Source organism: Scophthalmus maximus, chromosome 10 (assembly GCF_022379125.1).
Source record: "Scophthalmus maximus strain ysfricsl-2021 chromosome 10, ASM2237912v1, whole genome shotgun sequence".
In the NCBI taxonomy this organism is placed as follows: Eukaryota; Metazoa; Chordata; class Actinopteri; order Pleuronectiformes; family Scophthalmidae; genus Scophthalmus; species Scophthalmus maximus.
Window position 1 is genome coordinate 12741061 of NC_061524.1, and position 121896 is coordinate 12862956.

General features: G+C 40.6%; 4 protein-coding genes and 1 long non-coding RNA gene across 10 annotated transcripts; 3 read left to right on the top strand and 2 right to left on the bottom strand.

Annotated features, from left to right (window-relative positions):
• The first annotated feature begins 19195 nt into the window (after positions 1-19195).
• On the top strand, positions 19196-24307 carry LOC118284231. Its single transcript, XR_004784786.2, has 3 exons — positions 19196-19773; positions 19900-19997; positions 21135-24307. It is a non-coding gene; the product is annotated as an uncharacterized LOC118284231 (long non-coding RNA).
• Positions 24308-48398: 24091 nt separating this feature from the next.
• erlec1 (endoplasmic reticulum lectin 1) lies at positions 48399-53378 on the top strand. Of its 2 annotated transcripts, none has more exons than XM_035606164.2 (14): positions 48399-48735; positions 48846-48950; positions 49612-49692; positions 49882-49959; positions 50061-50121; positions 50233-50279; positions 50389-50612; positions 50831-50972; positions 51048-51209; positions 51292-51351; positions 51718-51842; positions 51949-52026; positions 52176-52251; positions 52545-53378. In XM_035606164.2, the coding sequence occupies exons 1-14, from the start codon at positions 48595-48597 to the stop codon at positions 52614-52616; spliced, it is 1452 nt and encodes a 483-aa protein (XP_035462057.2). In that variant the 5' UTR covers positions 48399-48594; the 3' UTR covers positions 52617-53378. The 2 variants fall into 2 exon arrangements, with proteins under 2 accessions (XP_035462057.2, XP_035462056.2); XM_035606163.2 differs by having other exon boundaries at positions 48400-48735; positions 50058-50121.
• A 465-nt stretch (positions 53379-53843) lies between these two features.
• On the bottom strand, positions 53844-56942 carry gpr75 (G protein-coupled receptor 75). 2 transcript variants are annotated; one of them, XM_035606166.2, is made up of 3 exons: positions 56526-56942; positions 54392-56183; positions 53844-54287 (listed from the first exon to the last, which is right to left on the bottom strand). In XM_035606166.2, exon 2 carries the CDS (start codon positions 56056-56058, stop codon positions 54415-54417), a length of 1644 nt encoding a protein of 547 aa, XP_035462059.2. In that variant the 5' UTR covers positions 56059-56183; positions 56526-56942; the 3' UTR covers positions 53844-54287; positions 54392-54414. The 2 variants fall into 2 exon arrangements, with proteins under 2 accessions (XP_035462059.2, XP_035462060.2); XM_035606167.2 differs by having other exon boundaries at positions 53844-56183; positions 56605-56942.
• A 485-nt stretch (positions 56943-57427) lies between these two features.
• On the bottom strand, positions 57428-81125 carry psme4a (proteasome activator subunit 4a). Of its 2 annotated transcripts, XM_035605912.2 has the most exons (47): positions 80449-81125; positions 79380-79520; positions 79090-79206; positions 78075-78131; positions 76547-76591; positions 75318-75467; positions 74866-74929; positions 74697-74771; positions 74179-74301; positions 73985-74077; positions 72713-72978; positions 72375-72561; positions 72205-72294; positions 72029-72093; positions 70372-70522; positions 70188-70286; positions 70021-70090; positions 69836-69903; positions 69514-69729; positions 68424-68581; positions 68183-68278; positions 67879-67934; positions 67712-67768; positions 67540-67595; positions 66842-66940; positions 66611-66673; positions 66430-66525; positions 66195-66326; positions 65903-66112; positions 64975-65111; positions 64576-64629; positions 64359-64488; positions 64170-64251; positions 63893-64046; positions 63714-63783; positions 63477-63602; positions 63231-63383; positions 63014-63118; positions 62819-62910; positions 62598-62729; positions 62296-62504; positions 62060-62145; positions 61825-61953; positions 61168-61323; positions 59198-59360; positions 58973-59106; positions 57428-58846 (listed from the first exon to the last, which is right to left on the bottom strand). In XM_035605912.2, exons 1-47 carry the CDS (start codon positions 80643-80645, stop codon positions 58712-58714), a joined length of 5544 nt encoding a protein of 1847 aa, XP_035461805.1. In that variant the 5' UTR covers positions 80646-81125; the 3' UTR covers positions 57428-58711. The 2 variants fall into 2 exon arrangements, with proteins under 2 accessions (XP_035461805.1, XP_035461806.1); XM_035605913.2 differs by lacking the exon at positions 78075-78131.
• Positions 81126-86207: 5082 nt separating this feature from the next.
• Positions 86208-121309, top strand: wdr27 (WD repeat domain 27). 3 transcript variants are annotated; one of them, XM_035606451.2, is made up of 25 exons: positions 86208-86711; positions 87156-87297; positions 87608-87732; positions 87968-88081; positions 88223-88274; positions 88740-88810; positions 88948-89062; positions 89196-89292; positions 90925-91016; positions 91459-91523; positions 91961-92073; positions 92983-93056; positions 97670-97739; positions 97967-98035; positions 98124-98227; positions 98408-98497; positions 99046-99167; positions 100959-101092; positions 101570-101667; positions 102544-102665; positions 104926-105023; positions 108895-108997; positions 111870-111968; positions 117384-117550; positions 120485-121309. In XM_035606451.2, the coding sequence occupies exons 1-25, from the start codon at positions 86577-86579 to the stop codon at positions 120489-120491; spliced, it is 2478 nt and encodes an 825-aa protein (XP_035462344.1). In that variant the 5' UTR covers positions 86208-86576; the 3' UTR covers positions 120492-121309. The 3 variants fall into 3 exon arrangements, with proteins under 3 accessions (XP_035462344.1, XP_035462343.1, XP_035462345.1); XM_035606450.2 differs by having other exon boundaries at positions 86209-86711; positions 89193-89292; XM_035606452.2 differs by lacking the exon at positions 117384-117550 and having other exon boundaries at positions 86212-86711; positions 89193-89292.
• Positions 121310-121896: the final 587 nt, after the last annotated feature.

The following is a 121896-nucleotide window of genomic DNA, read 5'->3' on the forward strand; positions in this document are numbered from 1 at the left end:
TGTACAGATAATCTTTGGTTCAAAGTTAGTGAGGTTACTAAGAGAATAGTTCACCCTAATCACAACTTGGGACTTCATTTTACATCTTTGATTCGCTGGGTTAATTTGGCGGAAGGTAACAGGAAGTCTAACAACCAGTGCATAAAAAGGCTCACTAGTTAACACATTGTATTTGTTTAATATGTACAAAAATGACAAGTCGCAGTTTAACAGGGCAAATTACTATTTCTTTGCTGGGCAAGTAAACAATAGTCTGGTGCTAGGGTTAAGCATTTTTCTTTTTTGTTCTGTTTCTCCCATTTTCCATTCTCTATAATAGACAACTGGTTGCTCACTGGCTGGCTGAAGATTCATATTGAATGGGTATCTATCCTCTATCTTAAATCTTCCATCAATATTCTCATCCAAGGGTATTTCCCAAAATATTAATAATTTCATTTAAGGTATCATAGCTACAATGTATCATGCTTTCCTTGAAAAAAACTCAACCTTTTTTACAACCGAAAGAAAAACAAATGTCTGAAACCACTGAAATATTGCTCGTGGCTAACTTTATACACACTAATAAATGTGCTGCAACAAGTGCTCTGAGCATGAGCGTTAAGTTGTCCAAAATATGGCCATGCATCTGTGAAGTGCAGGGGGGGGGGGACCGTTGAGACAGCTTTGCTTTAACAATGCTAATTTTCTTTTTTAATAAAGGTTTGAAGAATATATTTGCAATGCAATTACCTTATAGTATACAATTTTATCAGGGATTATTCAGTCTGATTAAACCAAGTAGAAACCTTAAACGGTTACCAATTACAAGCATGGATTCCTAGAAATTAATTATTTTTGTAACAATGAATCTGGAAACTGTTTTGACATCCTCTATATTTGCAAACAAACCACATTTAAGATTTGAATTTACTATTCAGTGATTTCCGATCAGAAATGACCTGTATGCATATTTTGCCATTAGTTCAAGCATTCTTGAGAGGGACAACTCGATGAGTAAAACTCCTCTCAGCAAAGAGTTAATGATAATACACTGTTGTAGGACTCAACACAGCAACCTCTCTCTTGTTGGCTGGTACTTATCAGAGCAGAAAGCCTTAATTAATTCATGGCTGGCTGATGTTCTTCACAGACTGGTTGAGTTTAAATTATTGTGAATTGTTGAATATATAAACAGCTGGGAACCAGACATGTTTATATACACTGGGAATTAAATCTGAACTCGCTGGACTTTTAAAAAATGAATTAATTGAGGTGTTGGAATTTGTGTGATTGTCTTTATTTTAGATAGCTGCAGCTACTTAATGTGAAATCAACATTCAAAATTCATTCAAAATAAGTACAGCTCTAAACTAAATACTGACCCTCTATTCAAATTAAAATTGGACTTCGAAAGCGCTTCAAAGCCCCCAGCTCACGCTGTTCAAACTCACATAACTTTATTTTAAAATGAAAAGGTATTATCCATTCAATGAGATAATCATTCCATAAAATATGAGGAGTTTGGGGTTTTAATATTTCATTCATTCATTGTTATAAAATCTTTGATAAATTCCAATGCTGCGTCGTCACAAACATAATACTGTGACTATATTTCTATCATCAGCATCAGCTGAGGGGACCAAGATATCAGCAGACAGAGCCGCATAGCGGTTGGAGAGGTTTAGGCGAGGGATAGTCTTTTCAGAATCCCTTTTCTGGCCATGGACCTCCACTTCATCCCAGGACGAGTGAATATTAGGTGTCGAGCAGGAGGAAGGCCGTGGACAGGTGGAGGGGTCCCATAATGCTGTGTCTTGGATGGCCGCAGTGAGAGAGACAATCCTCTGGGACTGGCCATGTGCCACCTCCATACAGCTGGACAGGACCGTCTTTCTTTATCAGTTCCTCAGAAAGCCGCCAGAGATCCTCTTTAAGGTCTGTGATCTTTTGGTTTGCCTTTTTGAGTAGCTTATCGTCCTCACAGGGCATAATTGTTTCAATAGCTTGTGGTAGCTGCTGGGGCTCTGCCTGGTAGCTCAGCTTCAGGTAGCCCGGCTGCTGGGGCTTGGCCAGGTCGCTCAGAGTTGATAAATGCTACCTGCATTTGTTCAGTGGATTGCGGAAGTCCAATAATTGTTCTCTTTTAACTTGTTTAATCTGGTTATTTTAACACTTTCAACAGCATGACATTACAGCATTCCCACAACGGCTACAGCCTGATGGCACACAAACACAACGCCATAACTGTGCGCATCCTCGTTAACAGGTTAACGGCTACCTTAAATACTGGGATAGAAGCGCCAACAAATTTAACTCAACAATTCAATACATTCGAGTCACATTTTGAATTGGATGAGTGTGGCACAAATTCCCTTGACATTAATGCAGAATTTAAAAGGACACCAGCCCACTCTTCATCTGCAAATTTAAAAAAGGAGATATTTAAATCAGTTTCTCACATAGTGAGTATTTCCAAATAGTGATGCCACTTTGATTTAAAAAAAAAAAATATATATATATATATATATATATATATATATATATATATATATATATATATATATATATATATATATATATATATATATATATATATATATACATATATATATATATATATATATATTTATATATACACAGTATATAAACTAGAAAGTTGAAGTGGCATGACCTTTGTCAAAACTAAAACATGAATGAGATGGAAATCAAATTAGGAGCTCTAGCATTTACAGACCAAAGTCTTGTGCCTGGTGCTCATCACTGTTATCATTGCTAAAGAGGTCACCTTACACGAGAATAACACGTGCTCATTCCTTCTCAAAGAAGGAAGATTTATCCATGCATAATTCAAGGATTAACCATATGCTTCAGTTTGAGTTCAAAACAGGGCCACTCTCAAATGTCTTTGTGAACCATGATCTCTTTCAAATATGGAGACAATGCATTGGACAGTATAAAAAAGGGTTTACAGAAGTGCAAAAAATAGACATATTTAAAAAGACATTCCTATAGTACTGTATACTGTATATATTAAATCAAACGTGTGTTAGTGCAACCTGACTGTTTGACATAAGTGATCATATTGGACTGTTTCCTTTCGCACATTATGAAATTATGGACAGATGGAGCGTGCTCTTTAGCAGCTCACATCAAAACACTGACTGTCAGACCTTATTTAAAGCTTGATTGATTGGCAACTAACCTAATAGTAGTAGTGCTTGTAGCTGTGATTAAATTACTTCAAAGCAAAGACCTTTGAGATGAACTATGTAAGACAACATTATTTTTTCTCCCCTCTGTTTCTCATTGTAGCAGGATAAAGACAAAATTATAATGTATGGTGACAGAATGAGAAGATTTGATCTTTTACGCATACCTTCAGGGCTGGCTCTAGCCATTCTGGTGCCTTAAACTAGATTAAGATTTAGTGCCCCACTACCACCACAGCCACAACCATATTACCACATCAGCACTGCCACATCAGCTCCTACCCATTCTACAGTGGTGCAATGGCTACTTAAGTTAGTAAATCTATATTTCTTTAAATATTTCTGCAAACGTTAGGAAGAAATTTCATGTTGATATGTGTATTTTGGATTTTGGCTGTTTGGTTTTAGCTTTTCGAAGCATTTGACATAAAAAAAAAACAGCAGCCTTTTAGTGTCAACTATATGCTAATGTGTCTTTGAGGATTCTTTGAATTTCATACCAAACTAACCAAAACAAGGTCCTTTTAAGTATAATGGCTGGTGGGGGAATATCCCGTTTTTTATCCCTCCAGGACAAGTGTCTCTTGTGGAAACCTGCTATGTTCTGGGTAAATGATAGAAAAACATTTTGAGGCCTTTTTAGAATTTGAGTGGATATCTCATAATTTGTTGGTTGCTTAAGGGGGGCATTGCTTATTACAGACATGAATATTTATGTGGTATATACAAGTATCTATCAACAACATTCAGGTTGTTTTGGGCTTGGGGAAAATAATTGAATTCAGTAATGAACCACAGCAACTCCCTCTGTTCTTGACATACACTGCAGTATGTGTCCTTTTGTGATAGCAGCGCCTAACTGATAGATCACCTTTTAACTTTGTCGAGGGCAAGAGCGAGAGAGGTTTTTTTAAACACTGAATTGTTGGTACATCTCTGTGTTTATGCATCAAAGAGCATCACTGCCACCATTTCGTACTATCCATGAATCCCATGAAAACATTTTTTTTTAAACGTTCTTAGCATGTAATTTCCAATGCCCATACCAATCAGTGTTGCATTAGCATCAATTAGTACAGGAGTTGAACATCTTTAAAAACAAGGAAACTTTAAACAAACTATATTAATTAGTCAATTTTTGCACGACTATTTTCTGCTGCCGATTAATACATACCATAAGTAGTGCATTATTAAGGGTGGTACAGGACAGTGTTTGTGGAACCTTTTATCATAATGAAGAAGTATATCAGCCAGTGCTACAGCGTCTCACCAATGTAATTTTAATAAGACAGCAATTTAGACAGCAATGAAGCTTCATGGCACAGATAAATAAGTTATATTAAAGTTTTAGCTTTCCAGACAAAACAATGGTTTCTCGAATCAGTTCATTGATGTCTTTTCATAGGATTTGATAATGATTAGAAAAAATATGAAATACCCTCAGATCTTTATCAAATGCATATTGTTATCATGCCAATATGTGTTGGCACAGGAACGTGTTCAGTTGGGACATAAAAAGAATACACTGACGTTACCTTGTGTGACTTCAGCCTTCAGAATATGATTTAGTGAAGGTACGTGTTCCTTCCACCTGAGGGATGGTTACAAAGATGACAAAACACTTCTGGGCTGCACAGAATCAGGGGAAAGGGTAGAGTAAAGGTTACATTTAAGGAAGAATAGGAAGAAGGGAGATTTGTACATTCATCCTGGGCGTGAAAATGCACCATCTGACTCAGTGATGGTAATTTCAAACGGGAGCTCAGAGAGAGTCCCTGAGATCTGGCAGAGGAACGAACAATTTTAAAGCCATTGAGGTAACTTAAAAGTAGTCAGTTTATGTTTATCAGGTTATTTTTTTCTTAATCTGTCATAAGCACATTCATGATGACAATGATTATGATGATGCAGGTACAGTGCAAGCATCAGTATTTCCACACAACATTTAGTGAGCCCAAGGGTTGTGCTGATGTTGTATTAGATCCGTAGGTGAGTTTGAGAAAATGTTTAAATAATTGGCATTTTCAGTCAGTTTAGAATTCAGCGTCATGCGAAATGCAACATCAGTTGTTTTTATCTGTCTCTCAGGATCACTGGTGATTAAATGAACCCTCCTCTAGGTTTAAGACAGTGCATCAATGAAAAAAACTTAAAATAGCAAGGTCATCTGAAGATGTTTCTGGAGGAAAGTACCCTGCAAAGCAATGTCACTAAGATGGATGTGCTTCATTTCCTATTCGCTCAGGTCTATTTAAAACGCTATATCATGGAAAAGACTTTTTCATTAGTAATGCAGACATTCAAATTAGAGCAAGTTCAGGTGGCCTGTACTGCTTAGTGAACTGTTGAATATGTTAAAGTAATAATCCATTATCTGCGTTATACAGTTAATTATCTGATTATAAGTATAATCAACTCATTTTCAATTTTTTTGATAATCTTTATCTGTGACAGAAATGTACAACCTTTTCCAGATAATGAGCACAACAACATTATGCACCTAGCTGGTAAGAATACCACAAGCCTAGACTGGATTGATCAATGTATTCTGATGACTAAAGCTAAACTAAAATAGTTACAGTTCTTACATATACTAGACTAAATGCCCACATTTCTGACTTCTGATTCAATCATTTAAATTAGAACTACTACATTAAGTAGTTTTAGTAAAGTAATATATGTAAATGCAGTTTTTTGGTGCTTGTACGTCACTTGAGCATTTTCATTGTTTATTTATTTCTACTACATTTCATAAAGTGCTTTAATTTTTATTCCCTTTTTACTATCTCATCTTTACTTTGTTGATAATATATTCACTGTATTACTTCTAGTAGAAATTATATATGAAATATTTCATAGATTCATATAACTGCATAATCCATATTGTATAATTATATGTAGCAGATATTCAGAATCCTGCTTCCACCAATTATTTCCACAAAAAGTGACACAAATGAAATTCAAGTCAAATCAAGTTAAACCTTTTGCAGAACAAATGGCAGCCATCATATCAGATGATATGATATGAGGAGCCTTATTATTGTCCCTCAAGCACACAGTTGCAGCATTGTAGCTATTTTCTGACTGACATCAACTGTGAAAATCCAAAATGTGAAATCAGGTTTCCAGCATTTGGCTGCTGTGGGCTGGATGCTCACCGTCACACAAACACAACATCATGCACACTGCCAAACCTTCAAACTAGGACACAACACAGCGCTCTGTATTTGAACTACTTCTTTAGCATGATACACTCAAACATCTATCTATTACAATGTATATTTGGCATACTCCATGAAATGGTAGAGATTTCCAAACAGCAGTGATCCCATCTTCAAAGCTGTCACCTCTGGTTTTAATAAGCAAACCAGGCTACATCAACACCTCCCTGCAAAAAAAGGACCTTGAAACTGTCCATGTTGCCTCCCATATACTGTCGTTCTGTGCAGCCTTTCAATCAAAAGAAACTGTTTTTGCATTCAGGTCTCAATGTATGAATAATCAAAGATCCCAAAGGACGTGCGGGGTCAGTGCAAACCCAGGCACAGGCATGGAAAATAAAAGTTATGGAAATGTGGCCAAGTTCTGAGGAAGATTTCCACATGGAATTCAGTACATGGTAGACTCAACTAAAATCCATGTGGACAAAAGGGGATCTCTGTCTCTCTATCCATGTTTTGAAAAAGCAATATTTCTTGTCGCACGCAAGCTTAATCCACAAACAATCCCTCCATTGCATCAAACTAATTAGTATCGGTCCGCTTCAGTAGAGACTCTGCATCTTTCTGTTTATGTCAGAACAGCAGCAAGATGTTTTAGCTCCCTGGGGTGATTCATCACAGTCTCATTTGGGCGTTTGACATGAAATCTTTAGGCTGCAGAGACATCTGATACAATTTTTCTCTTTTAGATGTTTAATAACAATCATCCCAACACTGGGGTCAACGCAGTATTCCTGTGCAAATGTCATCACTTTATCACATTTGACAATATCTTGGAGAAACCCTGTGCCACCCCACTTGATTTTTTTTGGTTTTTTATTACTGATCTGCACAGCTTTTGTCCAACATTTAAAAGGATACTCTTGCTGAGGCAGGAGGGAAGGTAAGGTATGCCTTTAGCAAAGAGACCAAGGTCCACAGTGTTTTACCTTAAGCAGCATTTACATAATAATACTGATGATTCAGGGCTGGATATTATGGTGTTGAGGTAAAGCAGTATTGCCTGGTGTTAATATTGTGACATCTAGTGGCAGCTGCAGATGGACAAAGAGAGAAACCTTCGGTCACTTCTGGCGGATCACTAGATGCCTGGCTGTGAATATAAATACAATCTAGAATTTAAGGACACATATATTATTGGCTAATCAAGTATCAAGTGGAACAAATTTGTTATGTGTTGCTGCTGTTTGAGCAGTGTGTGTGTGTGTGTGTGTGTGTGTGTGTGTGTGTGTGTGTGTATGTGTGTGTGTGTGTGTGTGTGTGTTGGAAAAAGAGGGGAGGGAGGTTATTTGTTGGAGATAGGCTTCGTTATGGATAAAAAGATTATTACCGTCTTTGAATAGCCATCAAATTAACCATCCTCTAAACGTATTAAGAAGAAATTACGGTCTATACACCTCCACCTGATGGAGCCCATATAATCTACACTAACTTAATCATAAGGCAATTAGAGCTCCCACAGGCTATAGCATATTTTGTAGCCGCATATTGTTCAGTTGCTGTGTATTTTATGTGGCCGGGTATTGTTTGTTGTTTGTCCACAAATGGACTCTACCTAAAAACAACAGCTCATCTACAGAGGGTAGGGAAGAGTGAAAAATAGACAAGATCCTCCAGGGATCATTTTTATGAGAGCACAACCATTATTCACAATTCTTTAAAGGGCTTAACGGATGCCAGTTCCCAAAGGAAATTCTCATGGATATTTTTTTGTTTTAATCACAAACGCTTGCAGTTAAAATTTATGAGGGAAGAAAAATGAATAATTAACACTTAAATGCACTGACGGGCCTGTGTAACCGCCTCATAATCTGCTCTTCTTCAAGCATTTCCCCAGATTTATGGAGGCATTTCTGGTCCTTGCTGCTGCCAGACAGTGATGTTACACAAGACCTACTTAAACTCACATTTAGACTGTTCACATAGTTCAGCCTCTCTGCTCTGACATTCTTTTATCAGACAGTGATGCAAAAAAGATCAACAGTTTTAACTTTTGAAAAATATGACTATTAGCTTTCTTTTCAGAGTTAGATGAGATAATCATGAGGGGGACCAATAACAAATATTATTTTTTTCTTTAATATTTACTAATTTCCCTCACTTTGACCAAAACGACAGATCTTGCACCACATTACCCTTCAGTGGCAGACTTATCTTGAGATAATAATAATAATACAAATAATAATAAGAATAATAGAGTGGGGATGTCCCCACCAGATCTGCACTTATGTGGATATGCATCAAGCAACTCAGAGATCTCCACAACATCAACATTTAACTAACTGCCATTGAGCAACCAAAGCAGTAAGAGGATAGCACTTCTGTTTTTTTCTTTGTAACTCTCGCTAGCTTTTCCCGGGTAGGAGAAATGGCAGGAGGAGGAAAATAAAGGAGGAAAATACAGTCTGCTAGATTGGACAGTCCTAAAACATGCCTCCTTATTGATAACCTATAACTGGGTGTTGAATGCAATGTGTGATTGGGTCATTCAAATATAACCACCAACACGAACAGTATTACATCCTATATCTGCTAGGGGTCCAATGCTTTTGTCAGTAAATATCTGTTAGCGCACACTTAGTGGCCATGCATGGTCGCTAGAATGGTGAAGCATGTCATGTTGTGTGTAGCCCATAGACTGTAAAAAATATGTGTCCACGTTGGGTGTCATGTTTACATTACAGCCAATCGGAGCTGGAGCCATTTTGCTTTGTCTCAATTATCTCTTGAGAGTAAGGCCAGTAATTCCTCTGGCTTAAAAGTCCACTGCATGTTCTGATTCAGTGAGGTGAATTGGTCTGTAAGCAGCTCATCTCGAATCTCAGACCCCCTTGTTGTATTTGGTTTGAATATACTTTGCTGTGTGTTTGTTCCAACTGCAGTTTCATCTGCATCTGTTTTATCACTTTTCAGTCAAAAAATCACTATCAGGAGAAAGCACTATTATCAATATTAAAGCAACGTGCTCACTGATAAGGATAAGGGATTTTTTCACGAACTGAGAGATGATGTCCCTGACATATAGTTGCTGGTTTGATGTCAATAAATTCATAAATGAGTAAGCTATTGAAAATGCAAACCTTGAACTAAACATATTAAAGCAAAATGCTCACTGATATGGATATGGAATTTCTTTTGGCTTTTGTCACAAATTAACAGCTGTGAAAGGTGTGACAGGATGTAATAGACGTATAAGAGGTGGTTTAACGTCAATAAGTTCATAAGTTCACAACAGAAATACAAGAGGTGGTTTATTGTCAATTAGTTCATAAATGAGTGAGCTATTAAAAATGCAAACCTTGAAATATGCATATTAAGGCATATCGCTCACTGATATGGATGCTTTGGAATTTCTTTTGGCATTTGTCACAAATTAACAGCTGTGAAATGTGTGACAGGATGTAATAGACGTAAAAGAGGTGGTTTGATGTCAATAAGTTCATAATTGAGTGAGTTATTGCAAATGCAAACCTTGAAATATGCATATCAAGGCATATCGCTCACTGATATGGATGCTTTGGAATTTCTTTTGCCTTTTTTCACAAAACTAATAGCTGTGAGAGATGTGACAGGATGTAACAGACGTATAAGAGGTGGTTTGATGTCAATAAATTCATAAATGACTGAGCGCTTAAAAATGCCTCAGAAAAACAATCTGCTTCAGTGAGACCATAACTGATATTCCCTCATGTCCATTATGTTAGAAATGAAGATACAGAAGACAGACCAGTCTTACTGTGTGCTCCGTGTTCTGTAGTAATGAAGTGATGCCCCAGTGCTAGCTTATAGACCAGGAGTTCTAATTAATGTTCTGGAATATGCAAAAGAACAACTGGGGCAATTAAAGTGATGACATTCTCACCTCTCTTGCTGTCAGGGAGGAGATGACCCTCTCCCTCCTCCTCTAGGCAGGGATCCAGTGACAGCAAGAGGTTGGCTAGACTCACAACATTTAAAAGGTTCACAGAGAAAACAGAGGAAGATAGCATAGTCGTGTCCTTATGTCACAGGTCAATATGGGTGTAAATAACTTTTAGTTTGAGTGAGTTGCCATTACTTTTGTCATGCCATATCTGTCCAAAAAGCCAATTTAGACAAGGCCATACCTTTTTTCCCTTTCCCCTTACCTTTCTTCAATTCTATTTCAATGACTACATGGGGTGAAGCTGCGAGCCGCGGCAAAATCCGTGGCATTTAGCTTGATGCCAAATAGACATTAGCCAGCCGACCTTAAGATATAACTTAAGTAAAACTGGGGACTCTAAACCCGTCACACCTGATTACAAACGTGCCAAGCAATTGTTGACCACGCTGCCAACGCAGAAACAAGGCTCCACAAACAGGTGAGACACACATATCTGTGTATTGGGCACTCACCTATATATAGCACTAGACAGCACCAACCAGTAATTAAAGATCCCAGAAAAAAAGAAATTTGGAAAGGAGAGAATCTAGTAAGCAAGGAGGAGGGAGGAGAAAAATCCTGTTTTCAAGTGAAAATCCTGAGTTACATGATGAACTAATTTGCTAAATGAAGTAGATGTTGATTAAACCAATAAATAAATTCCAATGTGGTGTCCTGTTTTCTTCCCAGCAACTTGCCATGCAGTCCACACTAGCATCTCCAAATAAGCTGCAATTTTGTTTGTCTTTGTGAGTACTGGGAAATATAGCAGAAGTTTTGAATTGGTCACAGTTGAGTTGTCAGCGTAATCTAGTTCACAAAGCACTTTCACCAATATTGACAGATTTTTCATTACATCAAGATTCTGTCACGCCTTGTGCTTTTAGATGCTTAGGAGCAGAATCTGGCTTCCACAGTCAAACCAGTGGTGAGTGGAGAAAGTCACTTTTCTACTTTTGGACCCCTAGTTATCAGAGAGGAAAATTACTATGTGAAAATGCAACAGCCGCCTAAAACTTTGCAAGATAATAGAGAGTAACATCCATCAACTTCACTTTCCCTCCACAGGTCTCTGTTGGTTTGACAGACTAAGAGTATGTGGTCACAGCAAAGACAAGGGGCAGAGCCAGTGCTTCACCCACTTCTTTTGTATTGAAGAATTCTTCTTTTCTGTGTTGAAAAATGCAGTGCTTCCCATTGCAATGTACAAAGACAGCAAGCACTGTAATCTAATCTAAAGTGATAAAACATCAACAGTAAAAGCTGTAGTTTTAATACAATGCATTCTCAGAGCTGGTGCAGCCCTATACACTCACTGTGCAAGTGACTTAGGGCTTTCATGCTTGATTGAATATTGGATTTAAAATGTCGATTAGCAGGATATACTGGACAATGTGGATAAGATAATAGCGATGAAGCTGAAATGTCATTCAGTTGGAGAATTTGTGAAGGAGCCTTGTTGACATTGCAGAGCTGCTAGAAAAACTGTAAAAGCATTCCACAGTGTCAGTTTGTCTCACAGAACTGTTGCAGGGTGAATTACTGATATGGCACAACACAGTCGATAAGGAGTTCCAGCCTTCACATTAGAGATGTTTTTGTGAAGTTTGTTCAGTAATTTAGTATGGGCCCTGAAGGATGTTATAAAAAACTGAAATGGTCCTTGACAGGGAAAACAATCCTCCAGGGTGATCCAAAATTTTCTTGGAAAACCAGAAAAGTGAGAACTAAAGTAATAAAACGTGCTAGTATTAAATGCATGCATTAGTGTTTTGTCTTCCTGTGAAATAAACGCATGCTATCTGGTAATATTCTTGCGATTATTTAAGCAGATATGATGGTATTTATAATGTTTGCAGCAACATTTAGATCATAGTTTGAATCCTGGCAAAGGTTGTAGAATCTTAAGGTGTTTTAAAGTGAGTCAGCAGCCTCTAATTTTTAATCTTGCAGTCCAGTAATTTCAGATAATATATTATGTGCACCAACTTCAACCAGTTAATCAACAGTACTTTTGTAATGGAGAAATATACGACATAGGTATCGTCTGCATGACAAACTCCCATTATTTGCCAGGTTTTGCAATATAATGTTCAATTTCCTTGGAAATAAAATGCACAGTGAACTCTGGCTTCATTCATTTTTGCTCACGTTATTCCTGCCAACATAGTGGTGTCAACAAAGTGAGGCATGTGATACCCATATATATATATATATATATTAGGTGTTCCAAAACAATTCACAGTTGACACTCCACTTCCTGGGATCCTCAGAAGTAAACCCGCATATTTGACCTGTAATACAGGTGAGATTTGCTGCCCTAGGCCCACAGTTCAGCCAACCCACTTCCACAGATATCTAAAGAGAAAGATCGCTGTCTGATAGGAAATAATGGTTCTTGTGCCTCTCACATTTATTCCTTTTTCTTTCTTCCACCTTATCCCATAATCTCTCCCCCCCCCCCCCCCCCCAATAGCACCAGGGTTGTGTAAATATGAAAGACTTTGCAAGAAAAAAATATTTTCTTACATCCACACAACCAGGCAGCAGTGCAAATAATAGGTGGATGTTCTCAGACCTACGGTGACCTAGTCAACCTCACTAAGCTTTGTAGACTCAAAACCCCTGTATTTTTTTGTATGTTATCAGTTATTACACATTATAATTTGCAGCTCAGCTCCAATAATCTGTCCATTGTATAAAAAAAATCACTGACCTAAAAAAACTTGCTGTTAGTGTGATAATATTCAGAAACTAACTTCAACATGGAATTTGCTCATCTTTTGTTCATACTGTATTGTATTGTTTTTTTCTCTTAGTGACCTGCTTTTATTCATTGTAACAATTAGTCCTGAAATCTTGATTTATAAATTTGCCACACTTGCTGTAAAATTCTTTTGAAATATGTTGCATGAATGAAATTTATCATTAGAAGTATAATCACAAGTCACAGAGAGGTCATGCAGAAATGGCATTCAGAACAAAGGCTACAGACAAGGTTAAGTTCAGGCAAACAAATGCTGGTTGGGGAATATTATGATGCAAATAAATAGGACATACATTATAATCACCTTTACTGAATGTCAAGGACATGTCAGATATTTGTGGAGGTACATAACACAAATATTTGCAACAGTATTTTTAAGTGCCTTACAGTAAATTGTATTTTTTTTTTGCCATTAGTGATAAGAAATCATCATCATTTTATACTGTAAAAAACAAGGAATAAGGAATGAGACAACTGATTGTTCTCATGTTGCATATTTGTGCACAAAAGATGTTTTTGAATATACCGTAATAAAACAGATCCTGTGTTTTTGGTTGTGCTATAGATTCATTTGCCAAAAAAAGTCATAAAAAGATCATTGAAAAAAAGCATTCATTTTGAACTTTCTTTTTAAATTCAGATCATGAAAATGTCATGCCCCATGAGTAAAGTGTCTTTGCTTCATTTGATCATATGTGGAATGGAAGATTGGCTTAATATGTGACCTCATGTCCCGGTCATGAGAAATCAAAGCCGCCCATAAATTTGAACCTTCTGCCACCATGATTAATGTTGACAACAACGGGTCGCACGTCAGTGCTAATTTGCGGAGTTAAATTTCTTAATGAACCCATTGAACAAATTAACCCAGCAAATTACCATTGATGAATTATCCATCAGTCTAGTGGTAGGCGGAGGTGTGTGAAGTTATTCACCTGCATAGACGTCGCAAGTATTAGAGCTCAGATGAAGTCAAGAAAATTTGAAAAAACACAGATGAAAAACATCAGATTCTTTTATATCTCGTGCAGAGTTAAATTGTGTCCTCTTGTGACAAAACAAGCAATTATTTAGATAGCAGAACTAAATCACAGTTATGTTTCCAGGGAACGACCAGGCTCTCCAGTGGTTATACTGAGCACATTGAGGAAACTATTCTTTGCCATTTCCAGATGTTTAGTTCTGCTCCATTTCACCTCTCTCCAAGTTTCTGATCAGGCCATGACTTCATTACAGTCTGGTGTATGATTTTTGAGGAACCATGAAAAGTGAAGCCCTCGGCACTGCCTTTTAAAAAAACTAATATTTTACACCAAATTAGTGCCATTAGCTATGTCTGTTATTACTTCCCTTGCTGGTCATATACTGTACAGTTAAGGACATCAGGTCCTTCATGGTTTTTAGTGAATATGCAGTTAGTTCATTTCTGTCTCACGAAAGACGGTATATAGCTTTCTCTATTATATCTAGGATTGTATTTGAGTTGTGGAAAGTGACAGAAGTATGGATTGCCTGATTGCATGAGCAATTTCTCTGTAGCCCATAATTGCACTATATTGATACGGGGGGGGGGTCTTGTTTCATATCTTACAATTCCACAGTTGGCTGACGAAAATGGGGCACTCTGCTTTTTGTGAGCCATGATATTCTCATTCTGCTGAACAGCTTGCCCTGCTTTGTGTATGTGTTAAAGGCTGAAATTCTACTGTGCAGTGAAGATGCATGAGAGCATTCTTGATTAGGCACTGCATGTACCATTTTATTTTTCGAACTGATGAAAACTGAAAACTGTATGACCTAGAATCCCTCTGGTAAAAACCAAACAGAGGAATACATTAGTCGTCACAGCAATGTAGTAAAGTAACAACTGTTAACAATTGCTCCCCTGCCACAGGAAGAAAGAAGAGATGAAAATGACAAGCACTTTGAACTGTGCTACACGCGGAAAAACAAGTGGGTCAAAAACACTGGAAATGCCAGAACTGCACGACAGGCGTCCAACATCGATTATTTACACCTGTTTAAAGCAACATTGTAAAGTTTTGGGAATGATCAACATGTTTAATTGTGCTGCACATTACTTAAAACCTGTGGTGAGTTCAAGTCTTTAATTCTTTAATTGACATGTTAGCGGTTTTTTTCCACACAGTTTAACTGCATAATGGCTTCAATTCTCTGCATGTACTGTTTGTTAAAACAGGGGCCACTCTCCAGCTGTAGAACTGGATGATGGTTCTAATGAAACGTGATGGCTTGGTTATTACTTTTGTCATGTTGACTTTATTATTTACTGTCATTAATGATCCTTTCACAAGTATATGGGGTAACAAAACTTTTGTTGCACTTTATATATCACAATCGCCATGATTGTGAAGCAGATTAAGTTGCAAATGATTGTAACCATAGAGGACTTTGCTTCATGGAAATCTGTACTGGTGTTGAAACATGTCACTGTTGGAAGTGTCTGCAACACAAACAAAGAAAATAAAAAGGCAGCTCCATCAGAAATTCGCGTGCTGCAGCACAGAGAGAAAAAACAGTTGAGGAGTAAAGTTTGATGATGCCCCGACTTTTGAATGCAAGTGTTTTGCATATTTTCAGAACATTTCATTGTATAGCTACATTAAAGTGGTGATATGGCTATGATTGCCCTGAGCTGTGATTGCCACATGCGAACAGCAGTCATAGCGAGCAGCTGCTGTAAGCCATATGGCCCTTTGAGCTGTAGAGGGAGAATCCCCCTGTCCTCATTAAACAGCTCATGGACCATTGGCCCAAAGACTTGACTGCTTCTCTGATGGTCTGCATTATCCCTGATATATCCCTGCAAAGTGGCTGCTATGTGCCACCCAGTTTTAAGGGAAATGGCTGACAATGTTTTAGTTTTCTTTTGTGTTTGCTGTGAAAGTTAATTTGTGAATTCAGCTGCCCAGTCTAGTCAATGACACGGTGAGTGAATATCAAGATGTACTTGGCTGGACTCAAATAAAAAAACATTGGTCCAGTTATGAATACATTAAGAGAAATTCTGAAAAGGAAATTGCTGATTAACCAAGAAGTTTGGCTAAATGACATTTTACTTGGTTTTACTTTTAATAACTTGCCAAGGACAGGGCCATAGTGTGCAGTGATGTCATGTTGTCTCAATACCTCATTCTTCACTCATTATCTACTAGACTGAGATGTCTTGGACTGACTGGCGTCATCACCTACGAGGGTTGCAACCAAGTATCTCTCTCCATTCATGCAACATTAAGGGTTAGAGCTTTGTGTGCTGCACTATACTGACAGGATATGCTATAAGAATGAATTATTAATGAAACACATTCATCTTAACCTACTTTGAATGTATGAAATGTTAAAAAACTCCAACCCCAATTCTCAACTATCTACAGTGTTATTCCATTTAGCACATATTAGGGTATAATTTAGATATATATTTTTTTGTCTTTGGAGCAACATTGGGTAGCTGCCTCTCTCTGAGAGACAGACACGATTCATCAGGAGCTCATTGATATTCAGCGGCATGTTGACCAGTGAAGTGACGACACATAACAATGAGTGCAATTAACTTCCCATGTTTTTCGGTAATCAAACTGAATGCATACTGAAAGTGTTGCATTCACACTTAAATGTTGAGGACTTGTTGACTGGACAATGGAGCATCAGTGTTAAGAAGCACATTGGACAGGACCAGTCAGAGTTACTTAAAACTGATTTTGCAATAAACAAGCCAAGTTCTGTTTTTTGGGATAATATTTCTCATGAATTTCATTGTATAAACAGAAGAAAAACAGACTTCATTTTGAGAGGGAGAGACCATTTTTTTTAAAGTGTTTCCTTGACTTTCAAATGCCTATTTAGGCTGCTCAGTCAAGCAGACCAATATGCGATTATACCTAATGCAAACTATTAATGATCATTACTGATATTGATTAGTCATTATTCATAGGAGTGCAGAGCAGGTCCTGATAAATTGGATGAATTATGTAATGGACTTGAAGGGTAAATTTTCACTATACAACAAATGAAAATGAAAAATCTTTTGAATTAGATGAATGTAGTTGAAGAGGAAAAAACAATGGCAATATTTTAAAATGTAATGAAATGCATTATTCATTGCAGAATGTCAGCCAAATAATAATTGATTTGACGAGTTTATTAGATACTACTTGGCATTTAAATGGCACATTAAGCAAATGTGAAATGGAGGCCCTTGGTTTATCTCAAGATCGATTGATATGGAGAAAAAAAAAACAGAATCACAACAGATATTAAGTGAAGGCCCTACATACCTCAGAATTCACCAACATGAAAAACATCTCAACATTAGACAATGACGTGATGGTGTGATGTGACCTCAGGCATGTTTACCAGCGCAGAAAAAGAAGGAAATTAGATTTTCCCATACAGCAATTTGGCAAATCCGGGTTCAGTCGGGAGCAAGAAAACAATCCGCCAATCAGTCACAACATCACCATTATTGCTGAATTTTGTTATGTTTCAACTCTGCTCTCACACTTTAATGTCATAATTGCGATGTTATTATCTAATTAGTGCTAATCATCTAATCAAGTGAGAGAGCAACTGCCTAAAGACCAAAGACAGTAACTCTCTCTGCCCAACACACTGTCGGTGGCTGTGGTTATATAACACTTGATGTCAAACTTTGCAAGGCATACTTATATGTCAGCCTTGTCCATTAACAGCATGTCTATGGAAATATTACTGCAAAGGTCATTGCCTCAAGGAACGTGGAGACAGAGGGGAGAGAAATGTGCGTGAAATAGCTGTGGCTAGTTGCATTGCCGGCAGAGCTCCTCGCCTTGCTTGCCATTTAAAAGCCAGCGAGCTTGGCTGATAATCCCTGTCAAAGGAGTGGGTCTGATCCCTGAGCCTCAGCCGCTATCGATTCCCTGTTTTATTGTTCTTTGATTTCCATTTTAGTTATTTAACAAGCACATGATGGATTGGTGATCTTCAGCTCTGCCCTGTCTGGCTCCACTCCCATTTCCTAAACTCATGTTTGTCTGACTAAGTGTATTGTTTACCGACTACCATCCTCTCTATTTCTTCTTAGCAGGGATTTGCATTCATCTGCTTCCTTCTCACTCTCTCTCTCTCTCTTTAAAGCACTGATTTCAAAAATAAGCATCGCCACCCCCCTCATAAAACTCCTGCATGTGTCCAGCTGAAAAACCTCCTAAAATTGCAAGTTGTGCAGCCTCCATTTTAAAGCGTGCAAGCTTGCAAGAGCTTGGCATGAATTGCAGAAATGAAATGAAGGTGATAAAAGATGTTTCATGCACCAATAGCCTCCAGTATGATAGTGAGCTCAGGGCTGCATTGGATTTTAGGGGTGTGATGGAGAAGATTAGAGGGAAAACTGGCTCTTTTTTTCCCCCTCCTCAAGTCTTCCACATGCTTGTTATTCTTCTCTTGTTTTCTCTGGGCTCATTGTGATGTCAGAAAGAGTGATTTGCTTTAATAGAAAAGAGGTGTCATGGACGCTGCATGTGCAACCTGAACAAAAATAAACACAGCAAAAACGTGCTTTTGGAGAAATGTTCCATATTTTACACTATTTACAGGAAATATCCTTTGTTAAGGTAGATTAGTAAACATAATACCATGTACTGCATAGTTACAGACAGTAATTAGCCATAATATGGTTTGATTTTTATGTATGTTTTCACAGAGCGACAGCAGAGAGAATTATGCATAAGACATCATCTGAAAGACAACTACCAATACATTGAAGGCAGCAGAACACATGCTTCCCAACACATGTATGGCATAGTCATTCAGGAGCATAATGATTTATTCAAGCTGTGATTTCAAAATAAAAGCCCTTCCTCTACAGAAGGCTTTGATTCCTTTGAAGCAAACGTACTGGTAAAAGCCACAGGTGAAAATAAGGGGTAACAGTTTGATGGACATTTAATGTGATGACACGTGTATCAGCTAAAATACAAACAGCCTGCAGCACTGCAGATACAGACTGCCTCATATTAAACAGAGAATTTATATTTTTTGTTTTTACAACCTGTGGGAATTTAGACATATTGTTGCCACGTGTGTCACAAACCGCTGAAACTCCTGTATCCACCTGCTGACATCCTGCAAGACTTTACCTGCAGACACTAGCGTAATTTGGTAGCTGTCGCTGCAGCTGGTTGCCACATTTGTTAGCAATGGAAATACCTTCTAAATTCTTCACGCGTCCCCACCCACAGCCTCCCCTGTCAGAAAACCCTGCCTTGTGTGCTGCCGTGCACCTCGTTGCCTCCCTATGGGAGCAGCAGCAGGGCAGTCTCTGTCACATTTGATTATGGCCTTGAAGGCAAAGAGCAACAACATAATAACCTTATCAGTAACAGATGATTGAGATCTTCAAAGGGCCCTGCTCTGCCTCTGCGCCTGTTCATCTGACTGGCCAGGGATGCGGGCTGATCAAAGGCCTCCAGAACATGATGGCTCAGCAGTGCGGGCTTGAACAGTCCACAGCTTTCTAACACTGACAGGTGTCACATCTTGGCTTCCTGGGTGGTGCATTCGGCCTACTGATCAGGGAGACTCATTGTTATTTGATCTAAAATGCCCTTGGTGTCAGATAAAACTGTAGAAGTTCCCGGATGAAGAAATGCTCTGCATATCCCTGGACCATTGTAAGAATTCAAGGATAATAAGGTACATTTCTTGAAGTTTATATGTGTATTTTTACCGAAAGAGCATCAGGGCTTCTCAACATAGAAAGATATGTTCATCATTGTTAAATGGACCATAGTATATTTTTGATATATTTTCATTTTACAGTGATTTGCTGCAAGGGTCTTTTCGTGCCTCTGCCCATCACATACTGGGATTGACTCCATTCCTGCGTGACCATTAATCACAACTGAAGTAATTATAAGGTAAAGACAGAGAATACATGAATGAGTAATGAACCGAAACATAGTAATTAAGATTATTCACACAACTGCGGTTTAAGACACTGTTTAAAGATATTCAAATATTTGTTGATAATTAGAATGACATCCATTTACTGGAAGGTGAAGGATTAAAATGTTGAGCCTAGATTAAAAAACAAGCCAGACAAGTCAAGATGGGGTAATTGGGTGATGAAGAAGCAAAGTGTACGAAGAGTCTTAATTGATGGAATAATCATTTTGGATTTCAACTTTGAAATTGTATTAAGAATTGAAAAAATACCTGTGCTAAGGTGGCATGGTTCATTTTAGTTATTTACTGAGCTGGTATTTGCTCTTCTTTCATAGATATCACACAATAATGACACAAAATTATGACTTCGTATATGTATTTAGAGCCATCTGGTTATTATACTGACAACTGGTCCCAAATGTGTTGTTTCCCCAAGTGAAGTTTATAAAGATAAACATGGCAGCCAGTGTCACATCTGTTGACTAGAGATAAGTCACAGGCAACTCAGTTACGCCGCCACCCATTGGTTTGCTGCGATTTTGAAGCCTCCACTTTAGTATTTTGACCAGCGACATCTTGGGTTTTTCACCTAACATAGGAGCGGGGGGTGGGTCTGACTGAGAGCTCATCCTCTGTGCGCCCACCTACCTACTCAACAAGACTTGAAACTAGAGATTGAGACAACAGACTCCTCAGGAAAATGTTTACTGGTGTTACAAATCAAGTGAAACTTGAACTAGAAACAGTGAAGTCGCCCTCTGATGGTCATTCCAGGGAAGACAGGGTTGAGGCATATCCGCATTAGCTTCACTCTCTGGACCTAGTGACTATGTCCGTCTTTATATACAGTCTATGGTCACAGGTCTTCTTGAGGTTTCCTTTTTTTTGGGGGGATTTATTCACGTGCTGAAGTTGTACATTTTACAATGTACAATAACAACATTACACTATCCTGCAAAGTTTTCCTGTCACTCAACACTGAAACATCAGAGGAGTTTTGACCTAAATCTTTTTTCATCTCGTCTCATCTAAACCAGTTTTCACAGAGCCTCCCCTGAACACTGACAATCCACCTTAGCATCAATTCTTTTCTCTTTCTTTCTTTCCAGGAGTCTTCACCAAGCTATGAAGTGGCAGTCTGGAAACAGCTTTGTTGCTCCGGGTTGCATATCTAAGAATATGCGTGTATGCTGGTTTCAGATGTGACTTCTCTTTTCAAATTAATTGATTTAGCAATATTTTTACTTAACAACTCCTTAAGGCATCAAAGGTGTTTGCGAAGGATGGTTGGCGCAGTTCAGATGCTTACAGATTATTTTGATAAGGCTGCTAGATTTGTCATTTGATTGCCTGCCCTGTGTTCCCCGTAATCCCTATAATCTGCAGGAAAGGAAATCCTTTTATATTTAATTAGTAAATGAGCATCAGTGTCTGAACCTAGTGATCGCATGTAACATTTATTTTCTCTGACGTGTCTTTATACACATGGCTGCACATGTAGCCTTGGTGTTTGCTCTCTGCAGTCCACACTCCAGCAATTCTCTCCTTGCAAAAGCTGGTCTTTGCCAGTGGCTCCATCTTTCTGTGTCACTACACTTTGAAGACATAAAGGTTAGCAGGGCGCAACTTGCATCTAAAAAAACAAAGCCAGAGATCTTCAGCTGCTCTTCCTCGGTCTAATGTGTGAACTCACACTGCCTTCCTGTACCAACGCAAGTTAGTAGATTTAAAACAGCTGCACTTTGCAACTTTATTAGTGGTGGATGATTTGCAAGAGATAGATGTTTAAATTTCAAGCCATACATAGCTTTCTGAAGTAATTTTGTTTAAACATATATTAGCGCTACTCACACTGCAATGCAGTGCGAAATTGAAACAGACGGGGTGAGGATGCCTTAATATCTCCACAAGGTCTGGATGTACTGGTTCACACACACTCGATCTGTCCACTCTACACTCTTCCTACACAAATCATACAATAAGATGGGGCACAAACACAATTGTCAATATTTTATAGTACATGTAATACAAAATATACTTTTATATGTATATATTGTATTATTGTAGTGTGATATATCTTCACGACATGTCGTCATGATGTCAGATGCTATCTAGAAAAAGAAGCTCACTAATTTGATCCCTAAAAAACGGGGAAACAATTTTCAAAACACAACTACAATGTTTTCACTTTACTTCTTTATCAGCTAATTCTCTTCATGTGAAAAAATGGGTCAATATATCTGCTGCACCTGATAAAGCCCTGCTGTGAATCCCAGGTTAAGTTTCGCCATCAATAATGTCATAATATATACACATTTCATTCATTACAATATTAACTGAACACTGAAATATCAATTATATATCAATGTCAATAAGATTCAACCAAATCTTAAACTCCCTGGAAACAAGAATGTATGCATTTTGTGATATACTGAATATAATAGACTACATCTTACTGAGATTCTGCTTACACTGTTCTCTCACTGTTACACTCTATTTTATATATCTTAAAGCCTTTGCTGCTATAACATGGCAAAGTTACCCATCATGGGACAAATAAAGTCTCATATCTTATGATTTGGAAATACATAGGGGATACATGGAAGACTTATCATAATACTAAATGGATCTGAATAAAAGATGATGGATCAAATGATTGATACAGACCACTTAAAGAAAATATGGATTTATACATAATCCCTTCCGATATGCTTCATATATTATCATACAGAATATGAATTGCACCAATTCATGATGAATCATATATTGGATCATTTACACTCATTTAATGTTACATAGTTGCTAAAGTTTCACATGATTGGTGTTCAGGCTATATGGCCATGTCCATTCAAATGATCAATAACAATGAGTTAGAATAAATAAAGATATTGTCAACTATTACCTATATGTAATAATAATAATAATACATTTCATTTATAGAGGGATAAGGATGAAAAATAAAATCATGACACTTTTCACAGACTGGTGATTTTAAACAATATGATCAAAAAGTAAACCTCACATTTAGCAAAGCCTCAGATGTATTTCACTGCTGTCTGCCTCTCAGATGGTCCCTTAAGCAGGCGTCACCGCCCTCCCATCACCAAGCCCCCTCTGCCACAGTCATCTAACACGTCAGAGCGCCACAGATCTGAAGCTGCGAAAAGCAGTTACTGCTCTTCCATTGCTTGTGCGTCACTGGGGAATATCCAGGTCTCAAATAATAAAAAAAACAAGAAGAGATTCAGGCCCTTTGAGAGCCCATCGACAGTGAGCATTAACGGTATTGTGATTGCATCAAGCCAAGCCTTCCATTGAAATTTAATTAATCTTGATCTGTTGTTGTTGTTGTTGCTTAGTTGTTTACAGTTGCTTTTTGCATTCAGCACCATTTATGAATGTTTGATCAGCTTAATTTGCACACGGAGATAGCAACAATGAATGTAAATGTGTTTCTCTTTGCAACATATTCATTTCGGATTTATTATTAGAAATCCACATAGAAAACTGTCGTGGTAGGTTTGTGTTGTAGATATTGTAGGAATAGTGTTATTCAGTGACTGTAAATTTCCACTGTATTTAGTAAAGTCTGTCAAAGCCCATTTGAGCTACATCAACAGTGGGCTAACCTAGCTCAGCACAAAGCCTGGAAATAACAAATTAATATAGTAATTCTTACACTTTGGATTTTAAATGGAGTGACCAAATTAAATTAAATTGTGCTAATTAGTTGTTTTTTTTGCTTTTGAGGTACTGGTCGGCAACCTTTCATTTGGAAAGTATATTCATTTACTAATCACTCCATGTGGGTTTTGATCAAAGTGCTGAAAGTTAGACTTTCTAAGCATTTCTTCAACTGAAGATGTCACATAATTGTCATCATCTACTACCTGTAAACGCCTCATCGAGCTCTGTTTTCATTATGCGATAAGAAGTTTCCTCATATTTTAAACAATTTACTTATTTTGTCTTTTGATTTCTTATCTCTATTTAATTTCCCTCCAACTTCGTAACAGCAAAGTTGGCATATTTGAATGTGGATTTAATTCGATGTAAAATTAAATTATCTTCCACAGAGAAGTTGACTGCCTTGGATTAAACTGATTCATGACTTTATGACTATTTGACTTTCCTGTAACAAGATAAAACAGAGCTAACAAAAAAAAACTATTACAGTTGCAGCAATTGGATTCTAATCTACATTCATGACATAATTTTTAATCTCTGTTACTTAACTTTGGATTTCATCACGACTGTTTTGACAGTTCTCAGCTACAGTAAATTAAAAACCTTTCAATCCAATTGATTCCGAAATTAAAGTGTGTCTTTCTTTATGTGAGTGTATTCACCACAGATCATACACAGCTTCACAGAACTCAATAACAAGCAACATATAATATTGCATGGCAGCCGTTCTGAATACGAGCAGGGTTAGAATTTAATTGGTAATACTTTGCGTGTTGGTTATGTCTTTTGCACATGTCATGCTGCAGATCTCCATCTTACTGTAAGCCTGTAAAATGACCCAATCCATCTAGCTGTTGCATGTTGCATAAGGTGCGTGATGCAGCATTGTGTCTCATTAGTATCCAGCGTGTAAAGATGCCAACTGACAGCAGTCCTGGGGGATAGCTTTGTGCTGCTCCCTTATTTATGTGGCCAGTGCAACTCAGGAACGTCTCATACCTACGTGCTCTCCACATCCCCCATCTTTATACATTAAGCTCAACCTCAGGATTGCCTGTGGCAATGCAGAGGTTTGGTATATTTGTCTACCCACTCAGAGACGCGACGGTGAGGTCGGGGAAGGTTTCCAGACATTTCAGTTTTATGTAAATGTAATTCATGGCATGCAAAAACATTCTTTGGAGTTGTCTTAAAATAACAGCAGATGCTACCGGAACAGCACCTACATCTGCTTATGTCGACGTGAACAAATTAAAAGGACATCAATCGGAAAGGTTTTGCTCCCTTGTACGAGAGGTTCCCTAACAGCTGGATCAATTCCGTTTCTGATTGCTGTGCCGCTGGATGCTTGTACTGTACATGATTGGTGCTGATCAGGTATGAAGGCTGGTAGGCTTCATGGAGAGGGTGACAAACACGGTTCATTTATTTCTGATGGCCGTCTGATTTTCAGCCTCATTTCTTGTGTGACCTTTGACTGGACCAAATGAATCTATACACTGCCAGTACAGTCAGTTGACCCTAGCAACCGCTCTGCCTGTTTTCAATGCTGGATTCCGGACTTTTCTAAAATATTCCAGTTTTCTTTGTGGCTGTTGCAGCAGATAAACAGCAGGCACGTGATTATACATGCTGCATGTCAGCCTCAGGCCCATTGTATGGTAATTCCACGCCATGCATATCGTTTACTTGATGCGGGAAATTTAAATGCAATGGTCTGTTAGGGTCTCAAAATGATGAATCCTCGTCATTTAATATAAAATATGGAGGCTATTGTGTAGCTAGAAGCAGTAATAATGCTAAACAGGAAAATACAAAGTTAGCTATTGCAGTTAGTGAAAAATTACTGGTGTGTGTCCCAATTCATCATATGGCAGCATGAATAACACTAAAATGCAGAAGTCCCTTAAGTTAGTTCAAGTAGAATTTGAGCAATTTTGAATATACAAATTGCCTGACTCATTCTGAATATTATATTAACAACATCCTGCTGTTTTCCATCCAACTATAGCACACATTACAGTATGTGCCAGATGCCAAAACAGTGCCATTTCCATTGCCGTCAGTCAGCCACTTCCATCATCTGTCACCGAGTCACACGGTGATAAACACACGCCAAAACCGATCACCTGAGCACTGATCACTGAGCTTGACAGACATTTGTAATGTTCATGTAACCGCAACAGTGTGAGCTGAGGATACGTGTTGGATACATACAATAGATTTAGCTTTTACTTGCTCATAATTATAACCCTTTTTTTGGAGTTTCCGTTTTTATTTATTGTGTCAGTTCCACAACATATTTTTGTTACGTCAGAATAGTGAGGGAGCTAATTTTACTATCTTTGTCATCTTTTTATTTTGTTTAAGGTTTCTCAGAGACAGATTTATTGATTTTCTAGTACTTGACTTGACTGATTGCTCCCTGTGAAACGGGTTGTGTTTCCATTTTGTCGAGAGTGGTCGTTGATCATTCTGATGTGGTGTGACTGACTGTCCAGATGCTCCATGTTGGGACTGGGCACAGTCCATTGACACTGCTGATGCTGCTGTGAGGAGCTCAGAGCGTACCAGTGCTGCTTGCTAGCCCTCGAACCATAGCAGATGATTATGCTCCCTCTGTAACTTGTTCAATTTAGCACTATCAAAGAGTCCTCCACCCACCATTTCCTTGTCTTGGACTTTTAGAGGCTAACTGTTGCAAGAGAAATGTCAACTCTGCATTACAGCATCCATTTTACATTATATTGTGTCAAAGGCATGAATATTAAATATTAAACTGTGGATGTGTATTAGAGTCTCAAAAGAGTGAGAGGAGGAAGATGTTTTTTCCCCTTGTGCATTTTGAGAATTAATGTTGAGAATAAAGTCAAACAAAATCAAGGACATTTTGAAAATAAAGTTAATCCCCTTGTTACTAAAATTAATTCTGAATAACAAATTTGCCATTTTATCTACACAAGAAATTTGGTTGAGCCAGTCACAATTCTTGATTTTCACAATTTAGAAAAATCCCCTCATCTAATTTGAGTTATTCTCGGCATTTCAACCTTATTTTCGTAATGCAACATGGAAAACAAATCCTCCTATGATTTTTTTTTTCTGCCTAAACAGTTAGTTTAGTTAGTTAGCAGTTAGTTCAATCAAAAGTTATTAGCCTCCGGGTGGAATTATGGATAAGCATGCAAGCAAGCAAGTATTGTTTAAATTCTAAAGGAAAATGTTGGTTCAAGTTTTCTTGACAAACCTGAGTCCTAATTGTGACACCCTCGTGATAACAAATAAGCATTTGCGATGTTGAGTCTATTCTTTGCAGCCTCCTCCTGTGTGTTGCCGTAGGCCCTGTGTCTGGATCTGACAGGGAGGTCCTAAGTTTATGCGGCGTGGCACCGGGGTAGACACACACCATTACTCTGAAGCCCCAGGTTCACGCATGAGCATCACACACATCCCGCTTCCCCCCACTGATGGCCTCCGAACTTGCCAAAAGGGGGGGCTGTCCTGTTTTCCTAGCCTCATTGATTCTGGAGGGTCTCCATCAATTAAATCTGATAGACTTTCAGCGCCACTGAACCCAGCACCACAGCAATTCGGGAAGGCAGGAGGGCCGTCCGATCCTGAGAATCGAAGCCTCCGCGGGCTTCTTTACACGAATGTAGAGAGACATGTTGTTGGCTATATGCACACATCAACCACAGGCAGGAGCAGGACCTAAATTATATCTCACACAAATCACAAGCTACCATACTCGCAAATAGAATGAATTGTTATTTAAATTAGTATTTTTTCAATGAGCTGCTCTACCAGGAGGCAAGACGAGTCAGTATTCAGCCCACAAACTCCAGCTCATCCGAGATCAAAAGGATTGTACAGATCAGTTTTGCTCTTTCTTAAAAATAGCTTACTTGCTGTCATGTTGCGTTGTCGGCATGTGTGCGTCTGCAAGACAAACCGACTGACAAAAAAAAACTAGCATGTTTGGTTTGTGTTAGCAGAAAAAATATAGAATAACCCCATCCTCATCTTTTAAGGACGCACAAATTAAAAATAGATATATATGTTTGTCTATTTATCCATTCTTCAACCAGGGAGGTACCACTGAGATACAATATCTCTTCTGCCAAGGAGTCATGGTCAAGATGGGCAGCAATGAAGTAAAGGTTTCATATAAAAAATGTAATAAAACAGGAACCGATAACACAATAAACATACTGAGACAACAAAGAACTAAAACTTAGGACACAAAAAAACATATGGGGGTCAATAGCAGAAATGGATTATACAAAATAAAAAGCTCATCAACCCTGAGAAGACCCTATTTGGGGTCAACACCGTGAAACAAATGACAAGAATTAGATTTAATGCTTAGAACACAAGCTACACATTAGAAAGCTCCATTAAAACTCCAAAGAGTCCCATCAATTCCATCAATGTGTTTCTCATCACTCCATGACCATCCGTCATTGAACCATTGAAAAAAGTTTGTATCAAACAGCGAAATTACATAAACTGCGTCTTACCCTTTGTTATGTGTGGAGGTGAGGCAGGACCCAAAATGCACAGTGCCGGAACAAAAGATTTAGTTCGAGGGAGAACAACAAAAGACTCAGAGTCTTCCAGGTACAAAAAGGCAAAATCCAAAAAGTAGAGGGAAAAGAACAACACAGGACACCAAAAACACAAGGATAAACACACGGCACGGGAGACATCTCTGAACAAGACCGAACCAGAGACATGAACTAACCAGAACTGAAGAGTCATGACAGACCGGACCAAGTGACACGGAGGACATGGGGGCGCAGAGAGACGAAAGGGTGGCAGGGGAGACTGAACACAGGTGAGTCACATGAGGAACAGGTGGGAAACGTAAAGTGAACAAAAACAGGACACGGAAGTGAAGAGACACAAGGAAAGGGACTTCAAAATAAAACAGGAACCACCAACAGCAGCTTAAGATACAAGGAACAAGAAATAACCAAAGTGACTCAACTCAGGCTGCCTCGCTTCATCGGCGTGACATTTGGCTGTTCAGATGTTGTTCTGTGGATTTCTGGAGGTGTTTGGCTACAACTGCATTCTTACATAGGGTGTATTAACTCAAAGTATGTTGTGGATTTTTTTAGGTAAAAAAACAGATTTCAAGGTAAACATGAAATCTGTCATTTACGCTGTGTTCCATCTTCCTTTACTCTGACCCAGAAACATCTATACTGATTTTACACCTCGGCTCTTTTCTTTTTGGGCACGTCATTTTGGTGCTGCGACCTGCGAAAAGGACCTAGGTGGTAAAGGGTTTCAAAAGCAATGACAGAAATGATTTATGGCAAGTAAAAAAGTCCATGTTAAAAGCAACAACACTGTTCTGTGAAATGTGATTTTAAAGGATTTTCAAACATTGCTAAGAGAGAGTAATGATTTCAGGTTTAGAACTTTTTTGCACCTCATTATAATAATCAATCAATTGTGAACAAATGAGATCATGGTTGGGCCGAATGGCAAAGCTCCAGTGTCACACAAGTGGTATTTATGATGCATGGGCATCTCATTGTAGAGAGCTCTTCACTGCAGGTAACATGGAAAAATCAATGCAGTGACACACAGGTAACACCAGACTCGGGCTGTGGAATTAACAAACAAACGGGGGAAAACAACATCAGCCAAGGTATTTGCAAATCCAATATTTGCATTTCAGTGGATGACTCATCATATCTCATATTATGTGATACTTACAACGGATGATCCAAACAACAGAAATCATTGTTCCTTGTGAAGCAACAGACTTGGGAGAAAAAAAAATAAGATCTGTGATATTTCTCGGTTTGGATTATCAAGGACACGTTTCATGGCTTGACTAAATGAGCTGTAACATGTTTTTTTGTTGTTGTTGTTGTTGTTTTTTTAACCTTGTTTCCAGCTTCTTCAGACAACAGCACTGTTAATAAACAGTCTGGCTTGTATAAACAGTATAACCGGTACATGGTTCAACAGTTGGGGCTGTGATGGGAGTGATGGGTAATTCATGTGTTAACAAACATGGCATGTTTGGTCATGGGGCAATCCTTTGGAAGAAATGTCATTCTGAATTGCTGCGACTGCAGATGACACATGCATTCCCCTGGCAGCGGTAGACCCCGTATATCTAGAGAGGTCCCTGTCATTCTCAGCCTCATGCAGGAGAGTGCCGAAAGCACTTAGGCCCAAAAGCAGCGAGGCAGGAGGCTAAACCAACAGCGAGCCGACACCTCACCAAAGCCACCTCTGACGGTTACAATTTAGATGAAGGAGCCTGTTTCCCCCACAGTGAGCAGAGGCAGGAGAAAATAGAGCTGGTGCAAGGGATCAAAGAGGCATCGATCAGGTTTTCAGCTCTTGGATCCCGGCGGAACAGAGCTTTCTTTCTCCCCTCCGACCGTTCTCCAGCGCTGAAGTCAAGGTCCCCTCGGAGCAAAAGATCTAAATCCCAGCAGAGATTTTTTTGGGCTTCCAAATGTTCATATACAAACCTTTTCAGAATGATCATTGGTTATGTTTCCTTTTAGTCCACTTCTATTAAAAAAGGTTCCTTCCACCCAGCAATACATATCAACATTAACTCCTGGAAATCACTTGTTGGGGATGGAGGGATTTGGCTCCCCTGACACTGTTGAATCCATGAAGAATCCATGATGAACATACTTTACAGATGGTATGGTGCGATTATCCCTTCAGTGACAGCCTGATTACTTAAAGGGAAACAGGGCATGGATCAGATGGACATTGCATTTTAGGTTGTTTTGCTTTTGCTGTTTGTGTTTTAAATTAAAACACATTATTACAGCTCTTTTTTTATCTAGATATATTTCTCTTAAATTCTTTTTTTTTTTTTTTTACATTTTCCCCAATCTTTGACTATGTTGTTGGACTCAAGCTGCTTCACCAACATTGAGGAGTTGTCTATTTATTCACTTTTTGCTGTATATAGGTTGGAGAAAGGCAACAGATTTTAGAGTAGCAGCTTCATGAACATTTCATGCAAGGATGTTACTTTCTACTTCAGCAACATGGTGATGCCAGAGAGTCAAGGCGACTGCTATGTGTTTGGGTCTTTGATCCTGGCATGTTTTCAGCACAACAAAGTTCCTCCAAGTCGCAGCATCCCGGTGATTCTTCGACTTCACAGATTTGGTGGAGCAACACTTCGCCGCAGCATCACTCCTCAACCTGCCCAAGCAAATTCTCCCATCTTGGGAAACTTCAGTTGTCATCCTGTATGTGTTTAACATCAGCAGCTCCAAGGCAACAATAAGTTAACATTTATTTCAGGTTCAAATCTGTCCTTGCTCTGTAACATGCATACTTGCTCTGTGAGATGCATATTTTATCCCAGATCTGGAAGGTGTGAATGCAATTATTTGCAATTCAATTCACTTCCAACTTTATTTTCTAAGCCTTTATCCCACTCTATTTTGTGGAAATGATAAATTTTTCTTTCTTTCTTTTTGAACTTTTGTTTAACAAAAAACTGGACGGTATATTTTTTTTCTGTTACATTTCATTGCTCTGGTTTGGATTTAGGTCCCTCGGAAAAGGAAATTGTTTGTTTACATCTATCTATAGCTATATCACCATATGAATCTAATACTTTCATCACTGAAACTATGAGCTGCAAAGTTTCAAAGAGGTGACCTCAAAGCTCCTCTCAAACCATAAATCATTCCATTAGAAAAGATAAATAATGGAGAACTGCCCCTTTGTAATGGCTCACATTCTGTCAACCTTAACATTAATCCTACAATTCAAATTATATTGACCTAAATCAATACAACATCCTCATAGCACTGAGAGCCATATACTGGACCTAGTGTGAAGACTTTTGTACCATACTGCCGCTTATGATTCCTTTCTTTAGCGGTTGGCCTTTTGCATTCTTTGATAGAGATTAAATGGAAGAATGATGCAGTGCGACAGGGAAAGGCAATCTTTCATCATTCGTCAGTTCACCACACATCAAACGTATATTTTTTTCATTATCAGACATAGAAGCAAAGTTGGTGGACATGGATTTTAATTCCACGTCTTGGGGACCAAAGGGCCGTTCGTTTTTATTCCTAAGAACATTGGTGATCATTCTTTTCATTGCTTCACTGTATTTATATAAAAAGAGTTGGAGTGCTGTATGTTAACATAAAACACAAGTGTCTTTGACATTGAGAGGAGACAGGGTAACAAGGTTATAATACAAATAAACATTGATGAATTGGTAATGAAACTGGAGTTGTGTATATGTCACAGAAATGATGTCTGTTTAACGGGGCCAGTCAAGCAGCTCCATGGACCTTGTGGGGTTTTCCCCCCACACTCAATTGTTCATATTTTCCCTCCCTCCCAATTTCTAGACTTTTTTTTTCTGAAGGCGAGTCATACCTCGGAGGATATGAAAAGTAGCTATATGTAGAAATGGCTTTTTGACAGAAGTAGAACTTTTCAAAGTGAGGTTTAGTCCTTAAATGAACTTGTTGAGAAAGTTAGTTTCAGCTTCATCATGTATTCTTTGTAGAAAGCAGGAACGCGGACAAAACTCATAACACGCATCAAAGTGGTCAGCTCTTCTGCAGGAAATTACCATATGTTTTCAAAGCTGCTGAGATGAAAAACAAAATTTCAAGGGACCTGCTTTCAGTCAGTCTTACTATTGTACGTGTCAGCTGAATGCATACATACATACTGTACATACATACATGTACAGTACGTGAGTATCTATGGGCATATTCTTGTCAACTTTCTTTGACCAAGCTGTCAATCATGCTGTCAATCAAGATGTTTCGCCTCATTTTTATAGCATTTAATTACTAATTAAAACCAAACTTAATGTTGGAGGCGTTGTTGGTAACCATGGTGGAATGTTACTAGCAAAATATGCACAACTGAAACCATTTCAGTGCTTCTAGTGCCTCTGATTATGTCTAATTAAAACCATATTTACATTACACATTTTGATCGAACAATCTCCTAATGTTTGACTATTCAGATATTTAGATTCCATTCTCCCTCTCTTAGCTGCCATGAAGTTAAGATTCGCCTTGACTGTCATATTTCCAGCAGATACGTTTAATAAATAAAGTTTAATTTGACAGTCAGTTCAAAAATCAAAAATGATTAAACTTGGGATTCAAACGCCCTGTTGAGGAGGGACGATTTGGGGGTATCAGCGAGATCCTGAATAAGCACCGAGTCAGATTATCTTGTCTTCATTAGACAGAATAAAGGGCACATTAAACTTTATTTGAATTAACCGATTGTTTGATCTAATACAATTGAGCACCAGCCCCAAAGGAGCATATATTAAGTGGGACACATTCCCATGTCCTGAATTTTGTATGGTATTTAACTGTGCATACTAATGGAGTTCATTCATCACAATAATCATTCCGCTCTCAGCTTGATGATACAGGTGTTGACTCACTAATGGTGAGACTGCAGAAGCAGGAAGTAGTTGAGACAAATCTTCCAGCACATGTGAGGTGCTGGGGGTTTTCAGGGACATGCCCCCCTGAATCTACATATGTGCATGTGAGGACGGACGGCTTTAAAAACCATGTCAATGGGCAGTATCATAAATGATCTGACACATGAGGAGCAGGTCAGATGTTGCAATTGAACTGAGCCTATAGGTTCCACTGAAATTACCGCAGAACATATATTTCAGTGGTGATACAGCCTGCATTCTTTGAACGTGACGAGGTCAGTGTTTTTTTTTGTGACATAATGCTAATCCTATTCTGGGTAGTCTAATGCAAACTGTGTCTGTATCACAAAGCAAATAAAAACTGAGTGACTGTGGATAATATAATTTAATATAATTAACACAATACGGCTTGATAATGAACTATATATGTTTTGGATATCATGGAGATATCTGAGATAGAAATTCAATAAATTAACGACAGAAACTGCATACACCCAAATTCTAACTATGCATTTGCACTCAGCGTGCAAGTTTCATCATGTACAAATCCAGTTCGAGTAGAGAAGGTCCCCAAACGCAAAGTTTAGAGTTGAAAACAGACAACAACAAGGTACATAGAGCTGAGAAGAGTTGAAAACAGAGTAGAAAATTCCTCGGAGCTCAGACAAAAAAAAGGAGAGGGATTTTCCAGTGAGAGGGACAAACAGTGGCACACTGGTAGAATTTACACAACTGTTCAAATAACATTAGTTATTTATTCCTCCTTTAATGTCAAAGCCCAGTTCAATATAAAGAACGAGTTTGTTTGTGACGGGTGTGGCTGCACTGGTATATCTTATTCACTAAAGTCCCTCTTGTTTTGCTTTGATTTTTAAGTGGTCGCAGTTCCTCTGTGAGATCTGATCTTTGCTTTTCCTGGTGGATCGGTGGGAGTTTTTCGCTCAAAAAGCCTTTTGTAATGCACAGCGCTTCAGGGAATTACAGTGTCTGCCTTTATACCTTGCACAGCCATAAAAGTTGTGCACAGTGTGTGCTCATGCAGTAAAGCAGTATGAAAGTGTTCACATAACAGGAGGTGACAATGCATTAATTAAATCTTTTCTTTGGCAATTTTCCTTGGTAGAACACTGGAGTGCCAGAGTGAAAGTAAAAATCCATATATGAACAATATCTTGTGTTGGGATAAAACATGTATGAAAAAAACAAACTGTCCTTTATCTCATTCAATTCAATTCAATTTTATCTGTATACCGCCAATTAGCAACATACATATTCTCAAGGCACTTTACATAGTAAGGTCAATATTACAATATTACAGAGAAAACCCAACATACGTGACATCTGACATTTCTGTGCTTACTGGTGTTGTGGATATCCTCACTGACATGCCCCATCTCCTCAGAAAAACAAATGAGCACATTGCCAAGATGCAAGCGTTAGGATTTTCTTTCATGCCGCTGACTCGTGCTCAGGCTCCATGCAACCGTGATCAAATTAGCACATCAGAAACTTTCCCCGGCTCAATAAACCATTGCTGATTGTATTCAACAATTCTGGTATTGATCCCAGGCTTCAATAAGAATTTTCAAGGGAACCGTTTTCGCATGTAGATGTTTCTAAGGGTATAGCGACTGAGTTGAAACGTCATTATCATATAAAACATGAAAACAGAACGTTAACTATATAATAGTGTGCTTTAAATGTGGCGCGGTTGCCATTTATTATTGATTGTGCCCCACATCAGTACGATTCCATTTACACCTGGTATTAAAAGGCCTTTTGCATGCAGAGTGTATCTAGATAGGATTTTAACTTTATTACAGTTACACCTGCTATCAATATGTGTCTCCGGTGTGTCAGGTTTCGATGAGCAGGACCCAAATACAGGTTTAGGGGGAAAAAAAGGAGAATTTAATAAAAAGTAACAAAAAATAAAGGAGAAAATAAACAAAATCCAAACTTAGACTTTGTCTAAGAGAAGTCACCCGGAAGTATTTGATCAGCAGCCATGATAAGAGCTGTTTGGATTCTCTAAATGCATAGGAAAGGTGCTTCAGTGCTTCCTTTCCTATCTCCTTTAGCATAGGGTACACTGGAGCTTCCTATGTGAGAGTAAGGAGATATAGACGCCCCACAATTCATTGCAGCAGCGATATTTAACGTGACGCGCCATGCACAGATGTAAACGATTCAATCCGAAGTAGAAGCCGTAGAAGAAGTAGAAGAGTATGAATATGACCCAGAAGAGACGCAGTCAGTTGCTGTTACATATAAATCATTTACATCTGATGTCACACGGTGGTAAAACACACTGAAACATGCTGATGGAGCCGCTGCCTTTTTTGTAGTTCAATTTGTAGTTTCACCACGACAGTCGCACGTTAATAACATCCGCCGTCGCGTGACGATGTAGTTTAGTGAAAGTCGAGTCGGATTCTCTGAGCAGCACTGTCGGCATTCCTAAGTCCTATGAGTCCTCCTTTACACCTTTCCTTGACCTCATGACATTTTCCACTGAGGTCAAGGAATAGTAGATAGGAATAGTAGATAGGGAGGACAATTTGACCTCACCCAAAGAAATGTAAAGTGACCAAATAAGACACAGGACAACAGGAAGTGAATGCAAAATATTACAGGAAATACCATAACTCAAGATGAACACACACACAAGGGATCACAAGAAAGTAACTTTAAATAAAAAGACACACGCACACAGTGTCCACATTGAGATCTGATTGCTCTGTACAGCTCACATTACGTCCATGAAGCTGTGTTTTTCTTTTTCTTTTCTTTTCGATTGGTTGTGGCTTGAATAACGTGAGGACTGAGGAGAGGACTGCTTGGTGTGTTTACTGGCTAATGGCTGCTAGCTGCATAGCTGCTGCTACCTCACTTTAGAACAGTCTAGTATGATTATTATTTCCGCCCATGTCGTTGTTGTATGTGGATTTGGCAACACATGCATTGCATTTACACTTGCTTTCAATGTGGTCACAATACGTCCCTGGACACCTCACAGGTGGTTGGTCCGATCGGATTACAATCCGGCGTCAATGTGCATTCACACCAGTACTTTGATGTGATTACATGGTATCTGATTGCAATCTGATCACCAAAAATGCAGCGTAATGCCAAATGTAAATTGGGTGTATGACTGCAATCTGCAAGCCTGAATGAAGGAAAAAAGATCCCTGTCCCCGGTGTTAGTCTGAATAAATTCATATTGTATTGTAATTTCAAAGGGTAAATCTGCTCTTTCAGATCTTCATCTGGTACAAGGTAGGCTTTGGGTTGTACTTTGTCAGAGGCTTATGAAGAAAATACAATTTACAAAATGTGAGACTTAAGAATGGACATTAGGGGACGATTTAGGAAACCTAAATAGTTTTTTCTTTTATATACGTTTTTTGCCATTGCAATTATACAGTAGGTAATTATCTCAGCAAGCGTTATCTTTACCAGATTGCTCTAGATTCTGTGTCAAAATGGCACCTACGCACCAACACTATGGGTTTACTAAAGTAATCTCACATTTTGTGTAAATATTTTATTTGGTGATTTTTTTTAATGTATGCCAACTTTCCAAGCAAAATGTGTATAAAAAAACAACCGAAAATAGTGGTTAAAAAACCTTCAGTTTCCAAAGAACAGTGATGAATCTCTGACAACCTATATTCATCACCAGGGCACTTCTGTCACTCTCTAATAAATACTTAATTATTAAAAATGCCTTTCCTCAACCTTAATACGTTGTGGTTGCAATTAGGTTGTATCCACTGTGTCTGCTAAGTAAGTAAAGGATCAAGGTAAAAACTCAAAAAAGGTCTTAAAGTGGGGGGTTTGGGTCCTGTATTATGTCCCCTTTAGTCATGTGTTATATGAGTTTACTTTGCATCACTCAGAACCCAGTAGGCTATTACAAAGAGATTTAATTCCTAGGTCTCTGCAGCCAGAAGCTGCACTCAGCTTCTGCCTTCGTCACCTTCTTGGCTTCAGTTTGCCAACTGTGAGCCGACGTCACTTAGCCATCGTCAAGCCATGTGGCGTTTCTGCCTCACTCATCTCCATCACCCAATGATCATCCTATCATCCCATCATTCTCTTCACATTGTGAAAAAGTTTCCACTGTAGCAGTATCTTTACATTATTGTCCAAAAGTGCCAAACAAGTTATATACTTTTACATACAATGCAAAAAACCCATGTGAGTGCTTTGTTCACCCCTTCATTAGCAGCTGTAAGCCACAATTTGCTTCCCTTTCACCAAGTGTAAAGAAGACTTGCTCAGTGGCTGAGGAGATGAGAGGCACAGTGCCACATGGCTCGCAGTTGGCTAAGTGAAGAGTGTCAGACCACTGTTGGCAGCCGCGGAGGAGGCAGCTGGCTTCCAGTCACTCAAGGAACAAAAGTTCCCTCCAGATGTTCAGGCGCTTAGAGCAAAGTCTGAATCGAAGACATTTGAATATGAATTGGGAAATGATCAGTAATCGTTGACAAATAGCCACAGTGAATTTCAAGTATTGTTTTTCAATTTCAAATTGCTTCATCCGGAAAATTGTAAATGCAACTGCTCAGTGGAAGCTTGATAAATTCCTATTTGTGCAGTTTCAAATTCAATCTGTACTCATTCTGATCTCTGTTCATATTTCATAAAATAAATGAAATACACATGTTGCACCAACCCATAATAGAGGTGTGTCTAACATAAATCTAAATGTTAGACACACCACTATTATCATGTTCATGCTAAATGTAACTCACCTACCAGTCCATAATCTCCCCACCACAGAAATACATCTCTCACACACACACACACACACACACACACACACACACACACACACACACACACACACACACACACACACACACACACACACACACACACACACACACACACACACACACACACACACACACACACACACACACACACACACACACACAGAGTATGGCTAATATTGGAACAAAATTGTGACATTTTGGTGGAAAACTTCTTGTAGGGCCTCAAAGATCTCTTTCCAAAAAGATGTTAATTTGGGGCATGTCCAAAATATATGGATATGATTGCCAATGTGTGAGCCACAATTTCTCCGGCACTTTTTTCAGTGTGCTGTGCCCATTTTGGATACTATTGCTGGAATATGAAAAAATCGAATGATGACCTTCCATTTGAATTCCCTCCACATATTGGAATTAGTTACTGTGTGAGCTTCCATGCTAATGTCTTCCCATCTCTCCTTTATCTTCGATGTGTTATTTGAATTTAAGCCTATATAAATATTTGATAAAAATGCCCTATAACTTTTGTTTCTCCATTCCCCTCTCGTAATTGTAATAAGAATTGTTCAATTGGAGTGTGTTCCAAGACTTTATTCCATTCTTCATGTTTAGTTAAGAATTTCCTCAATTGTAAATATCTGAAGAAATCTGTGTTAGGGAGTGTGAACTCAACGGAGGAACCATTTTATTCTCTTATTGACTCAAAGTTTATTAGCTCACAAACTGCTGCAGTATGTGAGCTAACCAGTCTGCATTCTGCAGTGTGCATTGCATGTGTTAAATTACCATTTATTTTTTTCTCTCTTTTTATTAACCTTAACATTGCATTTTCCCATAATGCCTCTTAACTGCCTTCAGAATGGAAGCACTATGCCAACCAGCCATGTGGGTTATCCGTGTGGGTGGCAAGTGTAACAGAGATAGCCAAAACTTACTGTAAGAGGGCAAAGGAGAAGACTGTTTTCAGGAAATGAAGAGGTAGTTGTCCTCTGAAATAAAACACAACATGACTTGTGACTGTGGCTACTGCCTGCAGTAATTTGATCTCTTCCTCTTCAGAAATAGATTTCTTGCGACATGATTGCTGAACTGAAAATTATGTTGAAAATGGGCACTTTTTCTTTTTCACTCAGGCTTTCATACGTGGTGTTTACCATTCATAGCTGAAGAAAATGTCCTGCCCAACTCATTGCACATGAGCAGTATCTTATAAAATAGGATGTTATGCTCAAGAATAAGAAAATAGATCTTCAAACGACAAAACAGAGATGGTGAAAATGGCTCTTTATGGCATAGAGTTTTCAAGTGGACCAGAATTATACGGAATACATTTTATGGGCGCTACTGTAACAAAAGAAGGCTTTGTTTCAGTACATTGTAAATTGCACTGTACTTTTGCATAATGGCGGGTGAATCATGAGCTAAAAGTATCCGCTCAGCGGGTCATCTGTCAGGATCGCTGACAGTACCAGCTGGCCCATTCTGGCTGCCAGGGGTACAGGCAGGTTAGAGGGTGGGCCTCCCACAAACACGGTTCTCCTTTCTATATCAGGGGCTGGAAACACAGCCAAGCCGCAAGTTCTGGTGGACCAGAACAACAGCATAATTGATCCAGAAAAAACAACAGAAGGAAAGGGAGCGGCAGATTGCCCACGCAGTCGTTCATGCCTCGGACATTAGTGCAGGTCCTGAGTTCAAACTGGGTCAAGGAAATATCAGAATCACAGAGGATACAAGATCAAAGGTGTGTGAGGTGTGTGTATTGGTGTGAGTGTGTGCGGTTAACAAAAATGATGAAAGTGAGGAGATGATAAAAAATTGAAAGCCTCCTGGACATTTCTGGCAGGCAGAAGAAGAGTGTGTTTATGGGTTTTACCTGATTGGTTATCCTTTAAATGTGTCCTCAAACAGTCCCTGCTGTCAGCGGGAGCGACTTTCTCCTGTTCTCAACAAGGTTCACTGTCAGAGAGAAACGGGTCAAGGAGAAAGCATATTTTTAAAAACATTCATTTTAATATCAAATAGTAACTCCTAAAAGCTGTAGACAAATACATCTTCTTCTGCTGTGAGAACTAAGTGAAATAAATGACTGCAAGCTAATTGTGAGATCCTTTATTGTCGATAATACTTAATAATCACAAATATTGGAGTAGCATGTGCATTTTAGTAAAAAAATCTGAATTCAAAATCGAATTAGTATGTTTCTTTTCTTTATATCCTTCATATACCATGTTAGGCGTAAATGATTAATTCTTTTTTTTAATTTGGAAAATGTACTCATAGATGAGATTATTACCACTCTGATATATGTGAGTCAAGAGGCAGCTATGTTAGCTTATCTTACATTAGTTCAGTTTAAAAACTGAAAGCAGGCAGGGAAACAGCTAGCCGGCCTCTTCTGCAGTTCAGCTCCTCTACAGCTCATAAATTTACTCCTGGTATCTGGTCTGTTGAAGCATAAATAGTTCATGTTTGTGGAGTGAACCCATTCATCTGTGTAACCATGGCCTGTGGACAACAAATGAAAACTACATGCGGTTAATCTACGCTGAAGAATCTAATTCCTTTCCTCTAGTCAGATATCAGTTCTTATTCTAATGAGCCAGCGGGGTTAACTTAAAACGCTATCAAGCCAAAAACAGAATCCAACACCTTGACGGAGGGCATCAGTAAGTGTGTCTTAAAGTAAGACTCAAGATAACTACTCGCCAGGAGACACATTCTGGAAGATTTAGGGGCAGAGGATTAGCTTTGAGAAGTGACGACACACATCATTACCTTTAATACCAGAGGATTCTCTGGATAATTTTAAGAAATGGGATAATCACGTTGAGCACTTTTAAGGGAAAACGCAGACAAGTGCTACCTGGCGAGCTGATAACTTGGGCAGTGTAACTCCGCATCCCAGCAGAGCCGAGGGTGAGAACCCAAGCAGTCAGCTGTGAGGGGAGCCCAGGTAGAAAATGTGGATACATCATTCATTTATTCCAGTTTACATTGTGGCAAAGAGTTCAAAGCTTACCTTTTTGTTTCTCTGTGTGTGTCCTCTGGCTTCCCTCTGGCCCCGACCAACCTGGCATTTTGGCTGGAGGCAGGTGGCGTAGCAGGTCCGAATAGAAGAGAGAAAGCTGCATGGATCCTGCCAGTCACACCGGGCCCAGAAGACTGAGTGGCCAGGTCCTGCAGGACCAACCGGCAGATGGCTGCCTCAGAATAATGACCAGGTGACATCTGCAGCGTGAACAAGCCATCAGGCTAACAGACTCACCTTGACCCACCAGGCAAGCCAAGCTGCCCGTTCTCAAACCTCTCCTCCTCCACCTCCTCCTTCCGCAATTCCCTCAGGTTACACCCACAAATCGAGAACTATAACAGAAGTTTATTGATTCACTAAGTTTCTCAACTCCCCGAAAGAAAAAGAAAAAAGAGGTGTGAGAATGTCCTGAAAAAAACATTAACAGATTTCATGTGGGTGTTTGAATTGAATTTTCTTTTATACACTAGAGATTCATTCACTGCCTCCATCAATGCTAAAGGACTGGGGGTAAATATGTCGATGAATCATTCTTCTTTTTTATTTATTTTTTCTTCAGTGATTTGAGCCACAACTCAAGACACAAAGTCATTGTCTGACAAACAAGACTTGTGGGAACTGAATACCTTCTAGTAGCAGCAACATGTTCAAAACTAACATAATGGAAAATGAAATTGCTGTTTTGTTTTTTATTATTTCGCTCACAAAGTTGCTCTCGACAAGTGATTTTTAAAAGGCACAGCTTGTGCCCTGTCTAAAGACTCATACACACTGACTAGGTGATGCTGTGCACAAAGGTCATCTTCTGACAGCGCTGGGATCATGAAAAGGTCAGATTTCTGGGTGCCATTTGGAGAGGCCGTGTGATACCAACCTGCCAATATAATTTCAGCATGTCTTTTTCATCTGAGCGTTAACACCATACATTGTTTACTAAATAGTTTACCTGCAGGCAAACTAATGTCAGGGATATGAAGTCCGGGCAAACTTTGCAGGCTGAAAGGAGAGAGCTGCAGTGTTGAATGAAAATGAACTGAAAACAGCATTGCAGCGGCAACACTAAGTGAAAATGAAACATTACGTTTCTGTGTTTTCATGTTCAAGTGTGGATCAGACAAGGAAGTAATTAAACTATCCATATGGTGATTCAGAAAGAAGAAGACATGTACAAGACTGTGTAAGACTTTGAGGCAAAATACACCTGGATAACTTACAGAGTGACATGCATTATGGAAACAGGCCTATTTTTTCGTATTGATTGGCAAGATATGAATATCAATTTAGAACCAATTAGAGTCCCTGCCTTCACTTGCACAGGCAGTAGATTTAAAGAACAAGTGTAATAGAGGAGAATGCGCTGTATACTAAGTGCAATGATCAGCTTTTTTCTGACATGCATACAAAAGCAAACCATCCGATAGAGCTACATCAGGTGCTCCAGTTGAGTTCGTAGTTAAAAAATATCTATTAAACATCAAAAAAGAGTATTGCCTGCAGTGGCCTCGTGCTCAGTATCAAATTCGTTGAGTCCTGATTCACACAGTTAAAGTTGTATGAATACACTTTAAGATATTTATAGCACATATTAATGAAATTACATATATGCACTGGCTTTCAATGTAGCTAAAGCTTCGTTTTTCTGGCTGCTTCTATATGTGTGTTATGTTACATGAAAAAACAATTGGGTTAGGGTTAGGCATTAGGTCATTGGCATCAGTTGTTTCATTCGTGCTTTACAACCACTGGCTCAGCTGACTTGTATTGTCCAATCATATTCATAACATGACATTATAACCTTCACATTCTCACTAGAGCTCTGGTAATATTCCGTATGAATATATTTAGTTGTAGCTTGTTTATTTTTAATTTTTATGAAAACCTCATTATCTTGAATACTCCATACTAATGCATCTGAAGGTTAAATTTTTTAGATCAAACTGTTGCCTTTGACTGTTTTCTCCCAGTTGTCAGCTGTCAGTCTGATGTAGCAGATGATGGACACATCAGCTAAGTGGTAGACGGTGTACCCAAACATGAAATGGAAGAAGCCTTCATCTCTCACGTATACCAGCCAACTAAACCCATCTGTGGTCCAAACTGGTGCCAATGAGATCTTGCAACTGCATTCAAATGGTGATGGATACTGTAGGGTTTCTTTGCACATGTATCGCCAGAGCAGCGACTGAAATTTAAATGACTCTGTACATACTATACTTGTCATCTGCACAATGAAAATTATATATATTTATTTTCTCTGCAAATAGCAAATAATTGTGGGTTGTTGTGGACAATAGAAATGATCTTTCTTAGGTGTGTTCAGTGACAGGAAACAGAAAAAAAGATACAGTACCTTGCATTCAGTATTTCACAGGTGTTATTTGTTTGGAGAAACATGGACATTTTAGATATTGGGACTTTTTTTAGCAAATGTGAACATGCAATAACAGGTAATAGTGGAACATCACCTGTGTGTTTTGTTTTTAAGATTCCAGGCAGAATGGGCAACCAATCTGGTTACTGTCTAATTCTGATCAGATTTTCCTGCACTTTTTTTTTTTTAACTGCTCAAGTACTAACTCATATTGATCAAATATCCACAGAGTATTCTGCGTCCAGTCAGTCTAATGCTCTCTTCCTCACCTTGCAGAATTCGGGGCATTCACTCCCAACTGTGGATAAACACAAAATGACTTTCACTCTCGAAATCTCCCCAGCTTTCCTTAAGCTCTTCTAGCTTATGCACACTTCTTATGGTGCACTTTCTAGTCGTTAACCCAATTTCTGTTCTTGCTTATAGACAAAACGTACTGCTGGGGTTCCACTCACTTTTGTGTTTGAGCACGGCAAGATCAAGACGCTCCAAAAAGGCTTCAGACAGTGCAAACGTTATTTACATAAACATCCAAGGTCACCTTGGAGAATGGTCATGGTCAGATGGGCTGCTTTAGTTGTGATGAAGCTGTAGTTGGAGGTTTACCCAAGTTGGACGCTCTCTGGAAGTAACACCATGGGTGTATATGAAAATATCATACCCAAATAACCAAGAACAAGCGTGGAAGAATAGAGTCAAAGACCCAACTAGAAGTATTGTAACCACAACATTTGATTGATACAAAGTCAATATTTGACACCAGATTTAAACTTTATATATTTATAGTCAAACGTTGTCACTTTGCCATTTCAGTGCATTCAGAGATGTTCTGCCTCACCTGACCCCTCTCTGATTTTCTCATGTCAGAGCTGAGCCTCAGTCACAGGCAAATGTAGCAAGGACCAGCTCTGTGCATATCTGGATCCTATCCAGATCCATCCAAACAAAAACACTCTCTCATTACCTTCTCTGCAGGGATGTGGAGAGCAGCGCTCGGATCCACCAGCATGGTCAAATGCATTTCTTTCATTTCTCGCCGACTTGTTGTTTTTGCTTCTTTGCAGCATTTCCTCATGTAGCGGCCTCTCACAGGAGTTGTTTAGCCTACCGTTTGATTAAAACACAACAGGTGTGTCAGTGACAACTGTGTAGCCCACTGTACATGCAGAGCAGACGCAATTAGCTGAGTTTGCACATTTCATAAATGCACATTAGGAAGCAAACCACATTTTCTGACACTTCTGTCCATAAGCTGTCCAACACACCTACCTTTTTGTTCGACTTTATTCAAAATGGTAAAAAATCAGCTCATCACTCCAAAGAAAAATCACACAATTGTAGTCTGTGCGATGCAGTACATGCAGCATAAAAAGTTATGATGTCATAAGTTATCAAGTGTGCAGCATTAATATAAACACTGCAATGAACAATAATTAATTTCATCAGACATTCTCTATAGTGTGAACGGACACATCAGGGGAAAAAACACTTTTAGTAAGGGACACCTGTATAAATTACAAAACAAATCCAACGTGTAGTTCTGCTTCATGCAAATCAATACTGACTGTGATTAGGAAAGAGCAGCTAAAGTGACAATATTGATCTGACATCTGACATATTCAATGGATATTTTGGGGCTTCAGCTCTTGAGAAATCTTAATCTTGCTCGGGACCTTCAAATGCCAAAATTCATTTCTCTCTGCTCCCTTTGGAATAATGTTATTATGGTTGGGGAGATGACAGTTGTATCAATTATGCATTAGGTAAGAGTGAGCAGGAAGGCAGCTATGCAAATCGAGTTTGCCCGATGGACGGCAGTGAAATATATGAAAATGCTCGTTTCAAAGTGGTGAGTTCAGTTAAGTTTGTGCCTGTCAGGCTCCGGATAAGTCCATGCACAACCACCGAGGAGGAGTCACTGAAGATGTTTTGACCCTCCTCGGCTGGTTGTATCTCAATTATGCTTTTGAGATATTCACTGCTGCTGCTGTGAAGGACATTTCATACAAAAAATAGGGAAAACTGTCCATTGGATAATATGCAATGGTGAGTACAATTTGTCTCTTATTTTTTTCATGAAGTATGTGATCAGTATGTGTTCTTAAATGTATATAATGTGACAAATCTGTTAAATTGGAAAAGTTTGACATTTTGGAAAATACACAGTTATTCACTTTCTTGCCAAGAGTTAGATGAGAACATTGATTACACTCTCATGTGAACCTAAATGTGAAGGTGGAGTTAGCAGCCAGTTAGCTTAGCATAAACATGGGCAAACCTAACTTTCAACCTTTCCTCTGAGGCTGCATATTTCATTTGTTCAGAATAAAACAGGAATTTGCTGTTAAACAGGTCAGGTTGACTTCCCCACCCTTTTCAGTCCTAATGTTGAGCTGAGATAACTGGCTTAGTTTTCGTTAACGTTTATAAAGTGTCAAATTTACTATACAGTCATGGAAGTTGCATTTATGTTCTCCTTTAAGTCTCATCAAGAATGTGAATAAGTGTACACCATTTCCCCAAATGTTGTTGTTATGGTTAACTTTATCAATACCTCACCACATCTCACTGTCTCATCGAAAGTTAGACTAGTTTTCATGGCAACTTAAAAAAAAAAACAACAACAATTGAGCAAAGTACATTAATTGACTGAGGTGTGGTTGAAAGCACCAGAAAATAAACTAGTAAGTGAACCTTGAGTTATTGGCAAGTCATTTTTTGCCCGGACCACTGTTTCAAAGGTGTGAATGAATCTGGACACTATTAGTTTTAGATGCCACCTCTGTTGTTTATCTAATAAACAAAGAATTAACAAGAAAATATAGTGATAACCCTGTTGAAATATATCTCAATGGCAGAATAACATGTAACCATTGAAACAAAATGTATTCTATCAATCTACACACACACACACACACACACACACACACACACACACACACACACACACACACACACACACACACACACACACACACACACACACACACACACACACACACACACACACACACACACACACACACACACACACACACACACACACACAGTTGTGTTGTTAATACATGAATATTCACATCCATATGTAGCATGTACATGTAGTTAGGTGTGAGTAGAAGCTGAATGTTCAAGTGATGAAAGTGGAGGGCAGTGGTGGTAGAGGGTGGATGATGTAGTGGGATGTTCTCTTGCTTGTATCCCTCCCTGTTCCTCCATGTCCCTCTCTCCTTCTTATCCTCTCACTCTTTGTCTCAAAATCTCTGTTACAATCTCTCTCCTTTCTGCCCGATGCCGTGCTATACTTAACATTCTTACACCAACAGCTCCACCAACAGGTGGGAAAACAAATGCCTGTCTCCAGTTTTTACGCCCCATGTTTCCATCAGTCCAAGGAACTCTCCACATTCATCCCTGGGAGTGAAATGCAGCACCCCATATTTTCAAGGTCTATGTTTTAAATTTTGTTTCCATGTGAACGGTTCAGGCGGGGAGGAGATTATTTATTGTCCTTCAGCACATAGCAGTGCTGAATCAACAGGGTCAGAGGATGAAAGAGTAAGGACACCGCACCTTGGCGCAGAGCTGCTCTCTTCATTGCTTCCATATGAGTCAACCGACATAGTATCCAGGCAATGCTCAGTAAATCTGTTATAGTCTCTGTCATCATACTGCTGACATTTCATCTTAAATTCTGCATGGAGTCCTTATCAAATAATTGTGACGCACCCTATCAACATTAGTTCTGTGTATTCGCATGCACACTGACACAATGAAAACTGCTCTATCCACCCACTGGGAGGCAGAGTTGAGGGAAGCGGACTTTACTTTGTGCCTTTTTAATCTGGAAACCTTTCTCAAGCATTTAAACTCAACAGGAGCCGAATGCCTCAGGCGAGCCGTGGTCCGCATTCACCAACAGCTTCATGAGTACTGCTCTCACCACAAGATAATGTGGTTTAGTGGAGCGTGAGTGTGGAAACAGTATACAACAGAAGAACGTTTGCTGATCAAAGGATTTCAGATACAAGCATGTTTATATCATTGATTGTCTTTTTTTTATAGGACACATGACTTATATAAAGCCTTTTGGACATCAGGTCTTGGACAACAAATATATAGACTCTGTCTATCTGTGAGTATGCATGGATTAATATGCATCATTCCAGATCATAAAACCAGAAAATGAAAGCGATAAATGAAGTTTCATCTCTCTCCTCAACCATGGAATACCCTACCGCTCAAATTCCCCACATATTTGCATAAGGCCTTTATTAAAGATATATTACTGTATTTACTTCAACCTTTTATCATCTCAACATGAATGTCTACCATTTTAGCTTTATGGTCGAAAAAAAACAGCCTCTGATCATCACAAATGTTAAACATATTCTCCCAAAATTGAGTTTGACATATCTGTTTTTTGTGGATATTTCTGGGGTCTTTGTTGGAATTAAAAAATAAATAAAAAATTCAGATTTGAACCATGATTGGATGTTAAAACTACAAAAGCTGTAGTCAACATGTGAATGTGTCAGTGACGTTGCAAAGATTTTAGTATTTAAGTATTACAGCCTGCACAATAAAGTAGCCAATGATAAACTGTCATTGAAATCTACATTACTGATACTGAGTGAGAAAAAGAGTATCATTTATATTATATACAATTCTTTGGGGGAAATCTCGGTGTAAGCATTTCGAAGATGTGTTATCCCATTCTTGATTTGAAATCTAATGCAATTTTTGACAAAAATTGTCGAAAGAAATGTCTAATATATTGCTGTGAAACGTTGAGAAGTAGAGGTACAAAATGCAAACACTGGAAGTACTTCAATATTGTGCCAGTTTCTGCAACAGCTTGAGGCTGCAGTGTATTGGCATAGTATGCCAAAGAAAATGGCATAGCAAACAAGCAAACAAAAATACATCAGCCATACATGTCAGAGACTCAAACGTGTTTTCCCCCTCTCTTCACACGTCGATATCTCGTGCGACCACCAGGGGGCACTGCTGTTATTTCAGCCCGACGCAGAGGGCGGAACTCGACGTGGCAAGCGAGGGAGTCACTTCCTGTGTTTTGTGCAGCGCGGACATCCGCCTCGCACAAGTGTCTTACCTTTCATCTGTCAAACCGGACAGACCTCCTCTCGGACTCTGTGGCAGCGTTTCCCCTTCACCCCGCGGGCCGAGGTGCGCTGTTGTCTTGCATGAGGAGCGGGCGGCGCTGAGGAGCTCCGCCGGCCGGACGGGAGAGATGACGGCCGGGCTGCTCTTCGTGGTCGTCGGGGGGCTGCTGGGGGTCTGCGGCGGCGTCTCGGCGAACAGAGGCGGGCACCCGTCCTACACGGACGAAGTCCCTTTCAAGATCATCTGGCCGGACGCCGAGTTCTCGCTGGTACGTCTCCTCGTTTAAGTGCCCGGCGCGGCCGTCCAGAGTCACTGTCCTTCCTGTCACAGCCCGACGTGTCGGTTAGTCATTAACGCACGTGTGTCTGTGGATTTCAGCCAACTTCCGGTGCACTGTACAGCGAAGACGACTTCGTCATCATGACGACGACGGAGATGGAGAAGTACAAGTGCCTGCTGCCCTCGCTGACCGCCGGGGAGGAGGTGAGCAGCAGGACGGATGTGTGTCACTCGACTGTTTTGTTAGAAGTGTCTGTGAATGGACCCGGACGCCCAACTGAACGCCTGGCCCGGGGACTGTGATTGGACGAGGAGCCGCCGTCCCTTCACAGAGGACACAGCTTTATGATATGAACTCTTTTTTTTTATTGCTTCTGAAACAAATAACGCGTGTGAGACGGAGCAGCTCGACTTTACCCCACTGGGTTAATGAAAAAGCTCCCGGCACACTCAATTCTCTTCAGGTGCACACACTTATTAATGTCGTGTCACGTCACTAACTACGATGGGACTCAACTCTGCCCCTTTGTTCCTTTGGTCGTCATTAGTATCTCACAGTGACGCTGCGCTTAACAGCTTTGCTGATATTTGGGGATATAACAAATGGTGGATGTAACATTTGCAATGGAATAGAGCAAATGGATTGAGTAGATTAGACAGGCTGCCAACACATCCCCAGTCCGACTGTATCAGTCGTTTCAGAGAGGAAACAATCTTGAACACATGAAACTGAGATTTAAATACTGATACTGATTTCAAAAGGAACTTGCTTTGAAAAAGAAAATCCAATAGATTGATCCCACATGGTACAAATTTGTCATTGAGGCCATGTGTTGTCATTTGTTTGGTGTCTTGTTGTTGTCAGGATTCTGATAAGGAGTACAGTGGGCCCGGGCCCGGTGACCTGCTGGAGCCACTGTTCAAACGAAGCAGCTGCTCCTACAGGGTGAGACAATTCTTTTCTTATGTTCATGTAATTTCCCTACTTCTCTCGGTTGAGACACCGAAACTATGCTCGGAGTTTGCAGTTCCTGTTACGTTAGCGAAGCATAACTAAAAACTTTACTGCAGCAGTGTCGAGGATGTTTGGTGAGTTGGAGTTTCTTAATTTGTGCTCTGCTTGCCAACATTGCAGATAGAGTCGTACTGGACATATGAAGTATGTCATGGGAAGCACATACGACAGTATCACGAAGAGAAGGAGACTGGTCAGGTCAGTGTTTTGAGTGGGTGGAAAAAATAACTTTCAGATATCACGAATGAGAAGCTTGGTACATTATGGACTGAAGGTGACAGTGTGTGTTTCCACAGAAGATTAGTGTTCAAGAGTACTTCCTGGGCAATTTGGCACAGAAGAGCCAGGCAACAGAGACAGGTGAGTTTCTTTGTGATTGTTATTTGGTCATATATTTTGTTTGTGTTATTTTAAGTAACTATGTGTATCAGTCTTTTTCTTGTTCTAAAGCTGGGGATTTATTTTTTTCAGATGAAGTTGAAGAGGTAGAAAATGTCAAATCAACAGCTGAAACAGAAGTAAATAAAAAATAATGACACTTCCACAACCAGCCAGATTTGCCAGGCGAGCTATCAGTTCTCACATCTGTCGCCTCTTGTCCTTTTCCCCCTTTCCGCCGGTGTCCAGGTGCCCACGAAGAACATCGAGGGTCAGCTCACTCCCTACTTCTCGTTTGAGATGGGAAACGGGACTCCCTGCGTGCTGAAACAGAACGAGCCTCGCTCCACGTCTGTGCTGTACGTGTGCCATCCAGAGGCCAAGCACGAGATCCTGTCCGTCGCCGAGGTCACAACCTGCGAATATGAGGTGGTGGTGTTGACACCGCTGCTTTGTGCTCACCCAAAATACAGGTATGGCTCTCAAAAGGACAATGTGTGAATATTGTGCTCAAAGGGCAACAAGTCATTGTTAGAAGTATTCTTGAAACCCCTTGTTTTGGAAATTTTGTAATGCTGTTTTGAGATTAGACATCCCTTTTGATAAGGGTTCTGCTGAAATGTATTTTCCAGCAGGTGAGATTCCTGCAAACACCTCAACGTTTCCAAACTTTGTCATGTATTCCGGGCAGGTTCAAGTCTTCCCCGGTGAACTCCATCTTCTGCCGGGCTCTGGCGGGCTCCCCCCTGCGACCTCAGCGGCTCGCCCAGCTCGACAAGGAGCAAGAGGAGCATCTTAAACCGCCTTTCAGCGCCACCTACGAGACCAAAGAGGTGAGCGATTTACTTAAAGATCACGGTGGGGGGACGGATAGTGATTGTACCGACAACCACTTTGACGTGTTACAGGAGGCGGCGCCACCAGTGCGGGAAGAGGCCTTCACCTCCACTCACAAACCCATGACAGTCGGAGGGCAGTCTCAGGTCACTGTCGGCACCACTCACATCTCTCGTTTGACCGATGACCAGCTCATCAAGGAGTTCCTCAGCGGCTCATACTGTCTGCATGGGGTGAGGCGTGTTCATCCATAGCACCTGATTGGTGTCGAATAAACTCTTCAGTGAATTATAATCATCTTAATGTGTGTTTCAGGGAGTTGGCTGGTGGAAATACGAATTTTGTTACGGAAGGCATGTCCATCAGTACCATGAGGTAAGGGCACTTATACTTCCAGTATGAGCTGTTACACCTGCCTGTGTCAGGGATTCAACTAACACGTATTTTCATAATTAAAGGAAGGGTTAGCTATTCTGGACGATCGCTGGAGAAACCTGTTGATATTTTACCTCATTGACCACTGTTGACCCCTCCCTTCACAAGCTCCACCCCCCACATTCATGCATGCGCAGTGCCAAGGTGGAATCTACGGCATCTACTGCACAAGCATTCAAGACAAAAGAGCACAAATGCTCCTGTTGCTAATTGGCTGGAACATTTTGTTTACAAATGATTTGTAATTGATGGGTACAGTGGATTACACTTGCATAGTGATGGAAACGTTCCTTGGTTTTCCTCCAGGATAAAGAGCAAGGAAAGAACACTGTGGTGGTGGGGAGCTGGAACGCCGAGGAGCACGTCGAGTGGGCCAAGAAGAACGTTGCCAGATCGTACCAGCTCAAAGATGATGGATTGCAGAAAGTCAAGTATGTCATTCAAATTCCTGCATCCCAACCTGGATGCAAAATTAGATAATTGATATTTTTATTTTTTCTCTCTTTCTCTCTTTTAATTTTCTCTGTTCCGTGACAGGTTGGTTTCCCACTTGTATGGCCACGGGGATTTGTGTGATTTGACTGGGAAGCCCAGACAGGTCATTGTCAAGCTCAAGTGAGTGAACAGTCATTGGAGGGTGGGAGGGGGGGGGTTCTGACCACAACACTAGTTCAGTGTCACTGTCCTGAGTTAACACATGAGTCAAAGACATTACCCAAATGTTTCGTTGTTGATTCACTCGTCTCATTTCTCTCCTGTGTCAGATGTAAGGAGTCTGAGTCTCCCCATGCTGTCACCGTCTATATGCTGGAGCCTCAGACCTGTCAGTACATCCTCGGGGTGAGTTCACGATTAACCAGTGAGTCACAGTCACTGGGGGTAAAAAAAGCACACACACACACACACACATACTAACACTTAGGTTAACACTGAACCTTAGCTACAGTGCTGTCCCCCTACTTTAGTTTGTCAAAGCGAATTTCCAAGTCTGCCTTTCCAGTACTTTTTCAGATTATGTAACATTAAATGGCAAGAAAGATCAGAGTTTCTGATAATTAGCTGTACTGGCTGTATACACACAGGAGGTCAACAGCTAACTCGCATCTCTTTTTTTTTTTTTCCTCCCCCTCCAGGTTGAGTCTCCAGTGATATGCAGGATTCTTGACACTGCTGATGAACATGGACTTCTGTCACTGTCCAGCTAAACTGACCAACATCGTGTGACAGCGATGGTGCACGGAGGACGAGGGGAGGACAGAGAGAGAGGTGCACTCACAGAGAAGCCCAATTTGGTAGAGGAAGAGAGATGCCCACGACACTGCGCTAAAAGCCAAAATCAAGGTTCACCAGGGGTTAAACTTGATCCTGAGGCTGGACTTCATGTAGCACAGGAGCGAAGCCTCAGCCCACTCCCTGATCCGTGCAACGAACAATGCTACGTCTCAGCCTAATCCAGCAGTCGAGCTTGAACTTTGTGAAGAACAGTAAAACGGCTCACTCCACAAGGCAGTGGATTTATTGACTGTCCTTAATAATGTATGCTTCACTTTGTGTTGGTTAATTGCAAGTAAATGAGCGATGAATCACAGGATTCATAAGCATCAGGGGAATCAACAATGTTCATGGTTGTTTTATTGTCTTTAAAGTCTGTATTTGCGTGTGCATGTGTGTGAGATATGAAGTGAGTAGTGGTTTGACTGTGGCACTTTGTACTTGTAGATATGAGAAAGGAAAAAAAAAAAAGTTCTGAAAATGTTAATGTAGCTGTGTGAATTTGTGGTGTTTATTTACAGGACGAGTGACAATTTAAGTGAGTAACTTTCATATCAGTTTGTAGGATGTACAGAATGTGTACTGTGTGCGTGCAAATATGAGAATGCACACTCTGCTCCTGACCACTGCTGTATCATGAGAAAAAAACCAATGCGTTCGCAGGAAAGAAAATAAAACTTAAACATGAAACCTCATTAATGGTGTTGAATTATCACACATGGGAAAAAATATTTCACTTGACTGAAATAAGTAAATTTTGGAAAAAAAAATATTTCTCAATAATTGTAGAAAACTAAGAAAATAGAATTTTAATTTAGTGATTTTCTTGTTATGAAATAACCACACTGCCACCAGAGGGCGCTGACGCAGTGTGTAGTACAATCATGTGGAAAAAATGTTTTCCCATTAATGCAAAGAAAACAACTGGAACTGTAAAATAATCTCTGCTGAGGTCATATTTACACGGAGGTGTTGAATTACTGCAATTACGTAAAATCAATCTCAGCCATTTTTAGTTGAGGAATTGCAGATCTGACGGTTTGTGAAATTATCCAGCTTCATCTGCAACCTCATGAAGAGAAAATTACTATGTGAACACTAATCTAAAATTAAAGTATGTCATTTCAGCTGGTTAAAAAACAGTGAAAGCACAGATCCGCTGCACTTGCCAAACATTTATTGTTCTAAAAAGTGATATGAGGTTCACAAATACATTTTTTTTCTTAAGAAGCATCAAGGTGCAAACCACATGCCGTCAACATCCATGTGTGGGCCTTGTGCAGGTTTCACAGCGGCTCAATACTTACAGCAGCTGATGTCGGTGCTCAGCGACTGCAGCCAGAGAGTTGGCAGCGGTGAAACCGGCGACTGCAGTCCTTCGCCGCAATGAGCAACCACAGTCTCGGGTTATAATGGCACATGCGTGCGCAACACGGGGGCAGATTGATTTGAAAATGCAGTATTTGTACAGTAAGTAGCTTTTTTTCAGAGCTCTTTCATCACAAAAATCTCTTGCATGTTTTAGTTCTCAAGGCAAAGCTTATGACTGGTTCTGTAATTGTTCCCACACTCAAGAAAACTTGACATGGAGGTGGGTACTTCCACTGTAAAAGAAAGACAAAGAGATTAATACTGCTTCCAGTGACAGCGGACAGGGCAGCGTCCGTGTTCCCATTTGATTTAGAGCCGAAGGTGAGATTGTTCAAACCTTTGTGTCCGGCAGCTCTTTGATCAGACAGAGGGAATTGGAATCTGGTGCACCGAGGTGCTTTCGAAGTCTTGCAGTGCATCTTGGTGAGTGTGGTAGTGCATGGCTACATATGACTTGGCAAAGGCAAATGTCTGAGAGCTGACCGGCTGCAGGCTGGTGGGGGTGCTGGGCCCTGCGGAGGGACTGCTGTTGTATATGCTGTAGTAGGGCTCAATGCGGGTGTTGATGGGTGTAGAGGTGCTCGGAGGGCGAGGTTTGCGCGCACCTGTGGCCCGTGGACTACCAGCGCAATCTTTGGAGTGACTGGGCCCGCAGGCCTGGTCCACGAGCCTCCTCTGTGGCTTGGGCGACAGCACATAGGCCGAGTTGGTCTCGTGATGGGAGGATTTATTGCGATTGACTTCCAGGCTGCCCTTCCCCATCGCATGCAGACGGGTCTTTTGCTTGCAACAGAGAAAGCCCAGCGCCGCCCACTGAACGCAGCACAGCACGCGGCGGCGGAGGCCTGCGCTGTTGCGCGAGTACACAAAGGGATTGATGCCCGACTTGAGGAAAATGAGCACAAAGCCGCACAGCTCAAACTGGTAATGTGCCGAGCTGCTTTCCGGCGACAAAACATCCTGTGCCAGCGAGACGCCCATTGGCAAGCAGCAGAGCAGCACGGAGAACACTATGACGACGCAGGTGACGACGGCCTTAGAGTCTTTGACTGTGGCCAAGTTGACCGTAGACACCAGCTGACAGCAGGTGGCTCCTTGGGCAGCACCTGGAACCAGAGGGTGGCCGGCCCTGTTGGCGTACGAGTGCGTCTGAACGTTCTGCAGTTTGTTGTAAGTCTGGTTACGGTACAGAGAGGGGCCCTGGACGGCACACTGCATGCTCTCAAAGCCCGCTGCAATGAGAGGTGGTGGGGGCGGAGGGCACGCGGCGTCTACTGTGATGATGGGACATTTCCTCACTTGTGCATTCTTCCTCAGTGTTTGAGCGATCGTAAGATAGGACACTGACACCACAGCCACGCAAAAGGCAAAGTCTGCCAGGTAGACGTACAACACGACCCGTGCGTGTCCGCCTCCCAGGCCAAAGTGGGGCAGGCAGGGTCCATCTCTACGTGGGAACGCCTGCATGGTAAGGAGGGCGGCCATGGTGAAGCTGGACGTCCACAGCAGGGCAGTGAGCGCCAGCGTGCGCGGGAAGGAGGCAGTGCGGTTGGGCTGCTGCCCCAGAACCATGCGCAGTCTGTGCAGAGCAATGACGGCCACCGTCTCCAGGGACATGATGATGAAGCCCGAGCTGGTCAGGTGGAAGGCGAAGCAGAAGCTCTTGGACACGCCGTCCCCCCCGCCCGCGTCCAGGAAGAGCACCAGCGCAAACATGGGCGCCGTCACACAGCAGATGAACAGGTCGCAGAAGGACAGGTTGAGGATCATGAAGTCGAAGTTGGTGCGGAACTTGCGGAACGCCGGGTCGAAAAAGGACAGGAACACCACCAGGTTGCCGTAGGAGCCCAGGCAGAAGATGAAGACCAGGAGCAGGGAGCAAAAGGTCAAGGTGGCGGTGTGAATCACGGCCCAGCCCGGCGGGCTCTGGGCGACCAGGGTGCCGTTGAGGGTCTGGTGTCTGGGCACATCCACCAGGTCTGACGGCGTAACAGTGGTGTTCATTGTACTACCGACAATTTATAGGAATCCCACAGTCATCAATTTCAACATTAGTCGTCTGTATGGAAGGAGGACATGGTGATCGCGGCGCGTGCTGCCTCCGTCATCGCTGCCACCTTGGTAGAGTGCTACAAAGGATACAGAGCCACACTTTAGCAAAGGAATTGTGCAGCAGATCCCTGATACATGTACAGATGATGATGATGATGATGATGATGGGGGGGGGGGGGCAGCTGTAACCTAGCATTCGGTGCAAACAGGTACATATTTAATACGAGGCTGTGAAACACTCTTCAATAGGCTCGAGCTATGCACCACTGCATTTGGCCAATTATACCCGGTGCCCACCCCCCCACCTCCACCACACACACAGCGTCTGCTTAAATCCAGAGGAAATTTGTACATCACAGTTGTTTTTTCTCTCTCTCTCTTCTAATCATCTATGCTGACGATGATACAATAGAACCTACCTCCTGTAATCAACCGTGTGCCCATCATCATCATCATCACCATCATCCTTCACAGCAGTATGAGAGCAAGTGAACGCACCACGGCTTATTAGGAGAGGAGGAGGAAGAAGAAAAGAAAAAAGACATGCAGCGGCTTCTTTACAAACACCGCCGTGAAATCATGCAGTCTTCGTCTTCTTCCTCTTCCAAAAAAAACAGACAACAACGAGTCAGCATCGCGTTAAAAGCCCGTGCGAGGCGAACGGATGACAGCGCTCTGGTCTCGTCGGCGGCACATCCGATCCTCCTCCCCGGGAGCGGACGGCCACTGGAGCCGCACTGGAGAAGGAGACGAGCGTGAAGTCACCGCCTACGTAGGCGAGCACGAGCACGCGCACGAGCGCGCGCACTGCAACACAGTGGTCCGGCGGTAACGGCAAAACGACGATCGTGTTTCACAGAAACTCCAAGACGAGGTTTTGGTTTGCCCGAACACCAAAGATATTTGGTTTAGTGTCATAGTGGAGCAAAGAAACCAGAAAATATTCATATTTAAGAAGCTGAAATCGGAGTATTTTGACTTTTTTTCACGTTACTTTAACCGATTAGTCGATTATCAAAATAGTTGCCGATTAATTTAATCGAATAATCGCTGAGTAATCAATTACTAAATGAAACGATTAACTGTTGCAGCTCGAATTTTATACCAGCTGACCCCTTCTGCATAATACACTTCCAAGATAAAACAATTCACAAATGTCAAAATATTCTTTCCATATTATATAGTGAACAATGATACAATAACATATATATTTGTAAAATGTTTATAAATATTACATATGGACGAAATATCAGTATATACACAGCCTGCATATATACATGCAGTGTCGTGAAAAGTTGCATTTAAAAAAACAAAACAAATGTAGTTTTTGTTAGAAACAATTTATTGTCATCTCAGTCAATAAGCAAACGGTACATCTAAAAAAAAGGGGGGGAATCACTGCAGTTTTGGCACTACACTATACATGAGTGAGGTACTAAATGCTTCAATACTTTGACTGATTTCAAGTCATCAGGGGAAAACGTGAGCAAAAAACAAAAATTTCATTCACTGGGTTTTAGAAAAGAAAAATTTGAGTGAGGATAACAGAGAAGAGGTCACATTTATGGACAGGCAGTTTGGTTATATTCTTGCACCGAGATACATGGAACGGTAATCAAACTGTGCTCAGGTCCACACAGCAAACGCATCACACACAGCACAGCAGCGGGGAGCTTGCCCTCTCCCTTTCTTGCAGGAGTAGATGAGAATAGACCCCACTGCTAAAAAGTTCAGCCACCTAAACACTCTCAGAAATACATCCAATGGAAAAAAGAATAAAAGTTAGCACTTCAAAAAAAAGCAAGTCAAATAAATAAATAAATATGTTTGTGCATATTTGCTATACCGTGATATATACATACATGATGCATATAATCGATTATAGATCAAACAGCCACACAAACATTGTGTGTTGCAGGCTCAAGTCTCATCTAAAGAAACCATTCTTCCATAGTCAGTTCTCGGTGGCTTGTGACCAACACTTCACTAATGGAAGAAAGTAAAGAGAATGTCCGACATCGGACATGGTGTTGGCTCAGTCGATTCTTGGGATATGATCCTGAGAAATGTGTGGGACACCGGTAGATGTCTTCAAGCATCCCATTTACACGCCACACACATTTACATCCGTGCACAAACAAACCCAAAAAAGCGAAGGAAAAAAAAGGGGGAAATAAAACTGTACAGTAATGTTACAAACTGCAGGTCATTCATTCCTGCCATGATTGATCCTTAAATATTAAGGATAGTAGAAATGTAAATGAGCTAAATACAGTCATCCTGTGTGCCACAACTCAGCTGATTTGAGTGCCATTCTTTACTCTGGGTGATGCTGGGACCTGACTTGTCAGTCAGGGACTGGATCCTTCTCCACGATGCAGGCTTGTATCAGTCTGGGTCGTCCCAGGCGGATACAAGAGAGACACATGCAAACGTAGCTGTAGAAAAAAGGTGGCTTCAGGAGTTTACCTCCTGTCCCTCTTCAGCACCTTCGTTTGACGGTCTTCAGTAATGAATTATAACCATGTTTTAATGTCTTTTTGGGCGTGCCTATGAACACATTCAGTGATATTTATGTCATCAAGTTAATACGCTTTACCAGGTTTTAGGCATAATAACAGGGGGAGACCAGCAGGTCAGTCAGGACAAGCAGCTGGTCATCTGTGAACTGCTGCTTGTGTTGCTGCCAGTTGTCGTGGTGAGTCCGTCTGAAGTTTGACAGCGTTTTCTTCACAGTCATCTGAAAGAACACAGAGATTATCTCACATTTAGGGAAAACACTGCAAGATCTGGCCAACTGAATAAAGAGGGACTCAAAGATAATCCCAGCAGCAATATTAAGTGGATAGTTGGTGACTGCACATACTTCAATGGGTTGTGTGTCATTGAGGTGAGCGCTGAGGTCCATCAAGAGCTGCGGCATCCAGGTGGGCACATCGTACGGGCTGGAGAGGATACAAGCACTCAACCCGAGGACACCAGCGTGGCGCCGCACCAGGTCTACGAAAAATACAACAGGAGGGATTTCCATAAAAAGGAGCATATTGAAAGAATCATCACACATTCTTGAGGTCAAGAACATTTTCCTTACCAGCAGAGGGAATAGTGTCCCCTATAGAGCACAGCTCCCTCTTCCTCTTCTTGGGCAAGGAAGTCTTGCAGAGGGCCTCGAAATGTGCCTGCATGAGGGCATCCATGGACAGGAAGTTGCACTGAAGGAAGCCACTGAGTGTAGTTGCGGCCATTTCTCTCACCTTGGAATCAAACGCAGGACGATGAGATGGGATGTGCATGGTGTGGCTACAGTGCTGTTAAAAACTCAGCTCAGTACACAGATTAAAAAGATGATTATTCTAGAATTTGCTGCCAGTCACTGACATGATAATGTCCTGAAAGGAACAAGGAAGTAACCAAAAAACTAACCAAGACATTGCTTACGATTAATTGGAATATTGCTTTCTCTGTTAACTGGATATTTGAACTATATTCTGTGTTACATTTCATTACATGCATAATGCTGACGCTCTTGTCCAAAGTAACTTACAATAAGTGCATTCAACCATGGAGATATTACCCAAAATGTGCAAGAATCATGCGAGTACATACAAATTGATCAAATAGACAAAAACGGCTCCAAGTGCTCCATTTTAGAATCTTTCTTCTTCTTTTTTTCCTGTTTTAATGATTCAAGGACTAAGGTGCAGTCAGGTGAACAGTTTTCAGTCTGCGACAAGAAAGTTTGCAGGGTTTCTGCTGTCCTGATGTCAATGGGGAGCTTATTCTACCATATTATATTACATTGTAATTCCATAAAGTTTAGAATGTATATTGCAATTAAATTAAAACTTAAAATTAGGGTTATGGCTGATAACAAGGTTTGTTTGTTTTTTTGTTTTGTTTTTTAAGAGTCATCCAAAGGAGGGAAGGCTCCCCGTGTGCGAATACTAACTGGTGCCCTGGTCCCCTTTTCTCTGCACACTTATAATTGTGCCCTTTCAATCAAAGTAATGCATTTCGGAGAGGACACAAACTCCATGTGTGTCCTCAATAACAATACTCAGAAACTGAGGATTCTTTCTTCATTACTGAGAACCGCTACCTGCGCTGTCAGACATACGTACTGAACATGAGACATACCGCAGCAACAATGAGATTAGAAATGGGTTGGTCCACTAGTGCGCGCACTGGCTAGCTGGATGGAAATAGCAGCTAGCTGGGAACCGGGGGTGGATACGTGTGTGGGGGATGAGTCTGTATAATGTGAGCTAAAATGGTCTGTTGCACATTTAATGGTTCTATTCTCAGTGAAATGCGCAGCAAGTAAACTTTTAAATGGGTATTAGGCAGACCTTTGAGCAGCATTCTCCAGAGGGTGGGCTTCTCAGATTAAATAGGACCACCTAGAGCAAATATGCTACAACGTGTACAAATTATTCAGTTTTGTATAAACTATCATGTGGAAAAAAATGTCAAGTGTGATGTGTTGTGTAATACAGGTTACTTAGTAATATAATAAAAGGAAGGGGTCATTGCAGGCATTATATATGTCTTAGTGTATAATTTTTACTAGAGGTCATATTACTGAGGCCTATAAATCAGGTTTAGGTTAATTTAAGAAGCCAAACAAAAATGGCTACTTCCATCCATCCCCCACTTCTCCTTTGTCTCCACTCCATCCCCTCTCCCTCTCATCCTCTTTCAATCTGAACGTTATCTCCATAGCAACAGATTACTGCAGCCTGTGGTTTCCATAGCGACAGCAAAAGGACAAGAGGTGTGGGGTGTGTGTGTGTGTGGGGGGGGGACGAATGTAGAGCCAGGAGGAGAGTGCTGAATCACTTCAGTGAAGCTGAGAGACAGACTGCCTCCAAGCATAAACAACAAAGTATTAGCCAATAGCTTGGCCATTATTATATTATCAGACTGCCATGGGTTTTGTTCATGTTCCAGTGACATCCCTGTCACCGCTTGTACCGCACAGATCAAATGTTTCAGCTCTTGGCTTTACACTTGGAGTGATTTTGAACATTGGAACTGCCGTGAATGAATGCTCGCGTTCACCTCCAGCTGCTCGTCCTCCAGCAGCCGTATCACCAGTGACCGCACGTCGCTCACCGCCTTCTGGTCACTCATGAAGGTGAACAGGTTGTAAAAAGCCATGATCTGGAGGTATGTGAGCACCGTGTAGCGAGCGTGCCAAGAGCTGCTGCCAGCAATCTGCGAACACACGACAACAGACACGTCGGTAACCTACTGTGAGCGTTAGTTTGAAGGGAACAGAACATGGATAGCTACGCCACTTTATTTTATTGTAATGGAGCTTTGGGGAAACACCATTAATGTATACAATATCAAACAGCTTACGACGGTTCAATCAGAATGTGCGAACACAAAGGCTAAGAACTCCTCTGCATGTGTCACATCAATCCACAGATAGGAACCATTCATTTTCATTAAATCAACTTTGCATACCATGTGGGTGATTTCTCTTTAATTTCATGTAAATTCATTATCATATTGCTACCAGTTCTGCACCAGATGATACTCTTACAGTTGCACACCGTATAGCACAAAATATACAGTAGATAATGACAAAAAGCATTCCAATTCAGTTCATCTTTTTTTTTTTGCTTATTCATCTCGTGGTTAAAAGATGAGGTGGTCTAAAAAAATGCCCAGTGGTGTGATGCAGGTGAGATGTGGGATAAGATGACTCACCTCCTGCAGAGCACTGAGGACCATGGGGATCTGCTCTGGGTAGAGGAGTCCCTGAGACATCAGAGACAGGCAGGTCTTAGCGTCCCTCTTCAGCTCATCGTAACTGTCGTCATTCTCAACTGGAGCGATCTGGAGCAGAAGAGGGTGAGAGGTGAATGGGTACACGTTAAGAGAGAGAAAAAAAGGTTGAGTTGGTATTGCAAAATGCTTGTTGCTATGAATGAACAAGTTTCACCTTGAAAAGCAGGGGGAGCAACCGCAGCTGTTCTGGCACAGCAGTGGAGAAGGAGCGACCAGCACTTGCAATCAGCCACTTTAGCACTGCAGAAGTTTGAAGACAGAATTTGTTTGTTTTTTATTAAATGTAAGGAGTTTCTTAAAAAAAAAAATCAAGTAACCTATTCTTTCAACAATCCCTACAATAGCCAGTATTTATTGTGACAGCGGAGTTCAGAGTTAACAGCCGCCCACCTGTCTTGAGCAGCTTAATGGCCTGTGTCCTCTCATCCTGCACTCCCCCCTCATTCTCCTCGATCACATGGTTCTGGATCTCCTCGTCGCCCTCGGTCAGAGGCTTCAGCTGCAACAGAATCCGCTCGGTGAAGTCAGAGATGCGCGGAGAAGTGGTCGGCTGGGTGTATGGTAAGTTCACGTCGATCATGAAGATGTAGGTGAGCACGCTGGAGGGATGCCGAACCAGAGAGGACAGGGTGAGAAACACAAAAAATTCTGACAAAAAAAAAAAAGATACAATGACAAGGAAAAGGACTTACCTGCCAATTCGCTCCCGTACATTCTTGTAGACCTGTGTGAGTTTGGGCTCCAGGTATTGTAGCAACCTGTGCAGGAGCTCTGGTACGCGCCACTCCTGCTGAGCCAGGCCTCCCTGCAGCACGTACAGACGGCTGGGACAGAAAAGGAAGCAAAAAAACCAAAACATCAGCGATTGTCAGTCACCGCAACATCTGCTTAAGGCATCAACCTTTCTACTCACCAGGCATCCACAAAGGAGCCCCCCTCGCCATTGACTGGAGACTCCATTAGCATCTCAAACAGCCAGTAAAGCTTGCGTGGGTCTCTGCTCTCCTGCAAAAGACAGAAGTCAAATGGAAGAAAGGATGAGGTGGCACGTGATTAGGAAATGGAGGGATAAAGACACGATGAGTGTAAAGGAACAAAAAAGGCTTACACAGGCTGTGGCGATGCAGGTGCCCCAGTCTGCGTACGTTTCTATGGTGATGTTTGACAGGGCAGTGCGGAGCAGCGGACAAAGCAGCTCCCAAAGACTCTCAACCTGTAAACAGAGCAGTAGTGTATGTCCTGGTTTGTTTGCTCTGGAAGATCCAAGGTCCGGAAGGACACTCACAAAAGCACCTTCAGAAGGAAGGACAGTTTCAAATCCATACCTTTGAGTAGCTCCAGTGTTTGCAGCCTCTGATCAGCCCAGAGATGATCTCCGCAACACACCGCTGCTTGCTCTCGTGGGAGTCTGCCACCAGGCGCTCCATGTGGGGCTTCAGCACGGGCAGAAAGACGTCGCTGAAATTGCGGAACAATCCCTGGAAGAGCAGGAGAAGGAAACAAGTTAACCTTTTAAATTGTCTGACTTTAGTTTTCGGTTCCACGTGAGAGTAGTATCGGGGAAAACTCACCTTGAACAAACAGAACCTGCGAGGGCTGAACTTGTCCTTTCCCTTACGGTCCTCGAGGGACAGAAACTCGATGAACTGGTTGATGAATACTGGGTCTGAGAAATGGTCGAAGATTATCTGCTCCCGCTGTTAGGGAGCGCAGGAAAAGTATTGTATATAGTTAATATTCATTGCCATTACTGAATGTGTTACATTTTTTTCCTAATGGGTGTGTGTGTATGATGTGTATGCACAAACTTCTGTCATCTCATCTCTGGTCAGGTTCTGTTTAGGTTGCTCGTCCAGCGGTGCATACATCATCAATTTTCTAAACAATAAAAAAAACCAATATGTTTAGGCATATTGCAAATATATCAAGGCAGCAAAGGATAGTTAAGAAAACTAAATAAACATGAGAAAAGTATTAAAATGATGACCTTGGCCAGCAGTAGTATCCCCAGTGAGTCTTTTCCACAAACGTGCTGTGATCCCAGTCCTGCTGTGTGCGGGGCAGGCTGCTGCTGTTGTACTGGAGCCACTGGTTGTCCGGACGGTCCCCTGCTACTGTGTCACTTAGCTCCTTCACTCCACCTAGCAAAAGATAAGTGAGGATTTTGGAGTTGTAGAAAACTATAACTAGAATGGAAACAATACACAACAACTGTCATGTACATGACAGACAAAAAACAACAACAACAACGTTATGATGCTTACAAAGCTCAGTGGGGTTGACGGGGACTTTCTTGTGTGGTCTCTTTATCTGTTTCATGATCCCCGCTACGGCTGATATTGCCACCTAATGGAGGAAATGAGACATTTCAAGCCAAGTGTCCACAGGAGAGACTGGAATGTTTGATGACCCTTTCATAGCACCGCTGCCAGTATAAATTGTGTGTGCCGCACCTTGCGAACATAGAGGGAGTCATGGTTGAGGCTTTTGACAAAGAACATGACAGCAGGCGGTGGGAGTTCGTGGTCGTCTCTCAGGAGCAATGACAGGAAGCCAATTGAAATGTGTTCAAACTTCCAAGGCCTGGAACAATAAACCACAAAGGTGTTACAGATAAATATATATATATATATGTGGGGTTTGATGACATAAATATTAAAATGTACTTACATGTTTCTATTGCTGAGGTAGTCCAGCAGATCACCGATGAGGTTTTTGTATTTCCTACAAAAATGTAGTGGATTATTATTATTTGAACTGGATATGTGACCAAACAAGTCAATTCAATTAAAGGTGCACCATTGCTACCAAACTATCAAGAGTATCAAGTATTTATCTTGCTTGCATGAAAGCTCGTGTACCGAGTAAACACGTCACAGATGAGCTGTGTCAATATTTTGAAGTCTTTTTTTCACAAGGTCAAAGGATGATGTGAACTAGAGACTCCCATGTTATTGTAATTTCAGCCATAGAAGCATTTTGCTTATAGAGGAGGGAGTAGCATTCGAGTGATCTGCAGGGTCTTTGGCGTGCTGATGATTCTTTGACTTGTTGCTGGTATGTACTTACTCAACAGACTCAGAGTTTTTGAGCTCCTGCCTCTTTAGACCGTCTGCTGATTCTTCCTCCGAGGGGACGGGGTCCTCAGGAAAAGGATTTCCAGTGATCATGAGTTGTTTGGCCACAGCACAGCACTCAGCAGGGATCTGGGGGGGGGGGGGGGGGGGGGGGGGGGGGGGGGTAAATGATTGCATCAGAAATAATTGTAGGAGGGAAGGAAACTTAAAAAACTTTTAATGAAAAAAATGATAACTGAACTGAGACGACGATGAACACTAGACATTTCACAAAGGAGACTCCCACCTTGTGAGTCTGTTTATTTAGTATTTTTGTCAACACAATGATGTATCATTGCTTAATATGCACTATTAAGATTTAAGATTAATTGTGATTGTTGTTCCGTAATTACTGATGATACATTTTATTGAATGTGTCCTTTTTACTGTTATATAAACTCTCCCTTTGTAAAATGTAATGCTGTTTATTTGAAAAAGTATACTTCGGGCTGTGAGCAAACATGGGGGAGGGGGACTGAACAAATATTGACTTTCCCTTTGCATAGCAATGTTGGAGTGAAGGCTCAGGCCAAAAGCATAGAGCAAGGTGGAAGAAACTGTCTATCTAACTATATTGCAACCACCTCTAACTAGTTTTAGAGAAACCAATTTGTATTTGTTTCAGTTCACGAGGTTTGTACAGTAGGGTCAGTGTCAGTCAAAACGTCCCCAAGGTACCGATATAAAAATTCTGAGAATTCTCTCACAGCTTAATATTTTTAATTCAAAACACATTCACCCCATATTTTCAATCACGAAATGGAAATTATATGATGATCTTTGATCTTCAAGCTGCTGATTTCTATGCTATTATAAAAAGACAGATATCACGATGGCCTTCGATGTTCCATTTGTGTAGGTGATCTTAGTGTTTTCCTTACAGAGAAGTCCATGCCGATAGTCTCGTACTGGCGATGGATTTTGTCTGCGAGGTCATCGAAGAGCCGCACAATGGAGGGCTTCTCCAGAGACATGGCCGAGCTGAGGCCAGAGCGCACAATGGCGGGCCACGTCAGGGCGATGCAGTCCCAGTCGTGCAGATTGGCCAGGCACACCCCGCTGTGATTCCCCAGGAGACAGTACAAGGCACCCTGCAGACATAAAGAGGAAACATGAGAAATGGAAATAATTCTTTGAAGCTTTTAATGGTGCAGAGCGAGGGGACTGTCATACTTTGAACTGTTGCTGTGTTACGCTGCTGTTGTCCGGGTTGAGAAACTGTAGGACGTGGGGGATTAGATCTCTGCAGCAGAAATTGTAGGTTCCCAGTGCAGTAAACAACACGTTTTGAGCTCTGCTGCGCACCTGGGGGGTCATACAAATCTCAGTTATGGTGGTTTTTCCTTTGTGAGTGTCAGGAACACAAGTCAAATATCAGACTTGCTACAGGACATCCCGTGGAACTCACTTGACTGTAGGTGCTTGTGGAAAGCCTCAACAGATCTCTCATCAGATCCTGGTGAATGCTCCTGTACTGACATCCTTCCACTGTCAGTTTTCGCAGCTGATACAACGCACAAGATTCAGAGTTAAAATGGTGAAACACACTGAAAAAATTACAAAATAGAAATTCTCTTTCGACGACTTACCTCATGCTGGAGCATTACTCTGTCTATTAGCAGGGCTCTGATGTGCTGCTTTCTGCCGTGAAGCTGTGAACACAATGACGAGGCATTACGCTTTCTGTTGATGGTCAGTTTGAACATAAGATGTAACGTCATCATCACTCACACATGTATAATGTAATATAATGTGAATGGTTTCTGAATACCTCTGAGGACAAAAGTACAAAAGTAAAATCAAATGCCAAAATTTCTCACTCTGTTTTCCATCGATTTCTTCACAAGGTTGAAGCTCTTCCAGCGGGAGTCAAACTCATGTTTGTGAGAACCTTTGAAGTGCATCAGGTCGCTGATAATCTGAAAGGTAACGCAGACAAAAATGTTGAATTAGTGTTAGGTGATACGATCAATACATCCTCTTCTGTTATTGAGACTTTGAGCGATTCAAGAAAGCAAATGTGAGTCAAATTAATTCAGTGATAGGCAACGGCAAGCACAGTTGCCCAAACAGCGCGCCACTGTGGCTTTCCAAAGGAAATTATGCAAGTGTATATTTTGTAATCTGCAGGTAGACAGCGATTTTGTAGACATGAATTTAATACATCAGTAATTGCTGGTTAAAGTGGAGGCAAAGTGCAACAAGACAAGACTATAAGATAAAAGGGGATAATAAAAAAAAAGAAACAACAGTAAAAGTAATAAGTAAACATAAATATTAACACAGAAAATTAGAAGTGAGAACAGAAGTATACACAATGTAATGAGATTGCATATATTTACGACATTGACATTGCACAGACAGAAAATGAGTATTGCACAGTTAAAATAGTTGAGATATATTGGTGATTTCAGAATTGTTTTGAACACTGGCATTGTAGTGCATATTTTTCAACACAGCCAAATGAGTGCAAAGACGTAAAGCTAGACAGGTTATTATTATGTAACTGCCTGCCCACCTTGATGATGGAGAAAAGAGACTTGGTGTCATCTTCAGAGTGCTCCAGGATGTAATCTGAAAGAAAAGGTACAGGAACTCAGATGACAGGTGAATGGGTCCACAGCTTAGTTAGGGGATGGGGCTGTGGATTAAAGAAGCCTAAAACGGCGCATAAGTGAGTGAGCACTTACGCAGCAGCTGTCTCATTACACCACAGATAGCGTCTCTGTAGTTCTCTCTGGACTGATCTGCACGTAGAGATCATATTACAGTGGAGGACTATACAAAGACAAACCCAATAATTTATTGTGAGCAAAACTTTCATCATTTTACATCTCTTAAATATCAACTAACGTACCATACTCCATTCCTGTATAGAGGATGGTCTCATCGAGATTCGCCATGCTGTGGACTCTGGAGGGAAAAAAGCAGGTTTGAAACCAAATTAAATACAGAACATCTATAATAAAATCCGAATTTACCTCAGTAACACAGCAACGATACTACAATTACACTATGAAAATGTCTCGTTTTCTTTTTGGGGCTTTTACTGAATCTATCCAATAGTGGAACTTTTGCCACTCGACAGTGTCTTTCTCTGTTTTCTTAGTCTTAGTCTTTCTTATTAGAAATATTTTGATAATGTGAAAGCAACTGCTCACAGTTCGGGGATGGGCACTCCTTTCAGTGGAGGCATCAGACCCCCAGCACCTAGAAGGCAGTGCTGAACAATGGTCAGGCTTTGAAGGACATCATCTCTGAAACACACAAAATCAACAAGCATCATATACACAGTATGAACCCATGGACGCTATAAAGTCTACAGCTTGTGACATCAGTAGAAATGTAAAAACCTAATTTCTGAATAAGCACAAAAGGCCACTCAGAGTTGCTTCTCCTTACCTGCTCATGTCTTGTTCTCCCTGAGCAAATCTCTGAAGGCGCTGAAGCTCAGGCTGGAGGATCAAGTCCAGTAAATAAAAAGCAAAAGAGGTCTCCTCAACACTGGGCACATGCCACCGGATATCCAGCTTCCACAGGTCCCCAGGCCGACCCCAGTCCTGGACGGGATAAAATAACAAATAACACTTGGATTATTTACACGTTACTTGGTTTCGTGAAAATGTCTGGTTACATTAACACCACCTGATAAGAGTGAACCGATTTGTTTTTGGGGCATGACTCTGATATCAGTCAAAATAAAATCTCATGGAATTTTAGTTTTTTCCTAATCTTGTTCAGGTTACATTTATATGTGGAATTATACCCAATAGGAAATGAAGATCTGCCAATTCACTCAGAAAAAAAAAACAGACATTCACAGCACTTACTGAAAAACCTAGCTATATTTGTGTTCATTGGCTTTGGCAAATGGTTACTCAAAACAGCATATCTATTTACACCGCCATTTGAGTGCACAGCGGCTAAAAGAAAAGACATAAATATGCTTATATGACATCAGACCACTTGATAACAAATTTACCAGGCCTGCACTGATGCTGGCAACTGAGGAAACCACAAGTGAGAATCTCACCTCATCTCTCCTGCAGTGCAGTGCAGTAGGCAGTAATTCTGCCAATGGATCTACAAGTGATCTATTTAGACATTAATAACATTCAGAATCTTCCAGAGATTTTCCAGCTGTATTCAAAAATGGGCTAAATCTGACATTTTCTGGAAATTTTACAAGGGGACTGGAAGAAAAACCTCCTGAAAACGTCTGGACCAACATTTGTGGACATTTGCGTTCACACATACAGCCCCTTCAGAAAGGTTCACGAAAATATCCTGACTTCATTGCCTGAAAGCAGCTATAGTGGGATCAAAGCACAGGTTATCTACACTGACTTAAAGAGAGGCAGACAATTAATCAAACAAACCAGGTCACAGTTATTTAGACTTATTTGGTCTAATCAATAATGTCTGCAATTGCAAGTGTTTCTTTGTTACTAAAATAAGTAAAAATAAATGTACAATCAATCAACATTAGCACCTTGATGGGTAGATAGTCACTGATTGGTTGGTGAAAGCCCCCGGGCACGCTGCAGTACTCTGTGGGGTAGGTGAGGGCAGTGGAACGGAGGATGTGATGGAGCAGGTTGCAGGCGAGAGTGTAGCCCTGCTTACACTTGAGGTGGAGTGTCAACTGCAAAATCTGGACCAGGTCCGACCGATAGGGCAGGACCTTGTCACCATCCACCCGGGTCACCTGAGGTGCACATGGCAAGAAGAAGGGGAAAATATTGTTTTAGTAGAGAACTATATATCGGAGGTGTTGGTGTTAGGGTTAGTTTATAATGAGTAGTCTGAGTCACCTCAGAAAGGAGCTGGAGATTCCACAGCAACTCCTTGTCAAGCTCCTCGTCATTAAGCACTTCCTCGTCTGTAACAAAAACTGTCAGTCAGGCAAATGACAAAAACACATAGAAGAAGCAAACAAATCATGCGTTTCAAAACCTCCTCTTATACTAATGCGTATTCCTCTGTGGTGAGCACTTACTGACAGCGATTTGGTTTATGGCATTGCAGCAGTGTGGCACAAACATCTTGAGAGACTCTGCAGGGTGACACTGAAGACAGAAACACAGCAGGGATGAAGATGTTAAACCAATAAGCAACATGACGTTGATGCTTTGTGTCTGGGAGTCAGAGGGCAAAAAAACTGACCTTTGAGGCAGCTCTGCACATGTCGGCCACCATCCTCCCAGCAACACGCGTCTCAAAGATGTTGGTGGTTGCAAAGTTGAACACTTTCACAAGAGCCACCTGTTGAAATAAAACAACAAACATGTTGAGATACATACATATGTATTAGAGTATGAGTATAAGTTTGTGAAGGCTGAATCTCAACCTTGAAGATGTCCAGCGAGCACTGTGTGAGGATTGTACTGAAGGTGGAGGACAGGCCGAGCTCTACAAGACTCTCCAAATGAGTCATTTTCTCCGTTTCGGTTTCCTCACGAGTTTGCTCCAGGGTGCTGCTGTCTATCAGGGCGAAACATCTGTGCAAATAAAAAAAAGAAAAGTTCAAATGTTTAGATTTCATTCCATTCAAATACTGGATACTGGACAGTAGGTGATGGGGCTTGAACAACTTGTAAATCTCTCAACAATGCTGTGAAATTAATATGTAAAAATGCTGTGACGTGTTTTCACATTCAATAATTTTACAGTGACGTACCTGAACACACCAATAACAATAACTACAATTTGACCATCTATATTATCTGCTACTGTGATAAGTGTGAAATGCTTTAAGGTCCATTTCAAGGTGTTGAATCAGGGGGAGACATGTGCACTCAAATAATCCAGCTTTACAGAGCAACACTTTTGTCTACTTACTCTATAACAAAAGATATTACCAATTTTAGAGAGAGTTTTCCTCAGTTTGTCATTTTAATCATACTTATGTCAACCTCCCTTTGCCATAAATTTGAACTAAAAACTACAGGTGTGAAAACTACAGGATGTGAACATTTCCTGTATGCTCAGGTCCATGGGGGCTTGACACGTCGATTACAATGCAACTACGATTACGTGCTACTTTTGCGTGAGTCTGCAAAGTTAATGCACATAATCAAAAATAATTGTGAGTAGCCAGTTAGCCCAGTCGCTCTCATGTGCACCCTGAATGGTTCAGTAAAGAAAGGGCTGGAAAACATTTTAAAGAGCAGCCAGCCAGTGGGAAAATGTGGTACTTTTTGACGAGGAAGAATTTTATTATATCTGCAATATATACTGTACATCAAATCTTGTCATTAAACGTTAAATTATTAGTTATTTAGTTTTCACTCGTACAAAGTTGCAAAACAACTTCCCCAAAATACTAGTAAGAAAGTTATTGTTGACTGGTAAGAATACAGTTCTGACTTAGGGGAAATGCTTTCACGAATATATAAAATGTATTCACAGAGGAGTGTGATTCAATTAAGTGTTAAAACATTTTAAACTTGCAACTGGACTATGGAACAAGAGTTAATGTGTGCCAGTGACAGTCACTACGACCAATGACAAGTGCCACTGTCCCCGCCTCCAGAGTCTCAAAAGTAAACTTGACTTGGTTTTCAGCAGGTTTTGGGACAAATGGAACACAATAGTAGTCGTCTGTTCGGCCAGCAGCTTCTGGAAAGCTCTGCAGTATTTTCTCATAGTTTTTAAGTAAAAAAAACACAGGTAACTGAGAAAGAGTGTGTGTGGCAACACATGAATATTTGCGTTTGGGTTATTAACTGTCTGTTTATCTGTCAAATAGTTTACCTGCTACCGCTCAGTTTATACAGATGCTGGGTCTGCTCACTGTGACCCCTTCACACTCACCTTCCCTTCATTTTCCCCCCCTTCAGACATAAATGTACACCGATTTCATACATGGCCTGTCTGGAATCGAACTAATTTGTAGCGCTAGAAAACATTAATGCCTCTCATTGGCTTCACAACTGCATCAGTGAAAGCAGCTGCTCCTGGTGAATGACATGTCTTTTGCAATTTTTGATCGAAACCCCACATACCTGTCCATGAACTGGAGCACAAAGTCTTCGAACTCCGCTGAGGCTGAGCACATCTCTCTTTCCACCTGAAAGTAGTCCGAAAAATATTTTAAAAAGCTCAAGCTTATATGCATGTATCATCAAACATTACAAGGCATTCAATTATGAAAAGGGGAGAGAGAAAAACAGCTCATCACCTCTGTTAAGTCAGTTCTTTCATGTAGGGCAGATGAACAGTCCACCAAAGGCACAAGAGTCACAAATGTAGCGATAAACTGGAATGTGATCTGTAGAGACAGGAATAATATTTATATCTGATTCACCAAGTTCAACCAAAATAAAGCAAACGAAAGTACAGTAAGCGCACCATGCACTTGCTGAAGTCGTTTGGGTCAACGCCAGGCAGAGCCCTCATGAGCAGGGGCAGCATGTGAGTGGGCCCCTCGGGAAAGCGCTGGCCACCTGACACTAGGCTCCGTGCCACACCAATCATGCAGCTCAGGGTGGCTGTCAGCTGGTGGGGCTCTGTTAGAGTCTCCAGAGCAGGGTAGGTTCTATAACAGAAACAGAGAACAATTAGCTCCTTGTGTTCAATTCAAAATGAGGCCTTGTCTCTTATCTAAAGCAGAAAAACTAGCAACAGTGTGGCTGATTCTTAAGAAGCAGAACTTTGAACAAGTTATCTAAGTGCAGATGCAGACTTACTTCTCCAGCACAGGCGGAATGACCAACTCGGGCCTCATTAGAGCCAAGTTTTGCAAGGCCTGGGCTGCATCCAGGCTGCCCGTCTTGCTGAACATGGCCAGCAGGACGGGCTGCATCATACTCTCCACAAAGTTGGTGATATCCTCCTCTGTCAGCTTGTGGCCGTCAGGTATGGGCGTTAACCACGTGGGCTTTCTGTATCGTTCTCGGTGCAGCCGGCGTACCACGCTGGCCGGCAGACGCTGGAGCAGCTTCATGAGCTTCATCTGGACGTGAGCACAGAGGGACAGAGAGACAGATACATGACAAAGGGGTGACACACAGGTGGACAGTGCGCTTTTATGTAGACTGGACAAATGGAGAGGTAGAGGGCGTCAGATGGAGTATAGGGAAACACGTGACATAATGGACATACAAACACAAACCGCTCCACTGTAAACAAAGCTTTGTCTGCTTGTCTTGTATGTATACGTGTGCAAATATTGGGGCCACTTAAACACAGTCTAATATCTTGATTGACATTTCATCAGGGAAACAACACTCAATTTGCAACTGTGTCTTCCCCTTTTCTTCCAGCGAGAGGCTCTTAAAAGACCGGCGCGTTCTTGGTCGATTGCAAAACATTGTTTACATGTAATAAATCCACAGCCGAGTGGATGGGCAGCTCACGAGTTTGCAAAAGCAACAGCCTAGAATACTCTCATCAACCCCCCCCCCGCCAAAAATAAAGGTTTGTGTATGAGCACAGGCTATTGCCCGTGGTGCTTCAAATCTAGTGCAGGAGGTTCCTCAAAACAGAAAGGCATGTGGCCCAGCTCCCAGTGACCTTTGATAGCATTGCAGCTTCCTCACTCACAGGCCGCTTCTGAACTAGACTCCGATGTAAACCCAGACAGCCGACGACACTCAGGAGGCTTCCTGGAAAAATTATGACGAGTGACTACGCCCTGTGATGTTATAAATGTTGCTGCCATGTCCTGTTGAGCAACGTTAACTTGATACTGGAACTGGACTTAAGCTTTTAGTTGTTTATAATTATTATCCTCTTCACGCACTTCGTAAGGCATTTGAGTTTAAATTTTTACAGCAAAAATATATTTTTAAACGTTCAGACATCTAACCTGCTGATTCTCTCAAAACCCTGCTGATGCTTTCCCTCTGATTGAACACAAATTCCCAAGGTAATGTCTAATGAAGGAGTCCACTGTTTATTGTTTCTGCATTTCAACGATCATTCATCTGTAAAGTAAAAAAAAGAAAAAAGTGACTCACCAACCAGCGGCCATGGTTTGATGGGTGGAAGAAGGATGTAATACTGTTGAAAAGGCCACTGAGTTGTGCTTGCGTTTGCTTGCTGGGTCCTCCCTGAAAATGAACACAACAGAGTTTACTGAAACAATCTTTTCTACACTTCACTTTACCTGTAATCATAAAAAAATAAAAATACGCATGAACAATGAACTTACCAGGAGGGAAGAGACCCAAAGCACCACATGGCCGATGTCGTAGGCATTGGTGAGGTATCGCGGTACCATCATGTGACTGGTTCCCACGGGGAGATTCAAACTTCTCAAAATTCTTGTGAAAATCTAAAACGTGATTTTAAAAAAGTTACTTCATAAAAAATTAATCTTAAGCAGTAATTAGTTATAAAATACAACACAAGTCCATGACATTTCAGGGCATGTTTATATTTGTCATTAACACATATGGTGCTGTCAACATGCAAGGATGTAAACATTCACTCTGTTGAAGCACCAACATAATGCAAGTCATGTCCTATTAGTGACCTAGAGCAGGATCAACAAGGAAACTTGATAATTTGTTTCTCTGACAAGCAGCAATAGTCAGGTAACAGACACCATGTGCCCAAATCATGAAGATTGGGCAACACGCAAGTGCCACAAACCTCAAAACAAACAAGTATGAAATCGTGTCATGGCACTGGAGAGGGGTTCTCCAGAAAAAAAAGAGGGCAACGAACCTTGGGGATATACGGGTCCCAATCGATGTATCCGATGTTGTCATTGGCCAAGCGAGCAAAAAGACTGACCAGATGCTGCGAAGAAGTAGGACAACGTGTTACACAGTGAAGACGGAAATACTCTCAACTGTGTATTCAAACATTTTCTTAACAAATTCCATCTACTCACCACTTCCCAGCTCGGAAGATTTTGCACAGACACCCATAAACTGATCAGTTCATCAAACCACAACCTGTCAACAGATTGTTTTTGGTTAGAACAGCAGTTGATACACTTATCGAGAACACGTGGCATTTCACAGACAGGCTTCACTGACAATTATGGTAATTTATAAAAATGTGTTTTAATAATTTTTAACAAGCTGGGATTCAGTTACAGGAATTAATCAAAGTCTCCCCCCCCCCACTAACTGGTTAGGAAAACATAGAAAAGTGGAACTGCATCTCGGTTATGCTTCATAGCACCTGTTTTTGATGTCTCAATATGGGATGCACCCCATCTCACATTCATAGAGACACTTTTTTTTACTGGATGCCGAGGCTACCTGGCTAAACTGTCTCCACACTGGAGAACTAGCTTGGATCTCAACCAGACTTAGGAGAAGATGAGAGGTTTCTCACTTGAACCCTGTGTGATGCAGCTCCGGAGGCAGAGTCGTGGGGAGAAAGAGCTCAAAGTAGCTGATTGCTCTTTGCATGGTGACATCAAACGGACAGAGGAGTGGTCTCCATTCGTCCAGCATCTCCTGAGTGGCCGACTCAGAAAAATATCTGCATGAAGAGAGAGAGGGAACCACAATTTGTTTTTAGTTTTTTGTAAAATATAGCCGAAGGCAGGTAATGAAGGAAGGTTGATCATATCATTCACAAGCTTATGAATGTATATATATGGATACTTGAAGTATCTCAACCAGCAGAGCAGCTTAGAGAGAGTTCCTCAAAGATTGACAAGCCTCTTAGGTCCTTTACGAATCACATCCACATACCTCTGAACACACTCAGACGATAAAATCAACACTCATTAGGTTACGTTTATGTAAATACATTCTCAGACCTTGTGTGATAGCTTCAAAGCCACTGCATTCAACTACGAGTCATCTAGAGTTACTTTTGAGTTCCCATTCATCTAGATGACCTGGATGTTTGTGTTATGTTCACATTACAAGAGGACTGTCATACATATGAACCAGCTGCTGTTGAGATGTCAATGCTGGGAGTGCACTGTTCCACAAGCAGGAGATTATAAGTCATACACCAGGCACATTTTTAGCCGTTTGGGTAAATCCTGTGGTTCCACCGGGCTCATGGTCCGAGAGGGGGATTTTCTCGCTTCATTATGTGCTTATGTAAACCCTGCAGGTTATTCCAGGTCACCTAGCCTGCTCAGCAATTCCACATCCACTGGAGGCCTTGACAAAACTGTTACTTCCCACCTAAGCGACTTCCCTCTGCCTCGCCGCTGATCCACAGTGTCTCAGCAAATGAACACAAATCACTAGTCTCCCTCCTCGCCGTAACAGGAAACTCTCACACAGGACAGAATTAGATGAGATAATAGGATTATCTGCCTAAGTGCAATGTGAGGGACGAGTCCCAGTGCTCGCCTAAGATATCTGCATGCACAACTATGGTGAACACAATTTCGGGTCCTGATGGTACAGCAAAGCTAAGGAATAATATAGCATATCAGTGGGCTTAGGACAAGTTAGCAGAGGCAACATTTATACAAAAAGAAAAAAATAAAAGAAATGTCATACTAATACAGCTCGAATTTTGACAATCTTGGAGCCAAAATGAAGATAAGACAGAATGGGCAATTCATAGACAATGAAATATCCAGATGTACTTACGGTCTGCAGCTTTTCACAAGTGTTTTCAACACACTTTCCACGGAGCTGTGATAAAAGAAAATAAAAACAATGTCATGAACGTGCCAAAATAGTAACACGCTGATGTTAGAGAAACAGTTAAACAACCCCCACACCAATGCAACTTGACTTTGACTGCATGCACACAAAAACTTCTTTACACCTGACTGGTAAAACGGTGGAAGAGAAAAGCTTAAGGGCCGGCATGTTGTGAGGAAACTGTATTAACAGCCTATAATACAGTTAACTGAAAATAAACATATCGTCAATACTGACTGCTACCTGACGTCATGCTAATATACATATCTGTAAGATACTGGTTGAACTAATTTTCCTTTGTAACCTGACAAAAATTAATCATGGCTACGATAGTGGTTTGGATTTACTTCTGATAATAAAATATCTTACACATGACAAACTCCTGACATGATTATCTTCACATTTAGACTGCAAACGCAGGACTGTGGTCACATAAAGCTTGGGACCAATATAACCACAGCTTTTGAGCTCCTCGCTCACAATCCCACCTATCTGCTCACATGCAAGCTCAAGCCATGCCTCATTGGAAATGCCCCACCGATACCGCTCAACAACTGGTTGTTTAGCCCCACATCATTCAAGTCTTTTTTGTAGCTGACGCACTCCACATTTAACACTCTTTGACGACAGCTGAATCATGGGCGACGCTCTGCAAGCCAGACTGCGGCCATCGCAATGCAATGTTTAACACTGGAAGCCCACAACACACAGGCCACAGACCAGGGTCAAACTCATGCACTGCAAATCCAGCAACAACATCAAGAACTAGTCGAATTTAGGGTCCCGTTACAAAGTGCTCAGGCACTCAGCGAGAAGGAGCCCCACAGGGACTAAACTGTATGACCTTTGTTTTCGGGGTTGAAGTGAACCCTCACGTTCACCTCAACGCATTCCAGGTGAGGAGGGAATGTGACAAGAGACTGCCCTCCTCTGTGACTCCTGAAAATGCTGTGCGGTAGTGCGGGGACGTTTAAACTTCAGAGTAAGCTAAGGGGACAGATATGTAACAGCAAACATTCCCCTGAACATTGGCCAAACGCAGACAATAGTTAAGAGATCATTAATGTACATACTAATGCCACTGCTGAGCTTATGGAGTAATAACTGTCACCTTTAGTCATTGTTTTTAGTCATTTTTTAACTACATTGCTGCCACGTAATCCACTGTAGCTGAAATATATGGAAATGCAACATGAAAGATTAGAAGAACCCCCTGAAAAATATTAAAGAAACTACACTGTGTATTACCCTCTCTCACATTTGATTTGGGAATAGGAGAGAAGGGTAAGAACTCTGTTAGCTGCAGTGCGACAGTCTCCAATATGAGTGAAATGTTAACATTGCTTTGGTCTTCTGTCACAAGCTGCATATGGGCTGTCCAGTTTTTGTTTTCACATGCAATGTAAAAAAAAAGTAAGTGCCTCAAACGATGAATTCAAAGTAAAAACACAAAGAGAAGTATTGTCCTTACCACCTCTGAACCAATTTAAGCATTATGAGTTTAGAGGATGAACGAGGCCGTGGAGAACTGAATGTGAAAGGAGACAAAGGCATAAAGAACACATTCAGCATGTGACCAAGTGCCAATCACTCAAAATATGAACATACGATGCATCAACTTGAAACAATTTATCAGAGTTTTCTGTGCACTAGTATAGTTTTGACAGAAAGGAGTCTGCAATCAGCCAAAGCAGCTTGCTTTCATCAGCTGTAACATAAATGAAAAAGATGCGCTAGCCAGGCATTTATGTGACAAATATACAATGTTCCCATAGCACCATAAAAGAGCACCTCGCACTGCTTGCTAAGAATCTCGAGGGGAATATTTAAGGGTTTTGCAAAGGTTTAAATCATTTTTAACCCTCTGCTGGACGTTTGGACATTGTTCGATCTAAAAAGCACTGTTTCTAAAGAGCATGTGGCATAAAACGTTATCCGCTTATTCTCCAACCACTTGTCCACTTATGCAAAAGCATTCTGACTTCATTCAGTCTACAGAAACCCACAACCTAGAAGTAGACTAATAAAAAAGATGGCTTGAGAAGTGTCTGAGTGGGACAAAAAAATTCAGTTTACAGGTCATTCAAGTGAATTATTCAAAGTACAAAATTCATAACTTAAAAGAAAAGGCAGCTAGTTAAAAATGGAAGGGACTTTGTGCCATACACTATGATCAATCTGGACAATAGGGGTGGGTGGGTGGGTGGGTGGGTGAGTGAGTGGTTGGTGTTGGTGGGGGGGGGGGGGGTGAACTGGAGGGCTACTGAGAAGTTTTGGAGTAAATGTAGGAAATACAAATCTATAAATCTTCTGGCAACTACATGTTCTTTGATCTAGCACAAAATCAACAAATGTGTACAAGTTTAAATGTAGAGAATACACACCCCTCCCTTGATGCTTCAATGGCATTTCCAAATTTCTATGATTAAGCATATGCTGACAAATTACTCATATTAACCACAATACTAGAAAATACAGAGGCCTACTTGGGAAACCAGTTGAGGCCCAGATGCTCTGTTTTCGAGAACAGAATCCGGTCATGCAGCTCGTACAGTGGTCTCCACGGCAGCTCAAGGTCCTCCCTTGACAGTAGTTCCCTTTTCCTGTTAGTGTAATTGGACGTACAGACAGATGAGAATTAACATACAGATCATAGCTCATACAGTTTTACCCTATGTACAAAGAAATACAGATCATAACTTATAATAAATAGTGCGTTGGCATGTGTATTGTGTGCACAAGCTCTCGAGTAAAACAGATGGGGCCCCATTCTTACTTGAGGAGGTTGATGAGCAGCCGAGCAAGGCCCTGCATCATGCTGATCTCCAGTTTGGGGATCATCACTAGCTCATAGAGCAACTTGATGAACAGCACATGGTCCTCTTTGCTGAACTTCCGCCCATACAGTCTCATGTACCTGAACAATTGCAGATTTAGGGGATCATTGGTCCAGTTAAAACAGGCACAATAACAAGTAGTCAGACCCCATGCAAGCAGCACGGACAGCACAAACGTATGGCGCTCATATTGTCTCGTGTAAAAGGAAAGGAATACTATAACAAAAGCTCATCAGAAAATTAAAAGTGTGTGAACATTTTTGGGGGGGAAATAATATAAGTAGAGCTCAAAAAGCTCCATTGAGACCTTCGAGACTGACCGTCATAAAAGGTCTGCATTGCCGTTAAAAGGCCAAAAATGACCAGTGAACAGAATCTGGGTCAACCCCACAGTAAACTTTCCATCTCTCTGAGCCGGCAATGACTCACAGGCCATTGCTCCAGCATTGGGGACTGAGTTGGATTAAAGACAGCCCAGCAACCGAGTATATATATATACACAGTGTATAGTTTTATTGTATTATCTTTGAATGAAGTGTGACTTGATGTATCTGTTTGCCACTAAAGGCATGTGAAACACCGCCGATCAGATCATCCCTTGAGGCAACTCTTCTGGAAACCCATAACAAATCAAAAATGTGTGTAATATGTGGAGATATCTCGCGGGTGTGCCACCTGACAAGGCCCGATCACAAGGAGGGACAGACAGTGTCAATGACCCGCCGCTGGGCTGCTCCACCCGGGTCAGGACGCTCCGCTGCCCCCGATTACGAAACTCTTAGCGGCCCTAATCGCCGGGTGCTTCCTGGGCTCGGAGACGTGGCCGACGCTCGACAACCCCCCACAGAGCACATCGGAGGCTGCGTAGCAGCACATGCGTTCACCGGCGGCAGACGGGGCCGCGGTTCCTGGCCCAGCCGGTGAGCGGGTCGTGCACACCAGCTCGCGTTCGCCCCGCACAGAGGCGCGCCTGTGTCGCGCGCACAACAGATGTGAGTGTTGACTTACGTGGAAAGTTTCCTCGTCCAGAACAGCACCCCGGGCCAGATCTCCCTGAGCTGGACCGCGCGGCTCAGGTTGCCTTTGATTTTGCTCAGAAGGTCGTTGGACTCGGCGTCGAGTCTGTCCGCGTACGGCAGGAGTTTGTTGTACACGATGTCTTTCTGCGGAGCGAACCCGAGCGTGTCCGACTGGGGCTTTTCCATGGTGAACCAATCCGGAACCGCCTCGCTTCGCGGCGCTAGCAAAACGTCCCGACCGCCTTGACCCGCCTTGCGCCCGGTCCCGCGCACGCTGCGGCTAGCGACCTCGCGGCTAGCTGCGCTCTCCGGTGAGCCGGCCGAGGCTGTCGTGGCCCGCGCACGCCGAGTTCTGAGATTCACAAGTTTGGTGGGTAACACGCTAAGCTAGCCGCCTAGCTCAAGTTGAGTCCGCTCCCATTACCGGAAAACACAGAACAACGCCAGCGTCATCTCGTCAAGTGTTGTTAAGGCAGGCGACGCACGCGGGTTTATAACCGAAGAAAGCGACGGCGCACGCAGTTCCTCTCTATCGCCTAACGTTCTCCTGAGAGCCCGCTAACGGTCGAGCTAGTGTTAGCTGTCTACTATAAAGTCCGAGTCATAACCCAAGGACCGTCGACGTCGACTGATCCGTCCAACTACGGCAGCGCAGACTGCAGACGACACCCAGCTACCAGCGACACAACACGGACGTCATGTCCGCCGGCTGCCGGGGAGAACTACATATCCCAGCGTCCACCGCAGCACTCCTGCTTTTTATAAACGCTTATCCTCTTGGCAACGCAATCGGGAGGACTCGAAAAATCCAATTAAGACAAGTCCTCAAATGTCTATTCCAGTGCAGGCGGTCAAGGTCAAAATAACTACTGAAAATAGCATACCAGATGTATATACATACATATACATTTACATATACATTTATTTTTTTTCACACACGAAATAGCATACATTTATATATGTTTATATATGTATATATATATGTATATATATATATATATATATATATATATATATATATATATATATATATATATATATATATATACACACACAGACACACACACACACACACACACACACACACACACACATATATATGCTATTTCATAATTTTGTTCTCAACAAATTGATGATCAGTAAAAAGATTTTAAACTTTAAAGATCTGATGTGTGATTAAAGTGGTCCCTTAGCTTTTTAAAGCAGTGTATATGATGACTTAATGCATACCGTTGATTAAATCTCCACTCCAAAATAAACATTTAAATGAAAAAAAGAAATGTGAAATGTTCATTTTGGAGCTGACATTTAATGAATGAAGTCATCATTTGTGGCAATAATGGATGGTAAGCACATCAGGAAACTATAGGGTTGTGAGTTAACGGCGACCGGCCGCCATCTTGCGGGGGAAGCAAGAATTAGCTGGCGAGTGGCAGGGTACACCCTGGACAGGTCGCCCGCCTATCGCAGGGCAACATGCAGAGACAAACAACCATTCACTCTCTTTTTTAAATCTACAATCCACCTAACCCCATTCTGCATGTCTTTGGGCTGTGGGAGGTAGTCGGAGTACCCGGAGAGAACCCACAAATACATGGGGAGAACATGCAAACTCCACACAGAAAGGCGATTTGAACCCAGAACCTTTTTGCTATGAGGCAACAGCGCTAACTACTACACCACAGCAGCCCCTATGTGTGAGATCAAATAATAATAATGAAAATAATAATGCTATAATAAAATAATAATGCCATAATATCAAGATAAAAACAACAAAACATTTGTAAATATTTATTTAGTTATAATCCAACTGAATGAATAAGACAAGTCAATGAGCATTTGGAAATCAGTTCACTAAACATTTATTTGCATACACTTCAATTACAAAAACTCCACAACCGACGTACTTCAGTAAAGTTGGAAAGATATTCACAGATTCTGACTTTCCGGATCAATTACCAACAAACAAAACGTTGTTAAACCACAAGCGCAGCTTCCTCCCAATCAGAGCTGTAGGTACACAATGAGCTACTGCATAATTTTCATCCAAAAGACCTGATTTTAGGGTTGGAGTAATAACACAGGTCTCTATGAGCAGCCGGTAAGTGCCCATGGGACCATCTGAAAAGAAATACTGCAATAAATTCAATAGGTGCACTGCCATGCACCCAAAATCACCTCACACATAAGTGGTCTGCTCGTGGTCAGACTACAACTTTTATTTTGGAAAAATGTATTTGAGCTTAATTTTGGGGAAATTATATTAGAAATAATTATTTGTAACCTCAATCCAAAACAAAAAAGTCGGTGGATAAAGTTATTAATGTCCATTCATACACCAAAGGTTTTTCAATCGTATCCCTGGCCATATTTGTTGATTTTGTATTTTGTGTGAAAGCAATTGTGCATGTGTGTGTGCAAACATACCTGCGTATGTGACGTCACCAATTCCATAATGACATCAAAGTCATTTTGTGACATCAGGCCTTATGTGTGAGATCAAATGCTTCTGGCATATGTCAAAGGATCAAAGGGCTGCAGTCTATAAGTCCCACCCTTAGTTCAATAATTCCACTGAATATTTATTCACACAGTTCAATTACAGAAACTCCATGACAAACAAAAGCAATGACAGACGACAGAACAGAGAGGATCGACAAGACGTCACCTTCGGAAAGTCAGCCTATTGATGAGAAGGACAAAACAGAGGAGTCTGAACAGACAGAGAAGCAGCTCCAGCTGTTTGTTTTGCTGGTCATATTCAAAGTGCTGGAAGAAAGTGGCGCTAGGGGGCTCTGCAGCAACGACATGATGATCAGCCACTCATCACGTCTGGTACCCAAAATCATGGTCGGACTCAAATTAAAGAAAAAGAGTGGTCTGGATATGGACGAGTGGAAGAAAGTGGCTAAGGTTGTGCTCAGAGACCTGAATAAAAATTATGACATTGAAGTTAAGTATCTGATACTGAATGAGCATCCCGATGTGGAAGATCTCATCGTTCAGACTTTTCAAATCCACATCCAGAAGTACTGTGATCAGCTTGAAAAGGGTTGCTGCCGCTGCCGCTGCTGGTGTGAAACCCTTTGCGTTATTGCTTGATTATGAGTGAAACTACAGTATATTCAGCCCCTTGATCTGTTTTGAAAAGCCTGAATGTGTCCCTTGCCAGATATGTATATAAACTAGACTGTATTATCATTATTGTCATCATCATCATCATCATCATCATCTTCAACCACTTAGTTATCAGTTAATGTTTTGGTGATCACAGTTTGTCAGTCTGTATGGGTTTTCCCCCATTTTTACAAAAACATTTCAAATTATATATATATATATATTATTCTGAACTTGATGTATGGATCTGTGTGTGTGTGTGTGTGTGTGTGTGTGTTGCTCCCCTGTCGAAGAATATCCCTCCAAACACAGTTATGAGAGTCATAATCAGTCTTTCTGTCCGGGCTTTGTCAGCCCTCTTACCACATCGTTGTCTGCTCGACCTTTGACCTTTAAGGTGGTTTTTGGTGTTAATTGTACCTGAAACAGCCCTTCCACCCATTTCTAACTATTACAAGGCTTCCCTCCAGTGCAACACCGTCTTCTCCTATACAGTGACATGACCTGTCAGGACTTCATTCACCCTTTATTTATAGTGCGAAATGTGTTGATTATACCCATTGTTATGATGGTATTTTGTCTTTATTTATTTGTGATTCAAGTTATATTAAGATATCTTTATTTATTTTCACAAAAGTCCATATTAAATACCAAACCATTTAATATTTAATATTGTTAAATAAAATAAAAATCTGAAGGCCAAGAGCCAAGCTAATGACGATGTTTGTGGACTGAAGTACAGAAAATATAATGTTCATCATGGATTAGAAAAAAGGGAATGTAAACTTTTATGTCATGAGATTTGTTTGCAGTTAAATTCAAGTTTTTTAAGTTGATAGATAATTGGCGTACTGGATGTGTTTATAGCTAATTTGATATCACAATCACATTATCAGACTTACATTTGCAAAATTATTTCAAGGCTGCATTGTGACTCACTTATGAAATGTTACATGTTTAGAAAATTTCCACAACACTGCAGAACCAGGTATTTTCATGAAATACATTCATATGTCACGGTTCTGCTTATGTGAAGTACTTTAAGAACTCTTGTTTCTTTGTAGACTTCTTTGTATTTATCTATTTTTTTGATTACCCTTCCTTGTGTGTCTGGGTCTCAGTGAGTTACTTTCTTGATCCCTGGTCTTCCTTTTGTCTGTTATGTCTTGTATAGCGCCCCAGTGATTTCTCCCGTTTGTTAAGTTCGTTGCACCTTGTGTTTTCCCAAGTTGATTACCCATGTTTGTGACCATGTTTTGTTGTTTTCACATTTGCGTTTGGGTCCTACATTGTTAAACTTCACATCATGTCCCAGATATTTGATTTGAAAAATGAATCCTGGTACCCTTCACTGAGCCCTTCAGAAGAGGCTTTAATGTCAGATTGAGCTTCTTTGAGGCCGTCTGTAATACTGGGTTCCACCCTGTTCTGTTCTGTTCCACCCTGTCAGAAAGTAATTTTCAAATAATAATTTGTCTAAAACAGGCTGGAATACATTTACGGCCTGAATAATCTAACAATATTTATTATTTTGAGCCCCTGAGTTTGACCAATATGTATTTGTAATAGTAAAATATGTCACTATTCTGATAGAATGCTATAACCGCAACTTTTTTTTTCAAAAACGATGAAGCCGAAATATTACCACATACCAGGATGCACCCACAATAAAGTTTTTAATATGATCCGAAAAAGAAGTGCTCACACATGTAAGTCAGTTTGGTTTAAGTGACATGTAAAAGTGACATTCTACAAAGTTAAATGAAAATAATATGATCAAACAAATAAAATGGGAAAGAACCACTTGAAATATTTTTCTTAATCTAAAGTCAGCCTAAAAAATAAAATGTAACTAAGAACAGGAATTTATCAAGTTTACTATTATTGAGTGAATATTTGTATAAATTTGTCTGACGATGATCAAACTGATCAGTTTGTGGATCATTGGTCAAATAAAAGAGAAAGTATTACGTTTGCATTTCTATGTTTTCCGAGATGCAGTGATAGAATAAGAAAGTAAAACACTGTCAGAGATTCTGTCTGGAATCAAATAAACTATTGAATTCAAATGAAGCTCTGTATGAATCTGTATTCATTGTATTGTATTAATTTAGTGTGATGAATTCTACCTTTATTTATTAGGAACTTTTTTTAAACCAGTGGACACAAAAGGTCTGGAATATGGAACTGCAAGAGCTCAACAGCACACAAAAGTGAAAATCCCATATTCTGAATCAACACTTTGATTAATAGACATAATGTCGTAACCATCCACGGTAGACTTACCACGAGCTATGAGGTTGTGAAACGATGGTATATGCAGGTAGAAGTCAGTATGTTATCAACCTTGTTTTAAGAAAAAAACGCAATATCGTTGAGAAGTACTACACTACCCACAATCCTAAAGTTTAGCATCGACGTGTCTGATTGGTTGGATGTCGTTGGAACGGATGAGTAGTTCCTCCACTCTTTAAAGTTTTCCTCTTTTTTTTTGTTTTTTGCTCCGAATAATGTTTCACGGTCACGATTCATCTCGTGGTTCATTGTCTTGGATCCAGACTTAAAAACTCTATATGAGGGTTTTATGAAACGTCGATGGAGTGTGGATCGAAAATTCACTTCCGGATCCGGTGACGTTCTAAATGTGGGCGGTCACTGTTCAGCTCAACATCGGCGGCGCTTTATTATTTGATAGGTTACGTCTAAACTCTTTTAAGTCGGAATCCTGTAGGATGATGACTTTGGTTTTCCAGTGATCTGATTGGTCAGTAAGTTGGACTGGTGACTGGCTTTGATATCGTATCAAGTCAACCCGCTCCGGAGCCGGTTAGCTGTTCAGCACACGTTACCATGGCGACTCACACCGCTAACAAGGGAGCCAGCTTCGTGGGACAGAGAACCCAGAGTTAAACCCGAAGTTGCCTCGATAACCGCACACCCTGCTTCCTTGTACAGAGAGTCCGCCCGTGTGTCGCGTCGTGGCTTGTCAGGGAAGCAGAGATGATTGAAAAGCTCAGTTTGACTTGTGACAGAGTCCGCTCACACTGGCAGCTCCCATGTTGTCACTCTTACTGTGGTGTACCAGTGCGTGGCAAGGACATGTTGATTTACAGCCATGTAGACACCGAGCAGAAGGTTTGTCAACAACTAAAAAACAAATCAAGAGTCAAACCACATTGACCCATACCTGTGTATACTTGTCATTTTTTTTATTTACATAAGCTCACAATTCTGTACATACAATTAATCTAAAAGACTTAGTAGAGCTAAACTAAACATTTAGAATGTTTGCACAACAGGCCACAGCCATGAAAGATTAAAAAAACAAACATTGTACAGTGTATTTGCCATACTGCATATTAAGTTTTTATTAGTATTTTATTTAAGTGGTGGAGTGATTGCAAGATCGCATCAAGATCGCATCGCTGTGTTTGATTACAAACACGAAACCCGTTTGGCCCCTCGCGCTTTGTCTGTTAGTGGTTGTTGAGACTAAAGGAGTCACAGACGTGCATGAATTAGTTATAATGTATTGCGTTTTTTGTTGTTGTTGTTGAGCCTATAAGTGTTTGTCCACAGCCGCTGCTGCTAACGGGGCACCATGGTGAGATAGGCGCCATGACTTTTGGAAAAGGAAGCAGCCCTGTTTTCCTCTGCTCCGCCTCTGCTGATTATATCATTGTTTGGGAGATTGAACTCTGCCAGATGAGAGTGAAGGAGGGTGAGGAAAGAGTTTGTGTGTGGCCTTATGTTGACATTGGTTTGATTAAGTTTTGTATATATTTTCATATGTTGTACCTTGTTTTTTATTTACTAAAATGCCCAAATCAACACGTTTCTCATACCCCCCCTTATGATGTCCTTCTAGTTTAATTCCTTTTTTAGTCATGAAACTATGAGCATGATCATTTTCCTGAGTGAACTAATAACAAGGCTGCCATCTAGTGAAACATTTCTAGATATGTTCCTCATGTCCCACAAGGTTCTTTTGCTTCGAATGTAAAAATGAATTAAAATGAATTTGTTTGCAGGTCACGTTGCAGCTGGAATCGTTATCGGGACTTTACTGGATGAAGTCGTTCATCTTTCATTCTGTTACTCTGACGAACGAGTGGCCGCTTGTTCTGGACGTAGTGTATTTATTCTCAGCTCAAAGGTATGAGATGATACATACAGATTCCGTCAGTGAACACATTGTTTTATTTTCTATTGCTTATATGGTACTTAAATACTCTACTTTTTTGTACTTCTCTGTGTTCTCCTTATTAGATGTACAATGCAGCACACCTCTATGAAAAGATGTGTATTTTTGGTTCTTTTCGATTTATTGATAGCAAATCCAAAGTCATTACTTTATCTTATCCAAGTTTGATTTTTGTTCTCCTCTTCAGAGACAGGAAGTCATTTTTACCTTGGAGGGCCACCTGGGACCTTCAACATCAGCAGAGTTTTGTCCCTGGAATAAAGACGTTCTCATCAGCACATCAGAGGACCGCACTTTTAAGGTCTTTACTTAAGATTCACAAATAATACTCAAAAATGATAATTGATGATCAGTTTTTGTAGCCTATATACACAACAAATACCACATATTGCACACTGTAATTGAGTTTCAATAAATACAAAGTTCTTTGCCTTTCTTTTAGGTATGGGATTTAAAAACCGGAGCTGTTTCCTACCAGTCTTTTGTGCTCTCAGGTACTATTTATTTTTCATTTGAGCCTGAATCCTCCCATTAAATTTGTACCGTAGAATTGATGGGATCAATTTAAAATTGGGATCTGTTATCATACAGTATAGTTAAACTCTGAGTATCAAAATATAGATGTCAAGGCTAATGACCTAAACTTTATTGATCTCCCGCCAGGGAAACTGACTTGTTACAGCAGCAAAAAAAGTCAAAAAGAGGTAGATAAAAGAAGAGAAAAGGCAATAAATAGAGTAAAATTATACAAAAAAAGAGTATAAAACATATAGAGGTATGTACATACTATAAAGACATGAAAACAAAGTCCAGAAGTACAGGATAATTAGTTATATTGCGAATAGAGGGTGCAAGTAATTAAGCATGCTAAACGTTAAGTGTTACAAAGTTAATTCTTAAACAGCATGTTTTTTTAATTGTAACTCTCTTGCCAACAAACAAATGTTTTGATTCTGCAGCCTTTCCTCTGATCAGTGCATGCTTCCTGGAGGAGACCAGGCAGCTTATCACTGGTTCAACTGATGGACAGGTTAGTGACTGAGACACACACACACACACACACACACACACACACACATCTGAACAGCTCAGAATCAGAATCAGTGCCAGGGACTGAAACTCGTCACAGGCTACAGTATACAACAAACCCGTGTCTGCTGGATTTAGGTGTGGTGCTTTTCCCTCCACGATGACCACAAGTTTCACCTGGTCTCCAAAATGGACCTTGAGAAGATGGAAAAAAGGCATCAACTGCACCAAGAGACCGTGAGCCATCAAGCAGGTGATATTACAAACTAAAAAAACGACCTAGGAGTGTGTTGCGCTGGCAATTCATAAAACATACTCTATGCCTCTTTTCAAGTACCTCGACAAGTTTACTGAGTTACTACTTTGTGTATGTTTTCTTCAAGGAGGTGAGGAACCATCTGAAGATACAGTGGAGACCACAAAACCAGTCCTCAAAATAGCTTCATGTAGCTCATTCACTGACACCAATAACGAGCAGAAAAAGTAAGTAAAACACTGTATACGCATACACATTATTCACAAACAGTTTGATGTGTTAGATATGTAATTGAAAGCATTTCCTCCCAAGAACCTGCTTGTTGTCGGCTCTTGATTATGTAGGACAATGTCTGGGCTTAGTTACCACAGGGAAACCTGATTATTTGACTCAACCATGAGGAAGAACTGTTTTGCATTATACCTGCCAATGAATCTCTCCTGAAGACATTAGCAGTCAGTGCTGCGACCATTCTTGTGGCCTCGATTTATTTCCACAAGCATGTCAGGAAAATATTACAAAAGCGAATCAAACACAGTCTTCACGAGAAAAAAACCCCAAATAAATCGTAGCAAATTTCTTCCATTAACGCTATGGAGATTTCACACTGTCACCAAAGCCTGGAAACTTCTTGAACTAAACGTCGTTATGGGCTAATTGCTGCACGTGTCTACACAGTCAGAGAAACCAAAACAGAAATTTCACACATTGCAGTAAACTTTGCAGACGTGCAGCAAAAACGGTTTCAGTCTGTTCAAACATCTGATGTTATGACGGGAAGCAGGCACTTAAAAAGTGACGGACATAATCCTGTGTATTTTGTGAGCCACCGCAATGAAATCAAATGGACTTTCCTTCCTCATTGCTCTGCGCAAAGCACATGACGTCCGAGCAGTATCGGTCATAGTCATCATTATCATAATCATCACCATCTTCATATTTTCTCTTGACAAAAAAAAACTAAGCTATGTCTGGCTGCAACCACTGATCAAGTGCGTTATGGGATCCACACCATGCGATATTGGCTTCACACCTCACAGAAGATGCCCATTCTTACTGTTTACAATAGATTTACATTTACTCACTTGGCAGAAGCTTTATATCCAAAAGCGAGTTACAGCTTGGGGACAGTGTTTGTCAGCCATCCACACGCCATGTCAAGGAGTAAAGGTTCGGGTGTATCTAAGGACGGAAAATGGTGCTGATACTTCAAATTGATCCTTGTTGTTAAAGGAAGGAAGGAATTCTTGAATGGTATCTTTCACCCTCAAACGACATGCCACTTTTCTCCTGAACATTTGGCATCTACGTTTGATGTCTTGTCTCGCTCATCCAAACATTTATCACACCTGTACCCTAAATAATAACGGCTGCATAACTAATGTCAGTCTATTAGAGCCTCTTTAAAATAGAGACTTGTGTGCCCCCTGGTGGGAGAGTCAAAAAATACCCCGGCATACAGAAATTAACATTTGAACAATAAAATGAAAATACTTACTCTCTTGCTGAGCACTCAGCATGAAAGTAATGATGCACTAAAATGTAAGACTTACAGTATCATATATAATATATTCATCATGTCCCACATGACACACACATCAGAACCTCACGTTGCTTGTAGCGCAGTGCAGGAAGGGGATAAAAACAATCCATAATTCTCTGTGCGGTAGAAGTTTCCATAATACTGACTGTGCATAGTTAGAATACTTGATGTCCACGGAAACTTAAATAGAAAACCTATAGTCCTATGGCATGTATTGTCACTTGTTGTACACTACATTGTATTCCCCATGTGATCTGAAAAGAAGGGTTTTTACGAGAAATCCTGTAACATGTTTTTTTTTGGTGGGCCCCTATAGGGACAGCAGCTGGTTATGCATTGGAAGCTTTGATGGCCTTTATGTGGTGGACCTGGCAACTTCAGAACTCCTAACAGCACTATATTTCAAAGGTAGGCTGCTGGTGGCGGGACTTCTCTGACTGCTAACTTCAGAATTTTTTTTGTTTTGTTATATTAAGTAAGAAGAGCACAGAGAGAGCGTAGACCTCTGCCAAGGCTCAGCAATCCCCACCTATCTGCTGTTACACCTTCAAATAATTCATGGATCCATAGCTAGTACTGGATCCCTTCTAGAGACCTACTTTGATCAAATTTTCCTGCAAATCTGTCCATAACCTTTTGACCAATCCTGCTGAAAAAGCAGAAAAAACGAAAAAAATCTCTGTGCCAAAACCTCAATATTTTAAGCTTTCTGTATATATTTATATATTCTAATGATGTGTATAATGACGTTATGTTTGCTCACATGAATGTTTTTTGCATAATGTGCCGATCCTGATATAATCTGGAAATTGAATGCAGACAAATGCATGACTAATGTTCCTTCTACTAGATTTCCCGCACTTGAGCATCACAATGGCAAACTCGTGGACAATCTCTCCAGCACGGGATAATTCTGTGAGTAGTTCTTATGATATCTTGATAAACCAGAGGGAGACATTGTACTGACCCACCGTGTTCTCTTATGACTGATCCTGTGACCGCTTGCTGACGATTGTGCACAGTTAGTTGCCCTTGTCATTCCTAATGAATCTTGTCTGTTTATGATGATGATAAAAGTAAAAAAAAGTTTATCTACAGAATTTATTTAAAAAAGAAGATTCATCTTAACAAGATCTCACTGTGGTTTGCTTCCTAAAGGAAATTTATGCTTTTTCCCCCCCTCTACTCACAGAGAAGTTACTATGTGTTATAGTGCATTGTAAAAGCCTGTCTTACTGCTGTCCCTATTTCCATCAACATTATTCATTAGCATATATTTTAATTTCTTTTTTGAAGAACTGCCTTTAAATATTTTTCGATATTTATCCATTCTTTATTTCCTTGTCACACAGATGGCGTTTTTAGTGACGTCTCTGTTCACTCCAAGTGTGGTTCTGTTGGAGTTGGATCCTTGTGACCTAGGGAAGATCTGGGCTTGTTGTAAAGGCTTTTCAGTGTTCCCGAGGTAAACCTGGAGATAAAAGGCAAATATCTGGTGATGCTACAGTGTAGTGACCCCCCCCCAAAAAAGGAGAAACAGTCCTCGATAGAGTTTAAAGTAACAAATCAGCTCCGTTAGTAAAAATCGGTATCTTGCTCAAGAAACGTTCGGCCTAGCCTTGTATATACAGCGGCAGGAAACAAGGTTTTCTCGTTTAAGGACTTGCAGTATCTCAGCTGTTTATTATATTTGCTAACTCAGCGGCAGCAGTATAGTCCAAATCCTGAAACCCTCTACAAAAGGCACAAGTAAGAGAAAACAACTGCTTCTCTGTAGATGTCTAAGCTTTAATATCAACACGAGTTAAAGCAGTCCGTTCAGGACGTAGCCCTTAATTCAGAAAATCATACTTATTACGTTCACAATAACAACATTATATAAATGCCCCAAAAATGTCCTCCCGGGCGAAAGGGAGGAAATTCATGCAGGTATTAGTGGTAACCTCCATAAATGATTGTTTAGCAAAAATTCCAGCAGCACCAATAAATTGTAATCATTTCATCAACGTTATGCGTGTTCCTGCTTTAGCAAATTAGTTATTTAAGAGCTGAAACATCAGCTTGTTAAAATTGTGCGGTTGCACAATTTTGGTTATTCTCTCAGACACTGGTCACCTGAACTCACCAGCAGTAGGACACATGAGAGTGGCCTGTTTTCAGTTGGCCTCCTGCCTGTGACTCCCTCTGACTCTGACATTTCCACATTAACTTGGCTTATTACAGCCATTCTTGCCATCTGGTTTTTCATGAGTCAACAATATACTGAGAATTGGAGGGACTAATAATCCATAACGGGGGAAAATGCTGTGCTCCTTCATTTCCAGTAACTCTTCCCCCCCCCCACCCCAACCCCGTTTCCCCCCTCCCTTGTCAGTTCTCCGCCGCTGCCTGAATCGCCTCTGAACGCTCGGTTAAAGGAGACGGAACCCAGCCATCCCGAAAAGAAAGGTCAGCATCCCTGTTGTCGTCTCAGCACTCGCTCGCCTCTCACTTACCCTCATGCACATAAAATAAAAAGGGAGCTACTGCTGTTTGATGGCTCTGGGTTTTAAAATTATGATCCATTTGGGTGTTTCACTCCATGACTGGCTCATTGTCTGTTTTGCAAGGCCACAGATCATTTTCTCTTAATGTGTACTTAATGCAGGTTTATATAAAGTCTATTTGGCTTTTACAAGAGCTACTCCTCGTTATCTGTAAATTAAGAGTGGAAAAGATTCATTCCTCGATATGGCATTCATAATTAGATTTCCTTTAGCTTTTATTTGCCACATAGGCAGGTAATTGACATTATAATAGAAAAGCATTTAGACTGATAAAATTCCAGCAGTTAGCTCAGTTTGTTGCTTCTTTCAGGAGTGGATTCCTACGTAAAGTGAGACTTTTTGTGGTTCTTTGGTGTATCATTAGGACCTGGCAGTTTGGAACTATTCTGCTGGAGACCTATATTATACTGAGGTTTACATGTTGCTCTTACAAGAGGGTTAATTCTGAGAAAGCCAGTATTTGCCGGACTCCCCACAGCTGGTGCGAGGGGAGCTGCCAGAGCCCCGATATGTAGGAGATCTTCAAGGGAGTCTCGAGGTGCTGCGTGACTGAAATGTCAGACCGAATACCACAGACTACTGCAACCAACTATGCTGCCCTCGTGTATTCTTAAGGATATCTGCAGAATTGCTTACTAGCTACACCATAAATTTCTGAGACTACTGGAAAGGAAAATGTTCTTCCATTGTACGTCTGGCACAAGCAACAAGGAGCTTTGTGAAAATAATTGCGAGCGCAGATTAGATATCTGTTGTCGTGTCACACTGCTGTGTAACGTGATCCTGAAGTGAACCAGGGCTGCTGGCTTATCAAAAATGGTGATAATTAGGTGCGGCTATTTTTGAATGAGGTCACCAGTCTGAATATTGTTGGCTGGAATAAATTGTTTTATGGTTGGGATAATGAAGCAATTAGCGTTGAATGGCCTCAAATGCATCTTTAGAGCTCACTGTGAATGTATCTGTTCTGTTTTCTATTGTGGAACAATCAATAATAACACTTAACATAACACGGACGATGATACCTTAACATGTCAGTGTTTTTATTTGTCAGGATAAACACACAAGCCTAAAAAGTCAAAAGCAACCTGCGCTCATTGGTGGCCGACGTTCACTGCGACAGTGATGCCAGATATTTGTGAAACAGGACAATGAAGGCCAGGCAGGGAGATAGTCGGTTCAGCCCCAATTGAATAATAGGTGAATCCCGGTTGTCTCAATTAAAGTTTGTAAAGCTGCTTAGTGTAAAATGGTCACTGAAGAGGCAGCTGTTGGAGGCGATCAATATCCGTCCACCTCTTCCACATCTCATCATGTAAATTAGGAGAGAGGGGTGGCGAACTAGGCTGTGACTTGCAATCGTCCTATAGCACCATTGATGTTCATGTCCTCTAGTTGTTATAATGTTATAGTGCTATTGGACGGGTTATGCTAAGAATTGTTCCAGTGCTTCATCAAGCCACTGATTTGTCCCACCCAAAATATCCCAAACAGGGAACATGGCGGAAAAACATTCGAACAGTCTAACTCATGTTTCAGGCTTTTGACTATTGTTCCATAAGTCACTGCTTTACAGCCACTGCAGCACAGATACCTTATTGTTAAATTGAATAGGTTGGGTCTAGCTCTCTGTGAAAGTTTGTTATTGTGGTTAGTGTTTTATTGGCATAGCTACATGTAGCAGTAAATTCTTGGCCACCAGCATATTCTTGAGGTGCTGTATGATTTCCCGCTGTTGTCGAGCCTTAGTTTGGTTTCATATTGGTAATTGCTTATTATCGTCCCACTGGGACCTTTTTACTCTTTTACCCACTGTGCGCGTCACTTTTCACAGGTCACTAGGTCAATGAGACACACCAGAGACTCTACAGTCAAAACAACACATTCAGTCATATATCAGTCATATATACCTTGGATTAGCTTGAATTATTTGGTCTTTTTCTTGGATCACATTCAATTAGCTAACAAAGATGGAGGTCTCAGTTTTGCCATCTCCCACACTGACTGAGTATGTTGTTTATTTTAGTATGAACTCCTGAGCCTTTTCCCCTCTAATGCAGGCTACCCAAGCTGTAAAACGGATCATTGTCACCTCTTAAAGTCACATTATCTAAAATAGTGATACAGTAGATATGTATCAGTCCAAACCCCAAATAACCACTAATGGATGTGTGTTACGATAAATAAAAGAATTTCAATTTTATGAAATTTTATCTGCCATAATGGGTAAGACAGCTTGATTGATGAGTGCTGTTAAAGGGAGCACTCAGCAAACTGCGGGGTTTTTGTGCAGATATGACTCCACTTAGAAATATGTCCCAAACTCTGACTTTACTTCCAGTCTAAAGTCAGCATAAAATATGAGGTTTTTACTGCCCCATAAAACTAAATGGCCATTATTTATCAGCAGGGGGTCAATAGGGCTATTGCCAGGTAATTAGTTTTCTGGCCTGAAATGCTTTGTATCATGCACATAATCTGTCCTGGATCAAAAGCTACTTCTAGCACCCAACCTCACACACAAAACAATCGAGGAATGGATGGAGGGTGCTACACGTGAGCGACTGATGGCACAAGATGTTTCTATCTCGACTTAAAGGAGAAATCTCCTCATATTCAGGTTCATAATTTGAATTTGGGTTATAACCTGAAAAGGTTCACATGCTCTAATGTTCAGAAAAAATATCAGTTTCCTCAGACCTGTCCATTCCCGCAGCTCCTCTTTCCAGCCTCTGTCTGAAACGCTAGGTTTTTGCTCCTGTATCTTCAATGCCCCCCTCCCGATAAAGCCCAGTGTGCTCTGATTGGCCAGCTGGCCCACTCTGTCACGATTGGTCAACCACTTCCAGCCTGTGTAGGAAGTTCGCTCGCATTACTCGGCTTTGTTGGGGGTGTGTCGGACTAGCCGCTAGACATGCTTGATGCACTTGTTGCACTTGGTGGCCATAGTGACATCACCATCTTCGGCCGGACTACTGACGAGGAGTTTCCGAAGCTTCAGGAGCAGGAGTGTTTTCTGTCGACTAGAGGAGCTCCCTTTACCGCTGACTTTCGTCTTTTTAACTTTGCAGACCATTTAAATACCCCAAAAACCTAAATAACACACTAGAGGAATGGGATAAAGTGAAAAAGCATATTATGCCTCCTTTAAAAAAAAGCAATGGCACATTTATTATGTACCAATTATATTTTGCCAATACCAATTGTTACCATTCAGTATGACTGTGACTTAAGTTAAATACCAGTTTCACAAAACCAAAAAAAAAGGTTAAAATTTAACTGAGGAAGCAGATAAGAATATTTCTTTTAAAAGAAAGAAGCATCACAGCATGAATTGCATTAACAGACATTTCCTTTGAGGCTGAACAGATAAAGAAACAACATGTGCTGAGAGAAGCTCAAACTTCAAGTCAAAATCCAAGGAAAATGGAACAGAGTAATTGTTCAGAGGTTGTCGAGTCTGTTTTACAGGAAAGTACCAAAACCAGAGAACATTGGCACTGCTCATCAAAGACGAGAAGCTCTCCCAGATAAGAGTGAATTGTAATGCGATCCAGATGTTTATCTTTTTTTATTTTAATGGGTTTGTTTCACTTGCACTTAATTTCATCATTGCTTTGGGACCATGCCTACAGTGAATTGAGTGGGAGCCTATGAAGGTCAACTCATAGTATTTAGCACTCAAACCCTATAGGTGATTGATCCACAGTCCAGTGAGGATGTTTAGCTGTATGAGAAAATTTAAACTACCGACATGTATGTCTGTTGCTGACTTTACGGTTAGATGTTTTTTTTACTTTTGTTGATGCAAAGATATCAACTATGGATTTGCTTATAGGGTTTCCTTTTCAAAAATCTTTGAAGAATAGTTCACCTGCCACCTGTCATTCTGAAATTCACAGTCAACTTGACCGGGTTTGCTTGAAGTGTGTAGTTGTTTTCGTCAACTAATTGACAAATTAATATAATTAATTAATTAATTAATTACATAAATCATTGTCATTTTTTTTTTTACAGATTAATATCTGCCTTCAATCAGTATGTTTTTTTTTCTGACGCAGCCCGTGTTTGACAGGAGAGAACAGCTTTTGGAAAGCCTCACACATTTTAATGGCTGTGGAAAGAGTGAGCTCATTGTAATATAGCAAAGGCACTGACAGCGAACAGGGAGCAGAATGAACCATCCCACAGTTTATGGCTGCTGCACCTAATCCTTGCCGCGGTGGTCACTCAGTAATAGTGTATCCTCCTAGTCGAGTATAATTCATAAAAAACCCACAACAGTTTAACGAGTAGTTTTATCCTAATTATGGAAAGTGATGCACAGGAAAGTGATGCACAGGAGTCCCCTTTCCCTGGCGGAAATTGGACTCATATTGTATAACTGATCACTCATGACATCTGTTGATTTGTAAATGTGATTCTGTTTGGTATCTTATCTTTCTTTGTCTTTTACACTTGTAACTTGTCTGCCCGTCCGTCTGTCTCTTTAATCATTTCATGATTTTTAAAAAGGAGGAACAAAGGATCAGCCTCTGGTTTTTCACTCAAAAGTGAAGTCATCCGGATACACCAGTACCCCACGGTAGGGAAAACAGACTTGTTGCTGCATAAAAAAAACAACCTTGGGCCCCAAGCAGTTGCCTGCCTTTGAGGAGACACAATCTTTGCAGTCACATTTCCTACCAAACTCTCCAGGCTTTTTAAATGCAACAACCCCCCAAAAAAACACAGCATGAAAGCTTGATGAATCACCTAAACTGATTCATGAAATGTCACATGAAGAATTTTTGTTTTGCTTTTGCTTTTCAGAAGGACTATGTTCTCATCTAAAACAAATATTCAGAAGAATCGTTCCTCTAGCAAGCCCAACAAAAATACGTAAGCCCTCCCATCATTTGAAATACGATGTTGAGAGTGTTAAAATGTTATTTTTGATATAAATACTAAATGTTTTTTTGTCGTTTAGAGGTTTACTTTTCAGAGATTATCCAGCAGACAGCGAGGCACCTACTACTCCACATGCTCACCTGAGCGTTGCTAACAAACCAGTCTACTGCCTTCAGTATTCAGGTGAGACAATGTTGAGGCTGTAACATTTATCATAAAGTTTGGGAACAAAGTAATGATTTATTTTCAGAGTTCCAAACAGTTTCAGTGTTACGGATAAGTGTTCCTGTTTCATATGAAACACTTCACTTCCCTGTTATGTAATATCCTTATGACACAATTCTGTTTCTTTTTTTCTCCCAGGTGATGGAAAACAAATCCTGTGTGGTCTTGGCGACAGCTCAGTGTTATTGTACAAGTCCTCACTTACTGGCAATCCAGCAGTCTACACAGGTGCATGTAAAGAACATGAATATCATACAACTCAAAAACCTCTCAGTTATACCACAGAAAAAAAACCATTTAAATTACTCAGCTATCACTGTCAAATGTGTAGATGAAGAGTTCTCCTTTGATAGAAAAGGTGCAGTTTGATTATATTCCAAAGCAAGAATTTGGTATCTTTGTTTTTGTCTGACAGTGAAATGAAAGATGAAAAGGCCACATTGTTGAGACCAACTAGCATTGAACTGATAGAATTTCTCACAGGGAAAAACTCTTATTTCATCCATTTTCGCACCAACCCCTTCAATTCTAGGCAGTAAAGTAAACGTTGGTAGTCATGGACAACGTCACTTGATAGATCCAGTGCAATGGAAACACGGTCTCCACAAGGGGGCGGCAGAGATACGAGGACAGAAGTCAAGGTGACCACTGGGTCACTGTGAGCCTCTTTCTCCCCTTCACACTGACTGCCTCTCGGAGCAGTACCATAAAAGTAAATGTTGCAGTTGCACACTGTATCTGTGAGTTGATTTCAACCCTCCGCCCTCTTCATGCAGGCCATGACAAGCCAGTGAGCAGTGTTAGCTGGAGCCTCAACAGACAGTGTTGGTTGAGTGCGTCAGAAGACCAGTCACTTCGAATCTGGGCCCATGGCAGCACCGACCCTGCCTTTATCATGGTAAAAGCATTCACTAACTCAAGCGTGTATATATGTTGTTGTTTTTTCTCTTTTTTAATTGATTACCTTTACTCCCGATCACCCTAATCATAACCACCAGCCTTACCTTGAGCTTCAATCAAACTTTCCCTCAGTTATTATTCTGAGGCCAAATCCTAACCATAAAAAATGGAGAAATGAGGACCAATCAGAGTGATCTCATATTGCAAAAATGTCCTCCCTCTGAAGGCCTAAAAACTCATATTGGTTCAGCAGTAAAAGTAAATATCTACAGACATAGGCAAAATACAACTTTTACCCTCAGCTGGCAGCATGTATTAAGATATAAAAAAAATATTCAATTGCAGTTTTATAAATGAGGCAATGATTCCATACTTGCACGTCAGTAAGACACTGCGGTTGCTACTGTGTCCACAGTGTTTTGCTTCATTTCCTCATTTGTAAGATGCTTTCAAAGTAAAACGGCTGTCGGAGATGTGCAGTGATTTAAGGGTGATGGAAAGACTGCGCTTAAATATAGCGGTGTGTAATGCAGGTGCACCTCTATAATTGAGCTTCTGTAGGGGAATTTCGGTGTAATGTTCAAAAATGTATCTTTGACAATTTGATATAAAGCTTGCTCAATATCACTTTTTCTTTTTCTAATAGAGTAGCTTCACGGAATAAAAAAAAAAAGGAAAGCCAAATTAATAGAGGTGATTAATGGCGTGTTCCTTGGCTCAAACAGAGTGACTCTGTCATTCAAAGCGTCTGTGGACTCGGAGCATCCAAAACTGTGATCGTCTGCAGACCCTCCTTTCCTTCAATGGGTATCAAATTAAATAGGACAGTCCAAAATGTGTCAACTCTCCAAAGCCAAGTGAAACCAAAGGTCTGTCCTTGAGATCTGGGGTGTCCCTGTTGCTGATGCTAACCATCCGAGGTTTGCTTCAATCAGTGAGATTGTTTTGAGCTTGGCTGTGTCTGCAGCTTTTCACAAGAACACCAATTCTTGTGAAACAACCTGGCAACAAGTGCTCAAGTCTTTTCCTGGGACAAGAGTTCTGCCGGGGTGAGCCAGAATTACAAACAATTCTGGCCCGCAGCTCCATAAAGAAAGAACTAAACCGCATAGTATTCCATAAGATTTCTTGTCACTTTAAATGTCAGATAGTTGGTAAATTGGTAGAACTCTAAATGTGGACAGAGTAAAGCATCTGATCTGAAATATACCACAGGATATATACCACAGTTTCTTATGAGGATGTCTCCTCCTTAGTTACCCCCCTCTGGTTTTTCACATGGTAGAAAAACTTCTGTGTGAACTGTGAAGAGACAAAAAGGACGAGTTGTTGAGAAATGGTGTTGGGGTTATCGATTCAACATTAAGCGGTCGGCCATTAAAGCCCATAAGTTTATTGCTCGGGTTTGAGCGGATGAGGCAGAAAAGGCAGTGTGTGCAGATGGTCGCTATACAACTGAGAGTGTTGCATGTATTATTTAGATCATTTAAAAACTGTACAGTACTCACTTGTACAGCTTTTAATTGCGTTCACATTCAACTGTGACTTACTGTATATAAACTGTATAATACTGTAACTATTCAGAATAGTACTTCAAGGTTTTTGTTTTTGTCAGCATCAATTGTTCCCACTAATTGAAGAAAAAGAAAAATAGAAGAGAGAAACATTGATAAGACATATTTTCTCATTTGTTACTCTTATTAGATTAAATTGGCTCATATTTCCCTGCATCATGAAAGTCTCAATAAATTGAAAGCTTGATGATTATCTGTTGTCTTCTCTCTTGTAGGGCAACAGCTTGTTCTCCAAACCCATAAGAGATGCTCAGTTTTACTACCTCGACAAATTTCTGCTTTTTGCATCTGGACCCTCTCTATACTTGTACCTGTATGACGTGGACACCACACATGACGACATCAAGAGGTAATTACAAGTGATTCCTCTGTATACAGAACATCTAGCACACAGAATTGATGGCAATGCAAAAGCTAGTTTTGGATTGTGAATTGTTTTTTTATGGAAGCATGTTAATTATTATTTCAGTTTAAATCAAATATGCTAAAGGTCACTGTGATCTTTAAACATATTTTTTTATGGACTCAAGCAAACATGCTAATCATGATAACATACACTTTTTTTTATTAAATTGCTTCAAAGTCTGCACCACATATATTTTTATGAGTCTGGACATGTAAACTGCTTTCTTGGTAATTTGATAGGGTTTCAGGATAATAATGATTTTCCTCTTTAGGTAGTAATCTGTGTGATGAGTCTTATGAATGAAACACTTGATATGTCATCATATTTTTTCTCTCCTTCAACCGTGCGGCTCAGACAGACAAAAATGATTGTGGTTATGTGGCGAAATTATGTAAAAATGCAGATTTTTTTTCCCCTCAGATATCATCAACGAAGTGTTGTCAAATTGGCAAAGCGCTTTACAACGCCGTCACCAACATACATCACAGCCTTGTCTGCAGTCAATGATTTCCTCTCTCGTATCCTTGATGCTTGTCGTTGTTGTTGTTGTTGTTGGAGAAGCGTTACGGTCTAGAACGCGTTGATGCTTATGGAGGGCAAAGTGAACGTATGCCTTCAGAAGTGTTTTAACTCGCAGCATCTGGTTGGACCGCTTCCACGTCAACCACAGCAATCTGTCTGTGCTTTCTAATTCTTCACATGCTGCCTCGGGGGCCTCCACTGCTGATTTTTTACCTGTAAATCATTTAGGTGTCTTTAATTTTTCAGGAATGTCTGCGTTCCAGCGCCTTGTTAGGGTTTACGATGTATTTATTTTCCAATAAATCCACCGAATTGCGCTGCGTTTGAATTAGTGATTTCCTGTGGGGAATTATTTTGCCCCTCTGTGCACAGGCCAAACCTATTGTGTGGATTAACTGTATAAATCAAGGATTAACTTGTATATATCATCATAAATCCCTCTTTTTAGATAACTGACAGTGTAAATGGAAACAATGCTTTTAAAAGGAGGTTATAGCTTGTATAAATGTACTAAAATTCACATGCATTTGACATTGCATTAATCTGGATTAATAGATAAACATGTAGGAAGCTAAATACATTTGACAACTGATGACATTTAAAAGCTACAGTATACAGTACACTCATGCATCACAGCAGAGAATGAAAGAAGCAAACTGTTTTTTCTGATGACGACGTAAAACCAAAATAATGTATTCAGCTACCTGCTCAGCTCAGCACTAGCTTCTAGCGCTGGCCCGTGAAGAACGAGAGAAAGCTGATACTCTATATACTCGGAACATGCACTTCATTGCATCTCATCATAAGCAGGATTCTTTTTTTTTGTTTTTTTTAATAACAGCTGTGGTCAGTTTTCTTAACAGCCGCCTCAGACATTGTCCTGCTGTGCGGTTCAGATCGATCCATTCGAGTGTTTGATATGAACAAGAGCACAGTTGCCTCACAGCTGCTTGACGCCCACTGCAGAGCTGTCCACTGCATTACACAGAACAAGGTGAGGTCATTCAAATTTTCCTGTGAACCTTTTTTTTTCTACATTTGTCAAAAGATTATAGTATATATATATATATTTATATTTTGGTCTTAAGATGCACCATCAATAATGACAGCAAATGTGAAGTGAGATTCAGTGCAAGAAAGCAGGTGCTCTCTAACACATTTTTAAAGTTTTTTTGTGACTACTAATTATTTCTGGTATTTATGATAATTTTGGGAGAAATGGCTGTAGATTGCAGGGTCCCAGGCTTAAGGTAACAGCAGTTTAGCATTTTTAGGAAAACAGTTTTAATGTGAGAAATAACTTATGATTTCATACTTTACATTTGTCACTAAGTTTCCTCTTGGCAATTTTCCTTTAGACCATGCACACGAATATCCTGAAAAGAGTGCTGTTCTTGAAAATTATTTTAGCAAAGATAAGAGTCTTATCAAAAAGTCGCACTCACAAGTTTCTTGTGCTCCTGAATTTTTGACCTTTGCGAATGATGGTGGCAAAGACATCTCTTCACTTCACAGGCCGACTGAGTGATATATAGTCCTGACCCACAGGGTGAAGAATTCGCTTGGCTTGGCATCAATTCAGTCATACTCTTGAAATGTCTTCTATTTGGCAAATCTTCCAGTGGTTACATAAGGCATTTATGAGTGTTGCACAAGTTACATAAGGCACAGATAGTCTTTGATGGAATATGAGTGTTAGTTTGTGGTGCGAAGGAAGGTCATGGTCCCACAAAGGTTTCCATGACCGACGGACAGGACGTGCCATCAACGGTATCATTCATCTTTCTCTTTCGAGTGCCTGAATGTAAATCCTTGGTGCATTAGGATTAAGACTGCCATAGGAAACGGCAAGAGGATATTCCATGCTAGATGACGGCCTTGGAGTAATATTCATGTTCCATGATGCAGTTTGGGTTTACGTGGCCGTACTCCCACATCACTGTCTTGGACCAATGTGGGCTCAATTTGCTGATGCCTAACAAGTTGACAGCTCGGGCCCGTATCCATATCCGTTAAAATTATATGAAGAATACAATACTGCATTACTCAGTATTAAATCATAAATACTAGTAATAAAGTCATGCTTTTCAAGTCTGGGGTTACTTATTGCTGTTGGATACTTTTTACATTGAAACTTGAAAATTATTTTTCAATAAAAGCGTGAGAACTCTGACCAACCTTAGAGATGCTTCTGTGATTTATAGGAATACATAAAAGTGTGTATTTTTGCGCAGCAGAGGCTTGTGCCTAGTGACCTTGGGGTTTTCACTTCAGTCCCCTCTGGTTGTTGACCTGTGCATACTTTGCACATGCAGATTGTCCAGCTAATCCATAGACTGGATTAGCTGGACACACTGCAGCTAGAAGTATGGATTAAATGCATCAAACCCATTCAACTATGATGCACAGCTGACCACACTCCTTTTATCCAGAGGTGCCTGTTCTTTGTCTCGCCAGCTATTGTGTTTCATACATTGTGGAACGCCCGCAGTGTGTTGTTTCAGCTTGGCTATTGCGTCATCTTGGGTTCCTCCGCCTGGGTGCCTGAGGGCCTTTGGGAGCCTGGGGGCCTTTGGATGCTGTAGGGTTAATACCTACAGACCAGAGGGATTGCCCCTGCCTGGAGGCTGCACACACAACATCACTCCTCTCCCCGCTCGTGGCTTCTCGTCCCGAGGCGGACCAAACATTAGGAGCTGTAGCATGTGAAGCAGCTTTTCCCACTTCAAATTTCCATCACCTCCTCGGCAAAATTCACCTGGAACTCATCAGAGCAGAGAACTTCTCGGAAAATGGAACTGGAAATGCCCTCTCAGACTCCCGTTCTCACACTCTTAATGGAAACCTAAACAAAAGACATCCCAACCACTGCCTTCTCACTCTCTTGCACACATACTCACTTGCACACACACTTGATTGTATCATCTGATAACTTGGTGTTAAAGATGTGGAATTTAAGTATAGATGTGCTGTGGAACCTCTATGTATTTATACCTGAAGCCTAGCTCGGTGTGTTGCATAAGAGATGGAAGATGATTATGCTTCCTTTTCAGTTTTATTTACAGGCACAATGTGCTTACATTGTCTTACTTTAAGGGGGTGCTAATGCTACCTGAAATGTTAAAACTATTTGTCAATGCCAGATGCAGAGTGACAGAATATTCCAGTTCTGGACAATAAGCTGATTTACAACCTTTTTTCAATAAAGCATGTGCTGACTAGGCCTTTTCTTTTTTTTTGTGTATATTTCATAGGGCTCCATGTTCAGCACACAGGCACCGGATTCATACAACCTCTTTCTAACCAGTGCAGTCAAAGATGGTGTGAAGATTTGGGACCTCCGTACACTTAGGTTGGTATTGATTCTGTCTTTGTTGGATTTGTAATAGGTACACCTTTAATGTGAAAATCAGACAAGAAAAAGTGTGCTCCCATACGACTTCAGTTTTTTTTTCCAGATGAAAAATCATTACAGAGCTTTGTGGAAAAATAAGAAAGCATTGATACCTAATCCCTTTACTTGGGTCGTGACATTCTGAACACTTGACTGACAGTGCTATCTGGAATGTTTGGCCTACAATACTGAAAGCACTTCCTCATTACGACACTTCCGTTTTGCCTAAAATCCAGATTCAGGTATCTGTAACGCTTGAAAGCAACCTCTATTATAGGTTAGCATCGTTTATACCTGCTTTTTGGTAGTGCAAAATTACCTTATATTCAAACAACCAGAAGTTGAAGGGAATCGAGAAGTGTTCCGTTTCAAAAGTACGTGCCTTTTTGGCCCTTAGTAGCAGGTATCTGAATAAGGCGGATAGTTCATGTGGGCTCGCGTGGATTTCAAAATGTTGTTTTTGGCCCAGTGGAGGACATTATTGAGTATTTCATTCTTTCATGTCTGCAATTGCTTCCATGTTGAACTCCTCATCCAAGGCTCCATCAAAAGTTCACTGCTATCTGATGAATATTTGTGCCTAGTTTCCAGGTGAACTTCTGTTTATGAGAGCTGTCACCAAGCAGATACTGTTCTTCACTGTGTCGGCCCTTAGTCGACCCTGTTAATCCCCCCTCCTTTCATAAAACGTGTGTCTTAATCTGTAGCTAGTGCCAAACACAAAAATAAGGTAAAAGATTAATGTTTCTATGTATTTCTTTTAATGTTGCTTATCTCTATTGCCATTTAACCTATCGCTATTATGTTAATCCAGTCTTTTCATACGTCTGAGTTATACATATAAATAAATAGAAATTAGTCTGGCAGGCAGAGTGTAACATAACATCTCTGTTCCCTCGCTCACAAAATCTGACTGATTAAATAGGCAATAATGTTTGACACGAGTTTGTTCGGTCTTTTCCATTTTGTCCAAAAGAAATGTAATGTTATACAGTCCAGAGTCATTGATGGTGTTATTTCATACACTGATTTGACACAGAATTTTTATAATGCGATTTTTAACACATGGTCATATTACAATATTTACAATGTATATTAGTATACATTGTCAATAGCTACATGGCCAGAGCCATTGTGCACCAAAGTTAATGAAAATGGGTTCTTAATAGACACACACAAGTACACTGACAAGGTCTGGGTTCAGACAAAACTGGGGTTAATACTGTGTCTGCGAATTTCAAGAAGAAAACCTCAAAGGGAAATGTACATTTCACTGAGTGGAAACTTCTGAAACCCAATCTTAATTTTATTTTTGCTTTGCCACCAGAAAATCCTCATCACCTTCCTTTTCAGACTGTAGTACAAACAAGCAAGTTACCCATGTGTATTTCTCCATGACTGAATGGGGGTAATGGTTTTTGAAAGTGTCGCACTCTCACAGAAAGGGTTTTATTAACTTGGTGAACCACTGGATCGGTCACAGTTTATTTTTCAACCCCGGCACCCTTCACTCACCCATTGAAAATCAGAATGGTGTGTTTAAGTGTGCAAGAGTCCAGTTTATGGGGTCCACACACTTTCACATTTCGCCTAGTGAGACGTCGGAGACGGTCAGATGCAGATTCTACAGCTACAGAGAACAGATGTTGACCTGTCTCTCTTTAGTTAGACTTTATTGTCCTCAAATCCCCTGGAATCCCCTTCTACTGATAAATTTATGCTGAGCAATACAGAGATTATTTTAAGTATTTCCTTCGGGAAAAAAAAGAACGATAAAAAGCAAAGCGTTCACCTGATTTGCACTGACACGGTTACACGGGGTGAAATGTATTGGAAATACATTGTATTGCAAAGAATGAGCTATGATTAGTCTGCTGATTGCTTTGATGACTGACACAGAATACCCAGGTGGATTCAGTAACCGTACAGGCTCCCACTCAAGACGATCCGACCCTCCAGTGCAGTCTGTGTTAGTCATTAGACAAATGCCGGATAGTCATCACTCGAACAACACAGAGAGTATGTGTGTGTGTGTGTCTGTGTGTGTGGGGGGGGGGGATTCAGCCCAGCATCTCCTCTCCTTCAGCCAAACATTAGATCCACATTTCTGACCTAGAAAAGCAGAAGAGTGTTTACTCTAACTTCTTAAACTGCCTCTTATCAGTGTGATCGTGATAGGTAGTGTCAGCTGTGCTGCAGACCTGTCCAGAAGTCCTGATAGGGATTTAGAAACAGATGCGTCTCATCCGTCTTGCTAGGCATCACAATTGTTGGAGGTCAGGCTTTGTTTTTTTTGTAACTATATTTGTCATGAATAGCCTTCACTCTAGAGCTATTTTAACCCCACTGGTTCTAAGTATATGTTTAAAGCTAACTTTAAAAAACACGATTAACTTTTTTTTCTTTTTCAGTTTTCATTGATTTCTTGGTACAGTCTTGGCACGGTAGTCCGTCATCATCACAGTCAAGGTTACGGGTTCTCTGGTGTCATTTATCTTGTGTCTATTTGATTGGTTTCACTAGCTGTCAATCATGCCCAATTTCCACCCATCAGCCTCTGTTTTCTCTGTTTAAAAATGAGTGGACAAACTCAGCTGGGTCTTTATAATGGTTATGACCTTTGCACACCGTCCTCCTGGGTCTTGGGTTACACGTCAAAGTATGGTCACAATCTCTTGCCAGCATGCATGGATTGAATGGTGTTGCTTGATCTGACTTGAGCTATGTTCACTCTCCTCCAGCAGCATTTTTTCTTCTTCTTTCCAGTCAGGTGGCCATTTCTTTGGCTGAAGGTGTTCAGTGGCAGCCAGATTTACGCTTTTGAGGGCTGCTTGGGCAAATAGGGTAGTCAGCTGACGGTGACAATATACTGGAAAAATGCGAGGAAAACCCTTTCTTTAATCCCTTTCAATGCAACACCACAAAAAAGTCCCTAACACAGCCATAAAAACAATTCAACATTCTTAAAGTTTATATTTTATTGCTTAGCAATTGTATGAACGTGCTCCCCTGTGTCCCCCCCCCCCCCCTCACTGCGTGTATGTTTCACAAACTCACTGGTACTGGGTATATCACATTTCTTTTATGGTCACCAGTGAATTTGACCTACTTTTTTTCGTCTAGCTAAACGACATTAGCATGTGAACGTCAAAGACATGCTCTCACCGGATCCTGTCAAAGCCCTGCTCGGCCAACATGCCAGCCCATACAGAGACCCTCGCTCAGTGAGCGGTCGGTGGCATTGTAAACGCATTACATGCCGTTGCGAACCAAATGAGACAACACAGAAGTTGCTCAGGGGGACCATCCGTCATCCACTACCTTCTCTTTTCCTGTGTTTTGCTTGAGTCATGCAAAACTCCTTGGCCGCAGACGGCTCAGATGTTTGCAAAAACGTGAATTATGCAGGGTGGCATTCGGCTCCATTGTTATTTTTGCAGAGTTTAGATCCCTGAAAAACCTGTGCACTCATGTGTGAAACTCTATTCATGCTCATACTGAACATATCTCACCTCTCAGACATTAATGTTTAGATTCTTTCTTTCTTTTTTTTAACAACAGCGACCTTTTCTAGTTTTACAGTCTTTTCTAGCTGAGAGAGTTCAGGGTAAAATCATTTATAATGGCTTATTTCACTCTATAAATATTATTGTGCTCCTTATATGACCATTGCAACGACATGAACTCGATTTTTTTTATTCAATCCAACGTGTGGACTCTGAGAACTGAGATTGTCTTATGACCTCACCACTCAAACGTTCAGTCTCTCCTTCACATCAGGTTCGTTTAAGTTCATCAACCTCATTCATTGTGTGCATTGCCTCCTCAGATGTGTACGCCGTTATGAGAACCATCTAAATCGCTGCCATCCCTGCTCAGCAGCCATCTCGCCGTGTGGCCGCTTCATCGCGTCAGGCTCTGAGGATAACGCCGTAAGTTGTTTTACTCTGGGTTCTTACTGATAAAGTGAGTGTTTCACTCTCCCTTCTATACACCTCTCTGATAAAAAAAGGTGTCTCGGACAGTCAGGTTTTGTGGGAGTATAATTTGACAAGATTGCTATGATATCCAATTTTTTATTTGGAGAAAATTGAACGGGGAGACAAAGCCATTAAAGAAGTTATATCACAGCCACCCACAGCACAAATACTGTTTGGTTTTATGGTTTCAGAGCAGTGATATTTACAAAGTTGTAAAGAAACAAACAGTTGATGAGTAATGTGACATTTTAAAAACTTTGAAAAAGAAGAAACCAAATATTTTCTTGACCACATGTCATCATGGTCTGGCTAGATTTTGTCTCGTATTTGGTGAGACAGCAACAACATAAATACTCCCAGTTGAATCATGCCCACAAAACTGAAGTGCAAAGAGACAGTGAAGTCCTCTGTGAAAATGTTGACCTTCTTTTGTATCTGCTTGCAGTTCAACAGAGGCTAAAGCCCTCATAAGAATTATTTTAAATGTAATTTATGTATAATTTATACAGTTAATATCTTACTTGACCTTGTAAATGTGAAATACATCAGGAAAACAGTAGCATATCTTTATCAGTTTCACCTCCATATAAGGTGAGGACTGTTTGTGCTTCACTCTGACAATTTTATTTGGACTTGAGCCTTTTTCCATAAAGTTCAATTTCAACATTCATGTTGAAGCACAACTTTAATTGCTTTTCCAGACTGTGCCTTATACTTGCTTTCAAGACATTTTCAGAAGACTGCCTCCCTTTTCCTAATCCATCTCTCTTTCCTTCTGTGTGTGTGCGCTTGTTGAAAGCACTGGAATAATATATGCATGCCACTGGTTATAATTAATTATGTGGACTGAGCACAGCACCAACATTTGAGAGCATCTCTGTCGAGCTCCGACATTTCCAACATTTCAGGAAATGGGGAGAGTATATACGGCAGTGGGCTACGCCGTATTTATTTGTAGCTGCCCTGAGACTTCGATAAGCCAGACACATTTATACTTGTCTTAATATATCAAAAAGCAATCATGGAAAAGAAGAACCTGCATACTCTGAAAAGACTCCCTAGATCGTATTACACATTTTCCAAAAAACATATGGCCCAAAACAATCCAAGTAGAATATGATTTCACTGTGGTCGATTTTAACCTTCTGTGTGTTCGGTGGAAAAATGCCACATTTTCATCTGCTTTTCCCTCGCCTCTTTTAATCTGATATAAAATGGGGTATTTAGAATATACCAGTTTTTCACTGCTCTCTGCCTCAGTTAACAGCCGATGTGAACGGACACATCTGGGGATCCATCTGATATTTCAGCATTCCTGAAAGAACTTTCCTCTTCCAAGTATCTAATGCCCTGTTAGGCACCACACACGTCATACGCCGCAGACAAGAGACACTCTACCCATGGACCGTTTGACGGAGCTCACTTCGAGCGTTTTTCAGGGAAACATAATACAAAACAGCTGCAGGAATCTGATGAGTTGCCGTCTGGTATAGCAAACATCCCCACGTCTATTTTTATCTGCGCTCGTGGCACCGGAGCAAAAAGAATGAGCCTTAAAATGAGCTGATTGTACTTAAAGGGAAGGAAAAACTGTGCTAACAAGCCGGTCACTTGTTCACATTTCTTTTCTAAGATTTCTGATTGAAGTGTTGCTCCTAAGATGTCTGCACAAGAATTATGCAAAAATGTGTTTGTGAGCACCAAAGGCCAAGTGTAAAATCTACACCTACTTAATACCGAGAAGTAGAGCTTATTAACAAGGCTTTTACTGCCTCCAAGCAGAAACTAACTGTGATCGGTCTGCAAGGGTGCATTTGTTAATTAGTCTCAATGGTCGATTAATTATGAAGTGTTAAGTGTTTTGAGTTTTATGAATCTGTGACAAGCCTCAATAGCTAAGACTTTTTTATTGCAATGCCAAAAAGCCCTTGAGAGTCAGCATTACAGTAGTTTGTAATGTGATAATGTCTGATTTTTGACACTATCACACTACTTGTTCTTTTCATCTATACTTATTATTTTCTATGATTGAAAATTATTTTTAGATGTACTGCTTAAATAAATGCAACTTGACTCGGCTGCCTCTTTTGGATTTGCTTCAAACAGTAAATGTTGCAGCAGTGTTTTTTGTTTTGTCAGGATGATGGTGATGTTATTTTTTGTTATGATATTTGAAATTTTAACCCTTTTCAGTCACTTTCTGAAGGGGCTTTTTAGCATTTTTCTTTCTCAGCTGGGACTGAAAATAAAAGTGAAATATGAAACAAACCTAAGAATCTTTAATCATAAGTATTTGATGACAGCTTCTGATATGACAAAAATATTTTTTTTTTGTATAACTTAAAGCATATTCAATATTGTATTCACAGTCAGCCACAGATTTTATTTAAGCACGCAATTGACCTTGGGAGTCATCTGGGGTTTAGTTCAGCAGTTGAGATGACTCTGGCACAGAAATTGCATGAATTTATGTGTCTGATTACCGATTTCAGCATGAGCCAAATCTTACTGTCTAGCCAGTCTCTGAACATGGACACTGTAATCAGCGTGAAAACATTGACAGCCTTTTTCCCCTTGAAGTTGAAACTATCCCTAAAGCAAATCTGTTTGCGTCTGATTGTGTCTTTCCTTTGACTTTTGTATGCAGTTTCACCAGATCTACATCAATGTGCTTCTTGTTCAGTCTAAACTTACTGTTTTTTTTGTGTTACTCGCCTATAGTGAGCTTCACTAGGTGGGTCATGTCAAAGAGGTTTGTACATCTCTTCATTGTACAGTTCAGTACCACTGCTTATGTTCATGTTGTCCATCTTGTTCATTCCAGGCCTATGTGTACGACATCCGTAGCAGCAGCTACCTCCACAAACTTCAGAAACACTCGGACACAGTGCTCAGTGTGACGTTCAACCCTGCCACACCGGAGGTAGGAGCCTCTCCATCTTTTGTCTTTTCTGTCATTCGCTTTCTCTGCTGACTCCTCTGCTATTAGTTCATTGCCGCATTGCCCGTCGTCTTCAATGAATCACCGGTCATATGACTCCACATCTCTTAAATCTGTTGACCAGAGTAAACATTTTGTACAAATATAGTAAATATCTTGCTTTTACTTCCTCTGTCTTGACATCAGACAGTCAAGAGATGCTTTCAGACATGCAATGACGTCTGGACATTGTCCAGAACTTTTTTGGAGAATGCAAATGTCCACAAATGTTGCTCCATGCATTTTCCATAATGTTTCCTGCCAGCCCCTTAGCAAATTTTTCGGAAATGTCAGAGTGACCCCATTTGAGATTACAGCAGGGAAATCTCCGAGATTGATGGCGAGCGAGTGGGCGCTTTTACCCAGGTGCCACCCCTAGCCTGAAAATGTTCCAATCATTTTCCTGCTGTTGTGGATGCGTCTGACCCGGGCAATCTCTTGCTGCGTTCTTCATATGTGAGTGGCAAAGGACCGGATCCAATTTTCCGAAGTTTATATCTGAAAGCTGGTGAAAACTAGAGAATGTCCTTATTTTCCAGATGTTGATCCATGTTGACTTTGCTTAAACACCACAAGAGGACATGCAAATAGGCAACATATGAAGTGTATGATTGTCGGCTTCATCAGTGATTGTTCATGCCAATGCCATAATCTCTGCACTGATTTAAGGGCCTGCTAATGAAGCAATGAAATCTTTAAACATTTGTCTGCCAAATTTGCATTTGGCAATTTGGTTGTTTGCTCCAATGGCAAACAATTTTTCTTTATCTCAATCATCTCAGTTCAAAATGGTATGAAGGAGAAATGTCTAAAAGCAAAGAGGTCAAAGTGAAAAGCGGTGTCAGTCAGAGGTCATGTCATCTTCAGTCCAAGAAACTGCTTCACCTTATTCAGTCTTATTGTTTGGAGTTTAAATGAAGCTGTGCCTTCTACTCAAAACTTCACTCAGGAAATTAACAAATTGAAAACAGAAAATCACATTGCATGGTTTGAAAGTTACATACATGCGATTTTCACAAACATTGCATAGAGTCCCCAATCCAGTCCACTTCATCTCTACTTACAGGGCGCTCTGAGCCTTTGTGAAGAAGGAATGATATCCTCAGGCTCAGGAGGTCACATAGCAGGGCTTAGCTGGGTCGCTGGATGTATGTCAGTAACCTCACAGAATTTCTTCTTGTAGCCACAAAAGAATTCATAGATTGAGCCAGGAATAATAAGAAGCTCAACTCGGCATTTCAAGTGTGTGGGATGAGTGTACTCAGCAAATCATTCTCATACAAAAAATATGAACACCCTAGAATTCCAACATGTATAAGCCCAAGCAAAACGTCTGTTTGTACCTATAAACACAACTGAGCACACGTCTTTTTAGTTCATTTTTCTTTTTTTTTGTCCAAAGTGTGAGCCTCCTGGATCAAAATCATTTCCATTTAAAATGAAAACAAGAATCAACCAAATCACTTTGTGGCTTTAACCAGTGGTGGTCAGTTCATGGTCCAATCACATAATGAGCACCGCTCTTCCCTACCTTAACTCCACGGGATGTACTGACTCACTCTGCGCACTGTGCTGATCCACATGTCTGACTGACTGACTGACGGCCTGCAGGGTTGTTCCAGCTTGTGATTGGCTGCACAGTTCCACAATGGAAAAAAATAAAGTAGTATCCAGGGATGTGTTAGTTGCCTTCAGAGGCTGCTTTCCACATTTTCTGTTGACTGTTGGTCATTTCTACTGGATTCCTTGTTGCTTAATGTTCTGCCATTTGTCGCATTCTTCCTTCCATAGAAAGCAGATTAGCACAGGAGAAAAAAAAATCTATGTTTATCTTGAGTTGTTGGTGCTTCTTTATTCCTTTTAATGTGTCCAAAATAATCCCCAGAGCGTTTCAGAGCAACAGTTCCCTTTGGAGGTGTTTTGTTGGCAAGTTAATTGTTTTTCCTTTAGAGCTTTTCAAATGAAGTCAATTTACAAAAGAAAACTTTAAAAACACAATATCACAACCTCTGCTGTGTTTCACATGAGACCTCTTGTTGACAGTCTATTGGACTTGAGGCACATTTTCTGAATGTGCATGTCCATCATTTTGACTCAAGGCCATTTACAATGATCTGCAGAGTTTGAAGACACACCTCATCAGTGAGAGCCTGCTCTCTTCCCATCAATTCTTCTGCACATGCTGTTGTCTTTGACATGACTCCCAGCCAAAGTAAAAAACTCAAAAAATCATGAAATGTTATATAGACTAAAACACAATTGTATTTTTGACAATCTGTGTCAGGTGGTATGATTATAATACCTTAATCTTCTCAAACTCAAGTTGTATATGTATATTCAGTATTGGGGTAATACCGTGAAAACTTATTTCCACATGGAAAACTTGCTATTTTTACTTATAATTCTTGAAATTTGTCAATAAAATCTAAGCTATCCGTCATTCTTTACATCTATTGACCTGTCATCTTTTTATGAGGTCAACATTTATTGATTTATACTCTCAGATTGTGTCACTGGCCATCTCATACTGCAGATACCTGCTAAGATTTGTCTGGATTGAAGTCGTAAAATTCACAAATGTGTGAAAAAAAACTGAAGGGGCTCCAGAGGGTCTGCAGCTAAATAAAGAGCCTTGACTCATCTTCCCACCTTGGAAATCGCGATGTCCACATGGGAACACCTTGAAAAAGAAAGTTATGTAGATTTTAACACATACCACAGCTCCCACTCTGTCTCTTTTGTATCGGTGTTAACTGTATTTAGATACAGTTCCCCCAGGATTTTTATTGGGAGTCATGTTTGAATGCACTTTATATTTATTTAGGCTTAATGTTTACTTTGGCAATGGTTTGTATCATTCAACGTTTGATTTAGAGCACAGAAATTAGTGATCATAAGAGAAACTTGCTTTGTCATAGCCACCAAACCATTTATTAGTCATAATATAGATTATTGAATTAGAGTTTTCTTACACAAACAATTCTGTATTGGCAATAGCATTAGCTCTCAGCTGGGGACAGTCACTTGCAATCACCAGTGCACTGATAAGGTTTTGTTTGCTAACAAAACCTTATCAGTGTATCAGAGGAAGCCCTCGGCAGTTCTTGTCAAGAATTGAGATAAAACTGAATGAAAAAGACAGATTCACATCCTGTGTCCAGCAGTTTCCCCAAATTCATTTCAGCATGGTTTTGAAAAAATACTAGCTTCCAGCCATATCGCAGGGTCTGCAGAGGCAGTAAAATTGGATTAAGTCATTGGTGCAGGGAGGAGAGTTTACTTAGTTGTCATGGAGATAGATCTTTCGACATGCCAGCTCAGTAAAAGTGTTGGTTCCATCCATGGCACTTTTATGACTTTTTGTCCGTGTTAGTGTTGAGTCAAGAACTAAAAGAATTGTTGATCACATGTTCTTCATCAGGAGCAGCAGTAAGATTTGGTTAGCACAGTTGTAAAGAACTAGTCAGTGGTAATAATCAGTGCTGCTGATTGCTATCGCATGTAATACACTGATGGCTGGGGACGTCCGGAGCCTCCTTATTCGACATGGGAAACTACAGTTCAGTCTGTGTCTGGGAAAACGTGAGGATTTATAATCATCTCAAGATGCCGAGGAGTTGAGCTCTGTAGAATCCAGGTTGCATCTTTGACTAACGATACTGCCCTAGTCATTTATATGAAAACTCTCCTTCACATTACTGAGAGTGTATGATTCCTTAAAGATACATACATAAATTTATGTAAAGCCCTCCTTCACATTAACTGTAAAGTGTTCCTTTCCAATTCCGTGGAAGGTTGATCTACTACTGATGTATTGAGTGCCTGGCTCGGCTTTTCCTGGCTGTTTCTAGTTAATCTTGATTTGGCTGAATGTAATGTCTGACTGGAATGGATGTACACATATTTATCTTTATTTTTCTTTTGTTTATGGCCAAATCAGAGATGTGTAAATAAAAAATGAGTACAACTTCAAGGAGCCCTGGGAAATGGCCCATCGGTCTTGGAATTAACTGAGACCAAGACCCTGTGATATCATAATGATAACATTGCTGTATTTCCTGAGCCTGCGCTTCCTCCTTAGCAAGACATGGAGAAAAAAATGTTGGCAAAAAGTGTCCCCAACGTGTGCTTATCATGCTTTTCAGCCAGATTTGAGGGCCAGATGTTCTCCATATTTACTGCTGAGAGAACCTTCCGATGCAACGCACAGACAGATAACGCTGTGCATATTTTCCAGTAATTTTTCACTCATGTTTTCCACCCTAATTCTTAAAAGACCATCAGGCAGGCAGCTCTAGCTCTGGGGTCCATTCCCCCAGGTTTATTCCTGTACTTTACTCTGTAATGAGAGAGCACAACTTTTACTGTCCCTTTACCTAGTTGTGTTGTAAAATCCTGCGAGAATTCACAAAGCATACCTTCTCTTTTTAATATCTTTTGCAGGAGATTTGAGGCAAACAAAGCTTTGTACAATTTGAGTGGTGCCCCAAAAACAAAACAGTGTTGATACTGTGCCTGTAGTTATTTCCTCCAGTGATTCTGGGAATTTAAGGGATTTAGGATAACAGGTGAAAGGCAAAGGAAAATGTTATCGCCAGAGGCGAATCAACCCTCCAGAGAAGCAGGTTACTTGGTCAGACTAAAGCAAACGGCTTTGTGGGTTTCTGCTCAATCTAGAATTCTGTACTATCTAATCCCAAACTGTTGATGCCTCCAAGCATATTTTTCAACCTCGGGAATGTGTTCGTAGTGTGTCCCATCAGCTTATAAGTGTTTTTTTTTTCTTCCTTTGCCTTGTTTTTTTTTTACAGTGGGCTGTTTTGAATGCTGATGTACTTTTAAAAATATATATTGGCATCGGTCTTGTTCTCCTCATATTCAAGTTCTTTAGTTTCTACCATCTTGTTGGTGTAAGAACAGATTTTTTGTAAACTGTCATTTTATTGACTGGCAAAAGTTAAATAAAAATGAAACAATTAAACTCTGAGAAGGATGCCGACTGGTGAATGCATTATTTTGAATAAGTAAAAGACCAAAAGGAAAATATGGTTTTGTAAACACCAAACAAAAAGACTTTGGCATAAAAAAATATTCATTTAATAACACAAACCTACAAACCAAACAAACAATTAAACACCTCACAGTCAGCAAGGTTTCCTGTCTTTTAATAAGGGAAGTATGTTTCTGCCAAAGTACCCTTGAGCAAGACAATGAATCTTCCTCTGTTCCAGAGGCACCTCTGCACTCTGACATATCTGGCTTTAAAAACATACGTGTGTTTTTTTGGAATGGGATAAGAAAGGAAACTAAATCCAAATTAAAACTGAATCTCTCCGTTTCCTCTTTGCCTGACCCCAGAGGGCCAAATCACTGTCCTCTTACTGTAGTGGCCAGACAGCAAATACAGAGGTGGACTCCGCTGTCTGCTCCAGAATGTCACATGAGAGTGAGACACAGACTGAGCTGAGACAGCATCTCCCAAATCAACTGGCCTGTGTTCAGCACAGCTGGAACTGCAATGAAGAGTAAGTGAGGAAATGAAAAGGTTGTCCAGTTGTAAAGTTACAAGAGGCAACATCTTGAAGTACCATAACCTTTCACAAGGCAGTATTTCCTCAGTTGGCCATTGTGCTAGTTAGTAGTGTTGTCCTCCTCTTTGCCTAAATACCCAACCTATGAAGGACAATGTGTGAAATGAATTGACCCAAATCTAGAGTTTGCAGCTTAAGCCAAGTTCAGACTACACAACTTTCAGATGGCTGTGCAGTTCACACTATAAACTTGCCAAGTCTTATGATCGTGAGTCTTGCAGTCATTGTAAGTTCACACATGACTTGACATGGGGTCACACAGTACACAATCTTTCACCTGGAGAAACCCCTTGACTAGTAGGTCTGGTCTCCAAAACACAAACAAGCTTCTGTAGCTCTATGTCATTGTCTGGCCTCCCCTTGCAGCTGATTTGCAGATTCCTGTACACGTTTGCATATCTCGGTACACATTTGCTGATCCTTCCCCATCTCTCATGTCCTTCATCCTTCCCCCTCAACATGTACGTCTCAGAAGATCCTACAGATTCTACAGATGGACAGTTTCTGTCGTCCAGAATGCCAATATTTTTGACTGCTGTTCGACACAAATCTAAGCCACATTGCATTCTTATTCGTTATTTTTCATTCCTGAATCATTTCTTTGAACTACTGATTTGTGGTCTTTCGTCTGCGGTGATGCGGCAGCACTTCTGGCAATAACTTAGATTATGTAATATGTGTGACATTCCACGCACGTTCTCTACCTGATTTACGATCCCAGAGTTCCTAACAGGTTCAATGGCACTTGAACATACTGAATGTAAACACAGATATACCTGTACAAAAAGATCTCAGAAGGAGATCCAGCCCATGTTCTCATGTGTTCATTAGTTCTCATTATAAAACCAATGCAGGCTTTTGTTGATCCGTCATGCAATCTCTTTCTGCTGAATGTGGGTGCTGGAGAGGAAAAGGACAACTGCGTCACTTAGCAAAGACACTTATTTCCTGAAAAAAAATGTTTTCCTTGTCAAGTTCACCACTGATCTTTGTACCATTAAGGTCATTCCCTGGACTTGAACTGTGTACATTTTAAGAGACTGGGAAAGAAGGGGTGTGTGTAAGTGGTTATGGGTCAGCCGGACATCTGACATGGCAAATTAATCTTAAAACAAAGATCAAACCTTTGAAAACTGCTTTTCTTTGAAGCGGGGATGTTGAGGAAAATCCAATAACTCACTTGTGATGGCCCAGCATGACCCCTGCTACATTTCTACAGTGAATTAACTCTCAACAGTCTCTGACCTCTGACCCTGAAGGTCGCCTGAAACCTTCAGTCTGCATCAGCTCAGCTTGCTTCAGCTTCAGTGAACAAAGATGGATGACTGCAGAGATGGAATGTGTTGGGTTACAGATGTTTGTTGCAAGTGTACTATGACTTTGAAATTACTTTTTTTTAGACAATCGTTTACATGGAGGAGGGTGATTACACAGTCTAATGGATTTGAATGGCAGTTGATAAAGAGAGTTGAGGTTGCTAATAGAACTGCTCTCTGACCCTCTTTGAGTTTTAAAAAGCTATTTTCGCAGCCTCAGGGCAGGACCCAGACAGCTTGGCTATTGTTCATTACGGTCTCTGAGCAGGAGGCCATGGTGAAAGATGACTCCTTGAAGGTGGAAGAGCTCGTGACCGGAGCTGCCAAAATGTTTGTTTGGTGGGAGTCTCAAACATCTTTATACACTGAAAAACACTAGTGCAACATAGGGTGTAATATATGTACTTGGCAGCCCTTTAAGACTCCTCTCATCTGTGGGCTCCACACACACACTTGGATCTTCTTTGTGTCTTTAGGAGAGAGGCAGCAAGGATTACCCATCATAGGAAGTTTAAATCCAGCCCAGTTTAGTCATTGTACTGTTTGAGTCATCTTCAGAGTGCATGCTATTGTGACTCCCCTTCCCAGCACAGGCATCTGTTTGCTGGTAAAAAAAAGAGAAGATTTCTCCTGCATAAAACAGCTTTAGTGCATGGGAAAAATGTTGAGCTATTGTTGCACCAAATGTGTTTTTTATCACTGCTTGGCAAATCGTTATTTTCTAGGATTCCCACTGTTAGTATACTTTAAAAAGATAGTCCATCTTTACAGTGACCCTAAATCTCTTAAAATGAGAATTAATAAGATTGATACTCCATTGAAAATTTGCCCATACATTGCTATTTAGTTTGCAATTTGTTGCGTTGTTTTTTGCTTATTTATCATCCCGTAGGATTTTGTGTTAATTAATGTCCTTTAGGGAGTTAAAGTGGGAATAAATGTAGTAAATGTCCCTGGCTTGAGTAGTATGAAGTAGATTTTAAATGATTTGTTACAAGGCTAGTGAAAATGAAGCCATTTGTTAACATATGTCTTAAATTTGTGTTTCATTTTTCACCATCATGTATACTTATTTGAGCAGCTATTTATAAGAAGCCTCATTCTGATGCTGCTGATTGATTGTCGAGCTAATGCTACATCTCTCTCCTCTGCTCTTCTGGGTGACAAGAAGATGAAATTGTTGCTTTGAAATTAGTAAAGTGAAGAGGTGTTTGTGCACACTTGTGCTGGTCTGTGTGTGTGCGTAAATGAGCATGCAGTGTGTGGGTTGATGTTAGTTTATTGATGTGTGGGTGCTTTATTAATCTGTTGCTAACCATGTCAAGCATTGGCAGGAAACTCGAGCACCACTTTTGATCAAACAAAGTTATATAACAGAACTCTGGACAGACGGCTTCATGTTTTTCTGAAGCAGGTGTGCCATTATGCAACACGTTCATCTAAACAGAAAGCGCTAAAATGGAGAGTGATGTGTGACGAAATGCCTTTGAAATGTCATCAACAAGAGTAAAAGCTGAATAAAATGCCATGTTTGTTTCTGTGTTTTTCCTAGCTGCTGACTGGGACCCTGGATGGGAAGCTGAAACTGTTTGAGTCCAGTAGTGGGGCCCGTCTGTCTCATGACACCAGTGCTGCTGTGCACAGTATCCCCAACATGACTGGGTAATTGCAGCAGGCTGCTGCAAAGATCATGCAGGTTTCGTTAGAGTAGTTCCAACCCCCTGGCTAGGATTTCATCAAGAACGGAGAACACAAGACCTTTTGTTTTTTATGCTGTTTAATGAAGTTCAAAAATAGGTACAAGTTCAAAAAGTTGTACTCTTGTATGCCCTCCTACTTCAAATTGTCAAACGGAGCCACCCGTTTGAACTCACTCATCATTGTCAAACTTCCAGCATATGCATCATTAGACCACTTTTCTTTTGACGCAGATCCAAAGAGATATCAGTGGTTTGATTGAGTATTGTTCCCCGGGTTCGTTTAACCACATTATCATGATGCAATATTTACACAATTGCAGATAATTACAGCAAATTTTTTTTTTTAAATTATGCACATTCCGTTATGGTCAAGAATCAGATTTTGTTTGTGCAGTATGCAGAACATATTGTACTTCTATATCATTGCATGTGAACACCACTTAACAGAATGGTACACCAAGCGATGACATCAACTGGGTGCAACCTCTTTGGCTGCCAGACACACAGACGCTACTTCTGTTCATACTGACACACCCATCCTCATTGTTTGAGCTCTACATTCATTCTCCTGTACCTTCTCTATCAAACTTCACTTACACTCAACAGAATGGAATATGATAAAATATAGCACATTGTTATTGTGTTTGAACTATAAATAAATTGTTACATCCTGCATACATACGTGTAATGTATACTTCACAGTTATGGCAACTTTACCATTCTCTTTTTCTGATTGTAGTGATCAATCGTATGCTGATGATATCATTATATTTGCATTGGAACCTCATCACAAATCAAAGAGGATTAGCAATCTGACTTTAACATTCTACAAAACTTGGCCATCGGCTGACAAAGTGAGTAATGAAGAGTCTTACATAGTGGACTCTGGCATGGGACAGAACCTCCAACTCAAAATCCAAGTCTTTGGTTTTAGTTTGTAGCAATGGTCAATCTCTCCAGACAGTTGATAGAATTAATGGATTGACTCTGGAAACCGCACATTGATCGTATTATGATGAAAGATAAATTTATTTGTGGTCTCTCACATTCCTTACATTGTTTCAAATCTAACATCAGAAAGAGACTTACTTCATAACTTCCATTGCTGATACTGGACCAAACATTCACTGTCATCTTTCGTAGTTTCTGATGGTTGATGACCTGTAGTTTGATTGTTTTTGACTGTGCTTGATACACTCGTATGATGCATGAGCTTCTTTTCAACTGAAATCATTTTAAATGTCCAAATTATTCATTACAGTGC

Excerpts from the sequence above, each read along its gene's own strand:
- gpr75 (XM_035606167.2), bottom strand. The coding sequence starts at position 56,058 with ATGAACACCACTGTTACGCCGTCAGACCTGGTGGATGTGCCCAGACAC.
- erlec1 (XM_035606163.2), top strand. The coding sequence starts at position 48,595 with ATGACGGCCGGGCTGCTCTTCGTGGTCGTCGGGGGGCTGCTGGGGGTC. Across the intron at positions 48,951-49,611 it reads CGCTGACCGCCGGGGAGGAG|GATTCTGATAAGGAGTACAG; the intron begins GTGAGCAGCAGG and ends TGTTGTTGTCAG. Across the intron at positions 52,252-52,544 it reads CCTGTCAGTACATCCTCGGG|GTTGAGTCTCCAGTGATATG; the intron begins GTGAGTTCACGA and ends CTCCCCCTCCAG.
- wdr27 (XM_035606450.2), top strand. The coding sequence starts at position 86,577 with ATGATTGAAAAGCTCAGTTTGACTTGTGACAGAGTCCGCTCACACTGG. Across the intron at positions 91,524-91,960 it reads CTCCAGCACGGGATAATTCT|ATGGCGTTTTTAGTGACGTC; the intron begins GTGAGTAGTTCT and ends CTTGTCACACAG. Across the intron at positions 98,036-98,123 it reads AGCAAGCCCAACAAAAATAC|AGGTTTACTTTTCAGAGATT; the intron begins GTAAGCCCTCCC and ends TTTGTCGTTTAG.
- psme4a (XM_035605912.2), bottom strand. The coding sequence starts at position 80,645 with ATGGAAAAGCCCCAGTCGGACACGCTCGGGTTCGCTCCGCAGAAAGAC. Across the intron at positions 72,295-72,374 it reads ACGACTTCAGCAAGTGCATG|ATCACATTCCAGTTTATCGC; the intron begins GTGCGCTTACTG and ends CTGTCTCTACAG. Across the intron at positions 61,324-61,824 it reads TCCTCAGTGCTCTGCAGGAG|ATTGCTGGCAGCAGCTCTTG; the intron begins GTGAGTCATCTT and ends GTGTGTTCGCAG.